Below are 144,179 nucleotides of genomic sequence, written 5' to 3'. Positions count from 1 at the left end.
GTTTTGTGACGCATGCGTCTTTTTTGGCGCAAGCGTCAGAGCGCAGAGGACGCTGCATGATGCATTTTTTTTGCGCCAAAAATGGACGCATGCGTCACAAAACAATGCGTTTTGCATGCGTTGTGTGTTGCGTCACCGATGCAACGCCCAACAACGCAGATGTGAACGTAGCCTTACCGTGGAATTACTGCTGATTTTCTGTGCGGTTTTTGTGCAGATTCCTATTGAGGAGTAGGTGGAATCCACACAAAGAATTGACATGCTGAGGAATATAAACTGCTGCGTTTCCGCGTTTTTTTCCACAGCATGTGCGCTGCGGATTTTGTTTTCCATAGGTTTACATTGTACTGTACAACGCAGGGAAAACAGCTGCAGATCCGCAGCAAAATCCGCAGCGTGTGCACATAGCCGAAGAATTCTAAATCATTTTGCTGCTGCTGTAAAATGTTGTTTTCTTCTTTCCCGCCTTATAAAAAAAAAACCTGATGGACAAAAAGATGCATCAAAAATGCTAGATGTGAACAAGTCCTAAGAGTAATCTTCAATCAAAAATTGATAATGTTAAAGGGGTAGAGTTAAGCAAAAAGATTTGGTCCAGCATAAGTCTGGTCCTCCGTGGCAGCCTGTCCAAGGTAGTGTTCACTTCTGCAAGCGTCATCCTGGGTGCATTACTAGGTGATGATATCATGGGGATTAGTGAGCCCATGAGGCGCCCAGAAGGCATCGGGATGTCGATGCAGGCGGCACAGGACTGCTGAGCCCAGTGATTGCCTGCAGCATTCACATGTGTTGTAGTTGTAAAATCGCCGCTGCAGCCAGTTAAAGTTCAAGCTGGAACTAGGCATCAAAGAGACAGCGATAGCAGAGTATAGGGTATAGCAACTTTTCTCTGCTTTATCCTCCACAAGAACATATAATAAAAAACATTTAATTACACTTTTGAAATGTCAGCTAAACAAAAGCACAATAAAAATACAGGTATTAAACACGTTCATATAAAAGACCTCACCTAATGTGCCAAATATAGGAAAAAAACCCACACACCTGTTGTGACATGCTGAATGAGGAGCGTAGGGGAGCGCGGTGGCTTTGGGTGTGCACATGTGGGGCTATATAAGCAAGACGCCACAAGTCTGACTAGAGGCAGCAGAGAATTGTATTGCGGCTTGAGACTAGCAGTTTCCTTACGCCTATTTGGAGACTTTTCCTAAATGCATGCACTAAAAATGTCACTGGTTGGCTTCAACAGGCTCCTTGTTTTCATACACATTCAAGTTTGTATTTTGTTAACTGATATAAATAAACTATTGAACAAATGAGAAATTTAAATCACATCAATATTTGGTGACTGCTCTTCGCCTTCATCTCTTCTTCGCGGTACACTTGTACATGGTTTTTGATGGAACTTGTCAGTTCCAAACATCTTGGAGAACTGACCACAGATCTTCTGTGGATGTCCCTTGTACAGATCCTTCTGTGTCTCCATGTGATCCCAGACAGACTGGATGATGTAGGATCAGGGCTCCGTGGGGATCAGATCATCACTTCCAGGATTCCTTGTTCTCCTTTATGGTGAGGATAGTGTTGGGTAGATGTTTGGGAAAATTGTCCGGCTGCAGAATAAAATTGGAACCAGATGCCTCCATGATGGTGATACATGATGTACAAGTATCTGCATTATGTCATTAAGAACTATTTTCAGTGTAAAGAAGAACAAGGAGTCCTAGAAGTGATGATCCGGCCCCCACATACCCCTGATCTCACATCATCTAGCCTGTCTGGGATCACATGAACATATAGTAGGATTTGCACAAGCCTCATACACAGAAGATCTGTGGTCAGTTCTCCAAGATGTTTAGAACTGATGAGTTCCTTCAAAAACCGAGAAGAATTGATGACGGCAAAAGTCTTTTTTTTTGTTCTTTTACCTTGAATTTTGTAAACTTATAAAAATAAACTATTAACACTTCAAGTTAAAAAAAACATTCTTACTTTGCAGTATTTTTCTACAGCTGCCTAAAACTTTTGCACAATAGTGTATATTATTTGTTTAGAAATCATTCCTAATGAAAATCCCGATGCAGGGCAAGATCCATGGAACAACAGCTACTGATGGTGAATCGCAGACCTGATTGACTTATTTAGGGACCGTCAGGGTCTGTGTTGGCTCGTGTTATTTAGAGAAGAAAAATATTGTCTAAAATGAGATGGGATTGTTGTGTGAACACAGCCTTACCTTCACGTTTTTGTCGGTGTCAAAATGGTGGGACGACATTTCATCATTTAAAAGGGTTGTTCATTACTAGTATTGTGAAACTAGTGACAGATCTGAGATCATTTCAATTTGATAAGGTACTCACTTCCGCTTTCATCCTGAAGGGGGCGCTTTAAACCTTTTATATTTTGTTGTACAAAATCTCAGAAAAAGAATGTCTGAAGATAAATCAAAACATTTTTCTTAATTTGAGAGAGTAAATAAACAAATTCAAACCGTTGCCAATATCCTGTCGGGTCCAAGTTACACATCAGAATTCAGATTATTTTTAATGTTCTGTAATTCAGGTTTGTGTTCTATTAAGGAGATAGAAAACTGAAGTCTGATCTTTAGTATTCAGCACTTATTTCTAGCAAAGGGTGAATGTTGTAACTGCTTCTGTTTCTTTCCAATAGTTTAGACCAAGTCTAGAGGTTCCTTTAGGTCTTTGTTGCCATTTTCTGAAAAATTTTCATAGCACTCCATAATATTATAATGTGCCGTCATAGTCTAAAGATCCAAATACCACCGAAAGCCAGGACCACTTGGAGGAGAATCAGACCTTCATCCGTATGTGAGGTACATTTAGGAGGAAAGGTTATTGGATTGGAAGTTCCTTTAAAATAAGTTTTCTGTGTAATTAAACAGATGTTTTATTAAAGATTTTAGACTGCTAAAAAAATAGAATAAAATTAATCCTCACTAATCCCCCACAGCTCTCATTCTAGTGCTTACTATGTCCCTTCGCAACATATCAGACTGGCTAAGCATTACTTTTTAATCCATGGAAAACCCATTAAAACGAGGTCTGTCAGTAGGATCTAACCTTCTAAATATTCTACATGGCCATACAGGTCCTAGAAAGTTGAACATAAAGAGACCTTGATATCTGATATCCGATGTCTTTTTCTAGAGCATGTAAATCAGCTGTTAAGATCTATGGGCCAGACATAGATCTCCCCGAGAATCTGCCTCCAGAGCTTATTGTAAATGATAGGGTGCGTTACCGATGTGAGACATGTAATGACTGACAGTCTGCTCTCCTGATCTACATGTCTCACACTGGTACTGGACCCTTTCATTTATAATAAGACAGATTCTAAGGGACATCTTTGCCCCACCCAGAGATCTTAACATTTACATATTCCATAGAAATCCACATTTTTCTTTATAAGTTATCAGATTGGAGATATCAAGGTATCGTTTTATTCAGCTTCCTATGACCCACATGCCAGTAGACGGCTTAGGAGGGTTCATCCCACTGAGCCACATTCACAGTAATCGTTTGCTACATTCACTTTGTACGCTGCGTTCACATTGATGTTATTGTCTCCTCTTTTCTAGGGTCTATAATGTTTGATGCATCTGCCATCATTTATAAGATCCGTTTAGTGGCTCCATTTGTTCTGCATGGGGACATAAATTTAGCGGGTGCAGAGACAACAGGCGTACTTGGGGCTCCGGCCACTGAGGGGACACAAAGGCCCCCCTACCACATAAGATGACACATGGTATTCAGGGCTCACTTCCACATTTAGCATTACCGCCCTAGATCTCTATGTTACACCTCCGTGTCTGAACTTTTAGTTATCGTCATAAAATGCAAACTCATTCTGAAGATTTAGTTCCTCATCTACAGAGCCCTTCCCTAAAACAATTCCAGTATGTTGCTAGGTACGAATAAAACAAAATCCCCTAACAAACTGGAAGAGCAGTCAGCTGGGAAACACTACCGCTCCGGTCTAGAGGCTGCTCTGTCTGTAATGTATGGAGAGTAAACTCATTTCTTGCATTTGATTTAAAGTCCCAGTTTTTATGCTAATACATGTCACAATCTCAACACTTGCTTTCCCTCTATTAGGAGAGCGGGACCCTGATGACCCCCCATTGCTCCAAGCAAAATGATTGACGGCAGTGAATTGACTTTTTTGTTAACACCCATGTGTAAAGTGCATAGAGACCATGTCACGCTTCTGCCATAAGTATGACTGCACACGGCAAGATGGAAGGGAAGGGGTGCTCTGCCACTAGGTAAAGATTAAAAGGGGGGCAACCCTCACATTTGCTCTGTGCAACCCTAAGCTCCCTAGATGGGTTCTTTCACCCCGTGTGGTGGTCACGTTCCTATCCCTATCTCACCCTGAGAACGATCCTGACTAATGTAGGGTGCCATGAACACTAGTCCAGCTCTAACATGAAAACACAAAGAGCAACAGACAAGGATAAAAGAAATAGCAATCACTCAACGTGCTCTCAGACTAGAAAGGGGAAGTTAAAGGTGCACAAACCAAATACAAGATAAGGTAAAGGAAGACACTAAAAAAAACCTCCAAACACTCCTAGATGACCTCTCTTCACACAGCTCACACCTCCAGACCAGGTTCTAGCAAGCTATCACTGGCAACTACCCAAGCTAAGAGGTGAGTATTTATGCCAGAGGGGAGTGGAGAAATCAGAACAGCTGAGGTAACTCAGGATGGAGAGATCTAGGATACAATCAGAACTGTTTAACCCTTGCAACAAGAGATCAAGGGAATTCTGCACAGCTAACTGGAAGGCAAAGCAGATTCAATCAGTGCAGGTGTACGCGTAAGGCTACTTTCACACTAGCGTCGCTTGCTGTACGTCGCAATGTGTCATTTTGGAGAAAAACCGCATCCTGCAAAGTTGCCCGCAGGATGCGTTTTTTCTCCATACACTTGCATTAGCGACGCATTGCGACGTATGGCCACACGTCGCATCCGTCGTGCGACGGATGCGTCGTATTTTGGCGTACCGTTGGCATAAAAAAAAGTTACATGTAACCTTTTTTGTGCGTCGTGTCTGCCACTTCCGACCGCGCATGCGCGGCCGGAACTCCGCCCTGGACATTACAATGGGGCAGCGGATGCGTTGAAAAACTGCATCCGCTGCCCGTTGTGCTTTTATTTCACAGCATGCGCCGGTATGTCGGGCCGAAGCATGGCGACGGCCCCATACCGACGCTACTGTGAAAGTAGCCTAAGCCAGACCCCGGGATCTTTGGACCCCTCTCTTTCCCAGTATCGCCGTGATGCAGCATCATTCATAAAGCAATAAGATATGCCATCACTTTGTAATCATGGAGTCCCCCACCAATCCTTAGAATATAAGGACAGCAGCACCAATTTAGTGTTGTACCTGATTCACACTTTTCCCCCTAGAGCAGTGATGTGCTCCCTGTGAACTCTGTGCCTCCTCACCAATGTGCCCCAATATGATCTCTCTGCCCCAACTATATGCCCCCTTGATCTGTTTCCTCTCCAGCTATATGCCCCTTGTGATCTGTGCCCCATAGCTATATATACCCGTGATCCCTGTGCCCCCAGCTATGTGCCCCAATATGATCTCTCTGCCAACTATATGCCCCCTGTGATCGCTCTCCCCCAGCTATATGCCCCCTGTGATCGCTCTCCCCCCAGCTATATGCCCCCCGTGATTTCTGTGCCCTCCAGCTATATGCACCCGTGATCTCTGTGGCTCCCAGCTTTGTGCCCCCTGTGATATTTGTGCTCCCATGTGATCTGTGTCCCCTGTGATCTCTGTCCGCTCCAGCTATGTGGCCCCTGTGATCTTCATGCCACCCCATTGTGATCTGTGTCTCCCCAGAGATCTATGTGCCTCCCCAGCGATGCTGTCAGGCCCAGGTCCAACGTGCAACATTGCTGCCGGGGCCAAAGAGGAGTAAAGACAGTGCAGGCGTGCACTGGTAAGAGCTCTAGCAGGAGCTGGACATTAAATTTATTGTTTAGTTTTGAGATGGGGGCTGCTTTATTCAGAGGGATTGTGTGTATCTGCATATATTTTGCAGAGGGGCAGTGTGTGTGAGTATATACTTTGTAGAGAGGTAGTGTGTGTGTGTGTGTAAAGGCGACTATTTTGCAGTTCTTCGCAGATGTTATATTAAATTACCATATTGGCACTTTCTGATAAATAAGTGGGCTTTGGGTTGCCGTTTCGGCACTTGGGTCTCTAAAAGGTTCGCTATCACTGCCCTAGAGTATTGGGGACAAAGAGCTGAATGTGTGCTGCAGCCCCTTATTGTGAGGATTGCTGGAGGTCTTGTCAATTGAACCCTCACTAACCACAATTTTTTTTCCTCTTTGTTGCAGTGGTTTGAGTACAGAAAGTACGGTCACATTGGCAACCCCTTGTGGCTAATATTGAAGGAAAATGCTGACACTTGGAACCTAATTCCCAAGTAACAGCCAATAATGTAGCCTCTCTTTAGATAATTCCAATGTAAGAAAATAAAAAAATAATGACATTAATCTAGTAGGGCAATTTTTCTTTGGGACAGCCATCGAGGAGCGGGGGCGCCATTGCGCAGGTCTAGGCTGCCAACCTCAGCTGAGGTAGGGCCAGATCAAGGGACAGTTCTCATCCTCTAGTTGAACCTTATCTATTAATATTATATACACATACCTTTCTATCCCTCCCCTCATAGGAGTGCTAGGATAGAAGGGACAGTCGACGGTGAGCGGGGGCGCCATTGTGCAGGTCTAGGGTGCCAACCTCCGCTGTCAGGTAGGGTGTTAATAAGTGATAGACTATTAGGGATAGGCACCTCCCTAGGTCTTTTCTATCCAAGTGCCAAATTTCTATGGTGATGGTTTTGTGTGCACTATTTTTTAAATGAATAAGTTAACCCCTTAGTGACAGAGCCAATTTGGTACTTAATGACCGAGCCAATTTTTACAATTCTGACCACTGTCACTTTGTGAGGTTATAACTCTGGAACGCTTTAACGGATCCCGCTGATTCTGAGACTGTTTTTTCGTGACATATTGTACTTCATGTTAGTGGTAACATTTCTTCGATATTACTTGCGATTATTTATGAAAAAAATGGAAATATGACGAAAATTTTTAAAATTTTGCAATTTTCAAAATTTGTATTTTTATGCCCTTAAATCACAGAGATATGTCACGAAAAATAGTTAATAAATAACATTTCCCACATGTCTACTTTACATCAGCACAATTTTGGAAACAAAATTTTTTTTTGTTAGGGAGTTATAAAGGTTAAAAGTTGACCAGCAATTTCTCATTTTTACAACACCATTTTTTTTTTTAGGGACCACATCACCTTTGAAGTCATTTTGAGGGGTCTATATGATAGAAAATAACCAAGTGTGACACCATTCTAAAAATTGCACCCCTCAAGGTGCTCAAAACCACATTCAAGAAGTTAATTAACCCTTTACGTGCTTCACAGGAACTGAAACAATGTGGAAGGAAGAAATTAACATTTAACTTTTTTTTGCAAACATTTTACTTCAGAACCATTTTTTTTTATTTTCACAAGTGTAAAAACAGAAATTTAACCATAAATTTTGTTGTGCAATTTCTCCTGAATACGCTGATACCCCATATGTGGGGGTAAACCACTGTTTGGGCGCACCGCAGAGCTTGGAAGTGAAGGAGTGCCGTTTTACTTTTTCAATGTAGAATTGGCTCGAATTGAGATCGGACGCCATGTCGCGTTTGGAGAGCCCCTGATGTGCCTAAACAGTGGAAACCCCCCACAAGTGACACCATTTTGGAAACTAGACCCCTTAAGGAACTTATCTAGATGTCTGGTGAGCACTTTAAACCCCCAGGTGTATAACGTAGAGTCGTGAAAATAAAAAAATCACAATTTTTCTACAAAAATTATTTTTTTGCCCCCAAATTTTTATTTTCACAAGGGTAACAGGAGAAATTAGACCACAAAAGTTGTTGTGCAATTTCTCCTGAGTACGTCGATACCCCATATGTGGGGGTAAACCACTGTTTGGGCGCACCACAGAGCTTGGAAGATAAGGAGTGCCGTTTTATTTTTTCAATGTAGAATTGGCTGGAATTGAGATCGGACGCCATGTCGCATTTGGAGAGCCCCTGATGTGCCTAAACAGTAGAAACCCCCCACAAGTGACCCCATTTTGGAAACTAGAACCCCCAAGGAACTTATCTAGATATGTGGTGAGAACTTTGAATGCACAAGTGCTTCACAGAAGTTTATAATGCAGTCGTGAAAATAAAAAATATTATTTTTTTCCACAAAAAAGATTTTTTTAACCCCCAAGTTTTTATTTTCACAAGGGTAACAAGAGAAATCGGACCCCAAAAGTTGTTGTCCAATTTGTCCTGAGTATGCTGGTAACCCATATGTGGGGGTAAACAACTGTTTGGGCGCACAGCAGAGCTTGGAAGGGAAGGAGCGCAGTTTTGGAATGCAGACTTTGATAGAATGGTCTGCGGGCGTTATGTTGCGTTTGCAGAGCCCCTGATGTACCTAAACAGTAGAAACCCCTCACAAGTGACCCCATTTTGGAAACTAAACCCCCCAAAGGAACTTATCTAGATGTGTGGTGAGAACTTTGAATGCCCAAGAGCTTCACAGAAGTTTATAATGCAGAGTCGTGAAAATAAGAAATATTTTTTTTTCCACAAAAAAGATTTTTTAGCCCCCAAGTTTTTATTTTCACAAGGGTAACAGGAGAAATTGGACCCCAAAAGTTGTTGTCCAATTTATCCCGAGTATGCTGATGCCCCATATGTGGGGGTAAACCACTGTTTTGGCGCACGGCAGAGCTCAGAAGGGAGGGAGCACCATTTGGCTTTTTGAGCGCAAAATTGGCTGTAGTTTTTGGAGACCCCCTGATGTACCTAAACAGTGGAAACCCCCCAATTCTAACTCCAACCCTAACCCCAACACACCCCTAACCCTAACCCATAATCCTAATCACAACCCTAATGATAATCACAACCCTAACCCCAAAACAACCCTAATCTCAACCCTAACCCTAATCAAAACCCTAAATCCAACACACCCCTAATCCTATTCTCAACCCTAACCTCAAACCTAACCCTAATCCCAATACACCCCTAATCCCAACCCTAACCTTAACCCTAATCCCAAACCTAACCCTAATCCCAAACGTAACCCTAATGCCAACCCTAACCCTAATACCAACCCTAATTCCAACTCTAACCCTAACTTTAGCCTCAACCCTAGCCCTAACTTTAGCCCCAACCCTGGCCCTAACTTTAGCCCCAACCCTAGCCCTAACTTTAGCCCCAACCCTAACCCTAATTTTAGCCCCAACTCTAGCCCTAACGTTAGCCCTAACCCTAAATTTAGCCCCAACCCTAACCCTAAATTTAACCCTAACCCTAACTGTTGCCCCAACCCTAACCCTAAGGCTACTTTCACACTTGCATCATGTGGCATCCGTCGCAATCCATCGTTTTGGAATTAAAAACGGATCCTGCAAATGTGCCCGCAGGATGCCTTTTTTGCCCATAGACTTGCATTGCCGACGGATGGCCACACGTCGTGTCCGTCGTGCACTGGATCCGTTGTGTTTTGGCGGACCGTCGTCACAAAAAAAAGTTCAATGTAACCTTTTTTTTGTACGTCGCGTCCGCCATTTCCGCTCATGCGTGGCCGTAACTCTGCCCCCTCCTCCCCAGGACATAGATTGGGCAGCGGATGCATTGAAAAACTGCATCCGCTGCCCACGTTGTGCACAATTTTCGCAACGTGCGTCGGTACGTCGGGCCAACGCATTGCAACGGCCCCGTACCGACGCAAGTGTGAAAGAACCCTAACCCTAAATTTAGCCCCAACCCTAATTTTAGCCCCAACTCCTCTCTCCTGCCGGCTGGCAGATGGCAGCAGAGAGCGGGCGCACTGCGCATGTGCCCGCCATTTTCTTTCCATAGGAAGAAGCTGGTGGGCAGGAGGGGATGCAGGAGGACCCAGGGACATCGGTAAGTATAGCAGGGTCCCCGAATCCCCCTATTTCTCTATCCTCTGATGTGCGATCACATCAGAGGACAGAGATTACCGATCGCTTTTTCTTTTTTTTTGCGACCGCCGGTAAACAGTTTATTACTGGCGATCGCAAAACAGGGGTCGGTAAGAACCGACCCCGATCATGTTCTTTGGGGTCTCGGCTACCCCTGGAAGAAGATGGCGGCGCCCATCGGGAGCCACGAGGAGTACCGGGGGAGACAGGTGAGTATTGGGGGGCTATCGGGGACCCCATTTCTCTGTCCTCTGATGTGCAATTCACTTTTTCCACAGCGCCGTTAATTAGCGGCGCTGTGGTTTAAGTACCCTTAGCGGCCGCCGTTAAAAGGCGTATCGGCGGTCGTTAAGGGGTGAATAAAGGTATTTTGGGGGTTTTATTGTGGTAGATCGGCTCACTCGGCTGCACATGGAGGTAGCCAATGGAACACTGTGACTTTAAGATTGAACTTGGTTTATTTAGTAGAGCATAAACCAAGGTTTTAAGCACAAAAATAAACAAAGCCTTCTGGGCAAAACAAAACGGTAGCACTTCGTGCATTCCTTGCACTAGTGGGGGTCAGCCCACTCAGAGTTAACAATGTCCTTGCACAAGCACTATGTGCATAAACACTCTCCTGGAGTCTTCCTCTCCAGGCTCTCAACAGCCCCCGACTAACGCGGAGTTCAGCTATTTAAGGCCAGACCATGTGACCCCTCAACCACGTGACTGATCACATGACTGTGACATCACCAAGGACCTGTCAGGACTGCAGGTGGAGATATGTGGAACGTTTCCCTCCAGCTCTATGAATGTCTACTAAAACTAGCCCATAATAAAACTTCCAGTAAACCGTCCCAACACAGTGTGCTGGAGGAAACTATTCTGGTTTCACATCAGTGACGCCATCATGCGCAGTGACACGTATCATCCCTCCATCACTTCACCAGTGACTGTCACAGTATATACAAGGCTGATAGTCTGGGTTAGGAGACCTGTGGTAGGTCTGGGCCAATATTGCAGTCCATATACAGACAGTGAAACGGATGTGTGCATTCAACCTTAAACAAATGTAAGTCCAGTATACTCCTCTGAGCAAGAGCAGCGTACATGTTACGCACTACCTTGCAGTTGTTTCCTAGCGAATAAAATGCTGAAACAAAATAATGTATGAATGCAACGAAAGTTCTGCCACTTTTGTCCATGGCACTGTAGCTTAGTAAACTCTATTTCATTTTTCAACTTCATGGAAACAGTCAACAAGCTGCTTATTCTTGATAGATTTCTATGAGCTTTTATTAGTGCACAATGATGTTCTGCTGATAAAAGGCTCTGGGTTTATTTTTTTCTGGGTCTCCTATAATTCTCACAAAACGAATGTTAAACATGATCCATCAGGTCTCCGGACATGTTTGTTTTCAGAAAATGAGTAATCCCTATAAAATAACAATTCTGGATCCTTACCTTAGAACTGTGTGCAGCATACAGCTCCTCTGTTATTCTCCCTGGAAATCTACTATATAATTATCTAAGGGGTACTTCTGTCTGTCCCAGATATTCATTCGCTGATTGGTCTCACCAGCTGCCTGTCATGGCTGCCGCGACCAATCAGCGACGGCCACAGTCCGATTAGTCCCTCCCTACTCCCCTGTAGTCAGTGCCCGGCGCCCGCTCCATACTCCCTGCAGTCACCGCTCACAGGGTTAATGCCAGCGGTAACGGACCGCGTTATGCCGTGCGTAACTCACTCCGTTACTGTCGCTATTAACCCTGTGTGACCAAGTTTTTACTATTGACGCTGCCTATGCGTCAATAGTAAAAGGATCTAATGTTAAAAATAATTTAAAAAAATAAAAATCATTATATACTCACCTTCCGCCGCCTTTCCCGCTCCTCGCGACCCCCCGGTAACCGCTCCGTGCAAGCGGCAGGTTCCGGTGGCAAGGATCGTATGGGTGAAGGACCTGCCATGACGTCACGGTCATGTGACCGCGACGTCATCACAGGCCCTGCGCGAGAAGGACCTGCCATGACATCGCGGTCATGTGACCGCAACGTCATCACCCTGGGACCGGAAGCTGCCGCCTGTACCGCGCACAGGCAACAGAACTACAAGTATGGTATGTTAGAACTACAATGGGCCCTCAGATTGGAAGGTATGTTTTTTAACCTGTGACATACATGGCTGGCCAATATACTACGTAGCTGGGCAATATACTATGTGGCTCTGTGCTGTATACTACGTCACTGTGCAATATACTACGTCACTGGGCAATATACTACGTGGCTGGGCAATATACTACGTGGCTGGGCAATATACTACGTGGCTCTTTGCTGTATACTACATCACTGGGCAATATACTACGTGGCTGGGCAATATACTACGTGGCTGGGCAATATACTACGTGGCTGGGCAATATACTACGTGGCTCTGAGCTGTATACTACATCACTGGGCAATATAGTACGTCACTGGGCAATATACTACGTCGCTGGGCAATATACTACGTGGCTGGGCAATATACTACGTGGCTGGGCAATATACTACGTGGCTGGGCAATATACTACGTGGCTGGGCAATATACTACGTCACTGGGCAATATACTACGTGTCTGGGCAATATACTACGTGGCTGGGCAATATACTACGTGGCTGGGCAATATACTATGTGGGCTGTGCAATATACTACGTGGACATGCATATTCTAGAATACCCAATGCGTTAAAATCGGGCCACCATCTAGTGTATGAATAAATAGGGAACAGTCGGGATGTGTCCTAGTCAGGAGAACTAAAAGGTTCCTTTTATTTTTCAGAGCTATTCCCATGGGTAAATAAAATATTTATATGCAACTCCACTGAAATCCTGATTAGCCTCACATAAGACTGTATAGAGCAGCGATCTCCATTTTCTGTACGTTGTGTTTCAGTTTGCCCTAAATTATCCATACCTTACAGTAAAACCTCATTTCAGCCTTCATTAAAAACTAGATTAAAAAACGCTAAATGTGTCCCTGGTGCCGGCTTCTGAAGCTAGGAAACATTAGTAGACTTGAATCTATATCAGCACTTTTGCTTTCTCTCATGCATCTGTAAAACTTGCACACTCCCAAGGTTTACCCTTTAACTAAGCATTTCTACTTTGCAAATCCCAAGATCCACATTTTCTAATTCTCCATGAAAAAATCAGGATCAGTGAATGGGGATCACAGGATATATAAAGACCCCCATACACATTCAATTATAGTCAACTAACCATCTAAGGTATATGGGGGTCTCCCATTTCTTCAGGATTGTTGACATTTGTACAGACAATAATTGAGCAGTTCGAACGCAAAGCGTCCAATCCTTTTGTTGGTAATGTTTTAATATTAGGTTAGAACTATCCAGCATAGGGTCATCATGACGTGGTGGGTTGGCTTTTACATTTTTTTTAAATAAAATTTTTTAACTAAGCATACTATATTATTTTCATGAACTACTGCTGTTTATTTACTGCAGGGTATTTGCTTATTATGTTTTTAGCTTGGGTTTTGTCTGGCCAGTGTGAATATGCACCTACACGCTGCATGCACACTAACATATATTCCAGTTCATCTTTTTAGGTTTTATGTTTTCCTTCTGTTCCATAGCTGGATATTACACTGTCCGAAGGTGTCTGGTAGCAGTAACTCCCATAAAGAGAGACAAACGGATGGATATTTAATTGATGTTTTGAATCCAATTTTCATGAACGGTTGGTTCATGCGTCAGTTTTTACCAATCTTCCATAATTCATTTTTCTCATAATAAAAACTGAACGTTTCTCAAGCTTCTTCCAGCAACAGAAAAAAAAAAGTAGCCACCATATACAGGGGTTGGACAAAATAATGAAAACACCTGGAAATATCAACAAAAGTTAGTTTAATTTGGTATAGGTCCACCTTTTGCGGCGATTGTAGCCTCAATTGTCCGAGGCATGGATTCATACAAGGTGTGAATTGTTTCCACAGGAATTTTAGCCCATTCTGCAGTTAAAACACCCTCCAGTTCTTTGAGCGACGATGGCGGCGGAAATCAACGTCTAACTTGAATTTCTAAAATCGACCATAAATGCTCAATAATGTTGAGGAAGAATGTTCCTCGCGCCATGTTTTAATGATTCTAGTTGTATGAATTGGTGCATTATCATCCTGAAAGATGGCGTTCCCCTCCGGGAACAGTGCTTGAACCATTGGGTGCACTTGGTTGCCCAAAATGCCTAAATAATGTCGGCTGTTAATTCTTTCATGAAGGGATATCATTGGCCCAGCGGATCTCCATGAAATAGCATCCCAGATCATCACAGAACCTCCATCATGATTTATGGTTGGGAGAAGGCAGTCTGGATGGAATGCTTCTTTCAGCTGTCTCCAAGTGTACACTCGGCCGGAGGTCAGAAATAGGGTAAACGATGATACGTCTGAGAATATCACGTTTCCACTGCTCGAGGGACCAATTCTGGAGGTTTCTACACCACTGTAAACGCTTGGAAACATTTGTCATTGAGAGCAGCGGTTTGCTAGTTGCAGTTCTTCCGTGGAATCCAGATTTGTGCGGCTCCCGACTAACAGTTTTCTTGGAAACTGGGTTCTGTAAGTGTTCATGGAGCTCAGCAGTGATTTTCGGAGCCGTGGTCTTGCGATCCTCTCTTACAATTCGCTTTAGAGTCCGACCGTCTCTCAGTCAACTTCGACTTTTGGACGGACCTGTTCTTTGCTGCGGACATTTTTCCTTCTCTTTAAAACGCAGTCATTACTTTGGAGACAGTACCTCTTGACACGCCAAGCATTCGGGCATTTTCTGTTACACTAGCGCCTGCCATACGAGCACCAACAATTTGGCCTCTTTGAAAATCTGAGAGGTCTGACATTGGTATCAGGTTTTCATCAATGTACTTACAATTCAGCAAAGCAAACAAGTTAATTTACATACACATATCACATAACATAATCAACTACAAAACATTACCATATGTCACGGTTTGCATGTTTATAACATGTTCGAAGATTATTATGCCAAAATGTTAGGTGTTTCCATTATTTTGTCCAACCCCTATAGATGCAAACCATTATGTAGTCCATAATGTTTCACAGGCCCATTCCGCTTGGATATTCCTCATACTGTTGTAATAATTATAAGGGATAACTCAGGAGACTTTTTGCGTGGAACAAGACAACTACAGGACACAGTTTTATAAGTGGTAAAGTCTATATTATCACACGGTGATTCAAACAGGTGCAGAGAGAAACTCAAGTCCACAACACTTGGTGCAAATATCAAATGCAGCTCAGCAGTCTATAGGAAACTTCAGAGGAAAATGCAATCATGCAGAAAGTCTATGAAGCACAATTATTCTTGAGGATACTTGACACAAATAAGTCCTTGCTTAGTCCAAAACACAGATAGATATGCTTATAAGGCAGTTCAAATAATATCTTAGCTCAACCAGGGAGGTCTGGGTAATAGTCTCAGGTTCTTGTAGAACAGAAACAGCTTACATGTCCAGCAAATGCAGATGGAAGTAAACACGAGCAGCAGATGAAGGAGTATTACTGGAACTGGTGTATGCAGCAGGAACTCAGAGCAGAGTAGCAGGATCACCACACAGGTTCACAGGAGCAGGTATACAGCCAGGGAGTCACCAGAGGTGAGGAGCTGGATGCAAGGCAGAATACTTTAGCACAGACTGAAGGCTGGGGTGGAGTTTTATAGCAGGAAGACACAGTGCACATGAGACCAAAGACGCCATATTGGAAAAGGGCAGTAATGCACAAAAAGGTAATAAAAAATGTTCAGAATCCTGACATTACACTCCCTCCTTAGAAGCAGCCTCAGGACGATACTGGACCTGGTTTCTCAGGGAATCTCTGATGAAAACGAGAAATCTTCTGTTGGGCATTGATGTTTTCCACAGGTTTCCAAGAGTCTTCCTCAGGGTGATATCCCTGCCATCTTATCAGATATTGGAGCCGATTCCTGAGAATCCTAGAATCAACAATTTCCTCCACCAAATTGTTCTTGCCCATCAATCACCACAGGCTGCGGAGTTGGCACGACACGTCCCTGGAAGGTATTAGGAGATACAGGCTTTAGTAAAGATACATGAAAAACTGGGTGTACCTTCATTGGGTGTACCTTCATAGTCCTAGGCAGCTTCAGCCGGCAGGCCACAGAGCTCACAATACCGTTGATCTTGAAAGGGCCAATGAATTTCTGTCCAAGTTTTTGTGAAGGTTCTTAGTTGCTAACCACACAGAATCTCCTACCTTAACATGGGTGCAGGTTTACGGAATCTATCAGCCGATCTCTTATAACGTTCTTGAGCTGTGGTCAGGGATTCCTTCAGAACCTCCAGATTTTGCATCATCGCAGTCAGCCTTTCCTCCACTGCCGGAACCGGAGAATTAATTGGAGACCTAGGTAAAATACACGGATAATAACCCAGATTGGCAAAGAGAGGTGTAAATTTAGTGGAGGCGCTCTGAGAATTGTTATATGAAAATTCGGCTAACGGCAGCAACTCCAACCAATCATCCTGGAGATGGCTGACATAGCATCTTAGATATTGTTCCAGCTTCTGGTTGGTACGCTCAGTCTGACCATTTGTCTGGGGATGGTAAGCGGAAGAGGGACAGACATTAATATTGAGTGCAGAGCAAAACCCCTTCCAGAATCTTGAAGTGAACTGCACTCCACGGTCAGAGATGATCTAATCCGGAACCCCATGCAACCGAAAGACATTCTGTATAACCAAGCTCACTGTATCTTTAGCTGAGGGGAGGCCGGTGCACGGAACAAAATGAGCAGCTTTAGTCAGGCAATCAACTACCACCATGATTGTATTCATGCCCCCCGATGAAGGCAGCTCCACAATAAAGTTATTTGATATAGACCCCCAAGGGCGGGACGGAACAGGTAATGGTTGTAGAAGACCCGTAGGTGCCACATGAGGAGTCTTGTAACGACTCGCAAGAGAGAACATAGTCCTTGGTATCCTTCAGGCAAGTTGGCCACCAGAAGAATCGGCTCAGGAACTCTTGTGTCTTCTGTACCCCCGTGACCAGCCAACTTGGAGTCATGTACCAACTTGAGGATCTGCAGACGACCTCAGGGACGTAGATACGTCTATCTCTGAACCACATGCCACCCTTAAAGACAAGAATAATATCCACAGGTGGGTTGGCCAGAAATACATCACCGTCATAGGCCTCCCTGCACTCCTTCCACAAGTCCTGATCATGGATCACTCCGATGAAATTGGCATCAGATAGAATGGTCTTGGACGGGGCTCCAGGTACGGAATCCGCAGCATGGATTCGGGATAAAGCATCAGCCTTCCCATTACGAGAACCTGGACGGTACGAGATAAAGTTAAATTGATTTAAAAACAAGTTCCAACGAGCCGGACGAGGAGAAAGACATCTAGCAGATCTAAGGAACTCTAAATTGCGATGGTCAGTTAGCACTATGATCTGTTGTGCAGCTCCTTGCAGATGATGCCTCCATTCTTTGAAAGCCTCAATAATAGCCAGCAATTCCTTGTCTCCCACGTTGTAATTCTTCTCTGCTGAGGTTAGTCTATGGGAAAAGAAAGCACAAGGATGTAGCAGACCCTTCTCTCCAGTTCTTTGGGAGAGAATAGCCCCCAAAGCATTATCAGAAGCGTCCACCTCCACAATGAAAGTGTTGGATCTGCGTGTATCAACAGCGGTGCTGATGTGAAACAGATCTTAAGCCGATCAAAAGCTTCTTGAGCCTGTGATGACCATTTAAAGGGCTTTTCCTTCTTTGTCAAGGAAGTAATGGGACGGACAATATCAGAAAAATTTCGAATGAAGCGTCTGTAGAAATTTGCAAAACCAATAAAACGTTGGACCTCCTTAACGTTCTTGGGTACCGGCCAGTCAAGGATAGCCTGAATCTTACCAGATTCCATGTTCAGCCCCTGGGGAGAGATGATATAACCTAAGAACTGTATCTCAGAACGATGGAACTTGCATTTCTCCGGCTTAATATACAGATGGTTCTCTTTCAGACGTCTTAAAACAGTTTTGACATGTTCTTCATGTTCCTGTAGTCAGAAAAGATTAGTATATCGTCCAAATAGATCACTACAAACTGGTCCAACAAATCTCTGAAAATGTCATTAGGAAGGTGTTGAAATGTTGCAGGGGCGTTACAAAGCCCGAAGGGCATCACAAGAGATTCAAAGTGTCTATACCGGCATCTGAATGCTGTCTTCCACTTATCCCCTGGACGAATATGCACCAAATTATAAGCCCCACGAAGATCCAGTTTAGAGAACACCTTAGCATGGCGGACTCTTTCCAGTAATTAGGGAATCAGAGGCAAAGGGTAACGGTTTCATACAGTTACCTTATTGAGTTCCCGATAGTCAACACAGGGTCTCGGGTCCCATCCTTCTTCTTTACAAAAAAGATAGGTGAGGAAGGACGTATGAAGCCTTTGGCCAGATTTTCATCAATGTACTCCTTTAAGGCTTGAAGCTCAGGTGCCGCCGAAGGGTATACGTTACCAAAAGGAATAGCTTCCCCAGGAAGCAACTCAATGGGACAGTCATAATGCCTGTGTGGAGGAAGCTGATCTGCATTCTTCTTGTCACAGATGTCAGAGAACTCTTTATATGCTGGAGGTAAAGAAAATACCTGTACATGTGGTTCCGTAGCCGTGGACTCAGGGACAGCTTCTGTTAACGCTGAGTTGCTCCTTGTTGGAAAGATAATCTCCTTGGTCTCCCAGTTGATAATTGGGTTCTGAGAACGCAACCAAGGAATGCCTAAAATCACAGGAAATGAGAAGAAATTAGAAAGTTGCTCCTGATGATTAGTGTTGTGAACTCTATTTCTGGGCTCCCTCTTGTGGTCACAAGTGGTACTGTGTGAGTGCTGTCTTTCTGCAGGTTTGTGACTGGTATCAGCTGTCTCGTTATCTGTGGGCTGGTTTTCTATTTAAGCTCACTTGGACTCTCAGTCTATGCCTGCTGTCGTTGTATTCAGTGCTATTCTGATTGCTCCTGTCTACATCCGTAATCAGTCTCTCCATGAGAAGCTAAGTTCTGTTTGCTTATTCTAGCTCATCTATGTTCAATATGTTTCCTAGAATATTGAGTTTTGTCCAGCTTGCTAATATGTGATTTCTCTGCTTGCTGGTAGCTCTGGGGTGCTGAGTTGCTCCCCCCACATCGTTAGTTGGTGTGGGGGTTCTCGCATTCTCTGCGTGGATATTTTTGTATAGTTTTTTACTGACCGCACAGATCCCTTGCTATTTTCTGCTATCTAGTGTTAGCGGGCCTCATTTGCTTAACCTGTTTCATCTCTGCGTTTGTCGTTTCCTCTTAACTCACCGTTATTATTTGTGGGGGGCTGTTCTATATCTTTGGGGTTATTTCTCTGAGGCAAGTGAGGTCTTACTTTATCTCTAGGGGTAGTCAGTTTCTCAGGCCGTGAAGAGACGTCTAGGATTTCAGGAAACGTTCCACGGCTACCTTTAGTGTGTTTGGTTAGGATCAGGTTTGGCGGTCAGTCCAGTTACCACATCCCCAGAGCTTGTCCTATTTTCTCTGACTTAGCTGGTTAGATTTGTGATCCTAAGCCACTGGGATCATAACAGTACAGCAGGCCCGAAAAGTGTTTAATGCATTGCAGAAGTGGGATAAGAGAAGCTCTGAGTACAATTTTTTTTTTTCCTCTCCCTTTGCTGCAGTCTGTCCAGCTTCTCTCATCCCCTTAATCTCTGGGTGGCTTTGAGTTCAGCTGCAGACATGGATATTCAGAGTCTGACTTCTAGTGTGGATCATCTTGCTACAAGGGTGCAAAGCATTCAGAATTTTGTTGTTCACAGTCCTATGTCTGAGCCAAAAGTACCTATTCCTGAGTTGTTTTCTGGAGATAGATCTCGGTTTCTGAATTTTAAGAATTGTAAATTATTTCTTTCTTTGAGACCTCGTTCCTCTGGTGATTCCGCTCAGCAAGTTAGAATTGTTATCTCCCTGTTATGTGGCGACCCTCAAGATTGGGCCTTCTCCCTGGCGCCGGGAGATCCTGCATTGCTGAATGTGGATGCGTTTTTTCTGGCGCTTGGATTGCTTTAGGAGGAACCTAATCTTGAGAACCAGGCAGAAAAGGCCTTGCTGGCTCTCTCTCAGGGCCAGGATGAAGCTGAGGTGTATTGTCAAAAATTTCGGAAATGGTCGGTGCTTACTCAATGGAATGAGTGTGCCCTGGCTGCAAATTTCAGAGAAGGTCTTTCGGAAGCCATTAAGAATGTTATGGTGGGGTTCCCCACGCCTGCAAGCCTGAATGACTCAATGGCTTTGGCCATTCAGATTGATCGGCGTTTGTGGGAGCGCAAATCTGCGCACCATCTGGCGGTGTTTTCTGAACAGAGACCTGAGTCTATGCAATGTGACCGAATTCAGACCAGAATCGAGCGGCAAAATCATAGACCTCAAAATGGGTTGTGCTTTTACTGTGGTGATTCAACTCATGTTATCTCAGCATGCTCTAAGCGCGTAAAAAAGATCGCTAAATCTGTCACCGTTGGTACTATACAGCCTAAATTCATTTTGTCTGTTACTTTAATTTGTTCTTTGTCATCCTACTCGGTTATGGCTTTTGTGGATTCAGGTGCTGCCCTGAACATGATGGATTTGTCGTTTGCCAGGCGCTGTGGTTTTGTCCTGGAGCCTTTGGAATTTCCTATTCCTCTGAGGGGAATTGATGCTACGCCATTGGCTGAGAATAAGCCTCAGTATTGGACGCAAATGACCATGTGCATGACTCCCGTACATCAGGAGGTGATTCGCTTTCTTGTTCTGCATAATTTGCATGATGTTGTCGTTTTGGGTCTGCCATGGCTGCAGGCCCATAATCCAGTTCTGGCTTGGAAAGCTATGTCTGTTTCAAGTTGGGGTTGCCAGGGGATTCATGGCGATGCTCCTTTGGTGTCAATTGCTTCTTCCACTCCTTCTGAGGTCCCTGAGTTTTTGTTGGACTACCAAGATGTATTTGATGAGCCCAGATCCGGTGCCCTGCCTCCTCACAGGGATTGTGATTGTGCTATAAATTTGATTCCTGGTAGTAAGTTCCCTAAGGGACGACTTTTTAATTTGTCTATACCAGAACATGCCTCAATGCGGAGTTATATAAAGGAGTCTTTAGAGAAGGGACATATTCGCCCATCGTCCTCCCCTCTTGGTGCAGGATTCTTTTTTGTGGCCAAGAAGGATGGTTCTCTGAGACCTTTTATAGATTATCGTCTTCTAAATAAAATCACGGTCAAATTTCAGTATCCTTTGCCATTATTATCTGATCTGTTTGCTCGGATTATGGGGTCCAGTTGGTTCACCAAGATAGATCTTTGTGGTGCGTATAACCTTGTGCGTATTAAGCAGGGGGGTGAATGGAAAACAGCATTTAATATGCCCGAGGGCCATTTTGAGTACTTGGTGATGCCTTTTGGACTCTCTAATTCTCCTTCTGTGTTCCAGTCCTTCATGCATGACATCTTCCGAGAATATCTGGATAAATTTATGATTGTGTATCTGGATGACATTTTGGTCTTTTCTGAGGACTGGGAGTCCCATGTGAAGCAGGTCAGGATGGTATTTCAGGTCCTGCGTGCTAATGCCTTATTTGTGAAGGGCTCAAAATGTCTCTTCGGAGTACAGAAGGTTTCCTTTTTGGGTTTTATTTTTTCTCCTTCTACTATTGAGATGGACCCAGTCAAGGTCCAGGCTATTCATGACTGGACTCAGCCTACATCTGTTAAGAGTCTTCAGAAGTTCTTGGGTTTTGCTAATTTTTACCGTCGCTTCATCGCTAATTTTTCTGGCGTGGTTAAGCCCTTGACGGATTTGACCAAGAAAGGTTCTGATGTGACTAATTGGTCTCCTGCGGCAGTGGAAGCCTTTCGGGAGCTGAAGCGCTGGTTTTCTTCAGCTCCAGTATTATGTCAGCCTGATATCTCTCTTCCTTTCCAGGTCGAGGTGGATGCTTCTGAGATTGGAGCAGGGGCTGTTTTGTCGCAGAGAAGCTCTGATGGCTCTGTGATGAAGCCTTGTGCCTTCTTTTCAAGAAAGTTTTCGCCTGCCGAGCGGAATTATGATTTTGGTAATCGGGAATTGTTGGCTATGAAGTGGGCATTTGAGGAGTGGCGACATTGGCTCGAGGGAGCTAGGCATCGTGTGGTGGTCTTGACTGATCACAAAAATCTGATTTATCTCGAGTCTGCCAAGCGTATGAATCCTAGACAGGTTCGTTGGTCGTTGTTTTTCTCCCGTTTCGATTTTGTGGTCTCGTACCTGCCTGGTTCGAAGGACGTGAAGGCTGATGCCCTTTCTAGGAGTTTTGTGCCTGACTCTCCGGGAGTTTCAGAGCCGGCTGGTATCCTCAAAGAGGGAGTGATTTTGTCTGCCATTTCCCCAGATTTGCGACGAGTGCTGCAGAAATTTCAGGCTGAGAGACCTGACCGTTGCCCACCAGAGAGACTGTCCCAGATAGATGGACCAGCAGAGTTATTTCCGAGGTTCATTCTTCGGTGTTGGCAGGTCATCTTGGGATTTTTGGTACCAGAGATTTGGTGGCTAGGTCCTTCTGGTGGCCTTCCTTGTTGCGGGATGTGCGTTCCTTTGTGCAGTCCTGTGGGATTTGTGCTCGGGCTAAGCCTTGCTGTTCTCGTGCCAGCGGTTTGCTTTTGCCTTTGCCTGTCCCGAAGAGGCCTTGGACGCACATTTCCATAGATTTTATTTCAGATCTTCCAGTATCTCAGAGAATGTCTGTCATCTGGGTGGTGTGTGATCGCTTTTCCAAAATGGTCCATTTGGTGCCCTTGCCTAAGTTGCCTTCCTCCTCAGATTTGGTTCCTTTATTTTTTCAGAATGTGGTTCGCTTGCACGGCATCCCTGAAAATATTGTGTCTGACAGAGGATCCCAGTTTGTGTCCAGATTTTGGCGGATTTTTTGTGCTAAGATGGGCATTGATTTGTCTTTTTTGTTGGCCTTCCATCCTCAGACGAATGGCCAAACCAAGCGAACTAATCAGACCTTGGAAACTTATTTAAGATGTTTTGTTTCTGCTGATCAGGATGATTGGGTGACTTTTTTGCCATTGGCCGAGTTTGCCCTTAATAATCGGGCTAGTTCTGCTACTTTGGTTTCGCCTTTTTTCTGCAATTCTGGTTTTCATCCTCGTTTTTCCTCGGGTCAGGTTGAGCCTTCTGACTGTCCGGGGGTGGATTCTGTGGTGGATAGGTTGCAGCAGATTTGGAACCATGTGGTGGACAATTTGAAGTTGTCACAGGAGAAGGCTCAGCACTTTGCCAACCGCCGTGGCGGTGTTGGTCCCCGACTTTGTGTTGGGGATTTGGTATGGCTGTCTTCTCGGTATGTTCCTATGAAGGTTTCATCTCCTAAATTCAAGCCTCGCTTCATCGGTCCTCATAAGATTTTGGAAATCCTTAACCCGGTGTCTTTTTGTTTGGACCTCCCAGCATCGTTTGCCATTCATAATGTTTTCCATAGGTCTTTGTTGCGGAGGTATGTGGTGCCTGTGGTTCCTTCTGTTGAGCCTCCTGCTCCGGTGCTGGTTGAGGGCGAATTGGAGTACGTGGTGGAGAAGATCTTGGATTCTCGTATTTCCAGACGGAGGCTTCAGTATTTAGTTAAGTGGAAGGGCTATGGTCAGGAGGATAATTCCTGGGTTGTCGCCTCTGATGTTCATGCGGCCGATTTGGTTCGTGCCTTCCATGCGGCTCATCCTGATCGCCCTGGGGGTCTTGATGAGGGTTCGGTGACCCCTCCTCAAGGGGGGGGGTACTGTTGTGAACTCTATTTCTGGGCTCCCTCTTGTGGTCACAAGTGGTACTGTGTGAGTGCTGTCTTTCTGCAGGTTTGTGACTGGTATCAGCTGTCTCGTTATCTGTGGGCTGGTTTTCTATTTAAGCTCACTTGGACTCTCAGTCTATGCCTGCTGTCGTTGTATTTAGTGCTATTCTGATTGCTCCTGTCTACATCCGTAATCAGTCTCTCCATGAGAAGCTAAGTTCTGTTTGCTTATTCTTGCTCATCTATGTTCAATGTTTTCTAGAATATTATGAGTTTTGTCCAGCTTGCTAATGTGATTTCTCTGCTTGCTGGTAGCTCTGGGGTGCTGAGTTGCTCCCCCCACATCGTTAGTTGGTGTGGGGGTTCTCGCATTCTCTGCGTGGATATTTTTGTATAGGGTTTTTTACTGACCGCACAGATCCCTTGCTATTTTCTGCTATCTAGTGTTAGGGGGCCTCATTTGCTTAACCTGTTTCATCTCTGCATTTGTCGTTTCCTCTTAACTCACCGTTATTATTTGTGGGGGGCTGTTCTATATCTTTGGGGTTATTTCTCTGAGGCAAGTGAGGTCTTACTTTATCTCTAGGGGTAGTCAGTTTCTCAGGCCGTGAAGAGACGTCTAGGATTTCAGGAAACGTTCCACGGCTACCTTTAGTGTGTTTGGTTAGGATCAGGTTTGGTGGTCAGTCCAGTTACCACATCCCCAGAGCTTGTCCTATTTTCTCTGACTTAGCTGGTTAGATTTGTGATCCTAAGCCACTGGGATCATAACAGATTAGGCTCCAACAAAATTTCAAGGGGTACGGTCTCCTGATCCACAGGCCCAGAGATTAAAGGTGACCCATCCACTGTTTCCATGGTAATTGGAGAGGCGCTTTCCTGAATTTTAATACCATGTTCCTTGGCGAATGCGATATCCATGAAATTGCCACCTGCACTAGAGTCAATCATAGCTGCACTGGAAATCCACTGTCCTGAACACAGGATCTTAATAGGGAGAGAACAGTGAGAGTTCTTTTCCTAAAGCTCCTTGGGGGGTGAAGTCATAGAAAGTGAATGGAATACAGCATTTAAAGGCAGGCTACATTCAGAGATGTCAGATTCATCATCACAGTTGTCATACTCCCCTACTGCTGCTAGCACCTTGTTAGGCCGTCTAGGACACTTAGGACAATTGATCAAGAAGTGGTCAGACTGGCCGCAGTAGAAACATAGACTTTCACGAAGTCGATGCTCCCGGCGCTCATTGATCTCACGCCTCTGAACGGAATCAATTTGCATGGGCACCTCCTCCACCTCCTGAGATGTTTTACCTGCAGGCTCTTTGGAAGGAAGGGAAAAGTTATAAATACGGTTATATGCAGCAAACTTCTCCTGCCTACGCTCAGTAAGGCGAATGTCAATGCGCACACAATGCTGTATAAATGTCTCTAGGTCTTGTGGTGACTCAGAGCGAGCTAGTTCATCTTTTACAATACTAGATAGACCCCTTTTAAAAATAGGCAATTGTGCATAACTGTCCCAATTGGTATCTACCCCTAATCTCCTGAATTCAGTAGCATACTCAATAACAGAACGTTTTACCTGGCGTAAAGGCAATAAAGCAGATTCAGCGGTTGCACGGCGATTAGGATCAAACATTAATGCCATAGCGGCCAAGAAATCATCCAAGTTATTTAACCGTGGGTCACGAGACTCAATCATCGGATTCGCCCAGGCGAGCGCTCGTGCGGTCAGCAGCATTATTACACACAATACTTTGGATCTATCATTAGGAAAAGGGTCAGCATGCACATCAAAATATAGCATACATTGATTCACAAAGCCACAAAATTTGTCGCGATCACCATTAAATCTGAATGGGGGCATCTTAGGTGGGCTAGCTGGTGGCGGTTGCCCAGAGGGAAAAGTCACTTGTGCAGCTATTTGCGTGCTTATGTCCTGAAAAGCCCGTCCATACTCGGACTCTATGCCAGCAAGTTTGTTTTCCTGGGCTGCAATGTGGGTGCTTAAGTCCTGCAAAGTCTGTCCAAACACTTGTTGATTGTGTTCAAAGCTTCCAAACTTCTTTTGCAGATCTTCCACATCTTTCTGCAGTGATCTAATTATGGAAAACACCTGCTCTATTCTGCTTTCTGCAGTCATTGTTCCAGCAGTCTCCTTTTTTTTTTTAGGCTAGAGTATCCTGTAATAATTATAGGGGATAACTCAGGAGACTTTTTGCGTGGAACAAGACAACTACAGGACAGTTTTATAAGTGGTAAAGTCTATATTATCACACGGTGATTCAAACAGGTGCAGAGAGAAACTCAAGTCCACAACACTTGATGCAAATATCAAATGCAGCTCAGCAGTCTAGGAAACTTCAAAGGAAAATGCAATCATGCAGAAAGTCTATGAAGCACAATTATTCTTGAGGATACTTGACACAAATAAGTCATTGCTTAGTCCAAAACACAGATAGATATGCTTATAAGGCAGTTGAAATAATATCTTAGCTCAACCAGGGAGGTCTGGGTAATAGTCTCAGGTTCTTGCAGAGCAGAAACAGCTTACATGTCCAGCAAATGCAGATGGAAGTAAACACGAGCAGCAGATGAAGGAGGATTACTGGAACTGGTGTATGCAGCAGGAACTCAGAGCAGAGTAGCAGGATCACCACACAGGTTCACAGGAGCAGTTATATAGCCAGGGAGTCACCAGAGGTCAGGAGCTGGATGCAAGGCAGAATACTCTAGCACAGACTGAAGGCTGGGGTGGAGTTTTATAGCAGGAAGACAGTGCACATGAGACCTAAGACGCCATCTTGGAAAAGGGCAGTAATACACAAAAAGGTAATAAAAAATGTTCAGAGTCCTGACAACTGTAGAAGCCATCGCTTTACCATTTCTTCTAATTTCTAAATTGCACTATTGTATATAGCGGTGAAATAAGTATTGAACACGTCACCAATTGTAAGTAAATCTATTTCCAAAGCTACTACTGACAAGAGATTCTCACCAGATGTCAGTAACGACCCATCCAATCCACACAGGCAAATACATTGATATCCACAAATTATGTGCAATAATGAGAAATGACACAGGGAAAAATTATTGACCACATGAAGAAATAAAGGTGCAAAAAGCCACAGAAAGTCATGACATCAGCTGAAATCTATCAGTAATCAGAAAACAATCCTGCCACTTAGTGAAAAATATCAGCTGGCTCAACTGATGGCCTATAAAAAGGTATCTCGTTACCAAGGTGCCACACAAGAAACATCTCATGATGGATAAAACTAGTGAGCTGTCTCAAGACCTTCACAACCTTATTGTTGCAAAACATACTGATTGCATTAGTAATAGGATTTCTAAACTACTGAAGGTTGCAGTGAGCACTGTTGGGGCCAGAAGTGGAAAAAACATAATTTCACCATAAACTGGCCACAACCAGGAGCCCCCCTCAAGATAGACTGAGGAGTGAAGAGTTATCAGAAGAGTTGTCCAAGAGCCAAGGATCACCTTTGGAGAGCTACAGAAAAAGCAGGAATCAGCAATCTATGCATGTGTTGCAGCTGTGAGACATGCAACTGCAGGGATTTGAACATATTTCTTGAGCATGCTGGACACACTCAGTCATGCCAGCACGTTCACTCATTACTAGACAAAATCTCACCTGAGCAATGCCTGCGACTAGTTTCTCCATACAGGAAGTGTCTTGAAGCTGTCATCACCAACAAAGGCTTTTGTACAAAGTATTATATAAATTTCAGCAAGCGTGTTCAATACTTTTTCTCTGTGTCATTTCTCATTTTTACACATAAATTATGGGCATCTATGATTTGATTGTGTGGATTGGATGGGTTGTTACAAACATCTGGTAATAACTTCAGGTCAATAGCACCTTCAGAAATATATTTCCTTAAAAAATTGGTGACATGTTCAAAACTTTTTTCGCCTGCTGAGTATTCTTGTTTAGGTCAATGCCTGTACCCCCTCGTCCACTCATTCTAAGATCTGTGGGCTGTACACTGATCTCCCCGAGAATCTACCTCCAAACCTTACTGTAAATGAAAGGGGCGTTACCAGTGTGAGACATGTAATGACTGAGTCTTCTCTCCTGATCTACATGTCTCACACTGGTAATGCAAATAAGCTCTGGCGGCAAATTATCAGCGAGATCTATGAATGACCCATAGATCTTAACAGCTCATTTAGATATAACAAAAATTTAGATTTGTGTGGAATACGATGTCAGATTGCAAATCTCAAGGTATCATTTTATTAAACTTTTTTTTTTTTTAGACGGCTTAGGAAGGTTGATCCTACTGACCGATCCCCTTTAATATTTTTTGTTCCATAAAATTGAAGAAAGATTGTAAGCCTGCGAGCAGGGCCATCATTCCTCTTGTTATCTGTTGTTTATGTGATTGTTATTCTGTAATGTCTTTTATTGTACAAGTTCCCTCTAAAATGTTACAGAATATGTTGGCGCTATAGAAATAAAATTATATTATTTTTTTTTTCACCTATATTAACTACTGAATAGACCTTGACACCTTGCATTTGTCATTTTGAGTACCTTTATTCTAGTAGTTTGACCGTTGTTGAACTTTTTGTATTTCTGTCTCGGATAGACACAAAAAACTAGGTGGTCTCAGTTGTTTGCTTATATATATATATATATATATATATATATATATATATATATATATATATATATATATATATGTCGTGTTCTTTCCTTTGAAAAACAAAACAAAAACCTTTTAGTTGTTTTTAAAGTGTGTGAAATGTGAACTTTTGAATGAAGCCTTAATTTCCACGAGCAATGAAAGAAACGGCATTTCCATGTCATGCTTGTACCAACTTCCTGGAAGGGCTGCAGCCATTGTTGGCCAGTCTCCTACTGCAGCATGTTATGGGATCAAGCGTGAAAATAACCCGCTGGAGATCGAGTAGCTCATTAGTGCACTTACTGGAAAAGGATTGTGCCGTGTATGTGATCATTTTCTATCAGCCGTGACAGGTTGGAAGGAAGCGTTTAACAATCGGACCTTTCCCAGCATGTGATGGTCAAATTGGTTGCTTGCCACGCGGCTTATTTCTTGGATCAAGAGGCTAAATATAATTTGTCATCAGCATTTTGACCTTATGACTAAGTGAAGTCTGCAGTCAGGATGGCAGGGAGGTAATAGGTTCAAGAAACTGAACAAGTGCATCTCTCAAAATAATACTCGTCTTCTGTTTGCTGCTGATACTTTACTGTATTGCAATAGGCAGGAGTCACAGATGTATTTTACCCTTACAATATAGGAATGTGTATTGTCGACTATTCTACGCTTCCTTAAAGGGGTTGTCCAGGATTAAGATCCTTAGGATATGTCATCAATACCATATGGATGAGTTAGACGCCCGCGCCCCCCGCTGATCTGCAGGTACCTGGAGCCAAGGCCGAAGAAGCTCCACTGTGTATGGAGCCAGATAATCGCAGCTCTGCACAATGTGTAGTGGCCAATAATCTTGGGTACTGCAGCTTAGCTCTTTACAAAGTGAACGTGATCTGAGCTGCCGTACCGGAGACCGCCACTACAACGTGTACGGTTCTATGGTGTCTGTGGTGCTGATAACTATCCAGTTGCATGCAGAGCGTGGAGCATGTCAAACACACAGATCTTATTATATTGATGACCTATTTTAGCTCTGGATAATCCATATAAATATCATACTTATTTATAGAAAAAAATTTAATTATATCCTGCTGAATAAAAATTCACTTAAAGGAATTGTTCAGTCGCTCAAAAATGTGCTTGAAGTGTTATATAATTGCACTTACTAGTATACGGTATGGTTCAGATATCCCACTTTTCAAATTTGAACAGCGCCACTTCTGTGTCCCTCCTCCTCGATGTTGGTACATTGTCATCATTCTTCCTGTGTATGGTTTTCCCATGTAATTCTTAACATCTTACCATTGCTTCTGCAGCGCACGGTCTTCAAGACAAGTCTATGAAACGTCTGGTGCAGGACGCAGATCAAGAGATGATGTTGCAGTCTGAACGAGGGAAGAAATTTGAATTTCTGGAACTCTTAAGTTCTCAGAACATTTAACGGCACTTTTCTGGCAAACGGGAAGTCATGGTTTGCCTAACAATTGTGTAAAAAAAATAAATGATTGTTCCCCTGTAAAAAGGAAATCATAAAAAAAACAGATATGGTTAATCAATGAATTAGCCGACTACAGACAATCTGTACAGCACTGCACAGAGGCCTTCCGGCTCCCTAGTACGGAGTTGCATAGACTCCATGAACTGTTGTTGTACAGGCTTTGTTCAGACAAGCTTATGCTAAATGGTGCATTTTTAATAATAATAAAAAAAAATAATCACAATTTTTCATCCAAATTGACATCCTTATGTAATCTGTATAACCATTTTTTTCTTAATCTTTTTTTTTCTATATCCGTATGATTTCCAGATAGTGTTCAGTTTTTACATGAACAATTCAATAACCAAAAAATACATTTTTCTATTATAAAAAAAAAGGCATGTGCGTATGTATCGTCTTCGCAAAGATTTTTTTTCCAGAGCCTCCCCACTGAACATCAGTGCCAAGTTAATAAATAAATCTCGTCCCATAGTGCCCTAGGCTGTCATGGGGAGGTGGGAATTTAGCAAGGTCTGCATTCTGGATGTAAAAAAATAAATAAAAAGTTTCAAATTTTGGCACACTATTTTGTTAGGCGTTTTGCACTTCTCCCATCACGTTTTAGAAGCACATCCCCGAGCTTAATAGTCATTTGTTTGGGCAAAGTTTAGGCAGGAGGTGGGGCAAAAAAAAACCCTATGAAGATGTAAGTGCAAATCTACTCTTCATAGCTTGAACACATTTTATTTTCTTGTGCATCGTCAGGCAAAGACGAGGCATCCACCTCAATAAATTTGGCACACCCACTCCAGGGAAATGCTGTTTAAAATGAGATATAAAAAAAGGAGTTTCTGATTTGGGCTATTCTCTTATGTCATGTGGCAAGGCCCTTTAAAAGGAATCTGTCAGCACGTTTTTGCTAAGTAATATGACAGCAGCATGATGTAGGGGCAGAGCCTGATTCCAGCGATGCGTCACTTAGTTTACTGGGTGCAGCACTTGTGATAAAATCAGTTTTATCTGCTACAGATCTAGCAGAGCTCTGAATGTTGAGCCCTGTATATCCCCGCCCACACCACTGATTAACAGCTGAAGGTGTACACTGTATATTGACAGAAAGCTGCTAATCAGTAGTGGGGGTGTGGCTGGACCAGGAGGCACAAGACACCTAGTCCTGAAGTGATAATCTCCTGCTGATAAAACACAGATTGTACTGAAATAACTTAAGAGTCAAGTGCCACATCACTGGAATCAGGGTCTCTGCCCCTACATCATGCTCTCAGATTACATAGCAAAAACCTGCACACAGAATCTCTCTGATTGGTCAATATTGACTATAAGGGCAGCTGCAGACGCTGCAGATGTTGTTTTTTTTCTTTGTCCAGCAAAGTGAATGAGAATCCTGAAGTCTTATGCACACGTTGCTTATCTTTAACTTGCAATTTTGGTGCAGATTTCACTCATACTATGGAGTGGGGAAAAATCTGCACCAAAAGTGCATGTAAAAAAAAATTGCCTTTTTCCTTTCAAGAGAAGCAGAAACTTTTGCACCAAATACTTAACGTGTGCACATACCCTTAGGATTGCTACTTCTAATAGGTAGCTTTAGAGGTCCAGTCCTCTTATCTGAAAATGTTGCTTGCACATATAAAGCCAGTCTTCAGTGTCTCCAGGGCTGAAACTGCTCCTCACTAGCAGTCATAGTGCACACACTAACATCCCAACTCTCTGCCCAACTTACCTTTCCTCCCTTGGGTCTCAGACCAGCACAGCCACTAAAAGTTTACAAAGCCGGCTCCATATACCATGAACTTCCAGAGACCACGGCTTATTGGCAGTAGCGGTTTCTGGAGGTGGGGGTTGTAGGACTCCCAACGACGTGATATTGATGACCGACCTAAGGATGGGCAATCAATATCTGTGTCCTGGAAAACTCATCTAAGGGTGGCACAGCAGTTTTGGAATAACATGAAAAGTTATTAGTAAAATAGCTTTTTCATTAGTGCATTTAAACCTTTTGTTAGAAATATATGCATTTCTATGTCTTAGTGTGTCCGATTCATCATTTTCATTTTCTTTTTTTTACTTGTAGTATTTGACTTTTTTTGGTGCCAGAATCTTCGAAAATGCTGAAGTTTCATAAATGTTATAATTAAAAAAATGCTGTCTGTGAAAGGCTTTGTCTGGGTGTGTCAGAGACTGCAGACAGTCGCACTGCATCTGGCTGCAGAAGGTCTCAGCGGTTGACCTTGCAGACTAGTGGCCACCTCCCCTGGCTTTAATGGTGTCACGTGGATCTGGGTATTTATAACTCCCAACTTCCTGTTGGGAGTGGCGGCTGTTATTTTCTATTTGCACTTCCCTGTTGTGTCCTCCTTGGTGTTGCTGGAGGATGTCTGTGTTTCTCTGAGTCTTCTCAAGCTAAGTGTTCCCTTGTTTTATGTATCCTAACTGTCTTTAGTGGTAGTGAGGATTGACTAGAGAGCATCCTGTCCTTCTTGATGCAGGACTTATTGCCAACGTCAGGCAGGGATTAGGTGTCCTGCTCAGCAATAGGTGCGAAACCTATATAGGGACGCTAGATCTGTCTAGGGGTTTCCACTCCCCCTTCCTTAGTGTTTGGTTCCCCTTCCCTTAGTGTTGCACTTATTCTGTCCTACACTGTGTGTGATATACAGAAGCACATAAAGTCTTTCTAGGGGGCTGCAGTACATTTACTCAACAATATTGTGACTTTTTTTTTTTTAAACAACGACTAACAATTGATGAATCGGCCACAAACATCTCAAAAGCAAAAACAAACTCCATCATTGGGAGTCATAATATAAAAAAGGTGAAAAAAAAGTTGACAAAAAGGCACTAATTAAAACAATTTGGAGCAAATCAACAGATATAAGACACAAATGCAATAATGAATGGGGCGCAGTGGCTTTCCGACAATGATACAATGCAGTAATAACCCCACGGGATAGCTAGTACAGAAGGGTGGGATTAGGTGTAACAACAGGGCCATGACTAAGAAGAGCGTTCAGCATATTTATTAATGTGTTACAAAGCAGTTGTGTTTGGAACAGTTACTTCAGTTTTGTTTAACAATACTAACTTCAGATAAAACATTTATCGACGTTGTCTTTACCCATCAAAATCTACACACAAATATAAAATTTTAACACCACAGTTTTAACGGACTAGCAAGGAATTCAATGTCTTAAAACAAACTCAAATCAGGTTCTTTTTTTTTTTCCTTTTTCGATTAAAGGGAGTAATAACCTTGAGAGGGAAATTTAGGGAAAGAAAAAACAGGCACTAGTTTGATACACGTGGTAACAGAGCGGAACTGTACAGAGAAAGCACTCGGCATACATTTAATTAACAGTCCTTGTATATTTGGTCATATGATGTTCACTACGGATTCTTGAAGCAAAAAAAGTCTGTTTTGGACAGCTGTTAACGGAAGCAGTGAAGAACGGATTCCCTGTGTCAACGTGGGCTGGAAGCCACCTAAAAAGGAACCAATCTATTTTGCTACTTCTCAGTTGTCTTTTCTAACACATTTAAGTCAGACATCACTTAGGTGAATGTAAATATATTGATTTCACGGATATGAACTTGGAGCCCATGGGAAGTCTAAGTTACGTTTAACAGAAAGAAACTGGATGGGTTATCCGATCCTTCAGGGAAGACAGAAAATAATCTGGTGAAGACAAGGGCACATAGCATATTAGTGAACATACAATCGTATATTTGACATTTGCAAGTTTAGCACTTCCTTCACGGCACTGATGGAAGCAGGAAATCAATCGCCCTCCTTTACCTCCATTTACATGGTGCAATCACCGACACTGTAGATGGTCAAGTGATCGTTTGTTTGCTCATAGTTTATTACTGTCGGCAGCACATCCCGCTGCACAATAGGTGTCTGACTGGAGGACAGGATGGATGGAAGCTGAAATCAAAAGTGGCTTCCATTGTGGTAAAGCCCACCATTATATTACATCCGAATGACTGCCATGCAGTGTTACATTTCCCCTGCAGTGAATAAAAAAAACATTTTATTAAAGAGTAAATAAACTTTGACTTTTTATATGTATGTATGTATATACACACACACACACACACACACACACACACACTTTTTAGTCCCGTTAATTGCCTAGAGATCATTAGAGACCAGGTCCTGTGACCCCCAGAGATTGTTTAAAAGACCTCAGAGGAGTGTGCAGATCTGGAGGCAGGAGTGCACGGCTCCGGCCTGACTAAGCGCACAGGGTGAAGTACACATGCAGCAGAAAATTATGGGCTCCAGAGACCCCCAACAATTGTTAAAAAATCTCTAAAAAGCACAAAGCTCTGGATACAGGTGCACACAGCTTCTGCCCGGATCTAGCGTACAGCTCCCACCCAAACCCAGCGGAATACTGGTGCTCGGGGTGGAATACGGACTTAATAGAACATTCCTGGCTTTCTATTGAAACTACCAGACTCCTTTGCTAAGCTGCATACTTCTGAGCTGTCTTTTGAGCAGTCAATGGGGGTCTCAGGAACTGAACCCCCCCCCCCCCCCACTGATCTTGCAGGCAATTAAAAAAACATAAGAAATAAGTCAAAAGTTTAGCTACTCTATAAACCTGGGCATCCAAGAGCCACACAAAAAAACATCAAGGAAACTTCAGCTACTTAACACGTTTATAATGCTCATTCAATATTTCAAGTCTTAAAATAAGAACGCTCCAGCCATGGGTCTGGAAGCGCGTCCCTTACCACTGTTAGTGGAAGCATAGATACATCCCCTTTCTCGAAGTGCCTCTATATCACAATTGTCACGTTATTTTCAACTGAGAAGTGTTAAAACATATAATGGAAACACATGTTCCTTTCATGTCCTGCTTCCAATTAACACAGCAAAAACAATAAAGTTTTCCTGAAATATCTACTTATAGCGAGAGAGCGATATAGTCGATATAAATCCAGAAGGATTGTGGAGTTGATGGATTTGCTTTTGACATACAGGCAGACTGACGGGTGGTTGTCGTTATATTTCCCTTCATTTATCCTACAAATTCCAGACATATCACAAGTAGCTTGTAACATATCAGCAAACGCAGAAAAAAACTAAAAAAAAGTGCAAAAAATGGAAAAGAAAAATGTTGAAATGATAAAGAAGCTATGAAAGCATTTTTCATTTTAATGGTGCAAGGACTAAAAAAAACAACAGAAAATGGGAACATGCACATGATTCAGTCATTCCAAAACAATGAAAAGTTTAATATAATGTACACAGTAATATATACACTCACCGGCCACTTTATTAGGTACACCTGTCCAACTTCTTGTTAACACTTAATTTCTAATCAGCCAATCACATGGCGGCAACTCAGTGCATTTAGGCATGTAGACATGGTCAAGACAATCTCCTGCAGTTCAAACCGAGCATCAGTATGGGGAAGAAAGGTGATTTGAGTGCCTTTGAACGTGGCATGGTTGTTGGTGCCAGAAGGGCTGGTCTGAGTATTTCAGAAACTGCTGATCTACTGGGATTTTCACGCACAACCATCTCTAGGGTTTACAGAGAATGGTCCGAAAAAGAAAAAAAATCCAGTGAGCGGCAGTTCTGTGGGCGGAAATGCCTTGTTGATGCCAGAGGTCAGAGGAGAATGGGCAGACTGGTTCGAGCTGATAGAAAGGCAACAGTGACTCAAATCGCCACCCGTTACAACCAAGGTAGGCCTAAGAGCATCTCTGAACGCACAGTGCGTCGAACTTTGAGGCAGATGGGCTACAGCAGCAGAAGACCACACCGGGTACCACTCCTTTCAGCTAAGAACAGGAAACTGAGGCTACAATTTGTACAAGCTCATCGAAATTGGACAGTAGAAGATTGGAAAAACGTTGCTTGGTCTGATGAGTCTCGATTTCTGCTGCGACATTCGGATGGTAGGGTCAGAATTTGGCGTAAACAACATGAAAGCATGGATCCATCCTGCCTTGTATGGAGCATCTTTGGGATGTGCAGCCGACAAATCTGCGGCAACTGTGTGATGCCATCATGTCAATATGGACCAAAATCTCTGAGGAATGCTTCCAGCACCTTGTTGAATCTATGCCACGAAGAATTGAGGCAGTTCTGAAGGCAAAAGGGGGTCCAACCCGTTACTAGCATGGTGTACCTAATAAAGTGGCCGGTGAGTGTATATATATATATATATATATATATATATATATATATATATATATATATATATATATATATATATATTTGTCAGGAGGCAGATTTTGGGATCTGTACAGTGGAGGGATATTAGACTATGGCATGCTCCAACACAGAACGTCACATATTTTTCCATCGGAGTATTACCAGTATTGATATGTTTCACCTGCCTGACATTAGATAAAATAGCTCAAAACAAAATCAGATTAGCATTTTTCTAACGGTATTGTAGTATTCAAGAGATGGGGCAGGTACCCTATTAAGCCCGTAGACAGGAGTGTGACTGTAAGACCCTTTTTTCTAATCTCAAGCAAATGTCTCCTGTAATGTATGAATGAAAATACGATGATTACTGTGAAAGGCAGCAAACTAAAGTGCATCTAAACAACACGAGAACGTAAAACACTCACACTTCCTAATGTAACACGATGCGATAACGGTCAGTGATTGTGAACGCAATGGCGTCTAAGCCCGGGGAAAGGTCGGAGTGCTTACATGGTGGCATACCCTCGGTAAATGGCGATTACAGAGAAGCTCTGAAATGTTTCTGCAATAGGAAATAACAGGATTTTACTTTTCAAAAAGGTAGAAATAAATGTAACAATTAGGCACAAAAAAAAGCCAAGCAGCTCGGCTGAAGAGTAATGTGAAAAATAAAATATGGCCGCAACATACAGGTAATGTCACATCTACCTGAATCCAGACGGAACAGCTTTCATCATACTGGTGTCATGGGTGCATAACATAGATCCCTTTTGCAGCACAACCGACTAACCCTATATATCGGTTTGTTTTTGGGGTATTTTGTTTTAGCATGCAGAATAGGGCAACAGACTACACTATTTTCCATGGTAGGAGTAACAGAAAACTGATGGATCCGAAAAAGGATGGCAATATGATCGAAGTGAAAAATGCTGATATATCCCACCCTGCCACACGTGCCAGCCCACTGGTTACTGAAGAGCACAGCAATTCTCAATACTTGCAAAAGGCACACACCTACTGATAAGAAACCGAAAGGCCGCAAAGCCCCTGTACTCCAGGAAACAGTCCTGGTTATTATTAGTTAGAGGCTATTGAATGGTGAACCGTCGGACCACTTAGATCCATTATTGTCAAGCTTCCAAAGGAGTTCCTAAACTATTCAAAAGGTCGTGTGACTAAGGAAGGGAAAACGTCACCATTTAGCTTACATCATGCCAATAAAATTACAATTATACTGCTTTTCAAAAGTGCATAGATCAAAGTTTGAGACTCATCAGCCGGTCTCAACACAAGAGCCTGGTCACTGAGATTCTTGAAGGGGGCTGGCTCAGTTTATAAGCTAAGCCAGGTCCCTTTTCTGTTTAATTCTCCCTTTAAGCACCTCACTGACACACAGATGGGTAGAACCACTGTCCTGGTTTGTAACGTCACCGTAAGGGCTTGTTCATTTCAACATATAGCTGCAGACCATACGTGGCCCCATTATAGACAGTGCACAAAATTTTCCACCTTGATCAATGGTCTTCATGGAGAAGAAAAAAACAAAATGTAGCATGCACTACTTTCATGCATTTTCCGAACCAGAATAATGTAAACAGGTAGCTCCAGCAGCCGTCCACAACACAGCCGAGGACAGGGAGCCTATTAGTATACATGAATGGCCAGATAAACAATAGAGCTGTCTAAAGCCGGTTCCATCCATCCGTTGTTTTCAGTCTGTGCTTGGACTCACCACAGATCTGCTGGGAGAATCATAGGCTGATGAGCTGTTGAGCTCACGTCACCCATGGCAAGTCCAAGAAAAGGCCTTACAGAAAGGAAGCGAGATCTCTGTAATTGGCTGCTGAAATGGAAATACAATCTATGCACTTTTGAAAATTACATTTTACATTTACCCTAAAAATAGTTTTTTCTTTAGCCATGCAACATCTTCTTGCCACGGATGACCCAATATGAAACCAAGACCATACAAGGGCCCTATATGAAGAGGTCCTGTTATGTCTCAATAAATATCTTAAAATGTAATTGAACGGGTCCCAGCAGTACTAAGCAGACGTCTTGTGCTTCAGTCTGTATTCTCAGTTTACTTCAGTCTACTAGAATTCTTTTGTGAAGAACAATGCCAATCTACCAAAATATTACATGACTCACAGAAACAAAGTAAGGGCTCGCTCCCACTTGCAATTAAATCGGATGAATGCAATCAGATTAAAAATTGGATTGCATTTGTGCCAATTTGATCCTATGATTCAATGGTTTTTTCCTTGCTCTGAACGAATTGCGTTCGGAAGGGGAAAAAAAAGCAGCATGCTGCGATCGCATGCTAAATTTGGATCACACGCATCCATATAAGTCTATGAGTGTGTGTGAAACATCGCACTGCACTCAGATATCACCAGAGTGCAGCGCGATTCCCGCAAATGCCAGCAGCAGAGGAGATGGAGAAATTACTTTCTCCATCTCCTCCGCAGCAGAGCACTGACACTCAGCTCACGCTAGTAGCAGAGCAAGAGCCGAGTATCATTATTATGTCACATCGGATGCTCTGGCATAGGATGTGATGTGCTAGTGTGCCTCTGGCCTAAAGGTGCGTTACAGCTGCCGGAAAGCGACCTTATGCTCATAGCCTATTTGGATGGGGACAGTCTCTACCTATAAGGTATTAACATAACATATTATATATATATATATATATATATATATATATATATATATATATATATATATATATATATATATTGATTTTATGCAATCTAGTCATGTGTCTATTATTGAAAAAAATATATAGAGATTGAAAAATAAGCTGTTTCTAAATGATTTTGAAAATCGTCTCAGTGCGGTCTAGGCAGATGTACAAACCACAAGTCTTTTCTTGTACATCTTCATACTTCCCCAAAAAGTGCAGTGTAAATCCACGCTGCTTTGCCTACTACTTCCTGAAACACAAGATTCAGATTTAAACTTCTACATTATCTTTTCTTAGAAATAACCAATAGTTTGTTTCATTTAGGCAATTAATAAAAAGAAGTGAAAGTGTCACCGGAACAAAGCCACGTGGAAATGACAACAGGTGACAGGGGCTCTTGATGTTATAAGTGTTCTGTACAGTGACACGATCGATGCTCATATAGAGAGCTGTCACCTTAGCTGTATATTAATATTCCCCCTAGCGGAAGACGTAGTATCACACAAATATATCCAGATTATTATCCTGGGGAGGAAGTGGAAAAAATAGGTATGAAATTGTGTGTAGTAGTTTATAAGTTGCGGATGCTACCAATGCACAGACAGGTCCTGCCACGCGGTGGCAAAGTAAAAGGCCCATAAGACAGCACATAGGTGTTACAAAGGTAGTGACTACATGCAGTTCATTATCGCATGCCGTTATTACATGGGGGATCAGACCGGATGATGAACAGCTAAATATCTATATACAATAAATCAAAGAAACTGAAAATCAAAACATGGAGAAAGACAAAACTGTAGGGGAATTCACTGAAAAGGGTATCCTCCAGTTTGAAAGTTGTCCATTGGATAAGGAATACATTTCCAATCGTTGGGGGTCTGGCTGCTGCGGACCCCAGTGATCCAGAGAACCGTTCGATCATGCGTACTGTCTCTCCATTCATTCTAATGGGAGTGCCGAAGATCAGTCAAGAGCAGAGTTCAGCAATCTCCGGCGGTCCCATAAAGAATGAATAGAAAGGCAGTGCGCATGATTAACCTTATTCTCCATTCAGCCGGGGCTCAAGAGTCCCAGTTTTTTGGGGGCAACGGTGACCACCAGCAATCAGGAATTTATCCCCTATCCACATGATGGGGGATAAATTTCAAAATTGAGAATACTCCATTAGGTCTGCTGTTCATGTGCTTGTCTTAAAAGAACCAGGACAGAAAACGGATTTAGATACGTAGCCGTATAGCAATGGCCGCATATAGTATGATGTGATCTGATAAGATGCTCGATATTATAATAAGCTGCATAGCCCCCACATGTGTGGCGAGACATCTGCAGGTCTAAGGAGCTGGTTGCCATCTATGGCTGCTTTGGTGAAATGTAAGGATTGACGCAGTATAATGATGTCACACATGTGGATGTGATTGGGACAGTCAAAAAAATTTCGGAATAATGATGAATTTAGAAGGGAGGAAATGAGCTCACAAATAATTTTCTACCATTCTTAACTTCTATTCAAAATTAAAAGAAATGTATAAAAATAATAATAATAGGGTAAATGCAGATGCCGTCGGATCGTAAGAAATGCATAAACTACTTTATATATGATGAGTAACTAAATGTGAGTGGTCCTTATGGAAGCTGCGGATAGTTCTGTGGTCCGCAATCATATATTTATTGTCCCTGGTAAATATAAAATACTCTCATTTAATGCCTCTCACAGAATGTTGACCCTATTGACACTGTGTAATACACAAATATATATATATTTAGATATACAGGCATTCATCAGTTCTGCAGGCTCCGAGGGGGGCAATCTGAGATTGGTAGCACAAGCATGAAATGAATGATCAAAGCAAAGCCAAAGTTGGTTTGTGTATTTCGGTAAGCAGGCATTTACACACATAATATCTGAGAGTATGGATGCAAAATCTTTCCTAGGATGAAAATATTCTCAACACAACTAAAGTGCTCTTTATGAATAGGCATCTGGGAAAGGGCACTTGATTTTTTTTTCCAAAATAAAGTGCACATCTCCTGTTAAACATAATAATAAAAAATCAATGTCCTCAAATATCACGGTTACATAGCTGTCATCTGTGTTCTTTCAATCAGGCAGCCAATGAAAGCAAAAAAAAAAACAAAAAACCTCAAAACCATGATGATGCTGTGCTCATTCCAGTGCTAGAAAAAGTCTCTGAATGTCAGATATGTGGTGGTATCGGGAAAACACTGAACCTGCTTTTCTAGTTGGCGAATTTCCCGCTTCTTGGATAATGTAGTGCTGAAAGACAATGTGAACTGTCTCACCTGACTACAATCCTAGGTCATTCCTCCAAAGGTTTGTATAACAGAGCGCGATTCCTCGTAGTCACCGAAGACAACCACGCCGCCTCCCTTTAACATTTATCATGCCGAGATTCTGTAATGATCCGGTATACACAAGGTGCTCATCGCATGACGCACGAATGCAAGGACTTTCTCTGTAAACAATGGGATTCTTAATTTAAAAGCAGACAGAAGGTGCAGGTTTAAAAGGACTTCCAAGTTTCGCCATGCCATCGTCATAATCATGTAATGACTGTATTATTAGACTTTCAATTAGATTATATACATACTTTTTTTCCCCTTATATAATGCTAATATCCTGACAATGCATGAAGAAAAAACACGGTCCTCCCATTAACACACACAATGGTGTTTACCAATACATGGAATGCCTGTAAATCAAAATGCCGATATGATATATATATATATATATATATATATATATATATATATATATATTACAATCATATGGGCATTTCGAAATACTGATTATATATATTATATATATATATATATATATATATATATATATATATATATAGCAGTATTTCGTAGGAGTTAAATGTTTCCAACCAGAAATCCACGCAAACTCACGGCGGCCTTACAAATATTAAAAACTTCGTGACATTTTCATAAAACAAAAGCTAGCATAAAAGAGTCATTCACGTTACCACCTGTGCTTCTCACATACATCCACAAACGTTTGGGTGTCACTTAAAGGGAACCTGTCAGCAGGTTTTTGTTCTGTAATCGGACAGCAGCATGACGTAGGGGGCAGAGACCCCGATTCCAGCGATGTGTCACTTGCTGGTCTGCAAGCTGTCGATATGATACAATTCCTGTTTTCTCTGAAGCACATATGGTATGAGCTGTGTATAACTCGGCACATACCACTGACAGAAAGCTGCTAATCACTGGTGGCGGTGGGGTTGGACCAGGAGGCACAAGGCACCTAGTCCTGTAGTGATAATCATCTCTTGCTGATATAAGTGTTTTATCATTGAAACAGCAACACACAGACGAATAAGTAACATCGCTGGAATCCGGGTCTCGTGTTGCGCTCAGATTACATAGCAAAAACCTGTTGTCCGATTCCCTTTAAGCAACTACTGCTGTTCTAAGCTTTTTTTTCCCAGGTGGAGTGGGAATATGGAGTGAATGTATCCTAGGCAAACAGAAATTTGTTTCTAATAGGAAGTCCTTATGAAACTGCAGAAGAAAAAAAAAAGAAACACAACAAATGTCACAAAAACTAACACTTAGGCTACATTCACATGTTGCGTTTTTTATGCAAACTAAAAACTGCTTTTACAGTACTAGTAAAGTCTATGAGATATCAGAAATCTCATGCACACACATTGGGTTTTTTCCTGACTGAATTGGAAAACTGCTCCGTTTTTGTAAGAAGCAGCATGTCCCTTTCAGCGTTTTTGCAGCGTATTTGCACACATAGGAAGCAATGAGTCAAGGCATCAAAGCAGCAAAAACCGTTGCCAGTTTTAGCAGCGTTTCTTCACCCATAGGAAGCCATTAGTGCAAAAATGCAGCAAAAAAAAAAGCAGGAAACACGGAGCAAAACATGCTTTTCGTAAGCAGCTTCTCTCCTGCCAATAGAGCAGGTTTTGCCTGAAGGAAAAAAAAAAAAAAACACAGCAAAAACGTAACGTGTGAACATAGCCTTAGAGTTTTGCAGCTTCATGTAACAGAAAAACAAATGTAAGTGTATTTACATAAAACATCCTAAAATGAAAAATAAAAACCCTAGATTCGCGCCTTCATGCACATCGACTCTGGTATGGATTGTACGGGTGAGAAGAACTGTGCAATACTGATTATTACTAGAGAGAAGTAGCCACTTCTGTTACATTAACTGGAAGAACATTTCATGTTATTCTCCCCCATCCTATCTCCACATACAGATGGGCGTATGTCTGCAGATACGGCGGCACGTGTCGGTGTATACTGTCGCATCCTCTTCATATGATCACTGCCAATAGTGTAGCTTATTGCAGAGCTGCATCTGTAGCGAGGATTCATCTTAGGAATGAGAAATCAGGTTTTTCAATAATAAGATACCCAAAGGAATTCTCGTCCAGTTCCCGTTTAGTTCAACATGGCCAGTTAGGTAACCAATAGTGCTATAAAGGACTACGTATATACATGAACCACTGTGGGATAAAACCAGCCGTCACAATGAACTTAAAAAAAAAAAAAGGAAGTGATTACTTCATTAATGACTAGGTAAAATAATGTTTTACATGTTGCCGGCTCAGTGCATGGGAAATGATTCGTTTGGCAATACTGTGGTCTGTGTATACGTTGATCACGGATTGAGTTACCATGTAAGATATTGAGACGTTGATTTGCAAAACGGTGAGCTCCCACTAGAGATGGCCCAGTGTGCTAAACAGGAGCAAAGCATAAGTTGGCATACCTAAAAAAGTTAGAGGAGACAGCCCACCTTCGTCAGTAGTATGATGCAGAGAAAGCCATGATCAAAAGGAGCCTATTTAGTATAAAAAAAAGTGCAAAGCTGCTTCTGGCTCTGTTAAAAGTCTTCACCCCTGACTGACTGTGCTCGTCGGTATTAAAAAGATCCACATTCGACATTTACTCCCACCCCGAAGCTACGAAACTCCAAGCTACAGGAGGAAAAAAAATAGACTTTTCTTTACTTCATTTATAGGGAAGCTTTGTCAGAGCCCTACCAACAAGGAGAAAAGACAACAGCTGCCTTTATATATATATATATATTTTTTTTATAACTGTTTTTTTTGTTAATCTTCTTAAAGTCAGCTAACTCTCTCCGTCACTGGTGTTCTTGTATCGACCGCTTCCTCCCTGGTCGGCCTTTGTACAGATGAAGAAACAATGTCTTTTCGCTCGCCTTCCCCTCGGTTTTTGCACTTTTCTGCAGGCTGAGTCTTAGGTGGCTCCTGAGCACATCCGTCATTTTCTGGGATTTTCTCATCTTTGCAGATTTTGACACTTAAGTCCTGAGGCTCGGGGGCACTTATGCTGTCTTTTGAAGTCTCTGGCTCTGGGTTGGTAGTGGATGCTTTTGATTCGGAGTGGTGGTGGTGATGGTGATGATGATGGTGATGGTGCAGTTGTTCCTTTTTCGGTAAGATGATTCTGCTACTCTCTTTGCTCTTGCTTTCGGGGCTTTTTGCAGGCTTCTGTATATTAACACTTTTTTCTAGAACAGTGGAAGGATATTCAGGGGTCTCTGTGTCTATAACATCTATACTCACAGTTTCTCGTGTCTTGCGTTTCTTTATTGGTAATACGGTCTCTAAAAGTGGCCTAATGGAAGACTCTTTGATTGCTTTCTTCTTCGCTGCCTCTGCTGCTGCTGCTGCGGCGGCTGCTGCAGCGGCAATGACACTGCCTGGCTTACGGCCCCGTTTTTTCGGAGCGGCTGCTGGGTCAGTAACTAATTTTCTTTTACGGCCTGGACGTTTGATGACCAGTACTTGCTCGGATGTTGTTGCATCTGAGTCTTCCTTATTTTCTGAAAAAGGCATCTTCACTAAAAGCTTTCCTGGAGTCTTTTCTACGACCCGTTTAACTTGGACCCCCTCTAATTTTACAGCTGGCTTAGCTTTCACACTTCCTTTGGGTCTTCCTCTTCCTCTACCTGTTCCGACAAGCTTAGGAGCTTTGGGTTTCTTCGGCTGCTTTTGCTCCCTCCGAGATGGACTGCCTCTCCCAGTTACCGTGAAGTCAAAATCATTTGGATCAAGGGTTGTGTCTCCTACCTTTTCGAAGTATGCTATAAGCTCAACTTTGGATCGAAAAGCTTTACCAGTTGGGCTAGTAAAAAAGGGAAGACAACAAAAAAGATACATAAATAAAATGAATGTACATATGTTATAGCACTATTAGATCTAGCCTGACATTGAAAACATGAAAGTTTAGACAACTTCTAACCTCTATAGGAGGAAAGCTGAAGGTTTATAATACATTGAATAAAAGTTATACTATGTTTGGCCGTGCATATTAGATATCTCTTCCAACCCCTCCATGTACATGACTACTTGTATGCATATGCTCTGTATGGGAAAAGGAGAAAAAAAACATTGTCAGAGAGAAGAAAAGGATTAAGCATATTGAAATTTAACAGCTCAATCCTTCTCTCCTCTGATATTTCCATTAAGGAATAAGGTTGACAGCCCACATACACAATAGATGGTCAGTCAACATTAAACAGTATTGGGCTAGTTTCCCTTGTTCAACGGGACTACTTACCACGGCCTTACTGTAAACACTGCAATTCTTATTGGCTTTCAGACCACAAGGCATGAGTTACATAGCTGACAATGACATTTAGACTTGGTGTCACACGGTGGTAAAATGGAAAGCACAGACAGTGGTTTTCAGGTCAGTCAGAGAAAATGACATTTAAATGTCTGGTGAGGGCTTAACACTCATGGCTTCGGGATCGATGTTTTACCGCTGGGGTGCCAACTTCTCTCTGAGTGCTGCATTCTCTTTTTCCTGAATACCAACAGAATGGCTTGTCTATATGTACTGCATTCAAGTGAATGGGATGATCCACTTATACAGACGATTAGCTGTGCCTGTGCTCAGACGGAGTCCCAGTGATCAAACATCAATGGCCTATGCCAAGGACATCAAATGCAGCACAACAGTCATGTATTAGCACTTTGTACCTGAAAAGCTTTAGCTGTCACTTTTAAAGCTATGGCTATTCGGCAGTATGTGCTCCTATGTTATGGGTATGCAGCAGTGGTGAAGGCAAAGAGCAACAGAAAAGCTAACAAAACGGAAACTAGTGGTAATGGGAGACCAGGGGCGTGATGTTCTGTCTGCCGTTCTTGAGATTAATACACACACACACTTTGCAACAGGCTGAAATTGAAAGTTTTATAACTTGTTGAATTGTTAGACTATATCTTATTTTTAATCTAGCCACATGCAAGTTAGGAAAGCTCCTTTTTTGCTAGTATGGTTTCGGTTCTCCGTGCATATACACAAATTTCATGACATGTGATGGCCCGGACACCTATATGATTCAAACTTGCTCGATACAGGCGTTTACTGAAGCTCATTTTCCAACCATTGACTGAAGGATTCGCCAGTTACAAGGAATCCTCTGTAAGGCCAGCCACTTCCATCACAGCCTAATTGAAGGAGTTACTCAGGACGGTTTCATTTTTTTTTTTTTTAGCACATTCACAAAGTTGCTAACTACCTGTCTGTTGTGCCCGATGCCAATCTCAGCCGGCACAGAGTAGTCACCCACAGCTCCTCCTAGCAATTCAGCAGCAAATTAGCATTCCACTGACGTCACATTAACAGTGTGCTCATCCGCTCTGCTCACGGGCTGTGAGTGCCAATATCATGTTGACTGACAGCTGGCTCCCCGCTGTCTAATTGTGGGTATCCATCTGCCAATCAGCATGATGGCCGCAGTCAGGCCACGTAGACAGAGCAGCCTGGAAGAAAAACAGCTGCTCTGTTGACGTGCAGCGGCTGTATCACTGTCAGGAGACCCCTCTGAGCCTTAGCCAGGTAGAACAGATAGGTAGTTGGTTCTGGTAGCATCTACCTACCTGCCTGTTAGATTTTAGGACCATAGTTATAAAAAAAAAAAAAACTGTCCTGGACAATCCCTTTAATAGAATAGTATAAGATGAGATTATAAATTAGAAGATTAACGTGCTCCTTATTATGCTTATTCAATATGGTACAGCTGACCAACAAGTACTTTATCCTTATGATCCACGTTATGTCCTACTACTATTGGACCAAAGACAGAAAGCCCATTAAAAGGAGTTATTTTCTTTGGAACATATCTGTCATCAGGTTATCTCTGGGGGTCTATACCTGGCTTCTCAGAGCTGGGACCACCAGAGGTCAACTGTGACTTACAATGCCTATACAGAAGAGGTGAACTCAATGAGCTGTCCATATGTACATACACAAGGTGGCTTCCTTCATAGCTTGTCAGCATCTCTTCCCTCTGGCTATTACATGAGGACCCTCTTCTTGTATACATATAGTTATTAAGGTTGAAGGAAGACTAAGTCCATCTAGTTCAACCCATAGCCTAACATGCCCTAACATGTTGATCCAGGGGAAGGCAAAAAAACCCCATGTGGTAAGAGTAAGCTCCACCATGGGGAAAAAAATTCCTTCCCGACCCCACATACGGCAATCAGACTAGTTCCCTGGATCAACGCCTTATCAAGGAATCTAATATATATACCCTGTAACATTATACTTTTCCAGAAACGTATCCAGTCCCCTCTTAAATTTAAGTAATGAATCACTCATTACAACATCATTCGGCAGAGAGTTCCATAGTCTCACTGCTCTTACAGTAAAGAATCCGCGTCTGTTATTATGCTTAAAGGGAGGGTGCCGTGATTTTAGTTTTTGTATTAATAATTATTGATTATACAATCAATTATTTTTAATACAAAAGTAAATGTACCTCTTTCATACTTTTTTATTTATTCACTTTTACATTCACCACTGGAGGCCGCCATTTTCATTAGTGTGGGTGTAAGTGTCTGGGAACGACACTTGCACACCTCACTTACGGCAGCCATGTACATAGGAGCCAACGGTGGGGCTCCGACTGCATCTCCTCCTGCCTCTCAGCTGTGACTTGGCCACGCCCACTGAGCTGCTACGTCACAGCTGTGAGAGGAGATCGCGGCCATTTTGTTTATTTCCCTCTGCCATCGCACACACAGCTCAGTGCGTGCGATGGCAGGAGCTGCCAGGGAGAAGCTGCTGCCGAGGGTCCAGGGTAAGTATCTGCAGCGAGGAGCTGTGATTGCAGCCTGTACTTAGTATTACATTACAGGCTGCAATCACTGCCGACCTGTTCAGAGCAGAGCAGGGAGATCGTCACACTGCTCTGCCCTGAACATGACTCAGCACTTCCTGGTAGAGGAAAGAAGGTAAGTACAGCGTTTTTATTTTCTTATGCATCTACCACTGCTACCAGCCCCTATATACCACCTAGCACTGCCTGCCTGCCTCTGTATACCCCTGCCTGCCTCTGTATACCCCTGCCTACCTCTGTATACCCCTGCCTGCCTCTGTATACCACTGCCTGCCTGCCTCTGTATACCACTACCTGCCTGCCTCTGTATACCACTACCTGCCTCTGTATACTCCTGCCTGCCTCTGTATACCCCTGCCTGCCTCTGTATACCACTGCCTGCCTGCCTCTGTATACCACTGCCTGCCTCTGTATACCACTGCCTGCCTCTGTATACCACTGCCTGCCTCTGTATACCACTGCCTGCCTGCCTCTGTATACCACTGCCTGCCTGCCTCTGTATACCACTGCCTGCCTGCCTCTGTATACCACTGTCTGCCTTCCTCTGTATACCACTGCCTGCCTCTGTATACCACTGCCTGCCTCTATACCCCTGCCTGCCTCTGTATACCACTGCCTGCCTCTGTATACCACTGCCTGCCTGCCTCTGTATACCACTGCCTGCCTGCCTCTGTATACCACTGCCTGCCTGCCTCTGTGTACCACTGTCTGCCTGCCTCTGTGTACCACTGTCTGCCTGCCTCTGTGTACCACTGTCTGCCTGCCTCTGTATACCACTGTCTGCCTGCCTCTGTATACCACTGTCTGCCTGCCTCTGTATACCACTGCCTGCCTGCCTCTGTATACCACTGCCTGCCTGCCTCTGTATACCACTGCCTGCCTGCCTCTGTATACCACTGCCTGCCTGCCTCTGTATACCACTGCCTGCCTCTGTATACCACTGCCTGCCTGCCTCTGTATACCACTGCCTGCCTGCCTCTGTATACCACTGTCTGCCTGCCTCTGTATACCAGTGTCTGCCTGCCTCTGTATACCACTGTCTGCCTGCCTCTGTATACCACTGTCTGCCTGCCTCTGTATACCACTGCCTGCCTGCCTCTGTATACCATTGCTGCCTGCCTCTGTATACCACTGCTGCCTGCCTCTGTATACCACTATCTGCCTCTATATACCACTGCTACCTGCCTCTATATACACCTACCACTGCTACCTCTGTCCTGTGTAGCTAATCTTGTCCTGGGTAGCTAATCCTGTCCCGTGTACTGTGTCCTCACCAGTCAGTATCACACAGGACAGGATTAGATACACGGCTCAGCAGTCGGTATCACACAGGACAGGATTAGATACACGGCTCAGCAGTCGGTATCACACAGGACAGGATTAGATACAAGGCTCAGCAGTCAGTATCTAATCCTCTCCTATGCACTCCTCTCCCCCCTGCGTGTCTTTCCCCAATGTGGTTTATTATTTTTGTTGTGGGAGATGAGGGAGTCGAGGATTACGCATTCGGTATGGTTTAAAAAAGATTAATAAAGGACTTTATTCTGGCCGAGTCTTTATTTACAATACAACTATAGGATTAGTAATGGATGGGTGCCTTATAGACGCCTCTCCATTACTAAGCCGTGGGCTTGATGTCACCGGACAATATGAATGTGACATTAACCCCACAAATATGAACCCCACTTGCTACCGCTACAGGGCAAGTGGAAATTGCCAGGCAAAGCGCCAGAAAAGTCGCATGTAAAAGGCGGCTGAGAGCTGATGTTTTTAGCCTGGGGGGGGGACAGTATCCATGGCCCCTTCCTAGGCTATTAATGTAAGCCCGCAGCTGTCTGCATAATATTTGATGGTTATTAATTATAGGGGGCCCCACGTCTTTTTTTTTTTGGGGGGGGGGGGGTGTCCCCCATTTTAATAGCCAGTAAAGGCTATAAGTATACAGTTGGGAGCGTGTGAGTGTGAGCACACCCTCCCACCCATAGACCAGTACACTGCTCTCCTGAAATACTGTGCTCCTGTCACCCTGCTCCTTCCACCATACGTCTCTCACCTCCCTAGAGCAGCACAATACCATATGGATCACGTATAATGCCGCTATATATATATTTATCACATATTACTCCCATAAAGACCACACATTATGCCGGGATATTAGAATATATATAATATCACACATTATGCCGCCAAGTATTGTGTAATCTATGTGACGGTATTATATGTGATCTATATGGCAATATTATGTTTGATCAGTGTTGTGGAATGATGTAAAAACTAAATGACGGTGGTATATGAGAACTATATTGTGGGATTATGTGTGATCTATGTGGCAGTATTAGGTGAGAATTATATGGCGGTATTATGTGTGATCTATATGGTGGTATGTGAGAACTGTATGACAGTATTGTGTGATCTATTTGATAGTATTGTGTGTGATGTATATGGCGGTATTATGTGTGATCTATATAGCGGTATTATGTGAGAACACTATGGCAGTATTATCTTCAGAAAGCGGGCCCATTCTATGGTGGTTCTGGCTGAGCACCTGCACGCGGGTCTGGGGTAATAGAGGGGCAGCATGACCTCCAGTTAGGTGCAGTCAGGGCTGGTGACGCAACTGAAGAGAGGGGTCTCATTTTTATCGTTACTATATGGCTACATTTCCTTCCCAGCGTCACCCCGGACTGCGTCTGTTGTCTCACTTTCACACATCGCCAGGACAGGATGGAGAAGACAGGATCTGAGGAGGGGAATGGGGTCTTTGCATGCAGAATCTGGATCAGAACAGGCCATCAAGCCGCAGAAATGTTTCCTGGATTTCTGTGGAGCAGACGGTCCATCCACGTGTATAAAAGACAGCGTTCTATGTACAATTCCTGGCTGCTCCGCGCACTGAACAGGGTGCCCCCCCATAGACCAGCACACTGCTCTCCTGAAATACTCTGTGCTGCTGTCACCCTGCTCCCTCCACCACATATCTCCCAGAATCCTTGCTGCCTGCCATCCTCGGTGACTGTCTACTTGTCAGTATAAGGCTGCGGTCACACTATCAGTATTTGGTCAGTATTTTACCTCAGTATTTGTAAGCCAAAACCAGGACTGGGTGATAAATGCAGAAGTGGTGCATATGTTTCTATTATACTTTTCCTCTATTTGTTCCACTCCTGGTTTTGGCTTACACATACTGAGGTAAAATACTGACCAAATCCTGCTAGTGTGACGGCAGCCTTACTCTGCAGTCACCAACAAAATGGCTGCTCACTGGGTTCCTGAATCCTCTAATCCCTTAGCAAACACATGGAAGGAGAGGAGTGACATCACACACGTCAGCAGACTCCGCCCATAATTACTGCAGTGCAGTAATGTGAGCTAGTTGTACACTAGGTTTTTCTGAAATTTCAGCAGCTGCTCCCCCTAGTGTTTAAAAGTGGAAATTCCAAAACTTTTCAAATTATTTTTCATATTTTACTAAATTATAAACAAATGAAAATATTTTTTAAGAAAATGTAAACATTAATTCTTTACATTTTTACAATTGCTGTAAAAAAAATTTTTTTGATGGCACCTTCCCTTTAAACCTTTTTTCCTCCAGACGTAGAGGATGCCCCCTTGTCCCTGTCACCGGTCTATGATTAAAAAGATCATCAGAAAGGTCTTTGTACTGTCCCCTCATATATTTATACATTAACATAAGATCACCCCTTAGCCTTCGTTTTTCCAAACTAAATAGCCCCAAGTGTAATAACCTATCTTGGTATTGCAGACCCCCCAGTCCTCTAATAACCTTGGTCGCTCTTCTCTGCACCCGCTCTAGTTCAGCTATGTCTTTCTTATACACCGGAGACCAGAACTGTGCACAGTATTCTAAGTGTGGTCGAACTAGTGACTTGTATAGAGGTAAAATTATGTTCTCCTCATGAGCATCTATGCCTCTTTTAATGCATCCCATTATTTTATTTGCCTTAGTAGCAGCTGCCTGACACTGGCCACTGAATATGAGTTTGTCATCCACCCATACACACAGGTCTTTTTCATTGACGGTTTTGCCCAGAATTTTAGAATTGAGCACATAGTTATACATCTTATTACTTCTACCCAAGTGCATGACCTTACATTTATCCCCATTAAAGCTCATTTGCCATTTATCAGCCCAAGCATCTAGTTTACACAAATCATCCTGTAATATAAAATTGTCCTCCTCTGTATTGATTACCCTGCAGAGTTTAGTGTCATCTGCAAATATTGAAATTCTACTCTGAATTCCCCCTACAAGGTCATTAATAAATATGTTAAAAAGAAGAGGGCCCAATACTGACCCCTGTGGTACCCCACTACTAACCGCGACCCAGTCCGAGTGTACGCCATTAATAACCACCCTTTGTTTCCTATCCCTGAGCCAGCTCTCAACCCACTTGCACATATTTTCCCCTATCCCCATTATTCTCATTTTATGTATCAACCTTTTGTGTGGCACCATATCAAAAGCTTTTGAAAAGTCCATATACACTACATCTACTGGGTTCCCTTGGTCCAGTCCGGTACTTACCTCTTCATAGAAGCTGATAAAATTAGTCTGACATGATCGGTCCCTAGTAAACCCGTGCTGATACTGGGTCATGAGGTTATTCCCATGTATAGGCAATACATTTACGATCACTTGGGTCCGGTTGCGTAGAACCCCACAGATCCTGGCAACAAGGGTCCCAAAGTCCCATATAAAAGAAGGGGAAGTGAGCATATATGCCCACTGCTTCATCGACCATCTATAGAAGTGGCTATCATACTTTCTACAGCTCCATTTCCACAGGGGACTTTCAGCCCCACGTTCTTGTGGTCAAAGTTCCAGCAGACAGACCCCGAGTGATACATTTAGCATTAATCCTGTGGATAAAAGCTAATACATGTTATATATGGGACAACTCCTTTAAAGAGGACCTGGTCAAAAAGGCTAGTTTTTGCTCCAATTTTATTCCTGCAGCTCCATTTAAATACATTTTTTTAAATTCTACATACATTCCTAGGGATATGCATCTTTTCTAGCACACATTTTTATGGTCTTTACAAGATAGCATGGCTTACAGATTAATTCAGAGCAGTCTGAAGCCACGCCCCAGAGGATCACGTAAGCCACACCACCTAGGGTAAAGACTGTAAAAATTATCACAAAAAAAAAACATATCTCTGTAACTGTATGTTGGATTTAAAAAAAAAAAATTAATAAAAACTGGCCACTTTTGACCTGGTGACAAGTCCTCTTTAACATAAACTACCTAACAGATTATTTATGATGAGTTTTCTAAACCGGAAACTTACAATCCATTTTTCATATGTCTTCAGGGCACTGATATACTATTTAGACATCCACATTGCTAGAAACTTTGGACTACTTACTTTATCAAATAGACATCGAATTTTCCGGCAGATCGCCCAGATTTTCTTTGTTTCAGTTTTCTTGTCCAGCCCTCAGGAAGAGTGGGGTCTTCATACAAAGGTCCTCTATCTCTAATAACAGAGCGCCTTTGCTTTGGGGAGGCAGAGGCTTCAGCAGGCACCACGGGTGCAACCTCGGTACTTTCTGGTACCTCTGCTCTTCCCTCTTCACCGGGCTCCTCTGCCTGCTGAGCTGATGGATGTCCTTCTTCAGGTATGTCGTCATCATTCTTTTTATCCTTTTTAACTTTCTTGAGTTTAGGTGGTTTATCTTTCTGGTCTAAATCTTCCGTCTTTTCCTCCCTTAAAAATAAAAGAAGATTGGAGTTGAAACAAAATGCAGCTCACAAAATCATACGCTACCTATGGCATGGTAGTGGTATCTATCTATTCATACTTATGGTACATGGTTTGAAAATGGTTTCATTTTTTCAGCTTTATATTCTTATCTATTGGGTTTAAAAGTAGTCTAGAAAGTGAAAAACACTTTTCTGATAGAGCATCTGTGACTCACCTTACCCCATTCCTAATAAAAAATTTCTGACTCAAATGACCAGCAGGGAAGGGGCAATAAACATAGAATTAAGCCAAAAGAGAGGTTGAAGGGATCATTATACATATCGTACCTCATTGGCTGACTATTCAATTCAATAGCAAAGCTAGGTCCCTTCCATCTACGTAATGGTTGTGAGAGAGGAGGGACCTGCCTTAACTATTGACATGAGCAGTCAGCATGCCCCCCTTTATACACCACACTCAGGATGTACCCACCCTGGAGACGCTTTTCTGTTTCGAGCACAGAGCTGAAATACGAGAATAGGAACTGCAAGGACCCCAGTACATTGGTAAAGTGAATATTGGTGTAGCTTTGCTACTAATTAATCAACATCCAAGATTTATTTATTTTTTTTTAACTAAAAACCCCTTTAAATTTGATTAGAGCGGTTATCCAGCACCTCTCATTTCCACATTGGGAAGTGAAACCAATATATAATTTCCATAGCAAGATGTATTAACAAATGCTGCCCCCCCTCCCCCCCCCCCCCCCCCCCCCCCAAAAAAAAGCCCAGCAAAATTATGGCCATAAAAAAAAAACACCACAACCTGCAGTGAGAACATGGAACCTACCGTTTGCTCAAATACAAGAAAAAAATAAGAGAAGGACGGATAAAGCCACTGAACTGGCTTTTATGAAGCGCTGTGCTAAAGACTGCTGAATTTAGATTTATGAGTAAAGGAGTTTCTAATAATCATCTGCTTTAAAGACATTGGCAGAAGCACAGACTATTACTGGCAGAAGCTTTAAGTAGTTGGCATGACTGATTTATATTTGTGAGGGTATTTAGGATGCTGAACTACTCTTTGTTGGAAAACACTGGGCAAGAATGAAAAAACTAAAGCCGGATTGTCCATTTTAGGCTAGGGCTTGTGGCACAATGATATTAAGACAATGTCGAGCTACTGATAATATTCAAAGTCACACAGGAACCCAGAAAGGTGGTATTTTGGCTCACAAAGATCATATTCACTAATGTTAGCTGCTTAATATTGTTATGTTATGTCATTCCTGTGGAGCCTAAAGCCGGTCAAGTACATTAGATGGCCATCAGCCAAACGATCCTTCCTCAATAGTCATTTGAGTCGACTCTCCCATACACAGGAGCACTCCTGTATTCTTTACAAGAAAGCTGTCGAATGACACGTCCACTTATCTCCAGAACAATGTGATTGGCAGTCCTAAATCAGACATGCGCGATTAACATTTGTCCCATTAGTTGGCCCCCATATACATAAGACTGTTGGCCCAAACCATCAAAATTGTTGGGTTTGGCAAACATTAATCGAATATGTATGGAGGCCTGAAGAAGGTCAAGTAGACAAGAAACAGCCGTAGACTTCTATTGCTTGCCTGTACTTTTTTCTAACTGATTATTATTTCATAGCAAGCAATAACAAAGATTTTTCCATAACACTGAGTGCCGTCATCTTCGCTTCTACTACTTGGGTCTTTTACCTTATTTATCCCCCCCTAAGGCCTGTTTCACACCTCCTGATATTTCCAGTACTGGAAAAAACAGTACCAGAGATATCAGTGTCAGTGTGTGTCATACTTGTGGCATACATGTCGCAACCGTGTGCAGCATTAGTACGGCGGCTGGAAAGCAGTATTGTTAGCGACGTTTCCCGGCCGCTGGGTGCTGAAGACCGCTCGCATCATTCTCCCCGGCTGGCACTGCGATCAGCTGAGAATGTTGAGAGCCATAACTCAACTGATGAGTGATGGGAGTATTCATCTGCTGCCACCTGCGTTATAAAAAATACATAAAAAAAATGTCGTGGGGTCCCTCCATTTTTGACAACCAGCCTTGCTAAGGCTGGTATTCTCAGGCTGGTAAGGGGCCATGGATATGGACACACCTCCCCCCAACCTAAAAATAGCAGCCCGTAGCCACCCAGAAAAGGCACATCCATCAGATGCGCCAATGCTGGCGCTCTGCCTGGCTCTTCCCACTTGCCCTGTAGCGGTGGCAAGTGGGATAATATTTGTGGGGTTGATGTCACTTTTATATTGTCTGGTGACATCAAGCCCACGGATTAGTAATGAAGAAACATCTATAAGTCGCCTATCCATTACTAATCTTAAAGTTGTATGGTAAGTAAACACACAGAAAGTATAAAATATTTTATGTGAAATAAAAACAAAAAACACTTATTCCTTTTTATTTAAAAATGCCAAAGAAAGTTATACTCACAACGCCCATTCAGTTGAAGCCAACGTCTCCTGTAAGAAAACAAAAATAAAAAAACAAAAATATCACCTCACCCTTTGATCTCACTGAGCTGAACTGCGGTGAACTCAGTGACTTTTCCTCAAGGTGCTGAGGTCACCGCAGTTCAGCCCGCCTGGGAACACTGCCTCAGTAACCCGCGGTAACCCCGATGAGGTGACTGCTGCTCACTGAAGCTGTGCTCACAAAAGCTTATTCATCAGTGGTTTTCAGCCTAGACCAGTATTTCCCAAACTCCAGTCCTCACGGACCCCACGGGTCAATGTTTTCAGGATTTCCATAGTGTTGCACAGGTGAGACAATTCCTGATGCCTTGATGATACTTCCACTACTTGCGCAATACTAAGGAAATCCTGAAAACATGACCCGTGGGGTCCGTGAGGACTGGAGTTTGCGAAACACTGGCCTAGACGGTCGCATCTTGGCACCGTCCAGGTTGAAAACTATTTTTTCCTAGACATGGTGTGAAACAGAACGATGGACAGGTGAGGGATATTGTTTTTTTTTTATTACAGGAGATGTTGGCTTCAATGGAATGGGCGTTAGTTGAGCATAACTGTTTATTATTTTTAAATAAAAATGGAAACGTGTGTTTTGTTTTTATTTCAAATAAAAAGCTAACAGGTATAAAGGAAAAAAAAGAAAAATGCCACTATCAATTCAAATTTCTGATACTTGTCCAGCGCCCATAAAAAAAAATAAAAACACAACATGTCCAACATATACAAGTATTTGTTACAAAATGGGAACACATTTTTTTTTTTGCATTTTAGTGGTTAAAAAAAAAAGTGAAAAAAAGACACTTATTTCCTTTCTTTTTTCAATGTCACTGAAAAAAAAAAAAAAAGAATAAGACAGTGACATTTCAATAAAGTCTCATGTATCACGGAAAAAAAGGTTGCAAAAATTACTTGAAAATCTGAAATAATTTTTTCTATTTTACAAACCTATAAACTGCACGTACGAAAAAAAAAAACTAAAATGTGCCTGCGGCAGGAGCTGAGGTAAATGGTCCGATCTTGAACTGGCTAATATACTTTCACTATACTTCGTACATATTTTTTAGGAAAGAAATAGACGACTGTAGCAAAAAGCCAGCACCTTTACAGGAGACATTGGAGATTATTTTCTCCAGAAAGAGTCTGGTATGAGAGGCAAGGGCGGGTGGTTTCCATCATGGAGTATGACCTTACAGCATATTCTGCCTGCTCATACAATGAGCTACAAAAGCCATGTCCCGATTGCTTCACTTTTATGTCTGAACAATGACTTACAGAACGATATGTCACACAGCTGAAGCAGAACTTCACAGCTGTCCTGTCCGATGGACTCTGTCTGTCGGTAATAACACTCTCCTATTCAGTCCTGCTTATGGGAAAAGTGCAGCATAGATAGGATGTAATTAGATGTCCTATTTAAAATTCCGCCCCATTGTAAAATAGGCTTTTAACAATGAATAAAGTCCACTTTCTACATTTTGTACTTTCATTAGTCAACTGTTGAGTGAAACCCCTACAGGATGTGTGATTCACCTTGCAGCAATTCCTCTGAGCTTTTAAGGTACCTTCACACGAAACGACTTTGTAACGATATCGCTAGCGATCCGTGACGTTGCAGCGTCCTGGCTAGCGATATCGTTTAGTTTGACACGCAGCAGCGATCAGGATCCTGCTGTGATGTCGCTGGTCGCTGAATAAAGTTCAGAACTTTATTTGGTCGTCCGATCGCCGTGTATCGTTGTGTTTGACAGCAAAAGCAACGATACCAGCGATATTTTACACTGGTAACCAGGGTAAACATCGGGTTGCTAAGCGCAGGGCCACGCTTAGTAACCCGATGTTTACCCTGGTTACCAGTGTAAAATATAAAAAAAACAAACAGTACATACTTACATTCGCATCCCCCGCCGTCTGCTTCCCACACTGACTGAGCGCCGCAAAGTGAAAGTGAAAGCACAGCGGTGATGTCACCGCTGTGCCCTGCTACTGCCGGCGCTCAGTCAGTCAGTCAGTGCAGGATTTGTGATTTGCTATCTGATCCTGTGTGACTTTTTACACATCATTAGACCTGGAGTTCACTTTACAGGGAGCCTATCAGTGCAGTTGCCATTTGCAGTATAAGCTAATTTTTCTGTATAAATTGTCATGTTAAACTACATTAATGCGGTATAAGGACGATGCCTAAACGCTGGTCTAGTATGAGTAATTGTCTGTAACTCTGACAAGGTGTTCACAATTTACAGTCTTTCTTGTCAGCTTTAATAGGATAAAAAAACCAAGCATGGAATAGGAGAGAATGAATCTCTATAGAAGGACTTGCACCTGAAAAGCAGCGGTAAATAAAATTGCAATTTTTATAATGGGGAGGTGGGGTTTAAGAAATAGAACTTCATTTTGACAAACTTGTTTAATATAATGGGAGTAGAAAAATGTGTTTCTTGGGCGATGAGACCATGAAAGGTCTCCATATGACCCCAGGGCTGGGACTAGAGATGTGCACATATTACAAAGCCTACTGTACAAGGAATATAACAAAGTACTAGGCCACATACTGCAGGTGCCCCCATAACAGAGGAGCCTAAAGCTCGGGTAGGAACTCCGCATGAAGGAGCACTTTGCCATATATAGGGGTTGCCCACTCAGATATAAATCACAGGAGTTTTCCACATTTAGGCTAAAAAATAAAAAGCAGACCCCCAAAAGTAGCTGGTATAAAACCTATTTTAGTGGTATTTTGTGGTCTTTGAAAACTAAATTAAAAATAGAAAATGGCAGAGGTGCTTAGTTACGAGCCGTTGAGCCAAGTGATTGGCTGCAGTGGTGTTGTGAGCTGTTCACTGGATGTCACCGCTGCAGCCAAAACACAGAGATCAGAGGAGTGGAGGACCCAGGAAAGACAACTATTATCTGACTAGATGGTGGCCCGATTCTAGCGCATCGGGTATTCTAGAATATGTATGTATGTGTGTATATAGCAGTAACATAATATATAGCACAGGCCACGTAGCATATAGGAGCCATGTAGTATATAGCAGACAAATACTATGTGGCCTGTGCTATATACTATGTGGCTGCTATATACATACATACTGTAGAATACCCGATGCGTTAATACAGGGCACGCAATATATAACAGTGGCCACGCAGTATATAACACAGCCCACGTGCTATATAACACAGCCCACGTGCTATATAACACAGCCCACGTGCTATATAACACAGCCCATGTGCTATATAACACAGCCCACGTGCTATATAACACAGCCCACGCAGTATATAACACAGGCGACGTAGTATATAACACAGGCCACGCAGTATATAACACTGGCCACGTAATATATAGCACAGCCCACGCAGTACATAACACAGCCCACATAGTATCTAACACTGGCCACGTAGTATATAGCAGCCACGCGGTATATAACACACCCAAGTAGTATATAGCAGTGTGGGCACCATATCCCTGTTAAAAAAAATAATTAAAATAAAAAAATAGTTATATACTCACCCGCTGGGATCCAGCGAAGCTCTGGCGATGAACGTGGTCTGTTACCGCTGGCATTAACCCTGTGTGAGTGGTGACTGGAGGGCAGTATGCGGGCGCCGGGCACTGACTGCAGAGGAGTAGGGAGGGACTAATTCTCGGCCGGGCTGTGGCCGTCGCTGATTGGTCTCGGCAGCTGCCTGTCCTGGTTGCCGCGACCAATCAGCGACGCGGGATTTCCGTTACGGAAGTTGCAGACAGAAAGACGGAAGTACCCCTTAGACAATTATATATATATTATTTTACATGACAGGCAACTTTCAAGGCCCACTTTTCTAACAATGTAAAATCCCTTTTACCACTTCAAGATCAGGCACATTTTGAATTTTTGCTTATTGTTTTTGTACACATGGGCGCTAAAGTTCTGTTATTCAAACATATTTTGCCTAATTTTTATGCCAAATTCATATATTGGAGGGGAAGGCGTGTTGGGAACGGATATAGACTGTAGAGGTTTGTACAAACTCAGCTGCGGTTGAGGTAGGCACGGGAAGCGGTTTCAATAAAATGTCCAGGCAGTTTTAATAGAACTGCATAAACCGCTCAGGAAACCTAACAAAAGAACAGCATTTTTTCGGGCACCAAGTGACAACACAAAGTAAAAAGTCCATACAATATTGCAGGTTTGCCCGCTCAGGTTAGTGTCCAGTTCTTCATGCCTTAGCACAGACCAACACACAGGAGATCCACACATCTCCAGACCCAGACAGTGAAAGAGACACTTGGTCTCCATTTTATCTGCCCAACCACACCCCCGGGGTGGAAATATGTGAGCAGCAATCAGGGCTGTGGAGTTGGTAAGCCAAACATGACTCCGACTCCTCCATGACACTTAGGGTACTGTCACACAGTGGCACTTTGGTCGCTACGACGGTACGATCCGTGACGTTCCAGCAATATCCATACGATATCGCTGTGTCTGACACGCAGCAGCGATCAGGGACCCTGCTGAGAATCGTACGTCGTAGCAGATCGTTTGGAACTTTATTTCGTCGCTGGATCTCCCGCTGTCATCGCTGGATCGTTGTGTGCGACAGCGATCCAGCGATGCGTTCGCTTGTAACCAGGGTAAACATCGGGTTACTAAGCGCAGGGCCGCGCTTAGTAACCCGATGTTTACCGTGGTTACCAGCGTAAAAGTAAAAAAAAAAAAAACCGTACATACTCACATTCCGGTGTCCTTCAGGTCCCTTGCAGTCTGCTTCCCGCTCTGACTGACTGCCGGCCGGAAAGTGAGAGCAGAGCACAGCGGTGACGTCGCCGCTGTGATCTGCTTTCACTTTACGGCCGGGAGTCAGTCAGAGCGGGAAGCAGACTGCGAGGGACCTGGCGGACACCGGAATGTGAGTATGTACGTTTTTTGTTTTTTTTTTAACTTTTACGCTGGTAACCAGGGTAAACATCGGGTTACTAAGCGTGGCCCTGCGCTTAGTAACCCAATGTTTACCCTGGTTACCCGGGACCTCGGCATCGTTGGTCGCTGGAGAGCGGTCTGTGTGACAGCTCCCCAGCGACCACACAACGACTTTCCAACGATCACGGCCAGGTCGTATCGCTGGTCGTGATCGTTGGAAAGTTGCAGAGTGTGACAGTACCTTACATCCGATTCAGACTCCACCAAAATGGGCTCCAACTCAGACTCCACAGCCCTGACAGCACTTTCCATCCATCTCTTTTGACTGCTCATAAAACCCAGCCCTGAAATGCCTTATTAACTATCTCAGCACTATACGTGCTGGAGCATGCTTCCCCGAGGTTACATCACCGAAGCTACCAACCTCGACGATACATATATCCCCTCAAGGACCTGTCCAGCGGCCATCTTACATACCCCTCCTCTCTGCCCAAAGCTTGGGGACTTGGCACCATTTGCCATCAAACAAAGGACTCTCGACAGCATCAGCATTGCCATGCAGTTTCCCTGGTCTATGCTCTACATGGAAGTTAAAATCCTGAAGTGCTAGGAAGCACTTGGTCACATGGGCATTGTTCCCCTTCTTCTCCCTCATCCACTTCAGTAGGGCCTGGTCTGACACTATCCTGACCTTCCTACCTAAGAGGTAATACCTTAGAGTCCAACGCCCACTTGATGGCCAAACATTCCTTCTCCACTATGGAGCAATTCTTCTCACAGGATGCAAACATCCAACAATATTGGGGTGCTCTTCACTGTTCATCTGTGATAAGACAACGCACGGCCCGACATCTGACGCATCTGTCTGGACCACAAACTTCTTGGAGAAATCCAGTGATACTAGCAGTGGCTGTTTACACAGGGCCAGCTTCAGTTCCTGGAAGGCTGTCTCAGCTTCTTGAGACCACTTAGCCATAGCCGACTTTGTCCCTTTAAGGTCCGTCAAAGGGGTGGCTATCATGGCGAAGTTAGGTTAATGGCCCCCAATGCCCAGGAACGCTATGACCTGCTTCTTTGTGAGGGGTTGCGGCCAATTCTGGATCGCTTCAACATTATTTATTTGGAGCTTTATTACACCACCGGCTTATGACATAGCCCAAGTATTTAGCTTCCTCCATTCCATTGGCACATTTCTTCAGGTTTATGGAAATCCCTGCCTTCTGTAGAGTAGCAAGCATTGCATGGACTTTGCTCAGATGGCTTCCCCAATCCTGGCTGAAGATCATGATGTCATCCAGGTAAACCTCTGTGTACCTCTTGTGGAGAGTTAGGATCTAGTCCATGGTTCTCTGGAAGGTGGCTGCAGCCCCTTGTAACCCGAATGGCATCCTTGTGTACTGGAAGCATCCATCTGGCGTTGAGGAGGCAGTCTTCTCCAGGGCATCTTGGGGCATGGGAATTTCCCAGTACCATTTTGTGAGGTCAAGGGAGGTAATGTACCGGGCTGTCCATAGCCTTTCAATCAATTCGACATGGGTCATTGGGTACGTATCAAACTTAGACCTCATTCAGCTTTCTATAGTTATTGCAAAACTGCCATTCTGAATCTGGTTTCGACACTAAGACTATGGGACTGGACCAGCCACTCTTGGACTCTTCATTAACCCCCAGGCTCAGCATCTGCTTCACCTCTTTCGATATCACCTCTCGGCGTACTTCGGGAATCTGATACGGCTTCAAATTTACCTGGATATGAGGCTCCGTCCGAACCTCATGCTCGATGATTCTAGTACAACCTGGTAGTTCCGAGAACAGGTCTCTGTTCCGATGTAGCAACTTTCGGCATTATTGCTTTTGGGCACGTGACAGCGTCTCTGCCACCTTAACCTCTTCCACGTCAGCTTCAGACTTAGCCACCAAATACGGAGCTTCCACAGGCTCTCTATCTTGCCATGGCTTAATCAGGTTGACGTGGTAAACCTGGTAGGGCTTCCTTCTCCCTGGTTGGTCGACTTTATAGTTGATGTCGACAACCTTTTCAACTACTTCAGAGGCCCTGCCACCTGGCCAGGAATTTGCTCTCCATCGTAGGTACCAGCACCAGTACCCAATTCCCTTGCTGATCTATGGTGCACCTTCGACTGTGCCTCTTGTGCTTTGAGGTGTGTTTTCATGATGGGCATCTCTCTTGCATCTGGGCCACATGTCGATTACACTCCGGTATGTCTCCTTTGCTACGTCCAGGAGCCCACAGGGATGTCGGCCATACAATAGTTCAAAAGGGGAGAATTCAGTAGAGGCTTGTTGGACTTCTCTGATGGAGAACAGAAGGTATGGCAGTAGATAGTCCCAGTCTAGGCCGTCCACTATGACCTTCTTTATTATGGCCTGAAAGGTTTTATTAAACCTTTCTACCAAGCCGTCTGTGGATGATAAAACTGTGGTCCGGAGTTGTGTGATTTGTAGTGTTTTGCACAATTCCCTCATCACCTTTGACATGCATGGGGTTCCTTCATCCGTTAGGATCTCCTTAGACAACCCCGTTTTCCACTGTATTCCAAACTATTATGCACAAAGAGTTTAGGAGTGATAAGGTTAGAATTTTTTTGTCATTTAAACTCATTGATGGTGATGTATGTCAGGGCTCTTTATATCACTGAAAGCAATTGCAGATACCTATGCAAATTAGTTTGGCAGGTGTGTCCAAATAAAGGCAAAACTACTTAAGAAGGCTGTTCCACATTATTAAGCAGCCTACATTTTTGGCCAAAATGGGAAAGAAAAAGGATGTGTCGGCTGCTGAGAAGCAACAAATTATGGAGTATTTAGGTCAAGGCATGACTACAATCAACATTGCGAAGACACTTCATCGTGATCATCGCACAATCAAGATGTATGTAACTGATTCCCAGCACACATGTGTGCGTGCTGATAAGGAAAAATTGAGGACTCTTTCCAACAGGCAATTGCGTAAGGTTAAAAGAGCAGCTGCAAAAATGCCTTGTCATAGCAGCAGACAAGTTTTTGAAGCTGCTGGTGCCTCCAACGTCCCCAGAACAACAAGATGCAGGGTCCTTCAGAGGTTTGCAGCTGTGAGTAAGCCATCCTGTCGACCACCTCTATCCACTGCACCCAAGCAGAAACGGCTCAAGTGGGCCAAACGATACATGAAGACTGACTTCCAAACTGTTTTGTTCACCGATGAGTGCCGTGCAACGCTCGATGGTCCAGATGGATGGAGTGGAGGATGGCTGGTTGATGGACACCCCATGAAAACACGGCTAAGGCGCCAACAAGGAGGAGGTGGAGTAATGTTTTGGGCTGGAAACATGGGGAGAGAGATTGTCGGCCCCTTTATAATCCCTGAAGGGGTAAAGATGAACTCCATAATCTATGTGGAGTTTCTAAAACAACACTTCCTGCCATGGTTCAAGAGGAAGAACCGTGCTTTCCGCAGCAAGATCATTTTCATGCATGATAATGCACCATCTCATGCTGCAAAAAACACATCTGCATCTCTGGCTGCTATGGGCATAAAAGAGGACAAACTTATGGTTTGGCCACCATCTTCCCCGACCTCAACCCCATTGAGAACCTCTGGAGCATCATCAAAAGGAGTGTCTATGATGGCGGGAGGCAGTTCACATCTAAGCAACAGCTCTGGGAGGGTATTCTGTCCACATGCAAAACAATTGAAGCAGAAACCATCCAAAAACTGACAAATTCAATGGACGAGAGAGTTCAGAAGCTTTTTTCGAACAAGGGGTCCTATGTGCAAATGTAACATCACCTAGAATAAAGTTTTCACTTGAAAACGGTTTGTTTTCATTTTGTAATAAGCTGATAATGCTTATAACTTCACAATTGACCATTTGTTCAAAATAAAAAAAAAAGGTTGAAAACTCTGCTGTGCATAATAATTTGGAACATGCATTTTGAGTGTTTATTTTAAAAAAAAAAAGATACTGTTTTCATAGGCAGTTTGTTCCAAAACATTGCAATTACACTAGAATAGTAGATGACTGGAAAATAACAATGACTGCAATTCAGATAGGTAATTTAGAGAAAATATGATGAAATATTATTTGCATAATAATTTGGAACACAGTATAGAGAAGATGTAGACCAACTCCTGGGCTATACACTTGTCAGAGAAGTTTCGCAGTGATACGGCCTCCAGGTACAGTATAATCCAGTACTACCAGGACATACTGTTGCCCTCTGGCAGACTTGACAAGTGGTCCCACTAGATCCATGGCTATGTGATCAAATGGCACCTCAGTGATAGGCAACGGCACTAAGGTGCTACAGAAGTGAGCCACTGGGGAGGTCAGCGGCAGGTGGGACATGAACTACGATAATTGACGATTTCTCGGTGACAACTGGGCCAATAGAACCTCTGGAGGATCCGTTCCTGGGTTTTTCGACACCCAAATGACCACCTAACACGTGAATGGGCCATGTCTAACACCTTGCATCTGTATGGCCGTCACCAGTAACTGCTTAGTTATCTCCCCCACGTTGTTGACTTTCACTCCTGAAGTCGCACTTTCACCCAGGACATGCGGTACCACTGTCCATCAGGATTCGTGCCCACATTCTCCACCAATTGTAGAGGTTTGTACTCATTGAGGTAGGCACAGAAATGCCCTTTTAACTCTCTCTATACGTGGTGGAGCATGCTTTTCCGGTCTTACATAACCGAAGCTACCAACCTTGATGACCCTTCCCTTAAAGACCTGTCCGGCGGACATCTTACATGACAGAAAAAGTAAAAAAAAAAAAAAAAAAAGGCATACATGTCTGTTTTTCCATGTTTCTGATTCCTTTTAAAACCACAGAGTACCACGAAAATGCATTATTTCCAATATGTATTTCCTTTAATCAGGGGAGCAGCTAAAAACAGTCTGGCAGTGGCTTTCTTCTGCTGTTTTAATTGTCTTATTCATTTTTTTCCACAGTGTCCCCCATAAGATTGTAAAAGACCTTGGGGGGGGGGGGGGGGGGGTATTTTTAGCACTAAAATACGTATCTTGTAACTGGGGCTGGCATGTCAGCCGCAGTTACAGAGCAAATTCAGCCTCCTGTCTGCTCTGTAAAGTTGATCAGGGTCTGCTTAGACCCAGAATCTCCTGTCCCTAATCACACCTAACATGAACACTAGGACAGAATGAGGATTGTTTTTCCTTTATAAAAACTCTATATACAGCAGAGAACCAATATTGAGAACAACATCCTCCAACAACAAAAATGATCATAACTATTAAATTTTATTGGCAGATAAAGATCTATACACAGCAACTTCTCAACGGCGCTTATACAGCGATCGGGAAGGTAGAAATGGTAATAAACTCCCTGCCTTCTCTACGGGGAGTCCTTCCAGTGTGATTTACAGACCACATTATGGAAAAAATATACTGTATTTTTCAGACTATACAAAAATGTGGAGGAAAATGGGTGGTGCGTCTTATAGTCTAGATATCCCTAATCTGGCTGTGGTGGGGAGGTGGTGGAGCAGCAGTGGCGGTTCACAGAAGGCTGCAGCCAGCAGCTGCAGATAACTCCTGTGCCTGCTGCTAAAGAGAAATGAATATTCACTCCTTTCCACGCCCATGGGCCGGCAATTGAGTGTGACGGCTACTTAATGCAATGAATACTCACTGCATTCCACTCCAATAGGCATGGAATGCAATGAATTTTCCTTCCCTTTCATGTAAAAGCCTGGCAACTGCAGTAACCCGGCGGCTGGCACTGTGCTCGCTAAAGACCAATGAACACTCACTGCGCTCCACGCACACATTCCCAGTGTGGAGAACAGTGAGTATTCAGGCAGCTGTCCTTGGCAGCTTGTAAGCTGCGCATGATGTCCCTGCCATGTCTTATGATCCGGGTGGTCTTATAGTCTAAAAAATAAAGGTAATTGCTTTACTTTTGGCTAGAGCAAAAAAATGTACATGCAGCGGAAGCATTAAGATATCTTTTAGCAAACAAAAACTTATGTCTTTGCAGGTGATTGCTGCAGAAAACAGCATTACCACAAACCACACACACACCAGAGGTAACTTGCAAAAGGCAAACAACAAACTAACAGTACTGGCAGAGTAAGGCAAAAGTAAAAAAAAAAAAAAAAATAGCAACAAATCTTTAACATTTTTTAAGCTGTGAAATTTCTATGAGTCTGAAGGAGTCAGTGAAAAAAAAAGTTCAATGTCAATTAGGTGGCGACCCAGCTTACAGTGAGACGCAAGCACATGTTTACAGGGATTCTGAAATTATTTAATTTCCTAAGGAGGTGTCTTCAATCTAAATATATGTATATTACTCATATATACACACATGATCAAAACATTCACATTTAGCTTTGTAGGAAGATATATCTGAAAAAAAATCTAATACATGCCATAAATTTAAGATCTGAGGGTCTGTGCTGTCCTGAGCAATAGACCATAATGGCATTTTGGATTTTTGCTCTCTTGCACAGCATTATTTCCAAATATAGAATTGGGTGGCATTTATGAAGAGTACATGAAAAAAACAAAAAAAAAACAGCCATGATAACAAACCTACTAGCCAGTTTCTCTTTCACTTTAACATCATGGCCTACAGATGTAATGATGCTTTGATGGATCAAAGCGGTGGCTGAAGGACTCTACTGACTGATAAGGCCCATCGGGGTACAAACATTTTGATGGGAAGAGTATGTTGAGCTATTCCTGCAGTCTAGTGACAACTGACATGAAGAGTTAAGAACAATTTTTGTACAAAGCTACATTATAGTGCCATAGAATATTTATGAGGCCAAATAGAAAAAAAAAGTGCACCCGACCCATCCAATCCATAAGTATCTTATATCCTAAATCTGGTGCTATGGGACGAGTATCAGTGACCACCACATGCAATATGCCTTTTCGTAATTCAGCCATGTAATAGGCCATATCAGACAGTTACAGGGAACCTGTCACCCCCAAAATGGAAGGTGAGCTGAGCCCACCAGCATCAGGGGCTTATCTACAGCATTCTGGAATGCTGTAGATAAGCCCCCGATGTATCCTAAAATATGAGAAAAAGAGGTTAGATTATACTCACCCAGGGGCAGTCACGGTCCCATCCGATGGGTGTCGCAGGCTGGTCCGGGGCCTCCCATCTTCATCAGATGACGTCCTCTTCTTGTCTTCACGCTGCGGCTCCGGCGCAGGTGTACTTTGTCTGCCCTGTTGAGGGCAGAGCAAAGTATTGCAGTGCGCAGGTGCTGGGCCTCTCTGACCTTTCCCGGCGCCTGCGCACTGCAGTACTTTGCTCTGCCCTCAACAGGACAGATAAAGTACGCCTGCGCCGGAGCGTGAAGACAAGAAGAGGACGTCATCGTAAGAAGATGGGAGGCCCCGCACCGGACCCCAACGCCCATCATACCGGGACTGCCTGCCCAGGTGAGTATAATCTAACCTCTTTTTCTCATCTTTTAGGATCTATCGGGGGCTTATCTACAGCTTTCCAGAATGCTGTAGATAAGCCCCTGATGTTGGTGGGCTTAGCTCACTTTTGATTTTGGGGGTGACAGGTTCCCTTTAAATGAGTTGAGATATTTAAAAACATCATCACAATAAAGACAACCATTTCTTACATGTGGGTTTTGATCTGATCAGATCTGCAGCAGATCTCAATCTTATTGCAAAGGGCGAAACTAGAAATTAATTCTGTACAAAGAATTGACATGTAGGGGAAAAAAAAGAAAACTGCACAGCATAGCAATTCTTCGCACTGAAAATTTCCAAAAAGTATAGACAGTACGGTGTTAAGTTGCAAATTCATGTGGAAAATCTATATCTATACTATATGTGCAAATAGCGTAAAAAGTTACTTCTCTGGCAGTAGTAGAAATTTTGCTAATGTTGTGACTTTTAAAAAATCTGCTTTCCATCTCTCTGGAAACTTTCTAAAAATGCAGATTTTTTTTTTACAAAAGCCTATTGTTTGTTGGGTCTTCTTGGTGTGAAGAAATATGCTGCACTGTGTGCTTCAAACACAAAGAATCTGAAGCCCGCCTGACCAGGTTGGAGTCGGTAAGCCAAACCACCGACTCCAACTCTGACTCCTCAATTTCCCTGACTTCCGACTCCACAGCCCTGGTCACCACTGAGCATGTACATAAAGTGCAGCACAGATTTATAGATCAGGAATACAACAGACATTTTATAACTTTCCAAAATTATTCTGAAAACATTTACTTAACATCCTGCATGGAACTACTGAACCCAATTTATTACATATATCAGGAGTCGGTAACTTTTATACCGACTCCAACTCAGACTCCACCAAAATGGACACCGACTCTACAGCCCTGGCAGCCTCTTTGTCAACTGTATTGTGTTACTAATGACCAAATCTTTGTGGCCTTAAAATGACTGTGAACAAAGTATAGTAAGATATATATTGCATGAACTCACATTAATATAACAAACTAAAGAGCATACTATCCCCATATAATCTCTTTTTGAAAATGGCCTAGCTGATTTGGTCTCCTCATCCTTCCTAAAAGGGTCTGCTTTTTTTTTTTACTACCAGAAACAGCGCCACATTAGGCATGGGCTGTGTATGTGGAATTGCAGCTTCTGCTTAGTAATGTAAATGGGGCTGGTGTACAATCCAGACACAGCTTATGGACACAAAACACAGTCCGTTTTTTATCATCTTGGAAAAGCCTTTAGGCACCATAATAATATTCCTCAGCCATGTTTCAATAGTGATAATTTCATACATTTCTTTTTTAATTTAAATAGGTTTTTATTAAGAATAAACAAAAACATTACATATCAATCACCTTTCAATTGGTTACATACAAATTTCCTCATTTTCCAACGACCCCAACAATCCCCCCCCCCCCCCCCCCCAAGGACAGCTCAACTCTATTGGAACTTCTATATCTGGCATTAATGACTCTCCATCCCACTTATCTCAGTTATGACCGCTTAAACGTCTAGTAATTTCCACCATTCAAAGGCCCTCAGCCACCCATTCCTTTACCCACTATCCCAACTGAATCCATGGAGACCACATTTTATCAAACGTTTCTATTTTCCCGCGTCTCTTGTAAACCCCCTTTTCCAGTTCGAGACCATGTTTTACATATTGAAGGAATTCTCTCCTAGCAGGCGGATCCTCCTTAATCCAGTTCCGTGCTATCACTTTCCGAGCCATATATAATAGCCTAGCGATTGCTATCTTCCAGGCGTTATCCACTCCAATTTCATCCATATATCCCAGTAAGCACACAATCGGATCTCTCGGAACCCTACATCTATACGCACCTTCCACTCTACTCAGAACCACCAACCAAAAAGCAGCCAGTCTTGGACACGTCCACATCATATGATATATTCCTGCATTCTCAGTCCTACATCTCGGGCACTCAGAGTCGGCACGCAACCCCGCTTTGTGCAAAATTTCCGGAGATTTATAGACTCTATGCAAAATGTATAGCTGCGACAGCCTGTACGGCTCGCTTAATGAAACTCGTGGAACCCACTCCAACACCGACTCCCAGGTTTCATTCTCCATTGGGCCTAGATCTCTCTCCCATTTAGCTCTCGCTTTTATAGGAAAATCCAACAAATGTGTATGCAATAGGTCTTTATACAGAGTGGAAATAACTCCCCTTGTAGTCCCGTCACCACATACATATTCCAATACTATGTCTTCCTGAATTCTAATTCCAGCGCCCCTGTTTTGAACTCCAAAAGCGTGTCTCATCTGAGTATATTGATATTCCCCAGAGGGTCTTAGCCCAAATTCTCCCTGCAACTGGGAAAATGATTTTAATACTCGTTGTTGGACTATCTGACTAACATAACAGATTCCCTTAGCCTGCCACTCCGTCAGCACCCCCAGAGCCGCAAATTCCACTAAATTATTATTAAGCCATAGCGGTGTGAATCTAGTCAAGCCCGTAACCCCCCGAATATGCTTCAATCTGTTCCACAACTTACTTATCAGAAACATGGTTGGATACAATTTCCCCAAAGCTCCCAAGGAGCTATCCTCCAAACACTGCACCACCGGGCGTCTGTTTGTCACCCCCTCCATCAATTTTTGTACCGCACTGGAAGACGCCACCCGCGCCCAGCCCTTCAAATGCTGACTCTGGGCTGCAAGAAAATATAGTTCGGGGTTGGGCAGAGCCAAACCACCATCTTCCTTGGGTCGCTGAAGCGTCTCCAGGTTAATACGTGAGTATTTCCTCCCCCATATCAAACTTCTAAAAAGGGCATTAATCTGACGAAATTTCCCACGTGGGACCCAAACTGGCGCGTTATGAAGGACATATAGTATTTTGGGCATCAGCACCATTTTAATAAGATTAACCCTTCCTACCACCGATAAGTGTAGCTTATTCCACGCATCCACTTTTGCCTTTAGCACTCCCATGACAGGAGTCAAATTCCTATGTAAATACTCCGTAACTGGCACCGAAATCCATATCCCAAGATATTTAAAATGAGATGCCACCTTAAGCCGCCCCTCTCCCAATAACTCATTCACATTCTCTCCCACCCCATCTACCTTAAACAAAACCGATTCATCCCAGTTTATCGTCAGCCCCGACCAGGAACCAAATCTCTCAATGATCTCAATGGCCCCTCTCAAGGAGTCATCTGGGTCAGCCAAAAACAATAAAACATCATCCCCATACAACGCTATCTTTTCCTCAACCTTCCCATATTTAAACCCAGGGACCCCCTCAGATTGCCGAGTCAATTTCATACATTTCTATATCTATATGAAGACAATTACTTATTTCATTTCACTTCATTGCTACATGCTGCTGTTTTATGCAATGTAAGAAAAATTACGGTTCTTGCCCCTTGCTCCCTCCACACTCCAGATGTCTTAGCTGGTGGCTTTCAGCAGGAATGCACGATTACTAAAATTCACTTACCGGTACAACAAAACTGGAAATGTGAAAACCCATTAGTAATATCCTCGCACATTACCACATAAGATTGCATAACAATAATCCAGACTGAGCAGGGAAAGCAGTATACGATCAATACCTATACCGAGCAAATCTAAATACTAAATGCCATTCAGATAAGAGTTCATCAGCAGCAGCAAAAATGAATTCCCAAGCAAAAAGGAGATCGACATGATTGCGGCGTTTCTAAACTGAAATAATTTAAAAAAATGGGATTAAGAAAAAAAATTAAACTAGTTGGCCGTTACGAAATTTTCACACATTGGTTGTCGGGGGCGCAGGCAATTTCAGGAAAATCAAGCTGGTCAAATGTTAATGTATTTAATGAGATGATGAACACAGAGAGGTATTTATATATGTAGATTGGTAATACAATAAATTGGTTTGATAAGTAGAGGCTAAAAAATGTCTTGAGGTAGTGCTGCCACCTGCAGGTCATTGTTTTTTTCTGCAGGTTTCTGAAAATGAATGTTTAAACTTTATTGATCAAATCGTGAATGTGTGGTTTGTTTGTGTCTTTTCTTGCTGAAGGGGGGCAAGTTTACCTTTCAAATGGTGTATTACTTGTGTGTGTGGGGCGAAATAATCACCGAAAAAGCAGTGCATGTTTACAAATGTGTTTGCATATGTGACTCACCTGCAGTGAAGTGTGCAATCCTCCAATGTGCCTGAAATCGTCTGGGCAAGGAGTTCCTCAAGCTGGAATGCCCCCAAAGGCAAATGTTAGGATTTGTTTGTGATGTCTGTAAGCAGCTTTGTGGTAGTGTGCTTTGGGGTAGTGTGGTGCCACCTGCAGGTCATTTTTCCTTACTGCAGGTTTATGAAAATTAATGTTTAAACTGTATTTTGTGATCACTTCGTGGATGTGTGGTTTGTCTGGCTATTTTCTTGCTGAAGGGGGCAAGTTTACCTTTCAAATGGTGTATCATTTGTATGTGTGGGTGCAGTATGAATGGAGATACAAAGTAATCACCGAAAAAGAGTGTCTAGAAATAATTTATAAGGATGATGCAATTCATATACAGCTTACAGGACAAGCTACATATGTTTATCACTATACACAAGAAAAACGGATGACATTTGGACATTTAACACAGGACGAAAAACAGAGCTTAAAAACAAAAAAATTCAGTTTTTTTGCAAACGAGAAAAAGCACTGACTTGGCCTAACATTTTCTGGCATCCAACTACATGAGCTCAAAGGCAATGTGCCAACTAGGTGGATCAGTCTCCCTGTTGAGCAGGCAAAATGATTTTGGTCAAAATCCGCATTTCTGTTCCTAGAGGATTTTGAAAGCTAGGCTGGAGTCACACTAGCGTATGGCATGCGATGAGAGAGCATTGGATGCGATATGCTAATGACCCTCGTCTCCTGCGAGCGGGAACCGAGTGTCATGCTACTGTGCTCCGATCCTCTCGCACAGCTGCAGAGGAGGCGAAGAAAGTAATTTCTCCATCTCCTCCGCTGTCGGTGTATATTGCACCGCACTCGGATGATATCTGCTGTGCGTCACTCGTACCCATAGACTTACATGGGTGCAAGTAAGCCGAGACTTGGCAGAGTCTCTATCCCAATCACAGCATGCTGCGATTCTTCTCGCATGCCAGTTCTTCATGACAAAATAATCGCAGATATGAGCTGCCCCATAGAGTAACACTGGGCTGTATATACAGTATTAGCAATGTGAACGTATGCCAACATTCACACAATGCAGAAACAATCCACAGCATGCTGATTTATGCTGCAGCAATTTTTGCAGATTTCCAGGATGAAATGTGCAGAAACACCTCTGTATTTCTGCAAGGAATGTACGCTAAGTTTACAGATCACAGTCATGTTTTGCTGAAATTATACAGAATCTTTCCCAAGAAAACCATAAATCACTTGGCTCAGCTGACAGGTTCCCTTTATATATTTTAGATTTCTGAAACATAATATTTTGCATTCTCCGATTCGTCAGACAGAAGTGATTTCTCAGAACCTCACGAACAGCTGACATTGAACCGTTATTCACATCGTGTGGTTCAGAACAAGGACTCCTCCAATGCTATAAGTATTCACCACACAAGCAGTTTGCCCATGCATGAGTTTTATGCCTGCGCTGAAGGAAGAAGGTGGCAAGAAAGCTTCCGACAGTCACCAGAGACTCCCACCTTCTCATCTGGAGCAGACAGAATTGGAACTTACTTCCCTGCTCCTCAAAGCTCAGCAATAGACTTTGGTTTATGGACAGGAGAGGTAAGTTTCACAGGAGCCCAAAAGAGGTACATGGCGATATAATTGTACTAGTATTTTACCATTAAAGCTAATTAACTTTTTTATTAGGAAAAAAAGACGAGAAAACAAAAACTGCTCCAAAAGTGTAAAGCAAACACCCCCATCCAACTACCCCCCTCCCCCAATTTTAGTAACACACATACAGGCATTTTCAAGCATTAGAGGCTTTTTTAACATGCATTTTATTCTGGCCTGTGCAGTTTTCAAATTCCTATATAGAAGCATATGAGAAATAATAGCATTTCAGGAGCAGGCTGCATTTGTCAAAAAATAAAAACACGACTTCCGCCATCTAAAAGCAAAGCGTACTGCATTTTTAAAGAGAACTTGTCATTAGGGTTATGCATATTAAAACTAACGGTATGCCTATATTTGCACTGTAAGTGTGTAGTCAGACGGCCACATTACTCACGCGAGGGACGCATCTCAATTCTTGAACTCTCCTGATCTGATTGCATCCTTATGCGGATCTAAAACACACATTTCAGTAAAGAAATCCGTAGCCTGGTTGCTTAATGATCATCATTAGAAGTTTTGGTCTCCGTACACTGGAGCGGGACTGTGGGTAGGGTCTTCAGCTCTGCCACGGCCCCTCCCTGCCTCTGGTGTCTTAATTCTCTTATATAACCCCTTTCCGACCTTGGGTGTAATAGTACGCCGACGTCGGACTCCCTCCCTCCGGCGGTGAGCTCACATCTTTCCTGGCACATGTCAGCTGTTTTGAACAGCTGATATGTGCCTGGAACAGCCGCAGGTGAAATAGCAATCCACCCGTGGCTATTAACCTGTTAAATGCCACTGTCAAACGCTAGCAACTGAATTTAACATGCATTTCCGGCAATCGCGCCGGAAATCCGCCCACCGATGGGTTGGCGTGAAAACCAGAGGTCTCCTGGAGACCTCTATGGTTGTCACTGCCGGATTGTTATGAGCACTGCCCGGAGGTCGGCGCTCATAGCAAGTGAGGTATTCTGCTACATGCAGGTTATCTGATCATCGCCTGCATCTAGCAGAGCTGATCAGGTTATGGCAGCTTCTAGTCTCCCATGGAGACTATTGAAGCATGCCAAAAGTGAAAAAAAAAATGTTTTTAAAAATATTTTAAAAAATAACAATAAATATAAAAGTTCAACTTTTCCCCCTTTCGCCCCATTCAAAATAATAATAATCAAAAAAATTAAACATACACATATTTGGTATCGCTGTTTTCAGAATCGCCAGATCTATCAATAAAAAAAGGATTAACCTGATCGCTAAACGGCATAGCGAGAAAAAAGTAAAAACGCCAGAATTACATTTTTTTGGCCGACACGACATTGTATTGAAGTGCAATAACCAGCGATCAAAAGATCGTATCTGCACCAAAATAGTATAATTAAAAACGTCAGCTCGGCGCACAAAAAATAAGCCCTCACCTGACCAGAGATCACGTAAAATGGTGACGCTACGGGTATCGGAAAATGTCACAATTTTTTTTTAACGTTTGGCATTTTTTTAACCACTTAGATAAAAAAGAACCTAGACATGTGTATGAACTTGTAATGACCTGGAGAATCATAATGGCAGGTCAGTTTTAGCATTTAGTGAACTTAGTAAAAAAAAAGCAAAACAAAAAATAACTGTGCACTTTTTTGCAATTTCACCACACTTGGAATTTTTTTCCCGTTTTCTAGTACATGACATGATAAAACCTATGGTGTCGTTCAAAAGATCAACTCGTCACGCAAAAAATAAGCCCTCATATGGCTATATAGATGGAAATATAAAAGAGTTATGGCTCTGGGAAGAAGGGTAGCAAAAAAACAAAAACGCGAAACCAATAATACCTCCGATCATGAATGGGGCTAAATTTTGCACCTGTGCCATCCTAGCCGTGGGTGGTGTTTGCACAGATTGATCTCACAGTTGGCTTCAGTAAAATAGCTATAATTTATGCCACCTTTTCAACATTTTTGCACAACTACTGGAGGGAGAATCCACCGTTAACGTGTGTCCAAGCATACAGGGTTTTATAGACCCATAACATATTTTACAAACACCTAACAGGATAAAATATGCGTGCAAATCCTAGTAATAGGAGGCAAAATTGCAAAGTTGATGATTTTTACAAGCAATTTGTAATTTCCCCCATTTCTAAGAAATTCAGATAACCTCTTTAACTACTACTTGAGAAGAATGGAGCCTGGGAAAACTAAATGTTACGTGAGGAGACTCATCTATATACATTGTTATATAATGTATGATATCATATGTTATATAATGTATGATATCATACAAGTCTATAAGAAAAAAAAAAAGTATGAAAGTTCTACATCCAAAGGGTGGTGAAGTCCTTGGATGCTGCCAAAGGATTTAACAGTGTAGAATGGAGTTACCTGTGGGCAGTTTTGAAAAAGATGGGCTTTGGTCCTCACTACATTGCTTTAACCAGGCTGTTCTATCACTCCCCAGTTGCTAAAATTCGAGTGAATGGCCAACCCTCTTAAGACTTTTACATTACAGAGGGGCACTAAACAGGGATGTCCATTGTTGCCCTTTCTATTTACCCTGGCCATTGAACCCTTGGTGCGTCGCCTAAGGCTACTTTCACACTAGCGTTAACTGCAATACGTCGCAATGCGTCGTTTTGCCGAAAAAACGCATCCTGCAAAAGTGCTTGCAGGATGTGTTTTTTCTGCATTGACTAACATTAGCGACGCATTTGCGACGCATTGACACACGTCGCAACCGTCGTGCGACGGTTGCGCCGTGTTGTGGCGGACCGTCGGCTGCAAAAAACGCTACATGTAACGTTTTTTGCTGCCGACGGTCCGCTTTCTCCGACCGCACATGCGCGGCCGGAACTCCGCCCCCACCTCCCTGCACTTCCCCGCACCTCACAATGGGGCAGCGGATGCGCTGGAAAAATGCATCCACTGCCCCCGTTGTGCGGCGCAGAGAACGCTAGTGTCGGTAACCTCGGCCCGACGCACTGCGACGGGCCGGGCCCGACGCTAGTGTGAAAGTAGCCTAAGAGAGTCAAGAGATTTTACTGGGTTTAAATGTAGAGAAATAGAGGAAGGAGTGAGATGCAAATGATATGCTGCTTTTTATAGATAACTTCCTTAATCAGTCCAATAACATCAAACATAACAGAATTCGGAAGGTTGTCAGCTTTATTAATTATTTGGAATACCGTAAATCTGTCCTGATGCCAGTAGATCCTATGCCCCATTCTCCAATAGTGGAACAATCTCAGTTACAAATTGTAGACAAGTTTAAATACTTGGGATTAAGTGCTAGTACCAAGCCTAAAGAATATGTATGCAAATTGCCTCTTCAGAAAGAGGACTTGAACTCTATAGCGCCACTTGTTGGAAGTAAAGAATATGTAACATTAAACAAAGACCCTTTTGTTAGATAAATTTAGAACTAAGGTTAACGCATGGTCCAAACTCCCGCTATCAGTTGTAGGTGGAGGAAATCGTATCATGATGATCCTTATGCCACAATTATTATATGTGCTACATAACGCTCCATGTTGGCATCCTCCCCCCATATTTCATAAAGTACAGACAATGTTCAGAGAATTAATATGGGGTAAACAGCACGCTCAAATAAAACTACAAGCTTTCTAACATAATAAGGAAAAGACACTACAGATCCATGGCTGTATTTTATTGCATCCCAATTACAACACCTCCATGGACGGACAAATCGGTGCTCTTATTTTACAGAATATGAAATGGGCCTCACCTTTGTGTCTTCTGGAGCCTGTCTGGATTCCCTAGCAACCAGACAACCCCCACATGTACTTATGCTGGCTAACAGATGTAAATCATTCAGCTGCGGCAATAAAAACTAAATTTCCAAGAAGAAAAAAATGGCCGACACTGTCGGGCAGCGTGTGACGTCACTGACCTATGGAGCCTTAGTAACGCACTCCTTCATCAGGGTTACCGCCCATTGTTTAATGCTCCATATATAGAAACTCTGCATATACCCCGCTGCGCACTCCACCCTCAATTCAATTACACCCTCATATCTGCTTGTAGCTGCCAAACCAGGAACGGCACTTATGTATTATCCCTCTATATAAAAGGGAAGATTTCTAATCTATATATATAATTGTCTAAGGGGTACTTCCGCCTTTCTGTCGGCAACTTCCGTCATGGAATTCCCGCGTCGCTGATTGGTCGCGCCAGCTGCCTGTCATGGCTGCCGCGACCAATCAGCGACAGCCACAGTCTGATTAGACCCTCCCTACTCCCCTGCAGTCAGTGCCCGGCACCCGCTCCATACTCCCCGCAGTCACGGCTCACACAGGGTTAATGCCAGCGGTAACGGACCGCGTTATGCCGCGGGTAACTCACTCCGTTACCGCTGCTATTAACCCTGTGTGACCAAGGTTTTACTATTGATGATACCTATGCGGCGTCAATAGTAAAAACATCTAATGTTAAAAATAATTTAAAAAAAATAAAAAATCATTATATACTCACCTTCTGCCGCCTTTCCCTCTCCTCGCGACGTTCCGGTGCCAAGGATAGTATGCCAGAAGGACCTTCCATGACGTCACGGTCATGTGACCGCGACGTCATCACAGGCCCTGCGCCTGCGCGAGAAGGACCTGCCAAGACGTCACGGTCATGTGACCGCGACGTCATCACAGGCCCTGCGCGAGAAGGACCTGCCGTGACGTCACGGTCATGTGACCGCGACGTCATCACACCCTGGGACCGGAAGCTGCAGCCTGCACCGAACACAGGCGACAGAACTACAAGGGGCTCATCGGAAGGTGAGTGTATGTTTATTTTTTAACCTGTGACATACATGGCTGGGCAATATACTACGTAGCTGGGCAATATACTACGTCACTGGGCAATATACTACGTGGCTCTGTGCTGTATACTACGTGGCTGGGCAATATACTATGTGGCTCTGTGCTGTATACTACGTCGCTGTGCAATATACTACGTGGCTCTGTGCTGTATACTACGTAACTGGGCAATATACTATGTGGCTGGGCAATATACTACGTCACTGGGCAATATACTACGTGGGCTGTGCAATATACTACGTGGCTGGGCAATATACTACGTCTGTCAGAACTCTGAATATTTTTTATTACCTTTTTGTGCATTACTGCCCTTTTCCAAGATAGCGTCTTTGGTCTCATGTGCACTGTGTCTTCCTGCTATAAAACTCCACCCCAGCCTTCAGTCTGTGCTAGAGTATTCTGCCTTGCATCCAGCTCCTGACTTCTGGTGACTCCCTGGCTATATACCTGCTCCTGTGAACCTGTGGGGTTATCCTGCTACTCTGCTCTGAGTTCCTGCTGCATACACCAGTTCCAGTAATCCTCCTTCATCTGCTGCTCGTGTTTACTCCCATCTGCATTTGCTGGACATGTAAGCTGTTTCTACTCTGCAAGAACCTGAGACAGTTACCCAGACCTCCCTGGTTGAGCTAAGATATTGTTTGAACTGCCTTATAAGCATATCTATCTGTGTTTTGGACTAAGCAAGGACTTATTTGTGTCAAGTATCCTCAAGAATAATTGTGCTTCATAGACTTTCTGCGTGATTGCATTTTCCTCTGAAGTTTCCTATAGACTGCTGAGCTGCATTTGATATTTCCACCAAGTGTTGTGGACTTGAGTTTCTCTCTGCACCTGTTTGAATCACCGTGTGATAATATGGACTTTACCACTTATAAAACTGTGTCCTGTAGTTGTCTTGTTCCACGCAAAGAGTCTCCTGAGTTATCCCCTATAAATATTACAGGATACTCTAGCCTAAAAAAAAAAAAGAAAAAAAGGAGACTGCTGGAACAATGACTGCAGAAAGCAGACTAGAGCAGGTGTTTTCCATAATTAGATCACTGCAGAAAGATGTGGAAGATCTGCAAAAGAAGTTTGGAAGCTTTGAACACAATCAACAAGTGTTTGGACAGACTTTGCAGGACTTAAGCACCCGCATGGCAGCCCAGGAAAACAAACTTGCTGGCATAGAGTCCCAGTATGGACGGGCTTTTCAGGACATAAGCACGCAAATAGCTGCACAAGCGACTTTTCCCTCTGGGCAACCGCTACCAGCTAGCCCACCTAAGTTGACCCCATTCAGATTTAATGGTGATCGCGACAAATTTCGTGGCTTTGTGAATCAATGTATGCTATATTTTGATGTGCATGCTGACCGTTTTAATAATGATAGATCCAAAGTATTGTGTGTAATAATGCTGCTGACCGCACGAGCGCTCGCCTGGGCGAATCCGATGATTGAGTCTCGTGACCCACGGTTAAATAACTTGGATGATTTCTTGGCCGCTATGGCATTAATGATTGATGATCCTAATCGCCGTGCAACCGCTGAATCTGCTTTATTGTCTTTGCGCCAGGCAAAACGTTGTTATTGAGTATGCTACTGAATTCAGGAGATTAGCGGTAGATACCAATTGGGATAGTTATGCACAATTGCCTATTTTTAAAAGGGGTCTGTCTAGTATTGTAAAGAATGAACTAGCTCGCTCTGAGTCACCACAAGAGCTAGAGACATTTATACAGCATTGTGTGCGCATTGACATTCGCCTTACTGAGCGTAGGCAGGAGAAGTTTGCTGCATATAACCGTATTTATAACTTTTCCCTTCCTTCCAAAGAGCCTGCAGGTAAAACATCTCAGGAGGTGGAGGAGGTGCCCATGCAAATTGATTCCGTTCAGAGGCGTGAGATCAATGAGCGCCGGGAGCATCGCCTTCATGAAAGTCTATGTTTCTACTGCGGCCAGTCTGACCACTTCTTGATCAATTGTCCTAAGTGTCCTAGACGGCCTAACAAGGTGCTAGCAGCAGTAGGGGAGTATGACAACTGTGATGATGAATCTGACATCTCTGAATGTAGCCTGCCTTTAAACGCTGTATTCCATTCACTTTCTATGACTTCACCCCCCAAGGAGCTTTAGGAAAAGAACTCTCACTGTTCTCTCCCTATTAAGATCCTGTGTTCAGGACAGTGGATTTCCAGTGCAGCTATGATTGACTCTGGTGCAGGTGGCAATTTCATGGATATCGCATTTGCCAAGGAACATGGTATTGAAATTCAGCAAAGAGCCTCTCCAATTACCATGGAAACAGTGGATGGGTCACCTTTAATCTCTGGGCCTGTGGATCAGGAGACCGTACCCCTTGAAATTTTGTTGGAGCCTAATCATCAGGAGCAACTTTCTTTCTTGCTAATTTCTTCTCCTCATTTTCCTGTGATTTTAGGCATTCCTTGGTTGCGTTCTCAGAACCCAATTATCAACTGGGAGACCAAGGAGATTATCTTTCCAACATGGAGCAACTCTGCGTTAACAGAAGCTGTCCCTGAGTCCACGGCTACGGAACCACATGTACGGGTATTTTCTTTACCTCCAGCATATAAAGAGTTCTCTGACATCTGTGACAAGAAGAATGCAGATCAGCTTCCTCCACACAGGCATTATGACTGTCCCACTGAGTTGCTTCCTGGGGCAGCTATTCCTTTTGGTAACGTATACCCTTTGGCGGCACCTGAGCTTCAAGCCTTAAAGGAGTATATTAATGAAAATCTGGCCAAAGGCTTCATACAGTGGGGCAAAAAAGTATTTAGTCAGTCAGCAATAGTGCAAGTTCCACCACTTAAAAAGATGAGAGGCGTCTGTAATTTACATCATAGGTAGACCTTAACTATGGGAGACAAACTGAGACAAAAAAATCCAGAAAATCACATTGTCTGTTTTTTTATCATTTTATTTGCATATTCTGGTGGAAAATAAGTATTTGGTTAGAAACAATCAATCAAGATTTCTGGCTCTCACAGACCTGTAACTTCTTCTTTAAGAGTCTCCTCTTTCCTCCACTCATTACCTGTAGTAATGGCACCTGTTTAAACTTGTTATCAGTATAAAAAGACACCTGTGCACACCCTCAAACAGTCTGACTCCAAACTCCACTATGGTGAAGACCAAAGAGCTGTCAAAGGACACCAGAAACAAAATTGTAGCCCTGCACCAGGCTGGGAAGACTGAATCTGCAATAGCCAACCAGCTTGGAGTGAAGAAATCAACAGTGGGAGCAATAATTAGAAAATGGAAGACATTCAAGACCACTGATAATCTCCCTCGATCTGGGGCTCCACGCAAAATCCCACCCCGTGGGGTCAGAATGATCACAAGAACGGTGAGCAAAAATCCCAGAACCACGCGGGGGGACCTAGTGAATGAACTGCAGAGAGCTGGGACCAATGTAACAAGGCCTACCATAAGTAACACACTACGCCACCATGGACTCAGATCCTGCAGAGCCAGACGTGTCCCACTGCTTAAGCCAGTACATGTCCGGGCCCGTCTGAAGTTTGCTAGAGAGCATTTGGATGATCCAGAGGAGTTTTGGGAGAATGTCCTATGGTCTGATGAAACCAAACTGGAACTGTTTGGTAGAAACACAACTTGTCGTGTTTGGAGGAAAAAGAATACTGAGTTGCATCCATCAAACACCATACCTACTGTAAAGCATGGTGGTGGAAACATCATGCTTTGGGGCTGTTTCTCTGCAAAGGGGCCAGGACGACTGATCCGGCTACATGCAAGAATGAATGGGGCCATGTATCGTGAGATTTTGAGTGCAAACCTCCTTCCATCAGCAAGGGCATTGAAGATGAAACGTGGCTGGGTCTTTCAACATGACAATGATCCAAAGCACACCGCCAGGGCAACGAAGGAGTGGCTTCGTAAGAAGCATTTCAAGGTCCTGGAGTGGCCTAGCCAGTCTCCAGATCTCAACCCTATAGAAAACCTTTGGAGGGAGTTGAAAGGCCGTGTTGCCAAGCGAAAAGCCAAAAACATCACTGCTCTAGAGGAGATCTGCATGGAGGAATGGGCCAACATACCAACAACAGTGTGTGGCAACCTTGTGAAGACTTACATAAAACGTTTGACCTCTGTCATTGCCAACAAAGGATATATTACAAAGTATTGAGATGAAATTTTGTTTCTGACCAAATACTTATTTTCCACCATAATATGCAAATAAAATGATAAAAAAACAGACAATGTGATTTTCTGGATTTTTTTGTCTCAGTTTGTCTCCCATAGTTGAGGTCTACCTATGATGTAAATTACAGACGCCTCTCATCTTTTTAAGTGGTGGAACTTGCACTATTGCTGACTGACTAAATACTTTTTTGCCCCACTGTATGTCCTTCCTCACCTCACCAGCAGGGGCACCTATCTTTTTTGTAAAGAAGAAGGATGGGACCCTGAGACCCTGTGTTGACTATCGGGAACTCAATAAGGTAACCGTACGAAACCGTTACCCTTTGCCTCTGATTCCCGAATTACTGGAAAGAGTCCGCCATGCTAAGGTGGATCTTTGTGGGGCTTATAATTTGGTACGTATTCGTCCAGGGGATGAGTGGAAGACAGCATTCAGATGCCGGTATGGACACTTTGAATCTCTTGTGATGCCCTTCGGGCTTTGTAACACCCCTGCAACATTTCAACACCTTGCTAATGACATTTTCAGAGATTTGTTGGACCAGTTTGTAGTGATCTATTTGGACGATATACTAATCTTTTCTGACTCTCTACAGGAACATGAAGAACATGTCAAAACTGTTTTAAGACGTCTGAAAGAGAACCATCTGTATATTAAGCTAGAGAAATGCGAGTTCCATCGTTCTGAGATACAGTTCTTAGGTTATATCATCTCTCCCCAGGGGCTGAACATGGAATCTGGTAAGATTCAGGCTACCCTTGACTGGCCAGTACCCAAGAACGTTAAGGAGGTCCAACGTTTTATTGGTTTTGCAAATTTCTACAGACGCTTCATTCGAAATTTTTCTGATATTGTCTGTCTCATTACTTCCTTGACAAAGAAGGAAAAGCCCTTTAAGTGGTCATCACAGGCTCAAAGAAGCTTTTGATCGGCTTAAGATCTGTTTCACATCAGCACCGCTGTTGATACACCCAGATCCAACACTTTCTTTCATTGTGGAGGTGGACGCTTCTGATAATGCTTTGGGGGCTATTCTCTCCCAAAGAACTGGAGAGAAGGGTCTGCTACATCCTTGTGCTTTCTTTTCCCGTAGACTAACCTCAGCAGAGAAGAATTACGGCGTGGGAGACAAGGAATTGCTGGCTATTATTGCGGCTTTCAAAGAATGGAGGCATCATCTGCAAGGAGCTGCACAACAGATTATAGTGCTAACTGACCATCGCAATTTAGAGTTCCTTAGATCCGCTAGATGTCTTTCTCCTTGTCAGGCTCGTTGGAACTTATTTTTAAATCAATTTAACTTTGTTATCTCGTACCGTCCAGGTTCTCATAATGGGAAGGCTGATGCTTTATCCCGAATCTATGCTGCAGATTCCGTACCTGGAGCCCCGTACAAGACCATTCTATCTGATGCCAATTTCATCGGAGTTATCCACGATCAGGACTTGTGGAAGGAGTGCAGGGAGGCCTATGACGGTGATGTATTTCTGGCCAACCCACCTGTGGATATTAATCTTGTCTTTAAGGGTGGCATGTGGTTCAGAGATCGACGTATCTACGTCCCTGAGGTCGTCCGTCTGCAGATCCTCAAGTTGGTACATGACTCCATGTTGGCTGGTCACAGGGGGGTACAGAAGACACAAGAGTTCCTGAGCCGATTCTTCTGGTAGCCAACTTGCCTGAAGGATACCAAGGACTATGTTCTCTCTTGCGAGTCATTACAAGACTCCTCATGTGGCACCTACGGGTCTTCTACAACCATTACCTGTTCCGTCCTGCCCTTGGGGGTCTATATCAATGGACTTTATTGTGGAGCTGCCTACATCGGGGGGCATAAATACAATCATGGTGGTAGTTGATCGCCTGACTAAAGCTGCTCATTTTGTTCCGTGCACCGGCCTCCCCTCAGCTAAAGATACGGTGAACTTGGTTATACAGAATGTCTTTCGGTTGCATGGGGTTCCGGATGAGATCATCTCTGACCGTGGAGTGCAGTTCACTTCAAGATTCTGGAAGGGGTTTTGCTCTGCACTCAATATTAATGTCTGTCTCTCTTCCGCTTACCATCCCCAGACAAATGGTCAGACTGAGCGTACCAACCAGAAGCTGGAACAATATCTAAGATGCTATGTCAGCCATCTCCAGGTTGATTGGTTGGAGTTGCTGCCGTTAGCCGAATTTTCATATAACAATTCTCAGAGCGCCTCCACTAAATTTACACCTTTCTTTGCCAATCTGGGTTATCATCCGTGTATCTTACCTAGGTCTCCAATTAATTCTCCGGTTCCGGCAGTGGAGGAAAGGCTGACTGCGATGAGGCAAAATCTGGAGGTTCTGAAGGAATCCCTGACCACAGCTCAAGAACGTTATAAGAGATCGGCTGTTAGATACCGTAAACCTGCACCCATGTTCAAGGTAGGAGATTCCGTGTGGTTAGCAACTAAGAATCTGAAGTTAAACGTTCCTTCACAAAAACTTGGACAGAAATTCATTGGCCCTTTCAAGATCAACAGTATTGTGAGCTCTGTGGCCTGCCGGCAGAAGCTGCCTAGGACTATGAAGGTACACCCAGATTTTCATGTATCTTTACTCAAGCCTGTATCTCCTAATACCTTCCAGGGACGTGTTGTGCCACCTCCGCAGCCTGTGGTGATTGATGGGCAAGAACAATTTGTGGTGGAGGAAATTGTTGATTCCAGGATTCGCAGGAATCGGCTCCAATATCTGATAAGATGGCAGGGATATCCCCCTTGGGAAGCTGTGACTTGTGACAAGTCATGATTAAGGGAGCTTAGTCTCCAGTAACGCGTTGAGATTCTTACCCATATGGCTTGTGCTGAAGTCTGTATCCTCTATGTTCAATAGTATGTGAATAAAGAAAACTCTTTTTTACGGATTCGGTGAAGCTGGACATTCTTTTCTATTTGATATTTGCACCATGTGTTGTGGACTTGAGTTTCTCTCTGCACCTGTTTGAATCACCGTGTGATAATATAGACTTTACCACTTATAAAACTGTGTCCTGTAGTTGTCTTGTTCCACGCAAAGAGTCTCCTGAGTTATCCCCTATAATTATTACAACGTCACTGGGCAATATACTACGTGGACATGCATATTCTAGAATACCCGATGCGTTAGAATCTGGCCACCATCCAGTCACCCAATAAATATCCCACATTACGGGGTGTTTGTTTGGATGTAAATGTATTAGTTGCTTAGGATTTATTTCTGCCATTTTAGCATCCTGGGCATTATACAGCCATCCCATATTGCGCTTAACCTATTGCTGTCTGCAGATATATAATTTAATTTAAAGCAACCTAACATAAAACAGTTAAAACTTCACTTTTATTAAAGACCAGAAATATGTAAAAAAAATATTTAAAAAATACATTAAAATGTTATATAAAATACAATCCGCTAGTGTTTAATATGGCTATTCATGCCAAACTGGTGGTAATCTAAAACATGTGCCTATCCAGAATATTACATTTAGCTCTTTCAAAACCTATCTGGAATTACAATAATCCAGTGGGATTACCATCATAGATTATTGATAAGTACCGTACCACTCCCAGTTATTTATTTAAATGGTCATATTAAATCACACTACCCTCACTCTCCTTAGCCGGTGATAAAATTTAAAAAGCATATAATTCCAATTCACAGTTGAGGCCTTTGGGATTTAGACTGTCCAAAGTAAAAATCCATTGGGATTCCATTCTGGACATCTGCTTTAGGAAATCACCCCCTCTTTTGTTAGGACGTACGACTTGAATACCATAAAAAATAGTTCCTTTTAGAGATTTCCCATGTTTCTCCTTGAAATGTCGTGAGAGGGGATGTTCTAAGAGCCCTTTTTGGATATTCCTGAAGTGTTCTTTAATGCGTACCCTTAATTGCCTCTTTGTACGACCCACATACAACTTCTTGCATGGACATTGGATCACGTAAATCACTCCAGTGGTGTAGCAAGACATACTGTCCTTGATGGAAAATTCATTGATTCCATCTGCATCCAGGAATGTTAGTTGTCTAGTTTTCCTAAAGGTAGTGTGTGTACAGCCATAACACCCCCCGCATGGTAGGAAGCCAACCTTGGATGGATTCAAGGTTGATTTTGCCCCTACTTTATCTGTAAGGACCATTTTAGTTGTGGGGGCTATTAAATGGCCCAGGGACTGGGCTTTTCTATAAATAAACCTGGGATTGCTGGGGAGATATTCACCAATCACCTTGTCATTTTGCAAGACTGACCAATGTTTGTGTATGCTATTAACAAACCTTTTATGTCCAGCAAGAAATTGTGTTATGAATGGTAAATCACGGATTTGTTGTTCTAGAGTCCCCTCCCTTATACTTACAGTTTTATTGTTGTTTTGTAATATAGATTCCCTGGATAATTCAGTTACTTCATTTTGTGCTTTTGCTAACAGTGGTTTAGAATACCCCTTTTCCAAAAATTGTTGGGTTAGATACTTAGCTTCCTCATTGAAATCTGCAAAATTTGAACAGTTACGTCGTATTCTGGTGTATTGGCTTTTAGGTATGTTCGTTAGCCACACCGGTAGATGGCAACTAGTTATATTTATGAAGCTATTTGAATCAACTTCTTTCCAGTAACACTTGGTATACAGTTGATTACGTTCAACATAAATATTCAAATCTAAGAAATTCACGTTGATAGTACTAATGTTAGGGGTGAATTCTAGACCATATTGGTTGTTGTTTAACCCTAGGATAAAAGTATTTAGGTCTTCATGGGAGCCCTCCCATATGAAAAAAATGTCGTCTATAAAACGACGCCAGACCACTAGGCCTGGATGTAATAGCCCTTCATTACAAATATGTAGGGTTTCCCACCTGGCGACATAGGTATTTGCGTAACTTGGCGCAAATCTCATGCCCATCGCGGTACACCACGTTTGGATATAGTACTGCCCCTCATATAAAAACTAATTGTGTTGTAGTATAAATTTAATACAATCCAGAATGTACTGGATCTGCGTTTCCGTATATATACCCAGACCTTGGAGAAAGTATTCTGCCGCCTGGCACCCCTTCTCATGATTTATGACTGTATATAATGACTTAATATCGAGGGTGCCCATTATATAATTCTGTTTCCACTTAATCTTCTCCAAAAACTCCAGTGTATGGCCCGTGTCTTTCAAGTATGCTGGTATCAATCGCATACATTTTTGCAGGTGAGCATCTACATATCTGGACAGGTTGGCTGTTAAACTATTAATTCCCGATATGATGGGTCTACCTGGGGGGTTGGTTGTATTTTTGTGAAGTTTCAGAATGTGATAACATTCCGCAAATAAATTTGGCAGATTTCAATGAGGAAGCTAAGTATCTAACCCAACAATTTTTGGAAAAGGGGTATTCTAAACCACTGTTAGCAAAAGCACAAAATGAAGTAACTGAATTATCCAGGGAATCTATATTACAAAACAACAATAAAACTGTAAGTATAAGGGAGGGGACTCTAGAACAACAAATCCGTGATTTACCATTCATAACACAATTTCTTGCTGGACATAAAAGGTTTGTTAATAGCATACACAAACATTGGTCAGTCTTGCAAAATGACAAGGTGATTGGTGAATATCTCCCCAGCAATCCCAGGTTTATTTATAGAAAAGCCCAGTCCCTGGGCCATTTAATAGCCCCCACAACAAAAGAGGGGGTGATTTCCTAAAGCAGATGTCCAGAATGGAATCCCAATGGATTTTTACTTTGGACAGTCTAAATCCCAAAGGCCTCAACTGTGAATTGGAATTACCGGTATATGCTTTTTAAATTTTATCACCGGCTAAGGAGAGTGAGGGTAGTGTGATTTAATATGACCATTTAAATAAATAACTGGGAGTGGTACGGTACTTATCAATAATCTATGATGGTAATCCCTCTGGATTATTGTAATTCCAGATAGGTTTTGAAAGAGCCAAATGTAATATTCTGGATAGGCACATGTTTTAGATTACCACCAGTTTGGCATGAATAGCCATATTAAACACTAGCGGATTGTATTTTATATAACATTTTAATGTATTTTTAAAATAATTTTTTACATATTTATGGTCTTTAATAAAAGTGAAGTTTTAACTGTTTTATGTTAGGTTGCTTTAAATTAAATTATATATCTGCAGACAGCAATAGTTTAAGCGCAATATGGGATGGCTGTATAATGCCCAGGATGCTAATATGGCAGAAATAAATCCTAAGCAACTAATACATTTACATCCAAACAAACACCCCGTAATGTGGGATATTTATTGGGTGATTAGGAATCTTCCCTTTTATATAGAGGGATAATACATAAGTGCCGTTCCTGGTTTGGCAGCTACAAGCAGATATGAGGGTGTCATTGAATTGAGGGTGGAGTGCGCAGCGGGGTATATGCAGAGTTTCTATATATGGAGCATTAAACAATGGGCGGTAACCCTGATGAAGGAGTGCGTTACACTTTGAAACGCGTTGGTTAGAATTGGCCCTGCTAAGGCTCCATAGGCCAGTGACGTCACACACTGCTTGACAGTGTCGGCCATTTTTTTCTTCGTGCATCCAGGGACGCCACCGGCCGGGACGTCTCTGGCACTGCACGCAGTAGCGTTTTTAGTCCTCACCTACAGTACCCGCCGCTACCGACGCCGGCAGACGCGCGCTTACCCTCAGAAATGGACGGGGGTTGTTTTTGGCCGCAGCGAGCACCGTTGTGTGTGGTGTTATGACCTGGTGGTTAAGAGGCCACACTGATATGACCTGGTGGCTAAAACGCAACATGGGACGAGCTCTGAGGAGGTGGTATCTCTACTGACCGCAGTCCCTAATCCTAACAACAACACTAGTAATAGCCGTGGGATGTTCCTGACTCTCCCTAGACACCTCTTCACAGCCTAAGAATTAACTACCCCTAAAGAAGGAAATAGAAAGCTATCTTGCCTCAGAGAAAACCCCAAAAGGAAAGATAGCCCCCCACAAATATTGACTGAGTGGAGAGGGAAATGACATACACAGAAATGAAATCAGTTTTCAGCAAAGGAGGCCAATACTAAACTTGATAGACAGAGAGAAAAGGATACTGTGCGGTCAGTATTAAAAACTACAAAAATCCACGCAGAGTTTACAAAAATGAACTCCACACCGACTCTGCTTCCCAGAGCTTCCAGCTAGCCTGAATATGACATAGTGACAAGCTGGACAAAGAGAGACATATTTGCAAAGCAATAGTGTCCAAAGAAAATGGACAAACAAGAACGAGCAGAAACGTATCTTTTGCTGACAAGGACAGGCCATATGAGAAATCCAAGGAGAGAACCAAATCCAACCTAAGACATTGACAGCTGGCATGAACTAAAGCCCAGAGCAGGTTTAAATAACAAACCCAGGCAAGGCGATCAGTAATGGCAGCTGCTACAGCTATCTAAAGGAGCAGCAGTTCCACTCGAAACCACCAGAGGGAGCCCAAGGGCAGAACTCACAAAAATACCATTAGCAACCACAGGAGGGAGCTCCAGAACGGAATTCACAACAGTGTGGGTCTCGTACCCCGGTCCTCTGGAAGGTGACTAGCCGCTCAGCAATCTACATACACCTTCATATATTAGGTATGTAAAAAAACAAATTACCAACAGGCACTGTTAACTGTTCTAATAACATTACTATATGGTATAGCAGATTGCAGCATAAGTGGTCGGAATATAGGGAGTTCAGTGTCTCCCATCCCTCACTCCCTATATGGTAATTATTAAGCTGGCATGCAGATCAACATTGTGTAGTAGGTGGTGTTTGTAACCTTCATGTATGGGATGGTTCTTTATGATCTTCTAGGACCACGGATTTGTTTTAGTTGGTGAGTAGTCCTAGGCACTTGTAGCACGGTATTTCTCATTATTTAATTGGTCTATTATAAACGTAACTCTATGCGCAAATGTGAAAGACATGGAGTCCTTGGTTGGATATATAATGTTTACGATGTTATCCCTTAACTGTTAGTACTCTTTTTTTCCTCCATTCCCTTCTATGAATGTTATACTTTGTTATTCTAGAACTGCTCTGAAAATTAAGGCTTCTTTCAAACTTCCGTCTTTCTCCACACGTCGAAATAAGTCGGTTTGTGAAAAAACAGGATCCTGCAAATTTGTATGCAGGATCCTGTTTTTTTCCCATTGACTTGTATTAGCGATGTATGGGCACACGTTATGTCCGTCGTGCACTGGATCCTGTGCATTTTGGCGGACCGTCGTCTGCTAAAAACATTCAAGGGAACGTTTTTCTGTACGTTGGATCCTGTGTTTCCTACTGAGCATGCCCGGCAGGAAATCTCTCTCTCCTCCCCGGGATTTTACACTTTACCTTTCCGGACAGTGGACCCATTGAAACACTGCATCCGCTGCACACGTTATCCACTATTTCCCAAACGTCCGTCGGTACGTCGCGCCGACGCTTTGTGACGGCCAACTACCGATGGAAATGTGAAAGAAGCCTAAAATGGTCCTCTCTAGAATGTTGGGATTCGGGTTAGGGTATTAAAGTTGAAATACTTTGTCTATGTTTTATGCTCTAGAATTATTATGTAATTTATGTTATTTGAAAGATGGAAAAATAGTATTTGGAGTTTTTCAATAAATCTGTGTCTATGAAGTCCTTTTAACCCCTTAAAGTACCAGGCAATCATTATTGCACTTTCATTTTTTCCCTCCAGCAGCCATAACCTTTTTATTTTTCACTTGACAGCCACAGGAAGGCTTGATTTTTTTATTTTTTTTTGCATTTAGTTTTGAATGCCCCCTTCACTATATTGCATATTGTATAGAATACTGGAAAAAAATTATGGTATATGTGCAGTTAGATTGTAAAAAAATAAAAATAAATAGAGTTCCGCCATTATTTTTATAGTGTTCACTGTGTGGTAAACATCATCGGGCAACTCCAGGTCAGTATGATTACGTCAAGAATTTTTTTTCATTTTTTTTTTTTTAATGGATTGAATTTTTTTTTCTTTTATTATACACCATATGGAATAAATATTTTATTAGTATGGGCAATTACAAAGACGGCAATATCAACCTTTATACTTTTTGGGAGGAGGGGGTTTGTTTTTTTTAAATACTTTTTAGCACTTTCACACTTATTAGTGCCTTTAGGAGACTTGAATCTGCGATTGCTTAGAAAATAAACTACAATTTTATACCAGTACTATACTAAAACCGTAGTATTAGTATTATAAAACTGCTGGTCTCCTATTGAGCTCAGCCACCAGCCCTTTGTTGACTATGTAATCCAGTGGCTCAGTTCCATTCTTGGTATATGTACTTTGCTTCCGCTGAGTGTGAGCTGACACTTTGGCTCTCAGTTCCTGAGCTTGCTCCATAGTGATAGCGCTGCAGTAACCAGTGGCCCACAAGTATCCCTCCTGAGTTGCTCACACAAGCATGTACGTGTTTTCAACAAGGAGAAGACTGCTGGCAGCAGCTTATCTCTTGCAGGAACACAGCTCTCTTTATTTTCTTTTATTAGTGGCATCAACTGCATATTAGTAATGTTTACTGTAGAAGATGTAGGAATTGCTTCAAGAACAGTTGTTTGGGAAATGACGGCGCATTAACCAGTGGCCCACAAGTATCCCTCCTGAGTTGCTCACACAAGCATGTACGTGTTTTCAACAGGGAGAAGACTGCTGGCAGCAGCTTATCTCTTGCAGGAACACAGCTCTCTATTTTCTTTTATTAGTGGCATCAACTGCATATTAGTAATGTTTACTGTAGAAGATGTAGAAATTGCTTCAAGAACAGTTGTTTGGGAAATGACGGCGCATTACAACATGGTAAAACCATCCAAAATGTCCCATATGGGAACCCACTGGTTTCAGATACTGAAGCACGCTCTTTATACAGTACTAGATGGTGGCCCGATTCTATAGCATCCACATATAGCAGCCACATAGTATATAGCACAGGCCACGTAGTATATAGGAGCCATGTAGTATATAGCAAATAGTACGTGGCTTGTGCTATATACTATGTGGCTGCTATATACATACATACTGTAGAATACCCGATGCGTTAATACAGGCCACGCAGTATATAACAGTGGCCACGCAGTATATAACACAGGCCAAACAGTATATAACACAGCCCACGTACTATATAACACAGCCCACGCAGTATATAGCAGCCACGCAGGATATAACACAGGCGACGTAGTATATAACACAGGGCACGTAGTATATAGCACAGCCCACGCAGTATATCACACAGCCCACGCAGTATATAACAGTGCCCATGTAGTATATAGCAGCCACGCGTTATATAACACAGCCCACGCAGTATAGAACACAGCCCACGCAGTGTATCACACAGCCCATGCAGTATAGAACACAGCCCATGTAGTATATAACACCGCCCACGCAGTATATAAAACTGGCCATGTAGTATATAACGCAGCCCACGCAGTATATCACACAGCCGATGTAGTATATAGCAGCCACGCGGTATATAACACTGCCCACGCAGTATTTAGCAGTGTGGGCACCATATCCCTGTTAAAAAAAATAATTAAAATAAAAAATAGTTATATACTCACCCCCTGCGATCCAGCGAAGCTCTGGCGATACGCACGAGGCTGCTGCCATCTTCCGTTCCCAGGATGCATTGCGAAATTACCCAGATGACTTAGCGGTCTCACGAGACCGCTAAGTCTTCTGGGTAATTTCACAATGCATCTCTGGGAACGGAAGGTGGCGGCAGTCGCGTGCAGCTCGGCGGACTACGGAGGGTGAGAATAGCAGGTTTTTGGTTTTTATTATTTTTTACATTACATTTCTTTACTATCGATGCTGCATAGGCAGCATCAATAGTAAAAAGTTGGGGACACACAGGATTAATAGCAGCGATAACGGAGTGTGTTACCCGCGGCATAACGCGGTCCGTTACCGCTGGCATTAACCCTGTGTTAGCGGTGACCGGAGGGGAGTATGCGGCCGTCAGGCACTGACTGCAGGGGAGTAGGGAGGGACTAATTGGACTGTGCCCGTCGCTGATTGGTTGCAGCAGCCATGACAGGCAGCTGGTGAGACCAATCAGCAACGCGGGATTCCGTTACGGAAGTTGAGGACAGAGACGGAAGTACCCCTTAGACAATTATGTATATAGATAAATCCCATTCACAACTGTGTTTATTTCCTGCAGGAAAAAAGTTTTAAAGAAAACCCTGTGGGCGTACACCCAAAAGAATTACTGAAGATTTTGTTGCAAAATTGCTGCACTTTTCATCTTTTGCATTGCTCGGCAACATGTGAATGACTTTTTAAAAATCTTAACTCCAATGCTATGGCAGGTTGAAAATGCCCTGCTTATTTCCTTCATGTGCCCATAACCTAGAGGGGGGGTAACACTACAAGGTAATAACCTGAGAACAAGTAAAAGCTTCTCAACACCACTGAAAAACAAGCAAATTAGCCACTGTAAGTAGGGTAACCTAACAGCTAGCAATACTTCATAGTGGTTGGGAGAAGCCATTCTCAAGCAAATCTGAAGACTAAACGCTGTTGTAATTGCTAAATATATATATCTCTATATATGTCTCACAAAATAAGAATATCATCAAGTTAATTTCAGTGCTTCAATACAAGAAGTGACCCTCGTATATTATAGTCATTACAGAGTGATTTATTTCAAGTGTTTATTTCTGTTAATGTTAATGATTATGGCTTACATCCAATGAAAACACAAAAGTCATTATCTCAGTAAATTAGAATACGTTAGAACACTAGCATGAAAAGTGATTTTAAAAATCGAAATATTGGCCTACTGACATGTGTGTTCAGTAAATGCACTCAATACTTGGTCGGGGCTCCTTGTGCATCAATTACTGCATCAATGCGGCATGGCATGGAGGCGATCAGCCTGTGGCACTGCTGAGGTGTTATGGAAGCCCAGGTTGCTTTAATAGCAGCCTTCAGCTTGTCTGTATTGTTGGGTCTGGTGTCTCTCCCTTTTGACAATAAATCTATGGGCACAACACCAATGATATACCCTACGGTGGTTAGCCGCACATCAAATATATACCTATAAGAGAAGGCACCACACATTGATAATTTGAAAACCACTTTACTAGTATCAAAGAAAAAACCATAAATGGTCATAAAAGAGCCTAAAATAGACAGCAGGTAAGAGACAACAAACACAGAAAAAAAGGGTAGACACCTGGCAAAAGATCATAACAATGTATACAAAAATATACTGGTATATACATAACGCTCACATTACATACAATTTACATACAAATATTTCAAAAATTGGTTAAGTATAGCATAGCAGTCTAACAAAAAAGATCTAATAAGGTATTGCATAAAGACTCAATATGTGGTCTCAGTGTAAAAGGCTAACATGCCATATAAATCCACATATGAAAAAAAAGTATCCAAAAACTATAATTGGCTATACAAACACTTATCTGGCATATTATGTCACACCAGCACATATTTACCAAACAATGGAGCAGTAACCAGGAGTCCACCACACCCACTTGGACAGGGGGTGGGAGGGGGTTGGTTAACGGGAACTTTATTTCAACCGCAAAAAAAATAAAAAAAACAATGATTTTTCATTCCTTCTCTCCAGCGAACGCTGCTGGAGAGAAGAAATGAATGGCGGCTTCAGCACCACAAGCTGGGGGGGACAGCGCTTACTGTAGCGCTGTCTCCTGCACGGCACACGGACAGCATCCGTGTGCGGTACGTGTTTTACACGGACCCATTGACTTTAATGGGTCCGTGTGATCCATGTGCTCCCACGAACACTGACATGTCTCCATGTTTTTCAAACGGACACACGGTCCGTGAAAACACGCTGACATGTGCACAGACACATTGATTTTAATTTGTCTACGTGAGTCAGTGTCTCCGGTACGTGAGAAAACTGTCACCACACGTAGCGGAGCCACTGACGTGTGAAACAAGCCTAAGTGACTTTTTTAAATGCTTTGGAAGCCTTTACAGATGTTTTTATTAATTATTCCAATTTACTGAGATGACTCTTGGATTTTCATTGGCTGTAAGCCATAATTAACAGAAATAAACACTTGGAATAGAATCATTCCATATCAAGTGATCCAAATATGAATATTTTTTTTTACCTGGCGTCTTTAGATTTTATTTATTTATTTTTTTTATGAAGTACAACTTTAGTTAATTACAAATTAATAGTTTTGAATTTTTTTCTTCATCAGTTAGTTTTTTACAGATTTCTAAAGTTTTGAAAAAGAGTGAATTTTGGCCTGCTATGGCTTACATTTTTTATCATATCTCAGGCTAGAATTAAGATAAAGAGGTGGGAGAGGCATCATTTATCTCAGAACGGTACCGGCTTTCATTTGATATGTCACAAGACTATTTCTTTATATTTTGTTTTGGAGAAATCAAATTCAAAATTTGGATGCGCAATTGTGAAAAAACGTATGTTTTAAAATTGTGAAAAAATGCATGTGTGTTACTTGTGTTCTTATTTATATTTGTACAGGGATTCAACGTAGGACCTATCAATTTTTTTTTTTTTAAGCCTTGAATCATTTGATTTTATGTTTGTGTGAGTTTCTTCCTTTTTTCTTTTCAAATTACAACTTATTGAACTCAATATTTATATGCAACAATAAAGAAACACAAAAAAACAAATACCGAAGTGCCAGAATAAATACATCTTAGGCTATGTTCACACGTTCAGGATTTCCATCCTTTTTTTTTCCTGACTGAATCTGCAGGTCTCTGCAGAAAACGCAGGTGCGTTTTTTGGTGCGTTTTTGGTGCGTTTTTTGGTGCGTTTTTTAGTGCGGTTTTTTGTGCGTTTTGTATGCAGTTTTCTCTGCAAATTGTCTGTGTTTGACACAAATAAAGCTTTAACTGCAGTGGGGGAAAAAAAAAAAAGAAATGATGTCATTTCCTTGGCCAACCCTTTTCTTCTTCCATCCTCCATTTTGGGACTAAACACCAAAATGAGTGGACGTGTTTTGAATGACAGCGCTCCGCGTTTTGCGCCGCATGCGTCACTGCAGCGCACGCATCCGGGCGCAGAGGACGCAGCAAGTTGCATTTTTGCTGCGTCCAAAATCAATCAAAAAAAGGACGCATGCGGCGCAAAACGCAGCGTTGTGCATGCGTTTTGCTGCGTTTTACTTTGCGTTGTGTGTTGCGGCGCCGACGCTGCGGCGCACAACGCAAATGTGAACATAGCCTAAGTGCCACGTATTTCAGTGCCACGTGCCACGTATTTAAGTGCCACGTATTTAAGTGCCACGTGCCACGTATTTCAGTGCCACGTATTTCAGTGCCACGTATTTCAGTGCCACGTATCACGTATTTAAGTGCCACGTGCCACGTATTTAAGTGCCACGTATCTCAGTGCCACGTGCCACGTATTTAAGTGCCACGTGCCACATATTTAAGTGCCACGTGCCACGTATTTCAGTGCCACGTGCCACGTATTTCAGTGCCACGTGCCACGTATTTCAGTGCCACGTATTTCAGTGCCACGTGCCACGTATTTAAGTGCCACGTGCCACATATTTCAGTGCCACGTGCCACGTATTTCAGTGCCACGTGCCACGTATTTAAGTGCCACGTGCCACGTATCTCAGTGCCACGTGCCACGTATTTAAGTGCCACGTGCCACATATTTAAGTGCCACGTGCCACGTATTTCAGTGCCACGTGCCACGTATTTCAGTGTCACGTGCCACGTATTTAAGTGCCACGTGCCACATATTTCAGTGCCACGTGCCACGTATTTCAGTGCCACGTGCCACGTATTTAAGTGCCACGTATCATGTATTTAAGTGACACGTATCACGTATAAGTGACACGTGTCACGTATTTAAGTGACACGTATCACGTATAAGTGACACGTGTCACGTATTTAAGTGCCACGTATTTAAGTGCCACGTATCCCACGAAGATTTTCCATGGAGAACAGACACATCCAGAGATATGTCTGCTCTCCACGGATGCAGCAACACACTGACAGGAGCCATAGTTCCTGTCGGTGTGTCACTGCGCATGCGCGAGCGAGTTTACCGGCGGTCATTGACCCCGGCACTCTCGCTTAACGGCAGTGCTGCGTGGGAAAGTTCAACGCAGCTGTACTGCTGTTAACCGAGACGCCGGAGTCATTGAACTCCGGAACAGTACGCGATACACTGCTAGGAGCTTCGCTCCTGGCAGTGTATCGCCGGAGAGCAGGGGATCGGCGTGGGACACTCGTTTTATGGATTCTGCGGACAGGGAGTATGGATTTGGTTTATTATTTTGCGATTTTTTCCTGGAGGATCGAGGGCTTCGCCTACAAGTGTGCTGTTGGTGAGTATATACTCTATGTTATGTGTTGTATGTACTGTACTGTGTGTCATGTTTGTGTATTGTGTGTAGGTGTTTGGTGTAACTTTACCATTGTGCTAAGTCGCCGGACACAGGGACAACTCTCCCATCCTAATACCGGATGGGAGTAGTAGTCCATACGGCGACTTAGCACAATGGTGGCACTAGCGTCGCATGGGGACACGCACACACACACGCACACACACACAGACCAAATCAATCAAACGGCCGACACGATCCCCATGCGCCGGTATGCCTCCATGTCTCTCCGCCCACGCACTTCCGGCCCCGCACTTCCGCCGGCTTCCCCGCACTTCCGGCTGCAGCGGTTCTGCACAACAAACCGCAGTAAAACCCGCAGATATATTTTTGATCTGCGGGTTTTACTGCGATTTTGACCTCACAATGGAGGTCTATGGGTGCAGAACCGCTGCGGTTCAGGAAGAAGAATTGACATGCTCCTTCTTTTTTCCGGGAGCTATTCAGCACGGCTTTTTTTTTTAATTTCCGGACCATGTGCACAGTGTGTCCTGTTTTCCATAGGGTACAGTGTACTGTACCCTGCATGGAAAACAGCTGCGGAACCGCAGCGGCAAAACCGCCGCGGTTCCGCGGTAAAAAACGCACTGTGTGAACATGGCCTTAGGCTGCTTTCACACATCAGGTTTTTTGTTTCAGGCTAAATCCGGCTCTTTAGAGAAAAACCGGAACCAGAAAAAATAAAAACCGGAACCGTTTTTTCCCCCATTGACTTGTATTAGCGCTGGATCGCGCCGCATGGCCCAGCGTTCCTTCCGTTTTTTTCCGGATCCGGATAAAATTCCGGCTTCTGAAAAAAAGTCTACTGCAGCGTTTTTTGTCTCCGGCGAGAAAGCCTGAAGCGCCGGATCCGACGCTTCCGGCTGTTTGCTACAATGAAAGCCTATGGGAGCCGGAAGGTGCTGGATCCGCTTTTTTAAACTGAGCATGCTCCAAATTTTTTTTTTATCCAATAATCTAGATAGGCTAGCCGGATCCCTCGCATCAGTTTTTCACAATCTGCGCCGGATCCAGTTTTTCCAACACTCGCCGGATTTAGCCTGACACTGAAAACCTGATGTGTGAAAGTAGCATGGATCATCATAACACAACTTGCTCAGCATTTTCAACCTGAATGCATTAAACAAACCAAAAGAAAAAAGGTGATCATATCCTCAAGTGTGATTTTCTAAATACAGTCTCATCCTAATTATATGTTAAAAACAAGATTTTATGCAGCAATATTTTTACCACCTATTTATACATGTAACAATTATTTTTCTATTATATCACTAAACATGTAATTTGTGAAGTTTTTAAGAGTAGTAGAGTAGTTAAATCTTCGTGCTATTAAATATGAAGTAATCAAACAATTAATAGTAGGTTTTTACACTGGCCTTTTATCATCAATTTGTCCCTTCTAGTGGGTGAAATGTCATCTTGTCCATAAGCGCTTACTAGCAATGGCCATTTCCTTTTGTGTCAGAGTATGTACAGCCTGTCACGGTGTTCGGCTCCACCTGAGTTAATATCTGATTTTTGTTAACTTTTAAAATGTCTGGTTTTCTTGGATACACAAAGGACGGCGCTGGACCAGAAGGATGCAAAAAAGTCAATTCTACTTTTTCATTTTCACAATCTTTGGAGAGTACAGTAGCCGCCACCAGCGCCAATCATAGTCACAGGTCACATCACCAGTTATCTTGTGCCGCCTTCTACCACTTTGTAGACTTCACTGTCTTTGCTGAATGAAAAATTCCTTGTTTTTATTTCTGTTTCACTACATGGGATGACAATGTGGTATTGCTGTGTTGGGTTCTGCTTCCTGTAAGCGATGTTTTAACAAAATCTCCTCTTCTTCGTAGTCCTGGTTTGTACAACACATGAACTGGATGTTAAGAATATTTTTCTCACTCCATTTGAAAAGTTGCATGGGTGTTAAGATTTGGTGTGAATATGACCCCTGGAGGCCCTAGCTGCCGGCCTGTCATCTGCTCTGCATTCACTGTCTACCTCTGATCATTCTCAGGTTGAGCCCTAACAAAGCTTTCTCCTCTGTCCTCTCCTGCTTCTAAGCTGTAACATAATAAAATAATACAGTATTATCTAAAAATAATAGATTTGGTAAATATGGACCCCACACTTTTAGACCACAGGCTGAACAGATCTGAATTCAAGATTTTGGAATTGACACTGTAATAGGGCAGCACGGTGGCTAAGTGGTTAGCACTGCAGCCTTGCAGCGCTGGAGTCCTGGGTTCTAATCTGGACAACATCTGCAAGGAGTTTGTATGTTCTCCCCGTGTTTGCGTGGGTTTCCTCCGGGTACTCCGGTTTCCTCCCACATTCCAAAGACATACTGATAGGGAATTTAGATTGTGAGCCCCATTGGGGACAGCAATGATAATGTGTGCAAACTGTAAAGCGCTGTGGAATATGTTAGCGCTATATAAAAATAAAGATTATTATAATAGTTTCAGGCCAGTACACCAGGACACGTGGAGGAGGCCGTAGGAGGGCAACAAACCAGCAGCAGGACCGCTACCTCAGCCTTTGTGCAAGGAGGAACAGGAGGAGCACTGCCAGAGCCCTGCAAAATCACTTCCAGTAGGCAACAAATGTGCACGTGTCTGCACAAACGGTTAGAAACCGACTCCATGAGGATGGTCTGAGTGGTCTGAGTTAGAAACCGACTCCATGAGGATGGTCTGAGTGCCCGACGTCCACAGATGGGGTTGCGCTCACAGCCCAACACCGCGTAGGACACTTGGCATTTGCCACAAAACACCAGGATTGGCAAATTAGCCACTAGCGCCCTGTGCTCTTCACAGATGAAAGCAGGTTCACACTGAGCACATGTGACAGACGTGACAGAGTCTGGAGACGCCGTGGAGAGCGATCTGCTACCTGCAACATCCTTCAGACCAGTTTGGAAGTGGGTCAGTAATGGTGTGGGGTGGCATTTCTTTGGAGGGCCGCACAGCCCTCCATGTGCTCGCCAGAGGTGGCCTGACTGCCATTAGGTACCGAGATGAGATCCTCAGACCCCTTGTGGGACCATATGCTGGTGCGGTTGGCCCTGGGTTCCTCCTATTGAAGGACAATGCCAGACCTCATGTGGCTGAAGTGTGTCAGCAGTTCCTGCAAGATAAAGGCATTGAAGCTATGGACTGGCCCACCCATTCCCCAGACCTGAATCCGATTGAACACATCTGGGACATCATGTCTCGCACCATCCACCAACGTCACCTTGCACCACAGACTGTCCAGGAGTTGGCGGATGCTTTAGTCCAGGTCTGGGAGGAGATCCCTCAGGAGACCATCCGCTGCCTCAATCAGGAGCATGCCCAGGCATTGTAGGGAGGTCATACAGGCACTTGGTAGCCACACACACTACTGAGCATCATTTCGTTGTCTTGAGGCATTTCCACTGTAGTTGGATCAGCCCGTAATTTGATTTTCCACTTTGATTTTGAGTATCATTCCAAATTCAGACCTCCATGGGATATTAATTTTGATTTACATTTATCATTTTTATGTTTTATTCTTCTCAGCGCATTCCACTATGTAATGAATAAAGATATACAACTGGAATACTTAATTCAGTGATATCTGGGATGTGGGACTTAAGTCTTCCTTTTATTTTTTGAGCAGTATATATATATATATATATATATATATATATATATATATATATATATATATACATACATACATACATACACAGATGTTTTTTGTGACTCCCAACTTGCTGAAATTTCTCTCCGGTGATTTATATTTTCCAAGCCTGCTCCTCTTTTGTTTGCCATGATTTGTAAAAATATTTGCTCTACATGGCTTTCCATTCTTGGTATTTACTTTGCTTCCTCTGAGTGCAAGCTGCCACTTTGGCTCTTTTCAGACTCCGATTTTTTTTCCTCATCCCTTAAATACATTCACTGGGAATGTTCCTGGCATAGGAGTCTAACGGAAGAATTAAAAATATGCCACACAGTTGTATCTGTCACCCAGAAAACGTCATGCTGCTGTATTATTCCATACAGCAAGTTTCATAGTCCTGACATTTGTGATCTGAAGTCACAACATTCTGATGGGTCCAATCCATGAACATCATCAGAGACCAATACACCCAAGTAACTTAATTATGTCTTGGGTTTTAGCATAATGTGCATCATTTTTATAAGAAACACCGTAAGTGGATGCATGTAGCTCCTACACAGATGTCAACAGAGCCTAATTCAATGCTTCAGTTGAAAAACATGCTCAGATGCCAATTAATCTCTGCATGCATTCTAGGTCATTTGGATTCATGCAGTGCACTTTATTTTGCCAAAACAAGGATTGACGGAAAAGTGTCATAAAACACTAACCACAGTCCTAAATCTGAAAGTCTTCAGGACAATTTACGTTTGCGTACAAGAAAAATCATGGACCTCTGAATGAGGCCTAAGGACTTATTCATGCCTTGCATTTTAACTCAACGTTTGTGATGTCTTTTTAGGACCAGCAAAGTGAAAGAGATTTTTTTAAACCTTGTGCACAAGCTGCTTATTTTTTCCCCCTGAAGATTTGAAACTTCAAAGTGTTTTTCAAAATGTGCAACTTGCCAATACTTTTAGTGTTTTTTTTTCTGTTTTGCAGCATTTTTTTCATCCGTTCAATGGGAAAAAATGCAAGTAAAAATGCTGCAAAACAGCGTGTGCTCTATAGTGTTTTTCCTGCCAACACTGGTTATTGTTGCAGCAGATACATCTGCTGCAAATACTAAACATGTGCACATATCATAAAAGTGTAAAAAAAAAAAAAAAAAAGCATTTGATATTTACGTTGCCTACTGACATACAGACATCTAACTTGTTTGTCTTGCTGCATAAAGTGGTCATAAATGCCATAAAATTAGACAATAAATGCTGCGTATGTGGAACAAGATGGTATATGGAGCCACAGCGAGTAAAACCACTTATTAGGAATGGTTATGTACAGTAAATGACTTATTGAGAATTTCCTCTCCAAATGAAATTCTGCCACATTAACCACTGAATACTTATTGAATGAGAATCAGAGGTTAAGAACAGAAGAACACAGTGATCAAACATAAACACTGTCAAACATGTGCTCCTGAAAGCTGATCTGAGGGTCTGCAGCTAAATGGAATCAAGGCTCTTTACATGGCTGTGTACATTCCCAGCCCTCATGTGCAAAGAAAATATTGTAATAGCAAATTTACAATTAAAGTTATGTTTGTTTTCCTTTCTAAAGCTCGCTGCAGCCCTTTGTGCTTTTCTTCCTCTGACAGGGCCTTGCTCCTCGTTCATTTCAGTTGTGCCATGTTTCAGCATTTTTCGTTTCTACAGTCATTACCATTTATATTATGTAACCTAGTCCTGCCTTACAGCTAGTAAATAACATGTGCTTTCCTCAGTTGTCCCCCCAAGATCAGCTGATTGGGACCAAATTTTTGACAACCACATTTAAAACACTAAGAATGGTCAATCTATTAACCAATATTTGCAAAACTCAAAGTCCCTGATAGGGCCTTCAAACTACACAAAAAGTTACAGAATCTGTATTTTCTAGAACCTGAAAAGACAATTCATCTGGATCTACTGCATTCATCTAATGCTTTCATTCACCTTTTCACGAAGCTCCATCAGATCTAAGGCCATGTGCACACGTTCAGTATTTTTCGCGTTTTTTCGCTATAAAAACGTGATAAAAACGTGAAAAAAACACTTACATATGCCTCCTATTATTTACAGTGTATTTCCGCATTTCTTGTGCAAATGTTGCATTTTTTTCCGCGAAAAAATCGCATCGCGGAAAAAAAAGCAACATGTACATTAAATTTGCGGAATTGCGGGGATTCCGCACACCTAGGAATGCATTGATCTACTTACTTTCCGCATGTGGCTGTGCACACCATCCGGGAAGTAAGCAGATCATGTGCGGTTGGTACCCAGGGTGGAGGAGAGGAGACTCTCCTCCACGGACTGGGCACCATATAATTGGTAAAAAAAAAAATTAAAATAAAAAAATAGTGATATACTCACCTTCGATGGCCCCCGCAGTCTTCCCGCCTCTCAGCGGTGCATGCTGTCGCTTCCGTTCCTATAGATGGTGTGGTGAAGGACCTGCGATGACGTCGCGGTCTTGTGATTGGTCGCGAAACCGGTCATGTGACCGCGACGTCATTGAAGGTCCTGCACACACACACACCATCTATAGGAACGGACGCCGCTGAGGAGATCGGCTGTCTGCAGAGGGTGAGTATAACCATTTTTTTATTTTTTTTAATTATTTTTAACATGATATCTTTTTACTATTGATGCTGCATAAGCAGCATCTATAGTAAAAAGTTGGTCACACTTGTCAAACAGTATGTGATTTTTCTTTTAATAGGATTCTAACAATGAGTTTGTCTTTGCATCCTAAAAAGTGAAAAATTATACTGTCTGATTAAGGCCCGATTCATGCTGTTTCGTAGTCAGAGTATGGACTAAGGCTACTTTCACACTAGCGTCGTGCACTGCACGTCGCAGTGCGTCGTTATGGATAAAAAATGCAACCTGCAAAGTTGTCTGCAGGATGCGTTTTTTCTCCATAGACTGGTTGCGTCGTGTTTTGGCGCACCGCCGCCACAAAAAAAGTTACATGTAACTTTTTTTGTGCGTCGGGACCACCATTTTCGACTGCGCATCCGTGGCCGAAACTCCGCCCCCTCCTCCCCGGACCTTACAATGAAGCAGCGGAAGCGTCTTAAGACTGCTTCCGCTGCCAACGTCGGGCATTTTCTTCACAGTATGCGTCGGGCCGACGCAGCGCGACGGCCCCGTACCGACACTAGTGTGAAAGTAGCCTAAGCAGACACTGGCTGCGAGTATCCTGACATTAACTCACAGCCTCATACAAAAAGTGGATGTGTGAATAGGGACCAAGCCTAACTAAATGGCTGATAAGCATCATATTGATAAACCGTGTGTGCCTTTTGACCACTCAGGAAAAAAAAACACAGATTAGTATGCACACAGTGCAATTGGTCGGCACTCAGTGGTTGCAATAGTATCTGTTAATGTAATGTCGAGAGAACATCTACTAAAATGTATTTGTTTTGGGATGTGGTGCTGAACCAGACATAAAATATTTTATTACTTGAACTTCTGAGGACACAGATGTCCACCATTTACTGCCATCCATGGTTACCCATAGTCAGATGTAACAGTGATCTTCCAATACTTCTGATCGCAACAATAACTACTGATAATAGAAATCATATGATCATTTACACTAATCATATGTAGGGTAGAGAAAAACAGTGAGGCCAACACTCTGACCACTGTAATAGCTAATTGACACACAATTTTGTTTCACTATAGTGCCTACACTGGCCAGGCTTTGGCCACACTGTTAATGCATCGCCACCACACTGTCTGCCTGAACGCATTACCCTAATAAAAAGTACAAATCCCCCTATGTAGCAAATGAATAAAACACTATAGCTGCTAACATCACAAGAACACAACTAGTCATTAACCCCTTCACGACCTCCGCCGTACTATTACGGCGGAGGTCGGGTCCCCTGCTTTGATGTGGGCTCCGGCGCTGAACCCAACTCAAAGCCGGGCCATGTCAGCTGTTTTGAACAGCTGACATGTGCCCGCAATAGCGGCGGGTGAAATCGCGATTCAACCGCCGCTATTTACCAGTTAAATGCCACTGTCAAACGCTGACAGCGGCATTTAACCGGCGCTTCCGGCCGCAAATGATCGCATCGCCGACCCCCGTCACATGATCGGGGGTCAGCGATGCGTCAGGATAGTAACCATAGAGGTCCTTGAGACCTCTATGGTTACTGATGCCGACCTGCTGTGAGCACCACCTTGTGGTCGGCGCTCATAGCAAGCCTGCATTTCAGCTACATAGCAGCGATCTGTTGAAGCATGGCAAAAGTTAAAAAAAGTTTTATATTTTTTTTTTTTCATATTTTTTTAAAAGTTTAAATCACCCCCCTTTCCCCCATCCAAAATAAAACTACATATACATACATATAAAAATCAAACCTACACATATTTGGTATAGCCGCGTTCAGAATCGCCTGATCAATAAAAAAAAAGGATTAACCTGATCACTAAACAGCGTAGCGAGAAAAAAATTAGAAACGCCAGAATTATGTTTTTTTTTGGTTGCCGCGACATTGCATTAAAATGTAATAACGGGCGATCAAAAGAATGTATCTGCACCAAAATGGTATCATTAAAATCGTCAGCTCGGCACGCAAAAAGTAAGCCCTCACCTGACCCCAGGTCATGAAACATGGGGACGCTACGGGTATTGGAAAATTGCGCAATTTTTTTTGTTTTTTATTTTTTTTTAGCAAACTTTGGAATTTTTTTTTTACCACTTAGATAAAACGTAACCTAGACATGTTTGGTGTCTATGAACTCGTAATGACCTGGAGAATCAAAATGGCAGGTCAGTTTTAGCATTTAGTGAACCTAGCAAAAAAAGCCAAACAAAAAACAAGTGTGGGATTGCACTTTTTGTGCAATTTCACCGCACTTGGAATTTTTTTCCCGTTTTCTAGTACACGTCATGCTAAAACCAATGATGTTGTTGAAAAGTGCAGCTTGTCCCTCAAAAAACAAGTCCTCACATGGCCATATTGACGGAAAAATAAAAAAGTTATGGCTCTGGGAAGGAGGGGAGCGAAAAACAAGAATGCAAAAACGGAAAAGGGCAAGGTCGTGAGGGGGTTAAACCAACTCTTATTAATGTGTTAAAGTAGGGACATGCAGTCCCTATACCCCTTCGAGATGTGGATGACCACACAGAGCTGCACATGGTTTTCTGATCCTGGAGTAAGATCTCATTCACCAGCACATTTTTTTTCATATTTTTGGACAAGAGGAAAAGTGATCGATTTTGATTAGGGTTTTGTTTTTTCATCTGATTTCCATTCATTTTTTGTCTGTGCTCCATTCATTTTTCTAAAATGCAAAAAAAAAGAAAAAAATAACTTCTTCTACCCAATAAACATTAAAAATAGACAGAACTTGGATGACACGCAAGTTGCATCTGTGTGCTGTCTGATCTTTTCACAGACCCATAGACTAGACTGGAATGTGCTTTTTTGATTTATGAATGTGCATAGACTATAATAGGAAAAAGATCCACCCATGAAAACCATGAATAGAACATGTATGTGAATCACAGACATCTGAACAAGTCATAAGGCCTCATTCAGACAACATGTTTCACGTACGTGATCTAAATGTTGTTTCTATACATTGAACACATACCCATTATGGGGCTGTTCACATACTCGGGTTTTCTTGCGCACTGTGTGTCCAAAGGAAAAAAAATAGGAAAACAGAGACGTCCAAATCTGAATCAAGTCACAAATCAAACCCATTCAAGTCTATGAATCTGTGAAAAGCTCAGACAGCATTCGAAAGTGATCATAATGTTATTTCATGAACTGTATGATACCAGAAACCTCCATTAGTTATTTTAGCATACAGAAAAACTGATGAAACATTGAAGGGAAAAAAGGACACCAATCAAACACTGATGAGTAACTGACCATTCACACTTATGGAAGGGGGTCTTTGTTTTCATGTAAAGAATAAACAAATCAATTACGGTAATCAGAATAATTAATCTGAATAAGGCCCAAGTCTGTAAAATCACTGATTGATGAAACTATGACATTACCTTACTGGGATACAAAATCAGAGCACAGCTCAATCTACGGCATGCAGGTGCTATCTACTGTAATAATGTAATTCATCTTTACAGTGCACAGTTGGGTCAGGAAGACCTGACTGTGGAATCTTTTCTTTCCTACATTATGCGCAAATTTTGTGCAATATTTAGTCTACTTACATGCTGAAAATTCTTGATCTACACTAAGAGCTGAGACAAGTGGCTTGGATGACCATTCACCACACATGCAGTGGTCATGTTGAGGCTTTTAACCACAGAAGCTCTCTGACTCGTAGGTCTTTCCATTGTTTCCCTGCACAATGACTTAATTTTGCAAGGAAACATTACGATCTTCTGCAGTCTTGCAGGTGAAACAGATGTTTCCCGGCACTATTAAGTAATTGGGAAAGGAAGCAGCGGAACAGGGCTACTGCAGCATGACTGATTCGTACACCTAAGAGCCAAACATTCACAATCGCAAATAATACCTAATATATATATATATATTAAATATTATAGTGATGAACGAGCATGCTCGGCTAAGGTGTTATCCGAGCATGCTTAAATGCTAATAGAGCATCTTCGGCGTGCTCTCACACTATGTTTGAGTCGCCACGACTGTTCGACAGCCGCAACACATGAAGGCATTGCTTAATAAACAGGAAATCTCTGCATGTGTTGTGGCGACTCATAACATAGTATGAGACCATGCCGAAGATGCTCTATTACCACTCGAGCATGCCCAGATAACACCTTATCCAACACGCTCGCTCATCACTAATTGTAGATTAATTTTTCATTTAACCATACAGATGTTTCTCACAAAATTAGAATATCATAAAAAAAAATGTATTTCAGTTCTTCAATACAAAAAGTGGAACTCATTATAAAGAGTCATTACAGAGAGATCTATTTCAAGTGTTTATTTCTGTTAATGTTGATGATTAAGGCTTACAGCCAATGAAAACCCAAAAGTCATTATCTCAGTAAATTAGAATACTTTATAACACCAGCATGAAAAATGATGTTAAATCTAAAATTTTGGCCTATTGAAATGTATGCTCAGTAAATGCACTCAATACTTGGTCGGGGATCCTTGTGCATCAATTACTGCATCAATGCGGTGTGGCATGGAGGCGATCAGCCTGTGGCACAGCTGAGGTGTTATGGAAGCCCAGGTTGCTTTGATAGCAGCCTTCAGCTTGTCTGCATTGTTGGGTCTGGTGTCTCATCTTCCTCTTGACAATACCCCATAGATTCTCTATGGGGTTAAGGTTAGGCGAGTTTGCTGCCAATCAAGCACAGTGATACTGTTGTTAAATCGGGTATTGGTACTTTTGGCAGTATGGACAGGTGCCAAGTCCTGCTGGAGAATGAAGTTTCCATCTCCAAAAAGCTTGTCGGCAGAGGGAAGCATGAAGTGCTCTAAAATTTCCTGGTAGACGGTTGCGCCGACTTTGGTCTTGATAAAACACAGTGGACCTACACCAGCAGATGACATGGCTCCCCAAACCATCACTGATTGTGGAAACTTCACACTAGACCTCAAGCAGCTTGTATTGTGGCCTCTCCACTCTTCCTCCAGACTCTGGGACCTTGATTTCCAAATGAAATGCAACATTTACTTTCATCTGAAAACAACACCTTGGACCACTGAGCAACAGTCCAGTTCTTTTTCTCCTTGGCCCTGGTAAGACGCTTCTGGCGTTGTCTATTGGTCATGAGTGACTTGACACAAATGCGACACTTGTAGCCCATGTCCTGGATACGTCTGTGTGTGGAGGCTCTTGAAGCAATGACTCCAGCAGCAGTCCACTCCTTGTGAATCTCCCCCAAATTTTTGAATGGCCTTTTCTTAACAATCCTTTCAAGGCTGCAGTTATCCCGGTTGCTTGTGCACCTTTTTCTACCACACTTTTTCCTTCCACTCAACTTTCCATTAATATGCTTGGATACAGCACTCTGTGAACAGCCAGCTTCTTTAGCAATGGCCTTTTGTGGCTTACCCTCCTTGTGGAGTGTGTCAATGAGTGCCTTCTGGACATCTGTCAAGTCAGCAGTCTTCCCCATGATTGTGGACCCTACTGAAACAAACTAAGGCTGGTGTCACCCTTGCGAGTGCAATGCGAGAAACTTGCACGAGTTTCTCACATCAATACCCGGCACAGCCGTCGGAACTCGGGACCAGAGTGTTCAGCTGCATAGAAATACCTGCAGCCGCACACTCCGGTCCCAAATGCCGGCGGCTGTGCCGGGTATTGATGCGAGAGACGTGTGTGAGTTTCTCGCATTGCACACGCAAGTGTGACCCTGGCCTTAGGAAGCCTTTGCAGGTGTTTTTTGTTAATCATTCTAATTTACTGAGATAATGACTATTGGGTTTGCATTGGCTGTAAGCCATAATCATCAATATTAACATAAATAAAAGCTTGAAATAGATCACTCTGTTTGCAATTACTCTATGAGTTTCACTTTTTGTTTTGAAGAACTGAAATAAATTAACTTTTTGATGATATTCTAATTTTGCGAGAAGCACCTGTAAGTCATGATGCACATGGGAACAGAGCCTTAGGGGGGCTTTCACTACTGCTGCCACGATAAGAGTAATAACTATACAAAGGAACCACACCAACGCAGAATCCCTGCTTGTCGTAGGGCCTGTGCACATGTTCCAGATTTGTCGCTTTTTTTTTTCTGCGCAGATTTGTCACAAAACCTGAAGGGTTACCAGATGCCAGCAAAGTAAATGAGAATCCTGAATCTCATGCATTCGTTGCTTGTTTTAACTTGCATATTTGGTGCAGATTTAAATCTGCAGCGTATCAATTATTTCAGCTGTTTTGCTGCAGATTTCACATCTACTAATGAGTAGGGAAAAATCTGAACTGAAAATGCATGTAAAAAAACGCAGCAAAAACGTGCCAATTTTATGCAACGTTTTTCCTGCCAAGAGATGCAGAAATTTCTGCATCAAATAATTTTCACAAAAGCATATCCAAAGCTTTCCAGCCACACATTCGAACATCAGCAGATACAGTAGCTAGGGAAATCAACTATCAGCTAAGTTAACATTGTACATAGAGTTAGAAAATTATCCTCTGACCAAAAACACTACAGCATGTGTTTTTACAATGCTCTTTTAGGTCCATGTGGTTTTTCCGGGGAAAACAGCACCTATGGCCATTAACACAAACACTAAAATGTGACTATACCATGCAGAAATAGCCTTGGACCTCAATCTCATTTGTGTATTTCTAAGCCGAAGTTTAATTCAAGGATTGTCATCTGTTACACACCAATTACTGACTGACAAAAACATACAAGTGTGAATGAGCCCTAAAGTGGAATGCAAATGGGGTCTACACCACTTCTGCATCCAAATTGTCCATAATAATTAACAGCTGCAAAAATTTCTGCATCTGCCCTATTTATCAGAAACAAAACAGATCTCAGGACCGTAACAATACCCCAACAACAAATCAGAAACTACATTTGAATAGGGTTGTAGAAAATGAAGAATCTTAATTTCTATCCATAAACAGCACTTGTCAATGGGTTGTAACTGGTATTACAACTCATCACCATTCAAGTGGTTATGTTCCACTTTTTTTCTCCCCAAATCAGTGAAAGGGGTTGTCCAATGAAAGCAAGTTATCACCTATCTACAGAATAGCTAATAACTTGCTGATAGGTAGAACAGGGAATTTTTATCCTCTTTACAAAATGGCAAGGCATGGAAGCCGGATAACAGCTCAATTCATTATCTCCAGGGCTGCTGGAAAAAGCCAAGCACAACGCTTGACAGCCCCATAGAGAATAAATGGAGCTGCGGTCGCATATGCACACTGCTCTGTCATTCTAAAGGGGATATAGGTGCCCTGTTCTGCCAATCACTGCAGGTCCCATTGGTTGGATCTACACTGATCAACAAGTTATTAGCCATCCTGTGAATAGGTGATAACTTGTTTTCACCAGTCCACCCTTTTAAATGGATTTGGATGCTAGAAATATGCCAGATTTTAGGCTTAAATTCTTGGCCTTAAGTAAGCAGAAAAATGCCTTATTCATTTTAGTTTTTCAAGAACTATCTGTATTTTTCATGGATGGCACTCGTACCTTTGACAGTCTATGGGGGTTTTACATATGTTAGATTTTTGCCTTGGACAAAGTAATCAGTGCAAAACGAGGAGAGACGTGGAGTGTCGGTTCTAAAAAGGCAATGCAAGTCTATGGTCAGTGGAAAAAAAAAATCTGACAGCACTCGGATGTCATCTATGTGCCGCCTGTTTTTCGCTGACTGATAGAAGGTAGAAAAACTTTTTTCTCATCAGTGAAAAAAAACCTGACCAAACTCTCATGAAAACCACTGATGAAACCCAGTCTATTTTTCTAAGGCCATGTTCACACTTTGCGGGTTTTACCGCGGATCCGCGGCGATTTTGATGCTGCGGGTCCGCAGCAGTTTCCATTGCGTTTACATTTACATGTAAACCCTATGGAAACCGCAATCCCCTGTGCACATGCTGCGGGAAAAACAGCGCAGAAACGCAGCGGTTTACATTCCGCAGCATGTCACTTCTTTGTGCAGAATCGCTGCGATTCTGCACACATAGGAATGCATTGATCCGCTAACTTCACACATGGGGCTGTGCCCACGATGCAGGAAGTAAGCGGATCATGTGCAGATGGTACCCGGGGTGGAGGAGAGGAGACTCTCCTCCAGGCCCTGGGAACCATATTAGTGTAAAAAAAAAAAAATAATAATAAAAAAAAATAATGATATACTCACCTCTCAGCGCTGCACGCGGCCATCTGGTCGCAGGGTTGCTGTGCGAGCAGGACCTGCGGTGACGTCGCGGTCACATGACCGTGACGTCGCGGTCACATGACCGTGACGTCGCGGTCACATGACCGTGACGTCACGAAGGTCCTTCTCGCACAGCATCTTTGGAACCGGACCGCCGCGTGCAGCGCCGAGGAGATCGGGACGTCAGAGGGTGAGTATAACCATTTTTTATTATTTTTAACATTACTATTGATGCTGCATATTGCTGCATATGCAGCATCAATAGTATAGGAGCAAACCCGCAGCGGAAACCGCAAAACAAACCGCGATAAATCTGCAGGGATAACCGCAGCGGTTTTGCCCTGCAGATTTATCAAATCCGCTGCGGGAGAACCCGCAGAGGACCCCGCAAAGTGTGCACATAGCCTAAGGGTATGTGCACACGTTGCGGATTCTCTGCGGATCCGCAGCATTTTTTGAGGTGCAGAAACGCTGCAGATCCGAATTGATTTACAGTACAATGTAAATCAATGAGAAAAAAAAATGCTGTGCACACCAAGAAAAATTATCTTTCACAATTGGTGCAGAATCCAACCAGAGGAGCAGCACTTTTAGACCTAATACTATCTAATAGACCTGACAGAATAACAAATCTGCAGGTGGTCGGGCATCTAGGAAATAGCGACCACAATATTGTACAGTTTCACCTGTCTTTCACTAGGGGGACTTGTCAGGGAGTCACAAAAACACTGAACTTAAGGAAGGCAAAGTTTGACCAGCTTAGAGATGCCCTTAATCTGGTAGACTGGGACAATATCCTCAGAAATAAGAATACAGATAATAAATGGAAAATGTTTAAGAACATCCTAAATAGGCACTGTAAGCGGTTTATACCTTGTGGGAATAAAAGGACTAGAAATAGGAAAAACCCAATGTGGCTAAACAAAGAAGTAAGACAGGCAATTAACAGTAAAAAGAAAGCATTTGCACTACTAAAGCAGGATGACACCATTGAAGCTCTAAAAAACTATAGGGAGAAAAATACTTTATCTAAAAAACTAATTAAAGCTGCCAAAAAGGAAACAGAGAAGCACATTGCTAAGGAGAGTAAAACTAATCCCAAACTGTTCTTCAACTATATCAATAGTAAAAGAATAAAAACTGAAAATGTAGGCCCCTTAAAAAATAGTGAGGAAAGAATGGTTGTAGATGACGAGGAAAAGGCTAACATATTAAACACCTTCTTCTCCACGGTATTCACGGTGGAAAATGACATGCTAGGTGAAATCCCAAGAAACAATGAAAACCCTATATTAAGGGTCACCAATCTAACCCAAGAAGAGGTGCGAAACCGGCTAAAAAAGATTAAAATAGATAAATCTCCGGGTCCGGATGGCATACACCCACGAGTACTAAGAGAACTAAGTAATGTAATAGATAAACCATTATTTCTTATTTTTAGGGACTCTATAGCGACGGGGTCTGTTCTGCAGGACTGGCGCATAGCAAATGTGGTGCCAATATTCAAAAAGGGCTCTAAAAGTGAACCTGGAAATTATAGGCCAGTAAGTCTAACCTCTACTGTTGGTAAAATATTTGAAGGGTTTCTGAAGGATGTTATTCTGGATTATCTCAATGAGAATAACTGTTTAACTCCATATCAGCATGGGTTTATGAGAAATCGCTCATGTCAAACCAATCTAATCAGTTTTTATGAAGAGGTAAGCTATAGGCTAGACCACGGTGAGTCATTGGACGTGGTATATCTCGATTTTTCCAAAGCGTTTGATACCGTGCCGCACAAGAGGTTGGTACACAAAATGAGAATGCTTGGTCTGGGGGAAAATGTGTGTAAATGGGTTAGTAACTGGCTTAGTGATAGAAAGCAGAGGGTGGTTATAAATGGTATAGTCTCTAACTGGGTCGCTGTGACCAGTGGGGTACCGCAGGGGTCGGTATTGGGACCTGTTCTCTTCAACATATTAATTAATGATCTGGTAGAAGGTTTACACAGTAAAATATTGATATTTGCAGATGATACAAAACTATGTAAAGCAGTTAATACAAGAGAAGATAGTATTCTGCTACAGATGGATCTGGATAAGTTGGAAACTTGGGCTGAAAGGTGGCAGATGAGGTTTAACAATGATAAATGTAAGGTTATACACATGGGAAGAAGGAATCAATATCACCATTACACACTGAACGGGAAACCACTGGGTAAATCTGACAGGGAGAAGGACTTGGGGATCCTAGTTAATGATAAACTTACCTGGAGCAGCCAGTGCCAGGCAGCAGCTGCCAAGGCAAACAGGATCATGGGGTGCATTAAAAGAGGTCTGGATACACATGATGAGAGCATTATACTGCCTCTGTACAAATCCCTAGTTAGACCGCACATGGCGTACTGTGTCCAGTTTTGGGCACCGGTGCTCAGGAAGGATATAATGGAACTAGAGAGAGTACAAAGGAGGGCAACAAAGTTAATAAAGGGGATGGGAGAACTACAATACCCAGATAGATTAGCGAAATTAGGATTATTTAGTCTAGAAAAAAGACGACTGAGGGGCGATCTAATAACCATGTATAAGTATATAAGGGGACAATACAAATATCTCGCTGAGGATCTGTTTATACCAAGGAAGGTGACGGGCACAAGGGGGCATTCTTTGCGTCTGGAGGAGAGAAGGTTTTTCCACCAACATAGAAGAGGATTCTTTACTGTTAGGGCAGTGAGAATCTGGAATTGCTTGCCTGAGGAGGTGGTGATGGCGAACTCAGTCGAGGGGTTCAAGAGAGGCCTGGATGTCTTCCTGGAGCAGAACAATATTGTATCATACAATTATTAGGTTCTGTAGAAGGATGTAGATCTGGGGATTTATTATGATGGAATATAGGAATATAGGCTGAACTGGATGGACAAATGTCTTTTTTCGGCCTTACTAACTATGTTACTATGTTACTTTGCGGAAAATCCGCTGCGGAAATGCTGCGGGTTTAAAAGAGGTAGCATGTCACTTCTTTTTTGTGAATCTGCAGCGTTTTTGTACCCACTCCATTATAGAAAACCGCAGGGGTAAAAACCACAGCAAATCCGCAAGAAAACCGCAGCAAAACCGCACAAAAAAACGCTGCGGAACCGCACAAAAAACAGCAGGTGCGTTTTCTGCCAGGAGAGACAGAATCCGCACCAGAAATTCCTAAGCCTAATCCGCAACGTGTGCACATACCCTAATACATAAAAAACACTGAACGCAGGTGAATCCACATTTGTTCACTGAACCGTACGGATTCATTGCGTCCAATACATTGCACGGGTAAAATTTCTCTTGCGGAGACTCAAGCGAAATTGACATGCTGCGGTCTGGAGAGACGTGTCGAATGTCGGTCTCCGCGGATGATCCTCAGGCATCTTTGGACGCATAGTGGACATGGGATTTCTTAAAATCCCATCATTTATGCTGTAATATCTGGACGGTGCGGGTTGGACACTGCGCAAGTACACAGCGTCCAACCTGCAGCGTTTACTGATCGTGTGCACATACCCTAAGCCTCTTTCACATGTCAGTTTAGTCACATATATGGCTATTTTCACACTTCCGTCGGCCCGACGGACGTTGTGCTAAATTTAGCACAAGGTGAGCAACGGATGCAGCCCAGTGTGATGAGTGGGGAGGAGGGGGCGGAGTTCCGGCCGTGCATGCGCGGTCGGAAAAAGCGGAACCGACAGACAAAAAATGTTACATTGAACTTTTTTGTGCGTCGCGGCCGCCAAAACACAACGCATCCGTCACACAATGTATGCGATGTGTGGCCATGTACACACGTCGCAATGCGTCGCTAATGCAAGTCTATGGAGAAAAAACGCATCCTGCGGGCAACTTTGCAGGATGCGTTTTTTCTCCAAAACGACGCATTGCGACGTACGCCATAAGACGGAAGTGTGAAAGTAGTTTAAGAAATACAAAACAAGTTTCATCAGTAATTTATCAATTTCATCAGTGTGATAAATTTGGTGAATCTTCAGATTGCCCAAACTAAGTTAACCCCTTCATGACCCAGCCTATTTTGACCTTAATGACCTGGCCGTTTTTTGCAATTCTGACCAGTGTCCCTTTATGAGGTAATAACTCAGGAACGCTTCAACGGATCCTAGAATTTGAGATTGTTTTTTCGTGACATATTGGGCTTCATGTTAGTGGTATATTTAGGTCGATAATTTTTGCGTTTATTTGTGAAAAAAATGCAAATTTGGCTAAAATTTTGAAATTTTTGAAATTTTCAAATTTTAAATTTTTATTCTGTTAAACAAGAGAGTTATGTGACACAAAATAGTTAATAAATAACATTTCCCACATGTCTACTTTCCATCAGCACAATTTTGGAAATAAAATTTTTTTTTTGCTAGGAAGTTATAAGGGTTAAAATTTGACCAGCAATTTCTCATTTTTACAACAAAATTTACAAAACCATTTTTTTAGGGACCACCTCACATTTGAAGTCAGTTTGAGGGGTCTATATGGCTGAAAATACCCAAAAGTGACACCATTCTAAAAACTGCACCCCTCAAGGTACTCAAAACCACATTCAAGAAGTTTATTAACCCTTCAGGGGCTTCACATCAGCAGAAGCAACATGGAAGGAAAGAATGAACATTTAACTTTTTAGTCACAAAAATAATCTTTTAGCAACAATTCTTTTATTTTCCCAAGGGTAAAAAGAGAAACTGGACCACAAAAGTTATTGTACAATTTGTCCTGAGTACGCCGATACCCCATATGTGGGGGGGAACCAATGTTTGGGAGCACGACAGGGCTCGGAAGGGAAGGAGCGCCATTTGACTTTTTGAATGAAAAATTGGCTCCAATCTTTAGCGGACACCATGTCACGTTTGGAGAGCCCCTGTGTGCCTAAACATTGGAACTCCCCCACAACTGACCCCATTTTGGAAACTAGACCCCCCAAGGAGCTCATCTAGATGCATAGTGAGCACTTTGAACCCCCAGGTGCTTCACAAATTGATCCGTAAAAATGAAAAAGTACTTTTTTTTCACAAAAAATTTTTTATCCTCAATTTTTTCATTTTCACATGGGCAACAGGATAAAATGGATCCTAAAATGTGTTGGGCAATTGCTCCTGAGTACGCCGATACCTCATATGTGGTCACAAACCACTGTTTGTGCACACGGCAAGGCTCGGAAGGGAAGGAGCGCCATTTTATTTTTGAATGAAAAATTAGCTCCTATCGCTAGCGGACACCATGTCGCGTTTGGAGAGCCCCTGTGTGCCTAAACATTGGAGCTCCTCCACATGTGACCCCATTTTGGAAACTAGACCCCCCAAGGAACTTATCTAGATGCATAGTGAGCACTTTGAACCCCCAGCTGCTTCACACATTGATCCGTAAAAATGAAAAAGTACTTTTTTTTTTTTTTTTTTTTTTTTCCCACAAAAAATTTATTTTAGCCTCAATTTGTTCATTTCCACATGGGCAACAGGATAGAATGGATCCTAAAATTTATTGGCAATTTCTCCTGACTACACTGATACCTCACATGTGGTGGTAAACCACTGTTTGGGCACACGGCAGGGCTCGGAAGGGAAGGAGCGCCATTTGACTTTTTGAATGAAAAATTAGCTCCAATCGTTAGCGGACACCATGTCGCGTTTGGAGAGCCCCTGTGTGCCTAAACATTGGAGCTCCCCCACATGTGACCCCATTTTGGAAACTAGACCTCCCATGGAACTAATCTAGATGTGCGGTGACCACTTTAAACCCCCAAGTGCTTCACAGAAGTTTATAACGCAGAGCTGTGAAAATAAAAAATCATTTTTCTTTCCCCAAAAATTATTTTTTAGCCCGCAATTTTTTATTTTCACAAGAGTAACAGGAGAAATTGGACACCAAAAAGTTGTTGTCCAGTTTATCCTGAGTACGCTGATACCCCATATGTGGGGGTAAACCACTGCTTGGGCACACGTCGAGGCTCGGAAGGGAAGTAGTGACTTTTGAAATGCAGACTCTGATGGAATGGTCCGCGGGCGTCACGTTGCGTTTGCAGAGCCCCTGATGTGCCTAAACAGTAGAAACCCCCCACAAGTGACCCCATTTTGGAAACTAGATCCCCCAAGGAACTTATCTAGATATGTGGTGAGCACTTTGACCCCCAAAGTGCTTCGCAAAAGTTTACAACGCAGAGCCGTGAAAATAAAAAATCATTTGGGTCATTCCACATCAAGTGGACCAGTTTTAAAAATCGTCCCCACTCGACCTTCTCCGATTTTGCTGAAAATTTATAAGGATGTACATGTATGTTTGAAAAGAGGTTCTGTAAATTTTTAGGGCCAGATCTCAAATACATTGGGCACTGTTGACCTTTCACTGGAGGTTCCACCAAGCCTGCGGCTTCAGCTAAGAGGATTTTGCAAACTTTGGCGCATAGCCATTAGCATTCTATACTGGCTATGATGCTGAAATTTGGCATACTAGCTCAACTTTTGCTGCTAAACACGATAAAATTATTACCGGCTATGACAAAACAATATTTCAGCCGCAATTTTGTGTCAAAGTAGCTTGAAAAACGCATCGCATAAAATTTATGCCAAACTTTGCCCATATATAACTCAAGACCAAAAACCAATAGTAACTGGTGCTTTGCCCTGTACACCAAACATCTACATGACTTTGCATTGCTGCAATATCACAGTCAAAGCATATGTATTTATGGAAATATTCACACCCACATATGATGAAAAACTTAAAAAAAAACAGAATTTTACCTATTTTTAGGTCAAATTTCTCAAAAAGGGTACCTCTAAAATATATTAATTCTGATATCATTAGAAAGAGCACATTTTTCTCTACAAGGATCATTTTTGTTTTTGGGAGTCTCTCAGTTTAAGAAATGAAAAATGCCACTGAACATGGTGTTATTTATTAATACGCAATGAATGATAACTGCACTATTCAAACCCTTGCGTTGGTCCATGGTGGTTATACCACAACCAATTCCCTAAGAATTGGTATTATAATCCTATTAAGAATTGTAATAATGTTGTCTTTCGAGAATTGGCAGCCCCATCACCTAGGAGCCATGGCCGATAGCCGTGCAAGGCGAGCCTTGGGCGGTCTCTTTATCGCAGGTTCCGAAGCCTGATGGTGGGTGTCTTTGCCTAGGATCCCAAGCCTAATATTGGGTATCTTTTGTTGGTTCCCAAGCCATAATGTTCAGTCTAAGTGGTCTGGAATTGTTGCTGAATTTGCAACATAATCGGTTCAGAGAAGCTGTATTGTCGGCCCATTGCTGTCCAAAAAGGTCCAAATCTTGACATTGGCACCTAAAAGTTGGTCTATTAAGGCTATATCAGACGAATTCGGTGTCTCTGAACGAATGGTCAAACAAGCTCGAAAGCTTAAATGTGAACATGGGATCTTAGCCTTACCTAGAATCAAGTGTTGCAAGAAAGTTTCTGAGGAAGTGAAGAAAAAGGTGCAGGCATTTTTTGAGGATGATGAATTCAGTCGAATGTGCCCTGGTAAAAAAGACTATGTATCAGTGCGGATAGCAGGAGAAAAAAAGCAGATGCAAAAGCCACTATTACTGAGCAATATGAGGGAAATGTTTGTTGCCTATCGGGATCGGAATTGCCCTGAAATTGGATTTTCCAAGTTTTGTGAGCTTTGGCCAAAGTGGTGCGTAACCGTTGGATCTGCTGGAACACATTCCGTTTGTGTGTGTACCATTCACCAAAATGTCAAACTGATGCTTGCAGCATGCCCAATCAATGATGACTACGAAGAGCTCACATGCAAAATGGTCTGTGGAATTGAATCCAAGGACTGTATGCTTGGCCGTTGTGATAAATGCCCGGGTCCTGAAGTTTTAAAAGAATTTCTAGTCAATGTGTTTGTCAACAGTGACCCTGAAGATATTATTGAGTTCAAACAATGGATTCACACTGATCGAGACACGCTTGATACCAAACAACTGACTATAGAAGATTTCATTGAAGAATTGGTTTTGAAAATTTCTAAACTTTGTAGCCATCACTACATCGCCAAGCATCAAAGTTGATATCTGAAATCGTTGAAGGAAAATCTGAGACCTGGAGAGCTTGTGATCCTTATGGACTTTGCTGAAAATTACTCATTTATTGTTCAAGATGCCATTCAAGGTTTCCACTGGGAAAATAGTCAAGCTACAGTACACCCATTTGTAATTTACTTCAAGGAGTTAAATGGTGAAGCTGCGCAGAACATCAGCTTGTGCATAATCAGTGATTGCTCACGACATGACACAGTTGCAGTCCACACTTTCTTAACAGTAATTGTGGAGTATCTCAAGACTCTCATCTATGGGATTCGTCATATCCACTACTTCAGCGATGGATCTGCAGCCCAGTGCAAAAATTTCAAAAATTCTCTACTTGTGCCACCACAATGCTGATTTCAATATTAGCGCTGAATGGAATTTTTTTGGTACCAGTCATGGAAAGTCGCCCTGTGATGGGATTGGAGGGACAGCAAAGAGGTTGGCAGCTCGTGCCAGTCTTCAACGCCCAACTGAAAACCAAATACTGACCCCGGTGGATTTATTCAACTTTTGCAATGAGCAACTGCATGGAATCAAGTTTTTTTTGTTCCAAAAGAAAAAAAATTGACGAAATACGGGTAGTTCATGAGGAAAGGTTCAAAGATGGACATACAATTGCTGGAACAAGAGAAAATCACCAGTTTGTGCCAATTGATGACAAAAAGATTCGCATTTCAAGGGTGTCAAATGACTCATCATCTTTCATTGCCCATGTAGATAGAGCTGTCAGATCAGAAATGCCTTTTGTGCCAATTGCAAACCTCCAGCCAGGGCAATACATTGCCTGCATTTACGATAGGAACTGGTGGATTGGAAATATTTCTGAAATTTCAGTCGACGAGCATGATGCATTAATAAATTTTATGCATCCTCATGGACCAGCTAGCTTCTTTCACTGGCCTGTGAGAAATGATACATGCTGGATTCCCGAGCAGTCAATCATTGCAATAATTCCAGCACCAGCTGCAACAGCAATGGGCCGACAATACAGCTTCTCTGAACCGATTATGTTGCAAATTCAGCAACAATTCCAGACCACTTAGACTGAACATTATTGCTTGGGAACCAACAAAAGATACCCAATATTAGGCTTGGGATCCTAGGCAAAGACACCCACCCTCAGGCTTCGGAACCTGCGATAAAGAGACCGCCCGAGGCTCGCCTTGCACGGCTATCGGCCATGGCTCCTAGGCGATGGGGCTGCCAATTCTCGAAAGACAGCATTATTACAATTCTTAATAGAATTATAATACCAATTCTTAAGAGAATTGGTTGTGGTATAACCACCATGGACCAACGCAAGGGTTTGAATAGTGCAGTTACCATTCATTGCGTATTAATAAATAACACCATGTTCAGTGGCATTTTTCATTTCTTAAACTGAGAGACTCCAAAAAAACAAAACAATGATCCTTGTAGAGAAAAACGTGCTCTTTCTAATGATATCAGAATTAATATATTTTAGGGGTAACCTTTTTGAGAAATTTGACCTAAAAATAGGTAAAATTTGTTTTTTTTAAGTTTTTCATCATATGCAGGTGTGAATATTTCCACAAATACATATGCTTTGACCGTGATATTGCAGCAATGCAAAGTCATGTAGATGTTTGGTGTACAGGGCAAAGCACCAGTTACTATTGGTTTTTCGTCTTGAGTTATATATGGGCAAAGTTTGGCATAAATTTTATGCAACGCGTTTTTCAAGCTACCTTGACACAAAATTGCGGCCGAAATATTGTTTTGTCATAGCCGGTAATAATTTTATCGTGTTTAGCAGCAAAAGTTGAGCTAGTATGCCAAATTTCAGCATCATAGCCAGTATAGAACTCTAATGGCTATGTGCCAAAGTTTGCAAAATCCTCTTAGCTGAAGCTGCAGGCTTGGTGGAACCTCAAGTGAAAGGTCAACAGTGCCCAATGTATTTGAGATCTGGCCCTAAAAATTTACAGAACCTCTTTTCAAACATACATGTACATCCTTATAAATTTTCAGCAAAATCGGAGAAGGTCGAGTGGGGACCACTGGTCCACTTGACATGGAATGACCCATTTTTCTTTCCTCTAAAATTATGTTTTAGCAAGTAATTTTTTAGTTTCACAAGGGTAGCAGGAGAAATTGGACCCCAAAAGTTGTTGTCCAGTTTGTCGTGAGTACACTGATACCCCATATGTGGGGGGGGGGAACCACTGTTTGGGCACACGTCGGGGCTCGGAAGGGAAGTAGTGACGTTTTGGAATGCAGACTTTGATGGAATGGTCTGCGGGCGTCACGTTGCGTTTGCAGAGCCCCTGATGTGCCTAAACAGCAGAAACCCCCCACAATTGACCCTCTTTTGGAAACTAGACCCCCAAGGAACTTATCTAGATATGTGGTGAGCACTTTGAACCCCCAAGTGCTTCACAGAAGTTTACAACGCAGAGCCGTGAAAATAAAAAAATATTTTTCTTTCCTCAAAAATTATGTCTTAGCAAGCAATTTTTTATTTTCACAAGGGTTACAGGAGAAATTAGACCCCAATAGTTGTTGCCCAGCTTGTCCTGAGTACGCTGATACCCCATATGTGGGGGTAAACCACTGTTTGGGCACACGTTGGGGCTCGGAAGGGAAATAGTGACTTTTGAAATGCAGACTTTGATGGAATGGTCTGCGGGCGTCACGCTGCATTTGCAGAGCCCCTGATGTGCCTAAACAGTAGAAACTCCCCACAAGTGACCCCATTTTGGAAACTAGACCCTCCAAGGAACTAATCTAGATGTGTGGTGAGCACTTTGAACCCCCAAGTGCTTCACAGAAGTTTATGACGCAGAGCCGTGAAAATATGAAGATTGGAAGATGGCGGCGCCCATGGAGAAGACGGACGGACTCCGGGAGGCTCGGTAAGTATGAGGGGGGGTGGATCGGAGCACGGGGGGGTGGGGGGTGGATCGGAGCACGGGGGAGCGAGCAGGAGGACGGGGAAGCGGACAGAGGGGACTACGTGACAGATCGGAGGACTGGGGAGGCGATCGGTGGCTGTGGGGGGGGGCACATCAGGGTTTCCAGCCATGGCCGATGATATTGCAGCATCGGCCATGGCTGGATTGTAATATTTCACCACTTTTTATAGGTGAAATATTACGAATTGCTCTGATTGGCTGTTGCACTTTCAACAGCCAATCAGAGCGATCATAGCCACGAGGGGGTGAAGCCACCCCCCCGGGCTGTAGTACCACTCCCGCTGTCCCTGCAGATCGGGTGAAATTGGAGTTAACCCTTTCACCCGATCTGCAGGGACGCGATCATTCCATGACGCCACATAGGCGTCACAGGTCGGATTGGCACTGACTTTCATGACGCCTACGTGGCGTCAAAGGTCGGGAAGGGGTTAAGGCAGCATCAGTACTCATTCAGGAGTCAGTTTTCAGATGTGTGCTGTCAGTTTTTTTCACATTATATTCTATAAAGCTGTTCACACATCAGACATGGAAATAAGTCCTATTTCTGTCTGATTTGCAGATCAAATTTGCCAATATAACTGAATGTGTAAATGAAAAAAAAGGAAATTGCACAAGCTGCCATTCATATTACATCCATGTGCTGTACCTTTTTTTACTGACTTGTTGCTAGGAGAAGCTCCTTTTACATGTGAAAATGAAAACACACTATGGTAAAAATTGACACAAGCAAGCAACAAGAGATTAGACTTGAATCCAGCACAATGATGAAAATCTGTATTTTGGGGGGGTTTAAGGTATAAGGAAATAAAAAGTGAAATGTGAATTCAACCTTGTTTGTGAAAATGCCAAACATTTCAAGCATTTTTGGTCTTTTTTCTATCATTTTAAAAGTCCTGTAGAAAAGCCTTAGCATGCTGTGCATGGAAAAAAAAAACTGTGCTAACATCTGGCTGTTACGATTTTGCCCTAAAAAGAAAAAGTTCCAAATGAACAAGGCAAAAAACACTACTAACACCTGTGTGTGAGTCTAGCCTCAAAGGGGATTTCAACTTTTGGAAAAGTGGACCTCAAACGTTTCCTGTAGCGTTAAATAAAAAAAAAAATCAAACAGCACTTATGTGGATGTATACAACGTTGCAATGTATGACAAATAAACAAGAGGTGATAAACGGTACAGGAGCTGCGGCTATTTGGTATATTTTTATTTTAGGATATTACCTGATGTTAAAGTCTTTTTAAAATACTGGATCACCCAGGCTGGAAAGACAAATGCATTTTTTGTGGCAATTCAATAAGGAATGTGCAGAACCAATATACCTATTTTGTGGCGCTCTTTTTGTTTGAGGAATATTAGAGTGGGTCTTCCCACAAAGAAAAAAACACTGCATGCTCCAAACAATTTTCCCCATAGATTTATATGTATGAAAACAACAACAAAAAATAAAAGAATAAGGGTATGTTTCCACGGTCAGGAATCGCTGCTTGTTTGACGCTGCGCAGAGCTGCAGCGTCAAACAAGCAGCGTCCAGATGTTCCAGCATAGTGGAGGGGATTTTATGAAATCCCGTCTCCACTATGCGTGGAAACCCGCACGCGGCGGCCCTGCGACTCCGGACATGCTGCGCGTCTTTTCAGATCGCAGCATGTCCGTACACCTTGCGGGGACGCAGCGTCCCCGCAAGGCATATCACAGGGCGCTATGGGAGCGAGCGATCATCCCGGATGTGAAGAGTTAACACATCCGGCATGATCGCGTCCCAGAAAGGGGGCGGGGCTTAGCGCCGAGCAGCTTCGCCGCTGCGGCGATACCGCCGGCCATCCTGACAGTGGAAACATACCCTTACGGTACATTGCAAAAAAAAAAAAAACACCAGAAATTTAAAGAAATTTTTACAAGCACAAAAGAAAGGCCACAAGGAAAAGTATTTCAAGGCAGTCGTGGGTTGGTTTCTCACAAATCAATTTTTCCAAAAAACGTGGTAAATCCGTGGTAAATCCGCGTGTGCACATACCATTAGGGTATGTGTCCACATTCAGGTTTGCTTCAGGCTTTGGTCAGCATTTTATGCAAGTAAAATCCTGACCAAAACTGCACCTGAGGTCACTGGCAGGTCACCTGCGGTGTTCCTGCGTGTTTTGCTCATTGTAGCAACATGCTGCGTTTTGAAAAAACGCACCGCATGTGCGTTTTCGCGGCAAAAACGCATGCGTTTTTTAACACATAGTGGAGTCGGGATTTCATGAAATCCCCTCCACTATGCTGTAACATCTGGACGCTGCGTTTTTGACGCTGCGGAAAAACGCAGCGTCAAAAACGCAGCGTTTCCTGAACGTGGACACATACCCTTAGTGTTTCCTACACATTTCCCATTCTTTTTTCAATCCATTTCTATCTCAAAAACTGCATATGCGATTCCTGCCATTATAGGGTTCAATGGCTTTTTTTTTTTTTTTCACGCAGCATACTTTGGATAGACACAACACTTTTCTGGAATTTTTCAAACATGCTTCTCTATAGGAAAAAATATATATTTTATTTTTACATATTATATGTATGTGTAACAAGATAGAAAACACCACCAAAAACTATTTTTAAAAAAAGCTATGATAAAAAATGTGACTTTCAAATTTTTTTGCTTTAGCAAGCATTTAAAAAAAATTGGATCATAACCACATTTTTTGCTGGAAACAAAAAAAAGTTGCCTTGTCAGAGTAAATTTGCTGCATTTGTCAGAAATTTTAATGTTTACGTGCTGAGTGCTTCCATATATAATAAATAAATATATATATATGTGTGTGAAATCTGCAGCATCAATAGACACTATGCAAAATAAATAAATGTATAAAAATGTGAAATCTGAAGCATCAATTGACAATATGCAAGCTTAAATTCCACATCATAGGTTAATTTCTGATGTGGATGTGATATAATCTCCAAATCAAATGGAGCCTAAAAGACAAAGATTACTAGTTCAACATCTCTGAAAATCAACCTCGTAAGCTCAGGATTGCAGGTTTTACAGGCAATCTAGATCATCTACCCAATGATATTAATGGTAATGAGAAGTGTGAAAGCTACTTTTAAAAATGCTATTTACTACTACTACATAAAATCAAGAAAAATACATTGCTGCTGCTTAAGAAGAAACAACCAGCGGGTGACTGATCGCTTGAGAACATTCAGGGTTGTAATGCACATTGTGAATAGGCGTTAAGTGTTACAGTGCCACAAATGTAGATCTGAAAATTCTTATTTAAAAAATTTTTTCAGCATTTTGTTCCCTACGTTTGATCAAAAGCAGTGCGGACAACATTGTATCTACTTTTACATCTCAAGACAACAACATAGTCAACAGGTGGCATTGACAACCAAATGGTCACAAGTTTCCACGCTAGCGACCGTACACCACCAAGCTATCAAGTTAGTGCTGTGTACATTTTTTTTATTTTTTTTTATCAAGGTGCTAGTTTTGTGGTGGAAAAAAAAGTGGTATTGTTAAAGCATCATATGTACACTAAAAATTGGCAAATTTTGGAAAGTGGCAAGAAACGAGGTGAATAATAACCTACAGGGTAGTGGTCATCAACATTTTCTGTTTTTGGGATGGCCCAAATAAATACAGCCCTAATCAGAATTGGCGTATTTTACTTTGACAAAAATCAGGGATAGGTAGCCGCTTCTGATTTCAGAAAAAATTCTAATATTGTGAACTGATGGAAAAACAGATAACAATGGTCACCAAAATATCTATTTTTTTTAATTTTTTTTAATAGAAAGTGGTCCAGTCATATAATTGCTTAAAGTTAGGTGTTATTGATTTGTCATTTCTTTAAGTCACCTCATGTATTTAAAGGGAACCTGTCTGCAGTTTTGGCTGATATAAGATACGGCCATCACCATTCAGGGCTTACACACAGCATTCTATAATGCCGTATATAAGCCCCTAACCCGACCTGGAAGAACTGAAAAATACGTTTTATTGTACTCACCTGCAGGGCAGTCTGGTCCAGTGGGTGTTGCTGGTCTTGGTACGGCGCCTCCCATCTTCTTTTGATCGCCACCCTCCTGCTTGCTTTCCTGCATCTTCCACACAAGATCCCCAGCATTGCGCTCCTGCGCAGGCATACTTCTCTGTACTGTTGAGGGGAGAGCAAAGTACTGCAGTGCGCAGGTGCTGGAAAAGGTCAAAGAGCCCCAACACCTGTGCACTGCAGTACTTTGCTCAGCCCTCAACAGGGCAGACAAAGTACGCCTGTGCATGAGCGTGATGCCGGGGGGATGCAGGGTCGCATCATCCACAAGAAGCAAGCAGGAGGGCGGCGATCATTAAAAGATGGGAGGCACCGGACCAAGACCAGCAACACCCATCGGACCGGACCGCGCTGCAGGTGAGTATAATAAAACTTATTTTTCAGTTCTTCCAGGTCAGGCGCTTATATACAGCATTATGGAATGCTGTGTATAAGCCCTGAAAGGTGATGGCTGTATTTTATATCGGCCAAAACTGCTGACAGGTTCACATTAAAAGAGTTACACAAGGACTTTCACTTCTGCATTGGATGATTTGCGCTACTAATGCATCAGCTGCCTATGTGCACATGTTGCGGATTCGTGTGCGGATTTTTCCGCACCGTTTCTGCAAAATCCGCAGGTAAAACGCATTGTGGATTACCTGCGGTTTTTATGCAGATTCCACCTGCGGATTCCTATTGAGGAGCAGGTGTAAACCGCTTCGGAATCCGCACAAAGAATTGACATGCTGCGAAAAATACAACGCAGCATTTCTGTGCGGTATTTTCTGCACCATGGGCACTGCGGATTTCGTTTTCCATACGTTTACATGGTACTGTACAACGCATGGAAAACTGCTGCGAATCCGCAGCGGCCAATCTGCTGCGGATCCGCAGCAAAATCCGCAACGTGTGCACATAGCCTTACAGCTCACGCATCCTATTCTCATTACTAGGCTAACAGTACGCTACTTTCTAAGTGGAAGTCACATACTGCCTGTGTAGAAATGAGGCCCTAGTTAACGTCTTTACGAAGTTGCCCTGAGATTGACAGGACAAAGTGAGAAGCACCTGATTGCTGGGGATCTCAATAGTCACCAGAAATTATCAGTGGTTGCACATGCATGATGTCGCAGCGGTGAGCATGTGTAGCACTGGTGAAGATAGCCTGGACCAGTCACAATTCAGCCACGGTCAGTATTTTACATCAGTATTTGTAAGTCAAAACCAGGGGTGGATGAAAAAAGCATAAGTGGTGACGTGTTTCTATTATACTTTTCTTCAGATTGTTCCCCTCCTGATTTTGGTTTAAAAACACTGATGTAAAATACTAACCACATAATGAACGTGGCCGTAATGCAATCCCCAGTGATCAGATGTTGATTGCCAATCATATGATTATAAAAGGCCTGGTTCACACGTCCATGAAAAAAACACGTTACTGGCGCCACCAATGTTTTTTCAGCATGGGTTAAGAAAAAATTAAATTACCGTACAAAGCTTCTGCTCTCCTTTGCAATACACATGTACAGCGCACAGACTGTACATTGCTGCCATCCGTGTACCATACATGTTTTCCACAGAATTATAGACTTGTATTGGCCCTTGTCATACGTGCGGCCGGAAAAAAAATAGACATGTCTCTGTATGTTTTACAAGGACCTACGATCCATGTAAAAACACAAACATGTGCACAGCAACATAGGTTATAATGGGTACGTGTGGCATCTGAAAAAAGATACCATACGTACTGGAGACACGGATGTGTGAAGGAGGCCCAACACATTCTCACAATATTAAAAGACTGATCTAGTGCCCCCTCATTCCTCTATTGCTAGGCAAGAGGCGCTACTGACGCACAGGGCTGTGGAGTTGGAGACGTGGAGTCGTAGTCGGAGCCCATTTTGGGGGAGTCGGAGTCATGGAAATTGAGGAGTGGGAGTCGGAGGTTTGGCTTACCATCTCCACAGCCCTAGCAGAGCTGTGGAGTCGGAGCCCATTTTGGTGGAGTTGGTGTAATGGAAACTGAGGAGTCGGAGGTTTGGCTTACCAACTCCACAGCCCTGATGATGTGGTGTCCACGGTTATCTTTCACATGTTCTATTGTATTTAACAGGCATGGCGCCAAATTCCTGCCAAATGTAACCATTTCAGTAAGGACCGTCTCCTCCAGATGTGGAAACGAGAGGCACGCTTAGGGAAAAAAAATTGTCTTGGACCGACAGGTGTTTGCTCACCGGCGATCCCACCCTTTACAGTAACGAGGCAGTGGTGATACGGATACACTGCCATAACGTTCAGTGACTAAAGGACTGGTGAAGGTGCCACTGCTTGGTGGGATTGCGAGCGATCAGATATGTATCTGCGGATAATCCCTTAAGGGTGTTATCCGGGGAACCTAATTTCCGTTATCGGTAGGAGAGAGGATCACTGGTCGTCCTCCGCTTATGGTTTACGCGTCCTTTTCTGAAGCCCATCATACACTTTGGATAGCAGTCAGCCACCTCGCTGACACTCCTACACAAGAGCGCTCGCTCTGCTCCAGTTTTCTCAACGACAGGTCATTGGCGGCTTATCGCTTACAGAAAGGAAGGATCGGCAGCTGAAATCAGACATGTCGGAGGAGATAAGGATCCGCCATCACCCGCCGGGGGTCCCCATATACCGTCCCTCTATATCGGCGTTAGTCTAATGTGTATGGGGGGGCTTTAAATACACCCGATGACCAGAACTATCACCCAGGCGATGAGTGGCTGACCGCCGCCGTGCTATCCTTAGACACAAATGCGTGAGCGCACTCCTGCCACCCCGCTCACACACCTTATTGGTGGAATCGGATGGCTTTCAACATAACGCAACAGGCGACGTTAATACATTTTTATGGGTTTGTTAAAGGGACGGCAAAGACCCCGTAAGCAGCACCATCTTTCCACCGGAGAGTGGTACATAGACGGGCAGCACCCCATGGTGAGACATGCAGCAGGCCCCCTGCCCAGCCCCCTTCAGTTTTCGGCCTCTCTGCTCTGAGGGGGGCTTCAGTGACGCACTGTGTAAATCCCACCCAGGACGGTGCCCCCCCCAGCTCTCCACAACACCGGCTCCGTGCGACACCCCACACCGAACCGAAGGAGGGAAAGCCACAGCCGTTGTCAGGGACATTTTTATCCCCACGGCCCCGCCCCCCTTCTCAGCCTGAGGGATTCATAAAAAAAACACATCCACCCTGCGGGGCCCGCCCCCCTCACACACCACACACGGACATAATAGCAGGCATTCGGCAAGCGAGAGGGCGGGAAGGGGAAGCGGAAGGAAATAGGGAGACCCAGCACTCACAGTCTCTCCTCTCCGCTCGGCGCGGCGGCCATTTTCTAACGGCTCCTCCACAGGCTGAGGAGGGAAAAGAGTGGGCAGGGCGGGAGGGAGAGCAGCGGCGGGGTGACGTCACCGCGCGTGCTGAGCCTACCTGCCTCCTCTGTCGCGTCTTACTCGCAGTGACGTCAGGGAATGTTTCATTGTACAGCGGGGGAAAAAGGCGGAGATTTCACCGGTAACCCCGCCCCGCTGATTTGCATGAAGCCCGCCTTCGTCTAATGGAACCTTATGAGAGGGGGGCGTGGCCGCCTCAGACGATGTAGGCTGTGGTGACGCAGTTACTATTATTTAGGCGGGAACTTGGAGCAGGTTCCTGTCAGGGGTTTTTGTGTGTGTGTATAATACAGGATTGTGTTTTCTTGCACCGTGTTAATAATATCTGTAAATGGAGAAAAGTTTTCCTGTAAATGAAGACGCACAAGGGGCAAATTACAAAGCGACGGCTTTTCATGGTGGCTTGTGTAATGAGAAGTTAGCTGGAAAGTGGGCAAAACAGTAACAAATCACCTGAGGAAAGATTTTATCTCATGGAAATTGACCTGCAGTGTAAAGCATCAACTCTGCCACCGTCACAGCGTCACCCACACACCAGAGGCTGGTCGCCCCTGTAACTGGGTGCTTGGTTGTATGTCAGGGATCTGTCCGTAGATTTTACAGCTATAAACCTCCGCCGCTTACCTAGACATCAGCTTTCCAAGGCCAATTCACACGTCCGACGTTCACAGCCCAAGTACGGACCTCGAAGGCCAAGACCGGCCACCAGTCTGACTGGCGACCCGAATGCAACAGCGTACATGAGGTTGTCAAGTTTGAGGGTCATAAATGGACCATGACTGTCTCAAGTGTGCACCTGGTCTTAAAGCAATGTACTATTAGTAGCTTCATTCGATTGGTATATTTAAACTACCTAGGAGTCATGGAGGTGAAACCATTGGGCAGAAGTATTCTTGTGCCGACCTCATCGTGCGTGTAACTGGAAGCCACCAGGTCTTGACATGATATATCCTGTGCTCAGGGTTGTCAATCAAGTCAGTTAGTCCTCAGACTTTTGCCTCCTAATCTGAGAGCAGTATACTTTAGGGGCAGAGACCCTGATTGAAGTGATGTATTACTTACTTGTCTGCTTTCTGTAGTTTTGATAAAATCACTGTTTTATCAGCTGGAGATTATCACTAGAGGACTAGTAAAACTGCTTGTATAACCCTACCACTGATTGGCAGCTTTCTGCGTATGCAGAGTGTACATAGGAAGCTGCCAATGAGTGGTGCGGACTGGGTTATACAGATCTCAGCATTCAGAGAATGGCCAAAGAAAACTGTGATCTTATCAAAAACGCAACAAGCAGCACAGTAAGTGACACATTGCTGGAATCAGATTCCCTTTAATACCTGACCACCATCACTCTTCTCCCAAGTTAAGTCCACCTCCATGACTCCACCTCCATTAGTCTACCACCATGACACCATTACCTTGACTCTTTGCACCTGAACCCATTGAAGCACACTCTGTGTGAAACGGCCGTCGTCCACGCTCCATCACCGCACCCTCCTGTGAACCTGATGTCCTAACATGGATGTTCATACTTGTATGAGGCATATCCAATAAAGCGCACAAATACACAGCAAAAAAGGGTGAGTGCCGCATATTTTTCTCTCTTTGATGAATACACAGCTACTTGCTTGAATTGCAGAGCACCATATACCCAGAGAATTCGTGACAACTGCAGATCAGTTTTAATTAATCCAAGTCCAAAAGAGTCTGTACTCCTCTTGTGCCGTCTATTTCACTTTTTCTTTGATATTGGGATTACCTTGACTCTACCTCCATGACTCCACCTCCATAACTCTACCTCCATGATTCCACCTCCATGACTTTTACATGGTAATTTGCATACAGGGCCTGCTCAGATTAAACGTATTCTCTTACATAATGCAACTACTAATATTACATATAATGATTCTTGAAAAGGTATAACCACTGACCGGTTCCCTTTGATGGGGCCTAAGGTGATTCTACTTCTTTTCCTATAATATAAGGGGTCTTTCTTTATTCATATTGGGCCTTTCACATGGGCCAAGGAGACCCCCCTCTACTCTTAAGGCACAAGTGCACTAAGAAAATAGAATTCATCCTTTATGTTCATACCTTGTTGGATATTATTTATTTTGTCACTTAAACTGGACAGTTTTTTTTTATCGGAATCCTATAAATGATGCAAAATATATATGACTACAAATCGAGGGGACGGTAATGGGCACAATCATGTGTGCAGCAAGGGCTATGTATGAAAAACGGGTTCCATTTTACACTATTTGTCCACAATTAAACTAAAGTAATCGCATGTTAAAAAGTATAATTTAAAAAAAAATTACTTATAACTCATGCGAAAATCACTTAGGCTACGTTCACATTTGCGTTGTGCGCCGCAGCGTCGGTGCCGCAACGCACAACGCAAACAAAAACGCAGCAAAATGCATGCACAACGCTGCGTTTTGCACCGCATGCGTCCTTTTTTTCATTGATTTTGGACGCAGCAAAAATGCAACTTGCTGCGTCCTCTGCGCCCAGACGCGGGCGCCGCAGGGACGCATGCGGCGCAAAACGCAAGTGCGACGCATATCCATGCGCCCCCATGTTAAATATAGGGGCGCATGACGCATGCGGCGCCGCTGCGGCGCTGACCGCAAATGTGAACGTAGCCTTACTAGTGATTGTTTTGTTCCAAATTCGAACCATTGAGTGACAATCTGGATTTGTACAGTGTCGGCTTGTATATACCTCTGATCTGTCATGTGCAATGAGTGGCACAATGATGTGCAAGTTTAACCCCTATTTTTATTTTCTATGTTTACTTTGCCTAATCGTAAGAAATAATTACAGTAGACAATATTTTTTAACCCCTTAAGAACATAAAAACAAATCCTATCTCTCTATTTTGGCTTTTTTTATATTTTTCTTTTGACGTCTCTTCTTTCCATTTTTTAATAGTTCAATTTAGCGAACAATTAATGTATTGTTTAATTTTTTTTATTTTTGGGGGGAGTACAGAACAATTCTGCCATTTTTTGTGGGGTTTTTTTTTTACACTGATTACAGTGCTATATAAATGATATTCTAACTTTATTACGCATGGTCTTACAATAATGGCTATACCAAGTTTATAATTTTTGTTATACTTTTTTATTTTTAAACAATAAAAACACTTTTGTCTCGTATATAATTTGTTTTTATGTCGCTGCATTTAAACAGCCGTGACATTTTTAGTTTGTCATGAGACATTGGGTTGTTTGGGGAGTTTTTTTTTTTTTGCACAATGTCTCGTAGTTTTGATCAGTACCATTTTAGAATATATTCATTTGTTATTGTTTTTTCACCATTTATTCCATTTTTATGTAATGTGATAAACAAAAAACATCAGTCTTGGCATTGTAAAATAATATGTAATATATAAATAATGGGTTAATTGTATTGAACGAGACATTGCCAAAGTGGCAATACCAATTATGGATACTTTTTTAATGTAAAAATAAAGGACTTCATACTTTTGATTACATTTTTTATTTGTTTTATTTATTTTACCTTTTTTTAATGCAGTTTCGTCTATTAATGAGACTTGGATGTCCCATCTCCAGATCGCTTAGATAGTACCCTGCAATACATCTAAATGTGTTGTGCATAAATCCATGCACATTTTGCAAAAATCACCTCCTTTCAGATCTAGGAATTTGATTTTTCTGGCACAGAAATTCCTTTAAGATTTCCACCTCCTATGTACGGTACATATCATCATTATACGGCCTTATAACCTATATGTCATTTTTTAATTATAGCAAACTAAAATATGAGTTGTAATAATATATTAGCTACCTGGAAAAAAAAGTTATAGCGTGCATAGAGTTCTAACTATATTACAATCCATCCAATCTGATTATAAAATAGACCTTGTCTAGTTGTAAAAAAAACGCGGAATATTTGGATTCTGTGATGAATTATAACTGTTCAATTGGGTCAGCTTAGATAAAAAAGCAGATTTTGCATAGATTTTTTTCTAAGCTAAAATATATTGTACAATTTTGATACTTTTTTATTGCTATAATTTAATATATAAAAAATGAAGATGATTTTCAACTATTATTGATTAAAAATAGACCACCGTTTTGTGCATGCAGCCTTTATGCAGATCTATGTGTCTTCGTAGTCAAACACCACAAGCCAAATATACATTAGCAAGGAGAATTAACCCTGAAGGCCGTCTGCTAGAAGCTGTAAACTTCTTACTGCTGCAATACAAGATACATTGTTGCAAAAAAAAGAGTGAGAAATCTGCTGTCACTGCATTAAATACATGCCAAGTGTGTCCACCAAATAATGTAGAAACATTGCATATATGAAATTTAAGCTCCATTACTGCCCTATAGAATATATGTTTAAAAAGGTACGGAATGGACAAATTGACCTATTTGTGTGTGCCCAACTGCCACGTCAAGGTCTGTTTTTGATAGGACCCTAAACTTTTCTATCAGACATAACTCTCCTGGGCAAAAAGTTTGCAAATGTAAAGGTCTCCTGCCACCACCCCATCCACTTAAAAAGGAAAGTCAAGGGAAAATATGGTAAAATATTAAAATTACCATTACTTTCCAGTTCAATCCACCTCCACTCTAGCACTTCAGCTCTGTGGTCCATGACAATCCTGCGGTGATGACATCATGTCCATAATGCGTGTGACCACTGCAGCCAATCACATCCTTTAATGGGTATACATATATACAACACATAACTATTAGGGCTGGGGATTAGCTGCAATGATTATGTGAATTATTGACCTTTATGTAGGACCATTGGGGCAGTAGCGCTGGGGTTATTATTATAACATATTTCATGCCCTTAAACCATTTTTATATACTTCCATCCATCTCCTAAATGTAATTCGGACATTGCTATTGGAAGTAATCATTGTTTTGCTTTCACTTTCAAACCTTACTAGAAAATTCCAATAAATCTAGAAGGAAGTATTGTTTCAGAGCTTTTATTTGTAAAAAATGCATATCATAGATGAGTGTCTTAATTTTATAATAAAATATATATATATATATTTTTATAATAAATTGTTTATTAAAAGTACAATCCTACATTAGACCAGATGTTCAGCAAAAGACACAAATATATACAAAAAAGGTGAAAAAATATAAAGTGAATCATTATATCAATATATATAATTAAAGTATATTTCCAGGATAATTTATCAGCAAAAAAATGGACAGATTTATAAAATACAAAATAAATAAATAAAAAAATGATTTACCTAGACAATTTACCTAGACAAAAAGACGGTCATTTTTGTTTTTCTCATTTCTACTGCTGCTTGGTATGAGAGATAATTTGAAATACTGTTATAATTATTACAAATTTTTTATTTTTATTTTTTAATTAATGACATCACCCTCATCTCTTCACTTTTTTATACTTAGCAGAAATCTTGAAGGAAACTGATGGCCTAAAAATACCGCAGAGCAAAAATGGAGTAATTGATCATGGCAATCAATCAAATCTCAACTCAGTTTTTAGTTTTGGGGGTTGGTAAAATCAAAGTAGCTACATGATATTATGGTTAGACAGTTAAAGGGGTTGTCCAGGCTTGGCTATGTGAATCCTTACACCCCCCTAAATACAAAACTGTCCTGTTTTTTTGTACCAACCAATAAGAGCTCAGCTATTATTTCTTAATCAACTCTGGTAAATTGAATGCTGGACTGTGATTGGTTACTTCAGAAAATAAAGAGTTTTTCTTCTAGATAGAATTGATAAGTCTGACACTTTTTTTGTGGCAGATTTTTTTGGGGAAACCAATGTAGATTCAAAAGGAATGGTAAATATAAATGAAAGAAGTAGATGTTTCATTTCTACTGGATTCACCTCTGGCTTTGACTCAAAGTAGTTTCACATAACGGTTTTTTTCCCCTGGTGTTTTCTCCTGGAAATCAATAAGGATATTTTCGTCACTTTAGGTGTTTGTTTGTTTTTTCATGAGTGACATTTTTTTTTTTTCACAATGCCGCATTCTCTGAGTATGGCATTTTATTCTTATAGGCTTGACTGCAGAATTTAAAAATGCTTGGAAGAAAAGGCCTGCAAAAAAAAGTCTGAATAAAAAAATTCTTCCCAAAATCTGCTTCTAAAAAAATGCATAGAAATTATGTAATTTTCAGGCTATGCTCCCACAGTGAGTATTGGGGAGTTTTTAATGTTGCAGATTTTATGCAGCATTTCTGTATCTATTAACTAAATTTGGTTACTTGCATTTTCTTTCATTGCATTTTTTTTACATGTGCTTTTACTGCGTTTTTGATTCTGCGGCCTTCGTCTCTTTTTGGTATGTTATATTTTAAAGTAAACTGCATTTGTTTTTGATATATTCTGGTAATTGGCATTGACTAAACTTTATTGATACAGTCACTTGTGGATTAGGCTAGGTTCACATTGCGTTAGGGCAATCCGTTTAGCGCATACGCTAGCGGATTGCGCTAACGCAATGTCCCAAAAGGGATCGCGTTTGGCGATCCCGCTAGCGCAGATGCCCGATCTGCGCTAGCAAGGAACGGACCTCGGACGCTGCAAGCAGCGTTCGAGGTCCGTTCTAAAATAACGGGACATCGCTAGCGCATGCCAAAAATGGCATGCGTCAGTGATGCGTTAGCGACCCGTTAGCACATTGCGGTCAATGGGTGCGCTAACGGACCCGTTACATAGCGTTAATTGCGACAATTGCACCATGTAACGGAGTCCGCTAGCGGACACCCATTAACGCAATGTGAACCTAGCCTTACATGCGTTTTTTTCACCTGTCGCTTTTCTGTGTCTAATGCAACTCTGGGGAAAATCCACACAGACTACTCAGCGTGCCCTTTGTCATATAAACTATTAAAAATCCTTGAGGTCCCTCATGTCCCCCTCCCTTTTTTCTTTCATCTATCATGTGTCTTGAGGGGACAATGGTGGGTGCCCTTATGTAAAATGGCAGTGACAGAGATGTGAAACAGATTAAAGATGTGAGGATTCACCTGTATGTCCAAATGACTGCTGAGGATGTCTATTGTCCCCCCTGAGAGACCGGAAAAGGTAATTAGGATCTAAGTCGATCAAAGAAGATCTCACACCCTTTTCAAATAGCTGTGGTCACTGCACTTACAATAAATCAGCAGACAGTATTGCTCCAGGAGAAAATATGGAATATCGGAAATTTCTATCCATCCGATATTAATGAGACGTATATTGTCGGCACCGGGATAACTAGGCAATCATACACATATTTTCTCATAATTATAACCCCCACCAAAAGGCCCCAAAGCCATAGGGGCTATATAACCACCAGCAGCTAGGCCATGTTTGGTCTCTAATATTAGATGAAATCCCAATACAAAAGATGACATCAGTCTCAACCTTCTGCGGTCGTACTATGAGGAGTTATTACATGAATTGGGATTTCCTAAAATTATGAAATGCTGAGTCTTGCCCACTACCGGGACCTTGTGAGGTAATCATAGAGGGGTGTATGGGTGGGACTCGGCGTCTGATAAAAGATCGATCCTAATTATCATCAGTGTTCATACAAGAGGGTTATATGTCATGTATGTGTATGTAGGGAGAGACTCTGTTTATCGACAGACCAATCGAAGGGCTCTCCGGCTAAACTGAATCGTCTCTGCGATCGGTGTAGTAAGTTCTCCTGTTAATCCCTTTTATTTTATGTAACTGTTTATGCTGTATTGTTTTGTCCCCCTTGTAAAATCTTTTGTATATTTTTCACAAACACTGCCTCCCTTTGGATTAAATATAAAATTTAATAGTTCTGTTCCTTCTGTTCTGTAAAGTACGCCTCGAAGTGATCGCTACAGTTTAAACGTGTCTAATCGACCTAAACAGATTAGTGGTGGCAGCGAGTAGTCAGGGGTTGTCAGAGTTAGCTGTGATCGTACTGGAGTGTGTACACATATTCTATGTGTTGGATTCTGGAGGTGTATATGCCGTATGTTCACGGTTAATTTTCTGATAGCCGGTCTAGTGGTGTGAAAAGACTGCGGCCTTCTCCATTGATCGTCGGACAATTGTGTAATTGTCTGGATGATAGGGAGCAGCACAGAGCTGTTTGCCCCAAAGATCACAGTGGGTAGTACCCTGTTGTGAACTCTGTTTTCAGGCTCCCTCTTGTGGTCACAGGTCGTATTGTGTGACTTTTGTTTTGGGCTCCCCCTGGTGGCTTTGTTTGTTATCCTGCGGGTCTGTGGATGATCAGCTGCCTCGTTATTCACTTAGGAGTTTCCTATTTAGCTCTGTTTCACTTCCACTTGTTGCCGGCTGTCAATGTACTCAGTGCTATTCTGATTACTCCTGATTATCTTCGGTTTCAGTCTCTTCAGGAGAAGCTAAGTTCTGTTTAATTATTTTTTGCTCATCAGTCTGCAATATGATTTCTGTGTATGATGAGTTTAGTCCAGCTTGCTAATATGTGATTTCTTCTGCTGGTTTTCTCTGGGGTACAGAGTTGCTTCCCCCGCACCGTTAGTTGGTGCGGGGGCTCGAGCGATCTCTGCGTGGATATTTTGAATAGGGTTTTTAATTGACCGCACAGTTCCCTTTCTATTTTCTGCTTTCTAGTGTTAGCGGGCCTCATTTGCTAAATCTAATTTCATCTCTGCTTTTGTGCTTTCCCCTTAACTCACCGTTAATATTTGTGGGGGGCTATTCTATATCTTTGGGGTCATTTCACTGAGGCAAGTGAGGACTTTCGTTCCCTCTAGGAATAGTCAGTTTTTCAGGCCGTGAAGAGACGTCTAGGATTTTCAGGTAACGTTCCACGGCTGCCTATAGTTGTTTGCGGATAGGATCAGGTTGCGGTCAATTCAGTTACCACTTCCCCAGAGTTTGTAGTCGGTTTAGTTACTTAGCTAGTCCTACTTGCGATCCTTGCCACTAGGATCATAACAGTACCCGTGACCTTCCCGGTCTGTAATATCAGGGATTTGTGGGATTAAGGCCAGTCTCACACATCCAGATAATTCCGGTACCGGAAAAAATCGGTACCGGAGTTATCCGTGTCCGTGTGTCCGTGAGCTCACGTAGGCCATCCGTGTGGCACACGTGCGGCAGCCGTGTGCCGCCTGGGTACCACACGGACCGTGCAGGAGAGACAGCGCTAAAGTTTAGCGCTGTCCCCTGCATCGTGCTGAAGCCGCGATTCATATCTTCTGTGCAGCAGCGTTTGCTGTAAAGAAGATATGAATAATCCATTTTTTTAAAATAAAGCTCCATGTCCCCACCCCCTGTGCGCCCCCCGCTGTTCTGAAAATACTCACCCGCCTCCCTCGCAGTGTCGTGTCCTGGCCGCAGCTTCTCCTGTATGCGGTCACTTGGGGCCGCTCATTTACAGTAATGAATATGCGGCTCCACCCCTATGGGAGGTGGAGCCGCATATTCTTGACTGTAATCGGCGGCCCCACGTGACCGCATACAGTGGAAGGTGCGGCCAGGACAGGAAGCAGCGACAGCCAACGAGGGAGCCGGGTGAGTATTTTCAGAACAGCGGGGGGGCGCACAGGGGGTGGGGACATGGAGCTTTATTTTAAACACGAAATACCACTAAAAAATGGATTATTCATATCTTCTTTACAGCAAACGCTGCTGCACAGAAGATATGAATCGCGGCTTCAGCACCATGTGGGGGGGACAGCGCTTACTGGAGCGCTGTCTCCTGCACGGCAGACGGAGAACGTCCGTGTGCGGTACGTGTTTTACACGGACCCATTGACTTTAATGGGTCCGTGTAATACGTGCCCTCCCACGAACACTGGCATGTCTTCGTGTTTGGCACACGGAGACACGGTCCGCAAAAAATCAATGACATCTGCACAGATGCATTGATTTTAATGTGTCTACGTGTGTCAGTGGCTCCGGTACGTGAGGAAACTGTCACCTCACGTACCGGAGCCACTGACGTGTGAAACCGGCCTAAGAAAGTCCTGACACCCTTATTCTGTAATTTTGAACTAGTTCTTCCAAGAAGCTGGAATTCAGTGAGCTGTTTAGTGTATGTGCCAATAGAATTTTGTTTGAAGAGGTCAAAAACGACAAATTTTCTAGTGGAAACCTTACATTTTGTCCTGAACTGTGTTTTTGTGTTTTTTTTTTTCCCAGTCTTTTGATGTGACAGTGTCTAGTGTGGAGTGGTTTCCATCAGAATATAATTAATGAACTGCATGCGCCATTTTGAAGACTTTGGCGGAAAAAAACCCAGCAACGAATGCCACAATTCACAATGATGAACCGAGTCCTAGTGTAAAGAATTTGATCAGATCACAAGAGGAACTCTTCTAAATAGCTTTGCTTTTACATTAATGGATCAATTCTTGCTTTTGGCACTAAAATATGGCTCCGTTATGGGACCAGAATACACAGGTGTTCCTAAGCTTTTTTTTTCTTACTTTTATACCAAACTTTGATGATTTAAATGGTCTTAGACATTGCGTAGTACAATCTTCAATTACATTTATGACGGGATAGGATTCAATTATTATTGATGATGATGATTATTATTATTAATAAGCCTTTTGGGCATTTTTTAATAAATATATATCAATGAATAACAAAAAAATTGGTTCGTAGGTCCCTTTTTTTTATGAACCGACAGCAGTGGCAATGGGAATGTTAGATGGTATCTCTTAATGATGTCAAGTGGAGGGCATTGTGGAGTAATAAGCATGCTTGGTATTCACTACTAGGTGCCCCATAGACTTCTATGATGTGGTTTTTATTAGCAGCTTTAGGGCTCATACACATTGGCGAGAAAAACGGACGAGTGCAATCCGATAAAAAATCGGATTGCACTCTGACCAATGTTATTCAATGGGTTACATCTCATCTGCGATTTTTTTCTCAGCTGAAATCGGACTGAGAAAAAAATCGCAGCATGCTGCGATTTGCTGCGTATCTCGGATGAGACTCGCCAATGCCAGTCAATGGGTGCGAGAAAAAAATTGCATGGCATACGGATCATCCGTATACCATCCGTTTTTTATGGATACCTTACCATTCTGTGGCATAGAACACTGTAAATGGTCCTGTAAATGACTGTAGAAAAATAGTTGCAGAGAAAAAAAAACGGATTGCATACGGATGTCATACGGATGTAAAACGGATGGTGCGATTAAAAATCGCATTGAACTCGCATGACAATCGCATAGTTTTCATCCGCTTTTTTTCGGTCCAGATTACAGACCGTTTTTTTTCTCGCAAGTGGGTATGAGCAGTAAATGGTCCTGTAAATGATTGTATAAAAATAGTTGCAGAGAAAAAAAATGGATTGCATACGGATGTCATATGGATGTAAAACGGAAGGTGCAATTAAAAATCGCATTGAAGTCGCATGACAATCGCATAGTTTTCATCCGTTTTTTTTTCGATCCGGATTACGGACCGTTTTTTTTTCTCGCAAGTGGGTATGAACCCTAAGACAGAACTCCAGTCTGAGGATCTGGCAGGGAAAAAAACAGGATGGAGATATCATCAGCAATATCTGTAGAGTGTGAACTCCCCTGAAGACCACCAAACTAATTTATGATTTTCCACATGTGGTATATATGTTTATTACATGACGGGTGCTCTGTAATACAGCTGACACATAAAAAAAAAGTAAGTTTACTTTTGCTTGTGGATGTTTTGTCTTTATGAAGGCCCTCGTGTCTACCATCTTCTACAGGTAGGGCTTTATAGGAGCACAAAGAAAAAAAAATTAAACATTAAGAAACAGTTTACAATGTTTAAAATATATATATATATATATATATATATATATATATATATATATATAACATTAAATACAAAATGCATATAATATACTATACAAATTTAAATCATCACTTTTTTTATCCTTGATAAAAAAAAGAAACCTAAAAAAACCTAAAAAAAGGAAAATAAATCCTCATACAGCTTTGACAGAAAAATAAAACAAAAAGTTATAGATGTCGGAAAATGGAGAAAAAAATCAACAGATTTTTATTTTATTTTTCAGAGAGTGATGGTGTCTCCGTGGTGTTGGATGTTTTGATCTCCCCGAGGTCATTCATCCTTACGTTTATAGTCCTTTCACTAGGCACTGCTCCTAATAGCCAGTTTCCTACTCCACACTGATGAGGGGCAAATACCCCGAAACAGCTGTCTGTGGATGGATACCATGTTTTGGCATAGGTGGTTTTCCTTTATTGGATGCTGCCCTTCCCGTGGTTGTTCCTTCCCAGTGAAAGACCTGGCTATTCATTGCTTGCGTTGAGAAACACGTGATGGTGTCTCCGCGGTTTTTCTACATGCATGTCAGCTGTTTTGAACCTATCTGCACCAAAATGCTATCATTAAAAACGTCAGCTCGGCACGCAAAAAATAAGCCCTCACCCAACCCAAGATCACGAAAAGTGGAGA

The 144,179-nt window shown here is 42.6% G+C and overlaps 1 protein-coding gene across 7 annotated transcripts; it reads right to left on the bottom strand.

Annotated features, from left to right (window-relative positions):
- Positions 1-33,063: 33,063 nt before the first annotated feature.
- On the bottom strand, positions 33,064-131,807 carry MECP2 (methyl-CpG binding protein 2). 7 transcript variants are annotated; one of them, XM_077283674.1, is made up of 6 exons: positions 131,673-131,807; positions 53,453-53,794; positions 43,673-45,054; positions 39,093-41,393; positions 33,855-34,069; positions 33,064-33,734 (listed from the first exon to the last, which is right to left on the bottom strand). In XM_077283674.1, exons 1-3 carry the CDS (start codon positions 131,702-131,704, stop codon positions 44,031-44,033), a joined length of 1,398 nt encoding a protein of 465 aa, XP_077139789.1. In that variant the 5' UTR covers positions 131,705-131,807; the 3' UTR covers positions 33,064-33,734; positions 33,855-34,069; positions 39,093-41,393; positions 43,673-44,030. The 7 variants fall into 7 exon arrangements, with proteins under 7 accessions (XP_077139789.1, XP_077139787.1, XP_077139784.1 ...); XM_077283672.1 differs by having other exon boundaries at positions 33,064-34,069; positions 39,093-39,169; positions 41,221-41,393; XM_077283676.1 differs by lacking the exons at positions 33,064-33,734; positions 33,855-34,069 and adding an exon at positions 36,267-36,795 and having other exon boundaries at positions 39,093-39,169; positions 41,221-41,393.
- Positions 131,808-144,179: the final 12,372 nt, after the last annotated feature.

This window comes from Ranitomeya variabilis, chromosome 2, assembly GCF_051348905.1.
Source record: "Ranitomeya variabilis isolate aRanVar5 chromosome 2, aRanVar5.hap1, whole genome shotgun sequence".
NCBI classification, from domain to species: Eukaryota; Metazoa; Chordata; class Amphibia; order Anura; family Dendrobatidae; genus Ranitomeya; species Ranitomeya variabilis.
This window is presented reverse-complemented; position numbering and strand designations above follow the sequence as displayed.

Coding starts and splice junctions, on each gene's coding strand:
- MECP2 (XM_077283669.1), bottom strand. CDS start 131,704: ATGGCCGCCGCGCCGAGCGGAGAGGAGAGACT. Junction 53,795..131,672: donor CCGAGCGGAGAGGAGAGACT/GTGAGTGCTGGG, acceptor TTTATTTTTAAG/GGAGGAAAAGACGGAAGATT. Junction 45,055..53,452: donor TTCGATGTCTATTTGATAAA/GTAAGTAGTCCA, acceptor CTTTTTTACTAG/CCCAACTGGTAAAGCTTTTC.